The sequence below is a fragment of the Chamaea fasciata genome, unplaced genomic scaffold (genome assembly GCF_029207755.1).
Source record: "Chamaea fasciata isolate MVZ Bird 193981 ecotype frontalis unplaced genomic scaffold, bChaFas1.0.hap1 SCAF_13, whole genome shotgun sequence".
NCBI lineage: Eukaryota > Metazoa > Chordata > Aves > Passeriformes > Sylviidae > Chamaea > Chamaea fasciata.
This window is the reverse complement of record NW_027094098.1, coordinates 20,319,260-20,441,155: the sequence shown is the minus strand read 5'-3', so window position 1 is coordinate 20,441,155 and position 121,896 is coordinate 20,319,260. Positions and strand designations below refer to the sequence as shown.

Genomic DNA, 121,896 nt, shown 5'->3' with positions numbered 1-121,896 from the left:
CTGCTAGCCTTGCATTGCAAAGGCTGAGAACTGCTTCATCTTTGGGAACAGGGGAAGGCAGCAGTGAAGTGATAAATACACGGGCAGAACAACCCAAACAGTTTTTAGCAAAGGAATGGAGTCCCAGTGATGGGCATTTTAGTGGCAAATCAGCAGCCACACGGCACAAGGGACCGGGAACAACTTCTATCCAAACTCTGCTCCCAAGTCCTTCAGCTGAAAAAGGCTAAATCTGTGCAGGAGAGCTGGAATGTCAGCTAAGAAACACTTCTATTAATGTGTTGACTTTTTTGCCTTTGGATTTCACCTGATTTACCCATTTTCTCTGCATGCAAATTGTTGTTTCCTATTTTTCAGCCCCTGCCTGTGACCTCCATCGCAGGTGTCTGGTGGGATACAGAGCACAGAGCATTGTGTCCACCCAGAGCCAGGGAATAACTCTACAGGCAGTCACTGATAGAGGCCAGGCACTGGAAAGTAAAGTCATCTCCCACTGAGAAGGAACCCTTAGCCCTTTCTTGGCCTGGGATGTTGTTTCTGGGCTCTTGGTGGTACTTGTTCTCAAAACACTCAGCATCCTCACGTTTCTGAAAGCAGCTGAATTAATTTAATTCAGCTTTTTTTTTTTTTTTTTTTTTTTCTTGGCTTGTTTTGAGTGGTGGGGAAGGGAATTGCACCCAGGCTAAGAAGCAAACGGCCAAAGCGTGACTCTAAGGCTGGCAATGGAATACACTGCTGGGAGACAATCAAAGAGGATGGAAGGTATTACAGACCTATCACTGTGTCTAAGTGTGCATGGATCATCAGTGTGGGAGTTTTCATACTGGAGTAGCTTGGAGCTAGTGAGATTACTCGTGATTTTTATGACATTTACTGGATCAGCATCAGCGTCCAAATGGGAGATATCTGCATGTGCAGAGCAGTGTCTCTGAAACGTCAGCAAGACGTTTTGGCCTTTTGTCGTTGGCAGAAGGCCAAAGCCAGCAAAGGCCAGTTCACCGCTGGCTCATCCTTGGACTGCGTGTTCCTGTCCCAGGTCAGGGCTGTGCCTGCTCACCTGCTGCCTCCTCTCCCCAGGCTGGTGCCCAGCAGCCCCAGTCGGTCCATCCTGCCCTCAGGTCAGGCCCAACTCAATCAGCATTGGTTTACTATGAAATGCCCAGAGCGATTTTACTCATCGTGTCCATCTTAAAGCACTGCAGGAGAAAGTTTAAATATTATTGCTGGCTCCTTTGGCTGCTAACTCTCACAGCATTTTCATGGAAGTTTCCACGCTGCTCTGTAAAACTGTTAAGATGATTTTGGCTGATTTATGTTGGCCTAAAATCATTGCAGTAGACTAAAAAACGAAAAAAAAAAAAAAAAGAAGAAAAGATTTCATTTGTGCTTTCAAGTAATTTCTGTGTGAAATGACCAGACACTTGTGGAGCTGTGACACAGCCAAAGCAGCAAAGGTTGGGCTTGAGGGTCCTGCCAGCACAACCTCTGCTAGGGTGATAAATCTGCTGCTGCACGTGGGCTGGGAACATTCTGAGCAGCGAAGGCTGTTACCATTTCCCGTGGTCTTGTGTGCCTGGAAGGCTGTGACTGAGGCTCCAGCAGCGCTGGCTGCTCACGGGGCTGCTGCGCTTGGCTCGCCGAGGAAATGGCACTGGGCTGGTGGGACCAGCTCAAACAGAGGCTTTTAGCCAAAACCTAATGACAGGAGTGAAAACCAGCACCCCTGGAGCCGCCTCTGCAGTCTGCTGCCTTTGAACACGGCAGTGCAAAACCCAGCAGGCCCCGCAGGGCTGAGCCCACACCCCTGCCAGGAGCTCCGATCCTTCACTCCAGCACATCCTCTGGCTGCTCAGTCCTGCACCTGCTCGTGCTGCTTTGGGCTGGGGGAGAGTTAATTCTCTTCCCAGCGGCTGGTCTGGGGCTGTGTTTGGGATTTGTGCTGAACACAGTGATTATAAATAGAGACGTTTCGCTCTGTCTGAGCGGGGCTCGCACAGAACCAAGGCCTTTCCTGCTCCTCAGACTGCCACGCTGGCGAGAAAGCTGAGAGTGCTTGGGAGGCTGGGAGGGGAAACAGCCAGGAAAGTGACCCCAACTGACCCAAGGGACGTTCCAGACCACGGGACATGATGCTCAGCACACAAGGTGGGGTCACTGCAGTTTGTCTTCCCAAGTAAGAGCTGCATGAGATGGAGCCCTGCTGCCCTGGAGGTGGCTGAACGCCTGACTGCCCATGGAAGGTAGTGAATGAATTCCCTCACTTTTTGCTTGTGGTGTGTGGCTTTTGCTTCACCTATTAAACTGTCTTTATCTCAACCCACAAGTTTTCTCGCTTTTACTCTCCAGATTCTATTGCCAGTCCCACTGGTGGGGGAGTGACGGAGCAGCTGTGCGAGGCTTGGATACTGACTGGGGTTAAACCACGACAATGTGGGATCTTTTTGTTCCAAAAGCCTCAACGTTAGACTAAATTTAGTCCTGTAAAAATCAATTAATGGTTGCCAACTTTAACACAAGGGCAGAGCAAGGTCAATGTTAATATTTCTGAGCAATTTTACCCATGGTTTCAGGTTCATATCCTTTCCTGTTGGGAATGACATGATGAGAAACTTTCCACTGCTTTAAATATTAAGGAATCTTTGAAAATTCTTAGAAACAATTAACTCCAAATTTTCTCTGGTTTGGGGTTTGATGTTTTCTTTTAAAGTACAGTATGTTCTTGTGCTGATTTTTCATCCAGTGTTGGTGTCCAGAGGCTTGTTTCTCTGGTGCACTTGTACATCTGTGTACACACGAGGCAGACCCTGGTGCAGTGTGAGGTTTTAGTTTCAAGATCCACGTAGTAAAGGCAGCTGAGGATGATAAGCTGTTTGTCTGTGGGGCATGGGGGAAAACAACAGTTCTGCAGGAGGCACTGAGCACCACGGGGGAACAAATGCTCTTCATATTATTAAGTTGTGCACAACCAGATGGGAATTACATAAAATTCCACTTAAATATTTTGTCTCAACAACACAAGTGAAAATAAGTAGCTTTTGGAGATATGCTTTGTGTCAGGCTGCTCCACCTCCTGATAAGCTTTTCCATAGATTTCTCTGCTAACAGAATAGGGCAACAAGTTGACGAAAATGCAGTTGGGACCTCCTAGCATCTTAATTTAAATGAGTATTTCAGAGGCTTGGAAGGAGGAGATATGTTCTGTCTCTATTAACAAGTTGTAACTCGGTTGTTCAGCAAGATAAAGCAGTTTATTCCTGCTACGCCGAAGCCCAGAGTGCCAATAAAACAGCGGGAAGCCTTTCTCCAGAGGAGAGCTGTCCTCACTCAGCAGGGATCCCAGGGATGTGCTCAGGCGGCTCCAGCCGGGCTCTGCTGGCCAAATTCTTGGGCACAGCGGCCACAGGGCTGCCAGGTGCCTGGTGGTGACACTGCCATGGGGGGACAGTCCCAGCACTGCACCCTCGGGGACAGTGCTCCCACATCACCCAGCTGTGCTCCTCAGCCTAAAGGATCGTCCTGCCGTGGGGGGACAGTCCCAGCAGCACTGCACCCACGGGCACGGCGCTCTCCCAGCCCCCGGCTGTGCTCCTCAGCCTAAAGGATCGTCCTGCCGTGGGGGGACAGTCCCAGCAGCACTGCACCCACGGGCACAGCGCTCTCCCAGCCCCCGGCTGTGCTCCTCAGCCTAAAGGATCGTCCTGCCGTGGGGGGACAGTCCCAGCAGCACTGCACCCACGGGCACAGCGCTCTCCCAGCCCCCGGCTGTGCTCCTCAGCCTAAAGGATCGTCCTGCCGTGGGAGGACAGTCCCAGCACTGCACCCACGGGCACGGCGCTCTCCCAGCCCCCGGCTGCGCACCCAGCCCGAGCGAACGGGCGACGGCAGCGCCGTCAACCCCCGGAGCAGCGCTGGGAGCTGCCGCATCCCGCGGGGGAAGCTGCGGTGTGCTGCCCTGGGCTCTCTGCGCTCGGTGCTCATCCAGGGGGTTCTGGAGTGCCCGAGGAGCCGTTTCCTTTGACTCCTTTGGAAAGCGAACGCGGGACGTCGTGCGCTGTGGCAGAGCTCGGCTCTCGGCACAGCCCGCGCTGCCTGCGGGTGGGTGGGCGCTGCCCCCGCGGCCCTCCCGGGCTCGGGGCTGGCTGCGGGCCCGGCGAGCGCCGGGGTTACCGGGAAACGCCGGGGTTACCGGGAAACGCCGGGGTTACCGGGAAACGCCGGGGTTACCGCACGCGGGGGGAACGAGCGGCGGGACCCCCGCCCGCTCCCACAGCAATTCCCGGTTCCCCATCCCTGTTCCCCCCGCAGTTCCCCCCTCCCCGGCAATCCCCGTTCCCGCTTCGCCGTTCCCGGCAGTTCCCGCTTCGCCGTTCCCGGCAGTTCCCGCTTCGCCGTTCCCGGCAGTTCCCGGCCGTGCCGGAAGCGCGGGCGGAAGCGCGCGGTGCTGCGCGCGCGGGCTGCGGGCCCGCCGGCGCTCGGAGGGAGCGGGGCCGTGGGACTGGCCGTGGGATCAGGCCGGGCCGGACCGGGCCGTGGGACTGGCCGTGGGATCAGGCCGGGCCGGACCGGGCCGTGGGACTGGCCGTGGGATCAGGCCGGGCCGGACCGGGCCGTGGGACTGGCCGTGGGATCAGGCCGGGCCGGACCGGGCCGTGGGACTGGCCGTGGGATCAGGCCGGGCCGGACCGGGCCGTGGGACTGGCCGTGGGATCAGGCCGGGCCGGACCGGGCCGTGGAACCGCACCACAGAACCACCGACATGGCCCTGGCGCCGCCGCTGCTGGAGCCGCCGTGGCCGCCCAGCCTGGCCCCGCTGAAGGTGCGTGCGGGAGGCCGGGCGGGTCCCGCTGGAGGCTGGCGGGGCCGCTCGCCCCGCTGCCGGGGGAGACAGCCCTGCCCGGGCCCGGGCACCCCTGCCCGCCCCGCTCGCTCTCGTTTACCGGGCCCGGTTACCCCTGCCCGCCCCGCTCGCTCTCGTTTACCGGGCCCGGTTACCCCTGCCCGCCCCGCTCGCTCTCGTTTACCGGGCCCGGTTACCCCTGCTCACCCCGCTCGCTCTCGTTTACCGGGCCCGGTTACCCCTGCTCACCCCGCTCGCTCTCGTTTACCGGGCCCGGTTACCCCCACTCGCCCCGCTCGTTCTCGTTTACCGGGCCCGGTTACCCCTGCCCGCCCCGCTCGCTGTCGTTTACCGGGCCCGGTTACCCCTGCTCACCCCGCTCGCTCTCGTTTACCGGGCCCGGTTACCCCCACTCGCCCCGCTCGTTCTCGTTTACCGGGCCCGGTTACCCCTGCCCGCCCCGCTCGCTGTCGTTTACCGGGCCCGGTTACCCCTGCTCACCCCGCTCGCTCTCGTTTACCGGGCCCGGTTACCCCTGCCCGCCCCGCTCGCTCTCGTTTACCGGGCCCGGTTACCCCTGCTCACCCTGCTCGCTCTCGTTTACCGGGCCCGGTTACCCCTGCCCGCCCCGCTCGCTCTCGTTTACCGGGCCCGGTTACCCCTGCTCACCCTGCTCGCTCTCGTTTACCGGGCCCGGTTACCCCTGCTCACCCCGCTCGCTCTCGTTTACCGGGCCCGGGCACCCCCGCCCGCCCCGCTCGCTCTCGTTTACCGGGCCCGGTTACCCCTGCCCGCCCCGCTCGCTCTCGTTTACCGGGCCCGGTTACCCCCGCCCGCCCCGCTCGCTCTCGTTTACCGGGCCCGGTTACCCCCGCCCGCCCCGCTCGCTCTCGTTTACCGGGCCCGGTTACCCCCGCCCGCCCCGCTCGCTCTCGTTTACCGGGCCCGGTTACCCCCGCTCGCCCCGCTCGCTCTCGTTTACCGGGCCCGGTTACCCCCGCTCGCCCCGCTCGCTCTCGTTTACCGGGCCCGGTTACCCCCGCTCGCCCCGCTCGCTCTCGTTTACCGGGCCCGGTTACCCCTGCTCACCCCGCTCGCTCTCGTTGCAGGCCGTGGATGACTTGCTGCGCTGTGGGATTTGCTTCGACTACTTCAGCATCGCCGTGATCATCCCGCAGTGCTCGCACAGCTGTGAGTGCGGGGGGACAGCCTTGCCCTGGCTGTGTGTGAGCTGGGAGGAAAGCCGGGAGAGTTGGGATTGTCCAGCCTGCCGAAGAGAAGGTTCTGGAGCCGGCAGGGAAGATGGAGAGAACTATTAACGAGGGCCTGGAGGACCAGCACGAGGGGGAATGGCTCCCCACTGACAGGACAGGGTTAGATTAGAGATTCAGAAGAAGCTGTTCCGTGGGAGGGTGGTGATGCCCTGGCACAGGTTGCCCAGAGAAGCTCTGGCTGCCCCACCCTTTGGAAATGTCCCTGGACGGGGTTTGGAGCAGCCTGGGATAGTGGAAGGTGTCGCTGCCCTTGGCATGGATGGGTTCTGTGATTCTCTTTGCGCTGGAGGCTGGGAGGAGCTTTGGAGATGGAAGCAGCCAGAGCCTTCCCTTGTGTAGTTCCTGCTGTAATACAAACATGGGGCATCTGGCATTCTTCATGTAAATATCTTTCTTAACATCTGGAGGGTGCTACAAATGCATCGCTCTATGAGGAGAGCACCAAGAGCTCAAATTTTCCTTGCTGCTCTGTGTGCCCTGGGCGATGTCTGCTGGAACCTGGCCTCAGGGGGTTTGCTGAGGCCAGGTTAGGTGGGAAGTACCTTGCCTTTTCTCATGTTAAGATAAATGCTTGTGATTGTTTGGTTCAGAAACTGTGGCACTTCCTTCCGGGAAGGAGAACACTGTAGTTTGGCAGTGAAGTGTAGTTTCGCTTGGCAAAGCTGTCACCATTGAAACCAGTGTGGGGAGCCACGAAACTGGAAATTCTCTACACTGGAAATTCTCTACACCTGCTGGCAGTACAGCCTGCCTGAGGCTCCAAGCAGCGGTCACTGCACACAGGGCCTGGCCCAGGGGAGGCTGCTGGGGTGTCAGATGCTGGTAGCCTGGATCTGCCACTTCATTTGTATTCATACAGTTAAAGTTCGTTTCTTTTCTTTATGGGTTTCTCATCCTGTGTCACTTCTTAGTGTATCTGCAGTAATTTTTGAGCATTTGGATGGGTTTGTGGTTTTAAGTGTTAATTGGTGCATTAGACCGGGTTGGATTGGGCTTGGAGCAACCTGGTCTAGTGGAAGGTGCCCCATGGCGGGGGGTGGGATGAAATGAGCTTTAAGGTCCCTCCCAACCCAAACCATTCTGGGATTAATTAATGCTTCTGCTGCTTTTCGGGTGCATTCCCAGAGGGTCTGTGAAATACAGATGTCTTTCAGGTGCTGCTGCTGTGTTCAGTGCTGGGACTCTCACCCATGGTGATCCAGTGAGGGGAATGTCTTTTCCTGGAGAACCATGAGACTTTTAAAATCCTGAAGAGGCTGTGAAAGCTCATGGATATATTGACAAAGTGCAACAAACGCAGAAATTGACTGTGACAATATGAAGCTTATGGCTGTTTCTCACCGAGTCTGTTGAGGCATCCTGTGATGATGAGATGACATTGAGCTGTCTCTCAGCACTTCAGTGCCCTCTCCCCTCCTTTGTAGCCTCTTCTTTCAGCAGCAAGTTGGTCTTGTTTTGGAAAGGGGCAGAAGAGCCTGGGGAAAAGGGGATTGTGAGTTTGTCTGGGGCTGTGCAGGAAGATGAAAGTGATCAACATTAGTCATGTCAAAAACCCGGCGTGGTGAGGGAGTGAGCAGTGCAAACACTGCTGCAGTGCTGGTGGCTGATGGAGGGTTTCTTGCACTGGGAAACAGAAGGAAACAAACATCAGCTTTGGACAGAGGAGCTGATATTCAGTACTGAAACGTGTTTGCATAAAATACGACTTCTTTTACAACAACGCTAATCTCAGTTCTACGTAAGAATGGCGTTTTTTCAGTATTTGTGTATTGTGGGATAACTTGCATGTGTTGTACAATAAGGAAATACACCAGCAAGGATGTGGAACTGCATTTGGAATAATGTTCAAAATTCTGTGTTTCCTTTTCGCAGATTGTTCCCTTTGTATCCGCAAGTTTCTGTCCTACAAAACGCAGTGTCCAATGTGCTGTGTGGTAAGTGTGTTTTTGGTTTGGTTTTCCCCTCTCAGTTTATTTTTTTTCTTTTGGCAAATCTCAGGAGCTTTTCCCTTTGGACTGCACCAAGTAATCAATTCTGATTGCCTGGGCAAAGTGTGGTGCTCTGGCATCTGGAATTCTCCTGTTCCAGAGGTGCTCCTCTGTCAGTGCAGGCAGGAGGGGATGGAGGATCAGGCCTGGGGTTTGCCTCAGGGCTGTGGTAAAATCTGTCACAAAACATTTGACATTAATTTGTTAAAATACTCCATCATTTAAACCAGCAGTGCTGAAACAAGCACTTTATTTTCTGTGTATGTGGTCCCATTTTATCTCAAAATAAAATAAAAAATAATCAAAGCTTTGTTAAAAAGAGCAGAAAGTGTTGCAGTGAGGTAAAAATCAGACATTGTTTAAAAAGAATGAATTGAATGCACAAAGGCATCTCATAATTCATATTTTCATTCCTTAATCAGAAGATTAATGTCTCCCTTCATCAATTTTCATGCTTTGTTGCTTAAGGTTCTTACCACCTTCGGAAGATCTTTCATTTGGTTTTCAAAACTGTTAGACCTGTGCTGCAATAAACCACTGCTGGAGCCTGGGCACACTGGGCTTTGCTGCTTTGGCTTTATGCTTTGTTTTTACCCATTATCCTTAATATCCCAGACTTCAGTTCTCAGACAGTTATTTCAATATGAGATATTTTTGGGGAAGAAGTGTTTACCCTTTAGGCATCTTAATTCCTGTAGCACTTCAGTGGGAGTGGTTGAGGCATTGAGCCAAGAAGAGTTATTGATCACTTGAACATTTTCTGGGCACTTGCTGTTTTCACTGTGTTTGAATGTTTATTTGTTTAGTTTTGTTTTGTTTTTTCTTTTTTTAATAGGCAGTCTCAGAATCTGACCTGAAAAACAACCGGGTTTTAGACGATCTAGTGAAGAGCTTTAATTCTGCAAGGTATTTATGTAATTTCATGACTACTCTCTCTGATTTGGCAGCTGAAAAGGTGTGACTGTTTGTGACCAGGCTCAGAGGCCTGAGAGGAGCAGTGTGAGAACTGAGCAAAAAAAAAAAAATTGTGTTGTCACAGAAGCATTGTCAAAGATGAATGTGTACGCTTTGGAGAAATCCTGCAGTGTTCTGGCTGATGGTTACTGTCCACTCAGGTGATGTGGAGGTTTTACAAGCTTATTTTGGTTCTGCTTCTGGTTAGCTGGAAGTTCCAATCCCTGCCAGTGTGTAGGGAGTCAGCAGACACGGCAGGATTCTGTGGGGGCAGTAATGGTAGTAAAGGTTTTCTTCCTGTGTGTGCAGGGGAGATTCTGAATAGAAGGATTTTGTCCAGTGGTAATGGTCACCTTGCAAGAGCATTCTTTTGGTGAGGTCACTGGTTAGGAAAAATACAGGTACTGAAAGACTAAAAATGTGAGTTTTCGTGAGTAAGGAAAGCAGTGGAGTGCTGTGCTTTCAACTCAGTTTCTTGGCTACTTTTGTGTTTGTTTTTAATTCAATTTTGAGCTTCACATCCCTTGAAAATACAGGAACAACAGAATAAATATGACTTGGTAGATTTTCACAACAGTAGATACCTGAAGCTCCTTGTGTTATCTGTTTTCTTTTGATGAGAAGCTACTCAGTGATTTGCTGGGAATTCTGTGGGTGTTCCTGTCTCTACAGGAGACAAGTGCACTTTGATCTTTTTCTCTGCAATTAACTTGGAGCTGGAAGTCAATGAGACTCTTGGCTTTGTAAGTGACAAGAAGCATAGTTCAGCTGATGGCTTTGTTCCATGGGAGAATTTTACTCTGATGAAGATCATAGAATGTAGATAGATCTAATCTTCTATATGACCACTACTAGATTTAATTGATTTATTTGAGTAATTTAAATCCTCCAGTTCCACCGTTTCAGCTTGAATTCTGGTGCTTCCTAGTGATAAATGGATTACTATTTTTTTGTTAATGCCTGATTTTGTCGGGAACAAGTAGTGCTGACTTGGATCCATTATGATATTGAATCTTAAATGTTAATTTTTTTTGACTGCTTTAATGGATCAGAATAAATCTTAGCAGTGATGGTAATTCAATAACCTTTCCTTTTGTGTCTTGGAGTTCAATCAGTTTCTCACGTGAGCAGTAGGGCTGTGGGGCCCAGCGTGGCCCGGGTGGAGGAGAGGGGAGCAGTGCAGGGCTCACAGGGGCTCGGGGGGGGAAAGGCTCCCTGCTGGCTGCTGCAGTGGGACGGAGGATGCAGGCGATGGTCACTGTGGTGTCCAGGCCTTGGGCACTGGGGCAGGGTCTCTCCCCTGGGCTGCACGTGCCCTGGGCTGAGGGGACACTGCTGAGCACCACTGCAGTTCTGTCCTGCTGATGTTGGTGCAGGACAAATCTCCTGTCTCCCCCCTCCTTCTCCATCTGCTTTGTTTCCCCTTGGCTGTCCCCAGAACCAAATCCACCGTCCTGAGGTTGAAGAGCTCAGCATGTTTGGAAGATCAAGTATGTTCTGACTTGACTTTGAGCCTTGGGTAGTTCGATGAAAATTAGGCCTTAAATCTTCTCCGCATTTCCCAAAGTGCAAACCCATTTCTTAAGTCAGGCCTGGAGGGGAAGAAAATGTTAATGTTGGTGGCACTTAGCAGAGTGAAAGCTGTGCTCCAAGGTCAGCGTGTGCAGGGAATGGGAATCCTTCCAACCAGACCCAGCGCTGATCCCATTTGTGCTCTGCTCAGCATTGGGGGTTTGCAGGATGGGCTGTGGTGGATGTGTGGGAGCGCAGCTGTCCTTAATGAAGAGTTCTCTTACCAGTTGCAGTGAGGCCAGCATCTTCAAAAATAACGTGGAGTTTTGTGTGAAGTGTAAAGAATTGTTTTCGTTGCCCTCTACTGAAGAGATTGTTTTGAAAATATTTGTCAGTTTCTGCATCACCTTGTTAGAAAATTGAGCAATAGAAATTAGAGTTATACTTGCCTAAGTAGAAAAGTAGTAGTCCTTGCTGAAAAGAATCTCTGCTTTTCTTCATGCACGGGGAAGAAAAATGTTTTTACTGTCAAGTTTATCTCTGTTTCCTGAGCAGGATTACTCGACAGGTAGTGAGTCAGAGCAATAAACACATTGACTCTGGGTGCTCGAGAGAGCAGGTGCTGTCATTGCTGATGCAGTGATTGAGCCTCCAGCAGGAGGGCAGGAGGAATTTCAAGGAGATACATTGCCTTTAGTGCAGCTGGGACTGTCCTGTGCGAGTTGTTCCTAAGAAGATTCACAGCTCTGGCCCTTGCTTGGAATTTGTTTATGTGGAAGCCCTGGATTCCCAACAACTCTGCTTCATTGCTGCTTCAGCAAGACAGAAGTAAGAGGACTGTAAAACGGGAGCCAGGAGCCGGATAAAGGACACTCAGCTTTTATGGGTGCTACAGATCTGCAGGAAAACGTGTGGGAAGCTGTTCATGCTGTTGTTGAAGCAGAGGGAGGGTGCTGGAGGGAAGGATGTTAAGAAACCGTCCATCTTTAGTTAAACAGGTGGTTTTTAGCTCCCTGCCCTGACCCATCTCAGCGACTGAGGAGGGTGGGTCTTGCAGCAGACTTTGGGTAGTGGCTGTTTTGGTGGATCTGGGCCCACTCACACCTGGTTGATTCATTTCAGCTTTCAAAGGGAAGGACACTGCTCTGCTCATAAACTGAGAGTTGTCAGCTGTGCTGCAGTTACTGCTTTGTGCCAGGAAGGTAAATTCTGTCAGCTCAAGGCTCATACAGTCTGGTAAATTCTTGAGAGTATCACAGATAACAGTGAGACCATACACAGTATACAGAGGTTTTTGAGCATTGTGTAGAACTGATGCTTGCCATAGCATCAGCTCCCAGGTGAGCTGGCCAGGCTGGAGCCCTCCATCACTGCATCACTCTGGGCCTACTGAATGATGGGTGAGCTTCCAGTCTAGCCATGCTTGTTCGAATCTCCAATCACACCTGTCAGAGCTTCTGTGATGAGTGAGGAATTTGAGTAATTCCCTCTGGTGCTGAGGGAGGGGGTGGCAAGTGACAAAGTGCTGTTGGAGAGCCCGGGGCTGTGCCAGGAGCATGTGCTGTGCCCTGGCTCTTCTGTCCCTGGGTCTGGGGTGTGGGACCATGAGGTGTCATCACCCAGCTGCTCATGAGCCCAAAAACTCACATTCTGGGAGAAGCCAGTGTGGGACTGCTCCCTCCCCTTTTGCCCTCAGTCCCAGCATTTCCCGTGTTTTTCACACCTGAAAAGGAGTGTGTGTTGGCCAACAAGTTTTCTAGCCCATCACACCATCCAGTGTGCCAGCTGTGTGTTTTTTGGATGTTTCTAGACAGCAGCTGTTGCAGTTGGTGTTGGATGCTCCCCCGAGTCTGTCCCCTCCGGCCCGTAGCCAGCGTCCGGCTGCCGAGAGCCGCAGGAGCCCTGGTTCTCAGCCAGATCCTAAAGAGGTGCCAGGGATTGACAGCTTCTTGAGAAAGGACAAAGTCTGCACCTCCACCAAGGCAGGTGGCCCGGCATGGACTGCTCAGAAGGGTTTCAAAACCGAGGGACACCACGGCCTTGACAGCGCTTCTGCAGAGGTTGGTGGTACAGACAACAAGGTGGGATCACAGGAGATTCCTGGGTGCACCGAAAGTCATGAAAAGCCTTCTACATCTGTGGTGAAAGGAGACAGGAAAGGTGAGGAGTTTAATTTCTGGTCGTGTCCTGCTCTCTCCCCCACGTGTGGCTGGCTGTATGTGTCAGTACGTGGCACTCTCCCCGTTTCACCACGTGGTTCTGATGTGTGTGGCACGTTCAGCTCCTTCCCCGTGCTCCTTCACATCACTGCTGGTGTGGGACAGCTCTGCTCCAAGCATGTTCTTCACCAGAAAGCCTGAGCTGCTGCCAAGGAGTTAAATGGGATTCAGCACTTACAGATTCCTTTGCTTTGAGTAACAACACTAAGAACAATAGTTGTGCAACAGTCTTAGTAAAAATGAAGTAATTTCTCTTCTCCTTCCCCCTAATGACTAGACTGACACTGGCATTTATTCTGCTCTTGTATCCTTGAGTAACCAGATGCAGGTTATTTTATAATGGGTTTGTTACTTGAGGATGAGCCTGAGCTCAAAATGTGCACAGCAGCAGTTCTGTTAATATTTCTGTTCACACGCTCTCCAGGAGAGTCATCTGCTTTATTTTTCTGTAATTCTAAAGAGTTCAGGTAAATTTACTTTGAAGCATGAAAATGCTCATTTATATTAATCAACCACAATAAAATGGCAGAATCCTCTTAGTTCTGACATGCTGGCAGCCATCCTATTGACCCAGCTAAAAGCCTAAATTGAAACAAAACACCATGTAGGAGTATACCCCTGGTTCTAATTAGTTCAGATTTAGCTGTTCCTTTGTTTTAATGATTTATTCATCTGGAGCTCTGAAGTTCATATGTATTCATTAGCTGGGTGAATCCTGCTTAAAGAGGTGCCACGGCCAGGAAAGGAACCATGGCAAACCTGTCATGGTTTTACACATCAAATCTGCTTGTGTGGGTAATTTAAAACTCACATGAAATTTTACTGCTCGTTTATTTTTGAGCAATTAAATCTTTCACTTGCTTCCCATTTTATGATCTTTTTGAATCTTTGAGCACGCATCACATGGAAGATATTTCCACAAATTCAAAGTAGTTGGTCAGACAGTATTTGTGAAACATCTGCAGCGAGAGGGTTTGGAGTTCCTTGTTCCTGTTCAGAGAACCCAAATGTAACTTCCAGTACAGTAACAGACAGCTCAGGACTGGTGTGTTTTGTTACTGTCCCAACTGTGAGTTTCTCAGAGGAAAACATTGGCTCTTTGCTGTTGTATCCACACCAGTGAATTCCTTCTCCCTTGCTTTCAGTGGAATGTCCTGTTTGTGAGGTTGCTATTCTAGAGCAATACATAAACAAACATCTGGATAGCTGCTTGACCAGAGGGGAGAAGAAGGACAGCCTCCGAAGGTAAGGAGCACTCTGAGAGCTTCCAAATCCTGTGGCTGCTCTGTGCACTGCTGAACTCGCAGCTGTTTGGTGCTGGGGTGTAACAGTAGTGGTTTGTGTTTGTTTCTGCCTTCCCTGCTGTGTAGAGCACTCTGAAATCACTGTGGGGATTGTCCCTCCTTGAGAAAGTGTGTGGATTGCCAGCTCAGTTACTCTTTGGCGTTTAGTGGCAAGAAAACAGTGGCCAATGCTTTAAAAGATTCAGCACAAGGAGTTAGTCTGCGTGCTGTCACCTTTCTGCTCCCTGGCATTAAAATTCCCTTCAGATAACACTGATTCCCATTTTTCATTTGGTGAATGAATTGCTTCCTGCAGTTCAGGTGTGCCAAGAGACGTTTTCTTCAATAGCTGTCAAGTTAAAGAATAAAAAATGCACCTTTCTCTCCTCTCAGTGGGGCTGTTGAAGTTTCCTGAAGATCTGGATTTCCATAAGATTAATGCATTCCTTTGGCTTTGTGCCCCTGCCCCAGCATTGGTCACGGTCGCCACGTTCACATCAGAAGTGGAGCCTCAGTTTGTTTTACTTACAGCAGAAATTCAGGCTGCTGTTATTTCTGACTGATCAGACTGAAGAACCGGGAGGATTTGTACTTCAATGCTTGTTTTTCCAATTCCCCTGAACCTTGAATTAGAGGGTAGTTTTTTGTTAAAGCTCTTGTTTTGCCCAGTCATGCTTAGAGTGCAATCTGTAAGCTAAAGGACTTCCAAGATGGAAAAATGGCTAATGAATATTGAAATCTGATGTTACATTTAATTTCCATTGGGAGTGGTTTAGTGCTTTCTCTGTTCTTAATAAATGGAAAAATAAGGCAGATCTGTCTTGGTGTCACACCCACGTCCCTAACAGGATTTTAAATTCTGCTCCTTTAATCTCTAGACTGCTGAGGCCTTGAGCAGGTGCCCCAGCAGACTGTGCCCTTGGGGACTGGCAGCTGTGGGGCAGTGCCTGCCTTGTGGCTCTGGTGTTTGGTGGCGGCACATCCCTGGGGCTTCTCTGAGCAGTGTGAGCTGTGTTTATCCTCAGAGCACGCTGTGTTAGCAGCTGAGCAGTCTCAGCAGGACTGCTGATTGAGCCCCCCAAAGCTCCACAGGGGTAATTCCAACATGTAAGTGTGTTTCCCGGGAACTCTGTGTTTCTCAGGCATGGGGAAACCCAAGCAGAGTTAGGATTTAAGCCCCTTGTGAGCTGTTGTCCTGTGGCTGGCTGCTGGAAAGCTGGAATATGCACCAAGCTTCTGCAGGGCTTTCAAAACATTTAATTTAATTATTCAGTGAGATGTTTTTTTATTTCCCAAAAGAATCTGAAAAAAGTTTCCCTGAAGAGTGTGTTGTGGTAATCCATCTTCATTTTACCAGCCATGCTACAGGGCTGGACGAGAGTAGATGAATTATTGACAGTTTTTGTGTTAAGACTTTTTTTTTTTTTGTTTTAACCTTGAAATTTTCAATGTGGTAAGTCGAAAGTGCTGAACCGTTTTTAAATAAACCCCTCATCTTCCCAGTGGAAAGCTGTTAACTGCACTCTAATTCAGAGTAGTGCAGCTGAGCTTTATTTTGCTGCAGAAAGAAAAATGTCTAATTAAATGCTGTTCCTCTGTGAATTACTGCAGTTGCAGAAGATGTAGATGGGTTTGGGGCCCCTTTGTTTTTCCTAGTTTGAGGGTATCTCACCAGGAGGTGTAGGGAAGCCTGAGCTAATTTGACAGGAGGAAATGTTCTGCTAATTTTAGGTGACAAAAGTTGTACTAGGACTTGGATTTTCTCTGGCAGTTTCCTGTAATTAAGATGTTTTCCCCAGCTGTGCCAGGAATGTTGAGTGCTTCTGACAGAAAGCAGTGGAAAGCAGTAAATTTTAGCTTTAGATGTTACTCCTCTGAGGGCACTGTTACTTATCTTTAGTGTCTCTGTCTCATCAAACCACCCTTCTGTTAGCTGGGAGCTGCTGCCTCCAGGTACATGACTATTTTTCTCAAAGACGTTTTTCCAGAAGGCTGAAAAATCTCCTAATTCAAGTTTTTGGCTTGATGTTTTAATGCTTTTAATATTTCTCCAGCTGATTCAAGTAAGCTGTGGCCAGTACTGGGGTGGAAAACCCAAGTCTCTTTCATGTGTATGTTATCCTGAGTGGGTGAAGTAATTTACAGTTACTTAAGTAATTGTAATACTTTTTCGTGGGATAATTAATTAAATGAAGTCTCTTTTGCTTTCCTTTGGCAGTTCTGCTCACAAAAGGAAGCTGATGTCCAAGGTTGTTTATAACCTGCTGTCGGATCGAGATCTGAGGAAGAAGCTCAAGGAACATGGTCTGTCCACCTCTGGGACCCGCCAGCAGCTCATCAAGAGACACCAGGAGTTTGTGCACATGTACAATGCTCAGTGTGACTCCCTGAATCCCAAATCAGGTCAGTGAGAAGCTGCAGGGAGGTTCTGCCGTCACAAACCAGCAGGCTGCATTTCCCCTGCTGTTACCTCTCGGGGTGGGTGTAGCTCTGGTTTGCCTGGTGGGAGAAGTGGAGCTGGAAGAATTTATCTTGTGTAGGTAAAGATCAGTGCAGAATACTTTAATCTGCTGGGGGTCCTCGGGGTGAGCCTTCACTCAGTGCTGGGGTGGAGTGGCGGAGTGCCTGCCTCATTCCTGCAGGGAAGGAAGAGTTCTGGGGTGTTGGGGAGCCCTTCCCTGCTCTCCCCTAAGTAATGCCAGCCTCCTCCAGTGTTCAGCCCCTGTGCACGAAGGTGAATTATTAAACTCACACTGCAGATGCAGACGTGCATTTTGGGTGGTAGCAGCGAGCCTGAGGTCACTGTGTAACACGAGTAGCCGAGCTGCTGAGGAAGCACAGGTGCCAGATTCCTGGAGAGTGCTTAAACCAGTTTGGAACAGGTTTTATTCTTTCACAGCTTAATAAACTTCTGTTCTGCTTCACTGTATGGTGAAGTGTTTGTTTTAATAACTGCCTACAGCTGCCTGGCAGTGCTGTGGAGATGATGAAATGCAGAAACAGATTTGTAAAAGTAAATGTCAAAGTAAACTGTGCAGGGCTCTGCGTAGCAGCGGCTCTAGTTAAATGTTACAGTTATGTTGTTTATAGGCTTTGGTTGTGTCTGACAATTCTTGAGACAGGTTGTAATTCCTCTGTGGGCTTTGCCCTTGAGCCTGCACACGGTTCTGTTGCCCTGGAAGGTTTTGGGGGACAAAGTAAGATGTACAGTAGATGAAACTACTATGTCTTCCACTGAAACATCCAGTATAAAATGGGAATTCTCTCTGAATGAGGGCCCGTGTGCCACAAGCACTGTTGTGTGCAGGAGGGAGGTTTGGGAGGGTTTGGAAAGACGGCGTGTTTGCTTGGGATTGGAGCCTGAGCTTTCCCTCTTGGAGGGCTAATGCTGTTTAAGTTTTAAATTCAGGGTAGTTTCAGTCTGTGCTGTTACAGCTTTTTATTTCCCAGCTCCTGTTTCAGTGATCCCTTTCTGGTATTTCCAAACAGTTGCAGAGGTTGTCAAAGAGCTGGAGAAGAATGAGAAGATGCGGGTTCAGCTCGAGTGTAACAAACCTGCTGAAAATGTAAGTGGCTGATATTGGCTGTCACTGGGGGGGGGCAGCAGAAACTGCAGAGCAGGCACGGAATGTCTGCCTCTTGCTTTATTGTGGGAATTCCCAGATTGCATCCTAGAACTCACATTTAGCATCCTGTAATGACCCTGCTTTTCTCACACCACACGTTTGTCCTGGGCAGTCCTGGGTGTGCTGCTGAGCTTTATGCCCAAACACTTCAAGTAGGAGCAATTTTTGACAGCAATAAAAATTCTTGAGTGATGTTCTCCTTGGCCATACTGGAAGATTTTGACCCTCCATGGCAGTGGTGGGAATATTTTGCTTCGTAGAGTTCTCCAGGATTTAGCTAGCAAATTCCATCCTTCCTTATGGGCAATAGTGCCTGTTCTTTTCCCATGACATTTGATACTTTGGTGACTTTTGCAGCCTGTTTGTTGCAGTGTTAGGAAACATTTTATGGCCCGCATGTGCTGGGTGTTCCACGGGCTGGCTGGGTCCTGGAGACTCGGTGGAAGGGCAGGACGCTGTGGGTATGTTCTGTGAATGTGGATTAACGTGAGGAGGGACTGGAAGCTGGGGGGAAAAAACAAACAGCTGCTTCTTCCAATTTTGAGTCTCTAATTTCAAAGTCTGCAGCTTTATCATACTTTTATTTATGTTAAAAACACTTGTGTGATTTTTGTAGAGCATGACCTTCACAAAGGACCAGACAGAGGAAGAAATTGACCAGATCCATGCTGAATATCGTAAGTAATGTGCAAATTTCACCTCATTTTGCTTTTAAATTCACTTTCTTCTCCCTTGAGCTAAAATACACACACTGATTGCCTCCAAAGGCATCTCTGTTTATGCACTTTGCTCTTCCTTAGTGTCCTGCCATGTTTGCCATGAACACAGCAGAGCAGGGTGAGGGATGTGCAGCAGCTGTGTGGTGTCACTGGGAGCCCTGTGCAGCAGAACTGCCATGAGAGGCCTTCCTGAGCCCACGGGGGACTGGCCTTCTGCTCCTGGCTTTATTTTCTTGGCCTCTTGGACACATTTAGAGCAAAAATATATTAAATACTCTCTTAATTTTTCAAAGACAGGTATTTGATTGAGTTGAGATTGCTGAAAGGGCATGGCTACAAAGCTAGTCACTTGGAGATCTTGAGAGTCTCAAGGAGATTAACTGAAAATTGAGAAGTTAAGACAAATAGGAAAAAGGGGAAGGTAGAAAAATATTTTTATGGGAAGATACGGTTTTAAAATTATTAAAAAATACTGACCAAAGGGAAAAATGGTAACTGGTATCAGGTAATTATTTCTCATAAAATAAAAAGGAAGAAATCGTAAGCATGAAAAAAGAACTGTATGGAAAAATCCAAGAACAGTTTGAGATTAAAGGACTCTTATCAAATATCATTATTTCACTGTAAAACAGATGGACTTTAAAAAGCTTTATTACACAATGAAGCATTTTTTTGCCTTTTATTTTACAGCATTTGCACCCCAAACCCTAATTCCCAGCTGAATGAATGAACTCTGGTGTAAATTCTGAATGAAACCCCCAGATGTACTTTTGTTCTGTTTTTCCATATGAAAAAGCACACTGGGGCTGTGAACAGCCTTGGGGAAAGGCAGGGCAAACTGGGAGAAAATGCTTCTTTTTCTGCTTCTTTGCACTTTCCCAGGCTCTTGGCAATTTGCACATTGCACTGTTGGCTTTTTTTTTTTTTTTTCCCCCCCTGTTTATGAAATAGCAATTAATACTTTGGCTTGATGAACATGAGGATGGGAGCTGGCTGGGAGCTCTGCCTGGCAGTTACAGCCACCGTCATTTCCCTCTGCTCCACAGGGCTCGGGGACACCCTCAGCCCACTCTGCTTTTTTCACCGTCTCTACTTAAAGAGTTAAAAAATCTACAGGAAGGGAAGTGCATCTGTCAAAAAAAACCTATCTGGGTGCCTTTTCTGCTTATAAATCTTTTAATTTGCCACGTTCTTTGGAGGTCTGCTGCTTTGTCTCATGTTTTAAATATTTGTTGTCCTGTCTGGGGCCGGTTTACGTTGCTGCAGTTTGGTGGGATGTGCTTGGGGTGTCGTTTCAGCACCACAGTGATTTACAGCACAGCTGAGCAGTGCTTGTGTGCCAGGACATTTCTTTTCAAAAAGCTTTGTAGTTCTGCCATGAGCCAGAACAACAAAAGATAGTAATGCTGGAAAAACTGAAGCACCAGAGGAATTCCGTAATGAGAGCGCAGCGACTCAGACACGACTTCTGGGACAGAACTTGCTTTTTATTACCAGAATTTTTGGCCTTATGTGGTGTTTTCAGGGAAAGGGAGTCGGTGTCAAATCTGTTTCCTTCTGTGGGGCAAAACTTGGTGTTGTTTTATCATAGAATACATCAGAATTTCTTCACTGAAAGGGTGGTGAGCCATTGCAATGGGCTCCTCAGGGAGGTGACACAGTGCTTGACAGTCCTTTCTGAGAAGAAACGCTTGCAGATGTCCAGCCTGAGCCTCCCCTGGCAGAGTGTGAGGCTGTTTCCCCTCATCCTGTCCCTGTCCCCTGGGGGCAGAGCCCTGCCCCTGCTGTCAGTGGGTTCCTCCCCTGCCTGGCCAGGGCTGGGTGATCCACAGCATCCTGCTGAGGACACGGGTGTTTTCCCAGCCTCTGAGTAAAGCAGTTGAAGTACCAAGGTTAAAGAATTCCATTGCTTTGGCTGAGCAGCAGAGGAGTGCTTGAAACGTACCAAGTGATTGAAAGTGCAGACAGTATTTGCATTTTTAACTTACAGGATCTGAATCCCAGCAGTGTAATGGGCACAACACAGAGCATTAAGTGTTCATCTGTGCCAGTGCTCTGGGCTGTGGGTGGCTCTAAAAAAGCACAGACATAGATTTGGGTCATCAATAGAATGTGGAACATCTCACAGTTCTGGGTTGGTGTTCATCTGCTGTAACAAAAACGCTTTTAATTCAGTTTTTTGTGTCCACTTCTGCTCAGTCCTCTCAGTGTTTGTGCCGTGCCTTAGTCCTGTGGGGGTGGTCAGTGATGCTCTGTTACCTTTCAGGAAACAAACACAGAAGTGAATTCAAGTTCTTGGTGGATCAAGTAAATAAACGGTGGAAGAAAGTAGGTGAGAGGAAAGCAGAAAGTGCTCAAAAGAAAGAGGAAGTCTCTGTCAAAGAGCTGCCAGCAGCCACAGGTCAGTGACATTTAGTATGGCCCCTCTTGGACCATGCTAAGAATTGTGGGGTTTCCAAAGAAATAGTCTTTCATCTCTTGTTGTTCTTCTAGAACCTTTAAGGGGGAAAAACCCCAACCAGCATAAAGGTCAAACAGACCCTAGAATGATTTCCTGCTGTTGATTTTAGTGTGGAACATAAGCATGACCCATAATAAATATATTAGTGTGATTTCTGTGTGTGGATGTGCTTTATCTGGGGCACATTCCCGTTGTTGAAAAGGGGTGTCAGGTTTGCTGGAGGTGCTGAGGGTGCACATCACCACTCTGGAAGGAAGGTGAAGGAGGGTGCTGCTGCTGCCTTTCAGCCTTCCAGCATCCTTACTGGGAGAGGGGCTGGCAAATGGGAACTGCAGGAGTGTTTGTGGGGATTGGATTCGGGAATTACTTGTCCTGAGACTGAAGCAATAAAATCCTTGGCCTTGTTTTGGGCTGTTGATGCAGGAAGTTGCTGTGTTTTGTGTTTATGTACTGCAGCACAGTGGGAATGAATGCATGGCTGCAGCCTCCAGCCTGTTCCTTCTCCTTCCTCCCCACAGCACCAAACCTCACCCAGTGTGCCCCAAGCGTGCTGCCTGTGGGATCCTCTGCTCTCCTCTGGGTTCTGCCTCCTGGCTGCTTTGGCAGGGAGCATCTCTCTTTGAGTGTGGGATTTAGAAGAGCATTCCTCAGCCTAATAGAACTTGTGGATTTCTAATCTGTTGAAGAGACTGAGTTTTGGCGAGAATCCCACTGGCCAAAATGGGATGTGCTGTTGTCTGTACACTTGGGAAAACATGGCAGGGTAGTTTGCCCCAGCTCTCACAAATCTCTGGCTCTCTCCAGAGCTGGCTCTTCCAGCACAGCTCTGAGGAATAAAAACAAATCAAGAAAACACTATAATAGTATGAACTTATTCTTTCCTGCAGTCCTTGATGCAGTGCATAATCCATTCTGTGTGAAGGGTGAAAGTTAAGGAATCTCAAGGATCGAAGATTTGAAGCTGTTCCTCTTCTAGCAGAAGCAGAGGCAATGTGTTATTGGATAGTGGGGTCAGAGCCTTGATTTCCAGCTCTAGGACGGAGGGATGGGCTGCTGTGGATTTGGGGGTTTCTGTCTCCTGCGTGTGCTGCCCTGCAGGCTCTGAGAAGAGCTGAAGTAAAACCATAGAGCTTTTGGTCCGGTGGAAAATATCTTGGAGCAGATGTATCATCCTGCATCATGTTCAGAATGTGGCAGCGCCTCGTTTGGCTCTGGCAGACCTGCACAGTTTCCATTACACTTTGTTCCCTGAGCTTCCAATAATCCTTGGAATTCCAGTTTTGAGTTTTATGCAAGACATCTGCACTCGGATGATTGTTTGTAAACAACTGAAAAAGCAAAAAGGTGATTTAGAGGGAAGGAACAGATGCCTGAAGCCTGTTTCCTCAGGGTTCCTTGTTCACAGCAATTGCCTTTTAATTAAACTGGGAATTGCAGCATGGCAAAGGAAGAAGCCAGTAATGGCCTGATGGTAACAGCTGGTAGAGCCAAGGCTTTGTCTGCATTCCTTACCCACCTCCTTTGGGTTCTCAGGGAAGTGGTGGAATTGTACAGGATTAAAACAGATCCTTGGTTTGGTTGGGGTTTTGTTGGTCTGTTTGTTTATTTTAATTTCCCCCTCCATCTCTCCCATTGCCCTCTCCTGTACTGTTGGTTGATGTAATTTAACTTCATTCTGTTTGTGGTGACATTTTAATCATCTCTTCCTGATTTACATCATCTTGCTTTTCATCTTTAAGCTTAAAATATCTGTTTCCCAGTCTTTATAACTTTTAAACATGGGGCTATGCTTTGCCTGAGGGGAAGCGCCATAAGGATTTGATATATATTGGTGCTAAATAATTTGATTTGATAAATATTAATTGTGCTGGGCTGCATTATTGCACAGGCCTTTGCTATTTTTACCCTGCTAATTTCACAGTTGTGTTTCATTAGTTGGACAACCGAGTCACTGGGATCTGCTGGTTGTTTTCAGCAGACAAAAATATGCCCCTGGTATTTAATTATGCCTGTTAGTGGGAGAGAAAGGGCAGGCTGAGCTGAATCCAAAGGCTGTGAAGCCCCTCCACACTCTAATTAAAGTTCTGCTTGGCCATTTCTGTCCAAACCATCGCTGGAGGGGCAGAAAAGTCAGAGTGGTTTGAGCAGGAGCACGGCTTGGGCCCTGAGATGGAGCCAGGACGTGTCTGTGGCTGTCATCCTCAGTTACCAGTGAGGTGGTCTGGGGAGGGCTTGGTGTCCGCAGGAATTTTGTACTCGAGTAACTCACTTGCAGATGTTTGTGGGTATGGCATAAGGGCAGTCTGTCTTCATACCAGACTTTCTAACCTAGATCTGTTTTCTCTTTGGAGGGGCAGAAGGTGCCTGTTCAGAGAACTGTTCATCTTTTCATTGAACAGAACACTTGACACAAAACCAGCAGAATGGTTTTCAATTTCTGTCTGCTGTGTTCTCTAGAAATGATTTTTCCTGTTGAAATGGAAGTGTCAGTGCACTGACCTTGTCTTAGCGGCATAAGGAGGTAAATCACAACTGAAAGGAAGCCTGTTGACTTGATCAGTAAAACTTGAAGCTCAGGTGTCTGATGCAGGGGCTGAAGGGGATAGGTAGCACAAGCAGCCAACAGTGCTCATTAAGTCCTGCTAATTTCTGAAATAAAGTTCCATCTTATGAGGTGTGTAACACATCCTCACCCTTTATTTCTCTCCTCGTGTTGGAAACTCAACAGTGAAACATTTCTGGTTCTCAGGGAGTTGTTGGTTGGTTTCTTTTTTTAAATATACATGGAAAGAAATTCAACTTTTGAAACTGACCAAGTTTTGCTAAACAAGTGTGTGGGAATGAGATTTTGGTATTTAAATGTTTGTAACTTATTTTTTTCATAAAAATCTATCTCTAGGCTGCAGAATCCTAAACAATAGTATTTTGCATTATCGTTCTTTCTAATCTGTCTTTCCTCTTGGTAGAACCTGGGGAGGAGCATCACACAGCTGTTGTCCTTGAAGAAACCCAAGCACTCCAATCAGAAATTCCTGGTGGCCAAAGCAGGGAATCTCACTGCGTGAGGGAATGGCAGAGATCAGCCTCTCCTGAATTCTCACTGTCACCTGGCTCAACCAGCAGGTGAGTGGGGGACGGTGCCTGGTCCGTGCTGCACGAGAGCTGACAGGGAGAAGCTGTGGCAGGGACAGGGAGCAGTGCAGGCATCCAGCAGCACAGGAGGGGTGCTGAGCTCTGCTCACAGCTTCCTTCTCCACCGTGTTCCTGGGATGGAGCTAAAGGACATCTGGAATTCACTTAGTAGTTTGTAATGCTAGAGTTTTATGGTCAGACAAGAGGGACCTTCCAAGAGGGACCAGGCAGTACTTCAGCTGAGCTTTCACTGCACTGCTGCTGTTCTCATCTAGGGATTGCTGCTGTAAATGTTCCTTTTGATACAGAAACAGGGAGTGGAATGTCTCGGGAGCCAGGAAAAAAAAGTCCCTTCCACTGCCTCACCTTCCCGTCTGCTGGAAGTTTTATTTAGAGAGGTCCCAAAATTGATATGGCCCCAGTCTTCTAAGTAGTATAGCTGTAAGGACCTGTGGCCCCAGTTTCTGCAGCAAAGGTGAAAAAGTCATTGAAAACAAGTACAGAATAATTGGGTTTTCTATGTGTCTAAAAGCAAGAGAGCCAATCTTGCTGATAACAGAAATGAGAGGAGAATGCAGGTCTGCATTACCAGCAATAAAAGGGTCTCCTGTGTTTTTAGGAGTGGGAGATAATTAGAGGAAGTAGCAGAAGGTCACCAGCTGAGCTAGGAGTGACAGTTCCTGATTTCCCACCCCTTGGACCCCTAGCTCCTGCCTCTTCCTCCTTGTTCTGCCAGCACTAAGAGTAGTGGTTGGTTCATTGGTGGGTATTAACAAAGCAATCTAATTGAAATATTTTAACAGAAACCAATTTTCCCGAAGTCATTTTGGTTCACAAAGAGCTTTTAAAAGTCATCGTGAGGGTTCCCTTTCACAAAGGGAAATGTGGAACTGTGAGTGGAAGCCCAGGGAGACTTTGGAACGGGGAGATCAGCTCGGGGGATTAGAGAGCGTCAGACAGTAAATGTCTTTGTTTTACAGGATCAAACCTTGCTGCCTGTTTCCATTTCCTTGAATAAGTGGGAGCACACAGTAAATATTTGTCAGTAAACAGCAATATGCTGGCTGGCAGAGCACTTGGGGAGGCAGGAAGGGTCGTTGTTGCCCTTTCAGAATATCACTGCATTTCTGTTTGACTTCAGACCTGCCTTACAGACCAATAAAGCCCTTCCCCTCCTCTGGCCTTTCCCCTCCGTGCTATCTGTGTCTTTCTGCCTGAGCTGGTACTGTAAAATTGACGAAGGCAGCAAATCAGTTTATTTGCTGTTCAGTGTGTAACAAGCCTTTAAGGTGAGCCCTGGACTAGATTTATCTCAGTTTCTCCGGATGTAAATGATGAGGACGGTTTTTCCTTCCCTGTGATGAGGGAGCTGTTCTGCTGCTGTTTCTTGGTCCCTCCCAGGGCTCTGGATTCCCGCAGAGCTCTCACGCGGTCACACCCGATGTTGGAGCGTCTCATTTCAGGTGTGCTGTTGGAGCAGGTTGCCCAGCTCTGTGGCACACACCGACCTGCCGGGGTTGGGTGACCCTCTGCTCTGACTGCCCCGGGCAGGGGCAGCTGGAGGGGCCCGGGGAGCCCTGGGGCAGCCCAGCCTGCAGCTTCTCCTCCTCTGCACCCAGCCCCAGCGCTGGGGCCGCACAGAGAGATGAGAGCAGCGGCAGCAATGCAGTGAGAGCTCAGCCGAAGTGACAGGTGCTGCCTGGGGATGGTGGAAGGTCCCTCTTGTCTGAGCAGTGCTCCTCATGCCAACCTGTACCTGGCTAAAGAGCGCTTTGGAGTGTTTTCCTGTGTTTTCTGGGAAATAAAGGTTGCAGGGAGTCTCCCCATTTCCAGATGCTGAGGTAGAGGAACGCTTACTGGAAGGAGCCAAATGTGCTCTTGGTGTGGACTGTTTGTGCTCCTGCTGCCTGCCCTTAGGGGCAGGAGGGCTGCTGGGCTCAGGGCAGTGCCCAGGTCCTGGTTGGGCCCCTGGAGGCCCGTGGGGTCCTGCTGTGCCCAGGGACTCTGCAGTTTTGGGCTGTGCATTTCCATCCAGGGCTGCAGCCCTTCCTCCCAGCACGCCCTGGATTATGGCAGCACTGGCAGGGGCTGTAACAAGCAGGTGTAGTCATTCAAACTGCATGAAAGAAGGGCATATTTTATCACTGTGTGGTTACCATGGGGCCGGTCTTTTGTTAATTGCAGTGAAATAAATCCAGCACAGATCAAACGAGAGTGATGTAGATGTTAATGTTTTTAGTAGCATTGTGGTATTGTATCAAGTAATGGATTTCTGGGGCTTGTGTTTTTCTGATAACAAGAGGGAATCCTTTGCCAAGAGTAAATGTTTGTCACGTTGAAGTGTCTAAACTGGAAATAGATTTGGAATTCCAAATCTGCATGCTGTGTTCCTGTGAGGAGGGCACTTCTAAATGCAGGGCTGTAGTTTTGATGAATTTAAACAAAGTGAGGATGTTGAGTAGCATATAGAATACAACAGAACAATCTGCAAGTCAGAGTTGAAATGTTTGTTCTGCAAAAAGATGGTGCAAAGAAACCAGTGGTTCTTCTGTTTTCTCTTTCGTAAGGTTTGTCCCTTCTCAGTCTCATGTCCATACGTGCTGAGGGAGTAGTTGGTCAGGATTAGAAATTCATCTATTGAACACTAATCACTGATGAACTGATATTGTTCAAAGCTCCATGCTAACACTGAGAAAATGAGAATTTCCTCCTGCTGGAGAAAAGAGCCAGGCCAGGCGTGGAGGTTGTAGCAGCTCCCCAGACATGCTTGTGCTCCAGAGAGATTGATGATCCCACCAAGGGAGCAAACTGCGTGTTACAGATAAGCACCAGAACACAGCCAGGGCTTTGAAAGGGTCATTTTTCAAAGCTCTGAAGTCACAGTTGCACAAGGCTTCCACAGGAATGCTGTGCTCCATATGAATAGTCCTGTGGTATTTTTTGACTTTCTGGGACTGAAGCCAAATTTTACGCAACCACTTAAACAATCGGACAATTAGGAAAGAAATTAGGAGGAACAATGATAAGCCAGTTAATGAGCTATGTAAAGGAAACACTCCATTATTAGTATTTTATACAATGGGGATAATATATAGTTTTTAAAGCAAGTTATTTTTTCTTGAAACTGTGTTCAGCACAAGTGTCGGTTCCTGATGACTAGACTAAGACTTGATTGAACGGCAGACAAAACCCCACACTGGCCTTGCCTGAGATGCTGAAACACAGTCAGAATTTTGAAATCCTGGTGGGAAAGTGCTGTGTCCGCAGTCTGCATAAATCCCCGTGCTGTTGGAATACCCAGATGGACTGCAGTGTCTGCCAGGGGGGCTCATGCCCAAGGAAGGGGCCTCGTCTGCAATATATGGGGCTTTTTTGGCAGGGAGCTCAGGAGCCATTGATCAGGATCCAAGATCTGGATTTAGCGGGTCACTTATCCTTGGATTTATGTGCTTTACATAATACGGGCTTTAGTTCATCAGCAGAAGAAGAGGTAGAAATAGGAGTGCGCTGGATGGCAGCAGCCCTCTGAAATGGGTGACATGGTTCGGCAGAGCTGGCAGGATGGAGTGCTGGGAAATGCTGTGTGAGCTCTTCCCGGGCAGCTGCCTCAGCCTGAGTTGACAGCCATCGCTGTCAGATGAGGGAAGTGTATGAAAATGTGTTGATCTGTGCAATAATTGCCTTTTTTAGTTCTTCAGGACTTTTTTACTTAATAAATCTTGCGCTGCTTTGGCTCAGAGATGATGTGTATCACAGTGTTAGACGACAGGAGTGTTTGATCTGTGAATTTTGGCCTCAAATATGGGTTCATTGTGAAAGGATGATGATACTTCTCTGCTATGCTGTTGATCCATACTTTTCTTCCCAAACCCTTGAGCTGTAACAAATGGCAGGAGCTGTGAGGCGTGGTGGTGGGAGTCCTGGGGGCATTGTCAGGGCCAGCTGGTGGCCTCAGATGTGCATGGGGGAAGCTCTGTCACACAGCCTGTGTCCAGAGGACATCAGTCCCTGGGCGGGAGCCGTGGGGTGGGGACACCTCTGAGCCCTGACAACAGGAGTCCTGGTGGGGATGCTCTTGGTGCTTCAGCCCCCACACCCGCTGCTGCCAGGCTCCAGAGGGAAGCACTGCAGGTGGATGGAGCAGATCTTTCCCTTTTCCCAAGGCACAGCCTCAGAGGTGTGTTCTTGGGCTGCAGAGGGGCTGTGGAGGACTAGGGAAGCCGGGGAAGGGTCAAGGAGAGCAGCAAGGCAGTGGAGCCTGTGCGGGGTTTGGTACAGACAAGAGCCCTCCATGGGGCCTGGGCAAAGCCAAGGCTGGCAGACCTCTCCCGGGGCAGGAGGATGAAGCCGTGGGCACAGGGTGTGAAGAGGAGGTTCTGGAAGGCCAGGGAAGGTGGTGTGCTGCTCATCTTGGCCATGACTGGGCGCCCGGGCTGCTCCAGCAGCGAGCTCGTCCCCTTCCTTACAGGGGACAACGGGCAGGATTGCAGGGGGGAGAGAGCTGCTTCCCCTCACTCCTGGGGGCTGGGCATTCTCCTCCAAAAACGGGATGGGCTGGAGCTCATTGCCTGTGCCAGCGCTGAGGGAAAACGTGCCCAGAGCCTGGTCCACAGCACACAGCAGGGTGGGTGGGTGGGTGGGTGGATGGATGGATGGATGGATGGATGGATGGATGGATGGATGGGAGGATGCTGGCTGCTCACACCAGGCCGAGGAGGAACTTAACCTGCCTTAAAATAAACCAATTCAAAGAGCCGTTTGCTCCTCTCAGTTTTAGAACAAGACATGTCATTCACACTTACATCAGCCTTTTTCTCTCTATTTTAGGGTGGTGTGTTTATCTTCAGTGAAAAAGCGGGGGGTGGTGAAGTGAAACCCAAGTGATGGTCAATAAAGGACGAGCGGACTCTTGGTTGACTGTCTGTGAGGGATCAGGGAACCAATCCTGCAGGAATAGAGTTGGGGAGTTGCCTGAGTCACTGGAGCTGCATTTTTCCCAGTGTGGAGGCATGAATAAGTGCAGATCACCCTGCCACAGGATGCTGGCTGCATCTTGAGCAGTTCGGGTGAAGAACTGCAATCGTTTTGCTGTAAAAATTGACTCATCTGGAAATGATCTGTGAAATTGTGGGAGAGATTAGTGACCTTCAGTTAAGAAAAGGACAGAAAACCTGTTGTGGGAATTTGTCTTGAATTTGGAGTCTGAATAAAGTCTGAAGAGGTGTTTTGCTGTGCCTGGATGCAATGTAGGCAGATACCTCTGCAGTGTTGAAAAGGCAGAAAACATCGGAGAAATGAACAAAACAAAAATTCTAAATTCTGTGATCTTTTTGGCCTCTGTGGGATAAAAATTTATAGGAAAAACCCTTCAAAATGAGGCAACTGTTTCTCTTATTTAATTCATAACCTTCAGTGTAAGGGCTAATCATTTCATGCTAGGAAAAGGGAGGAGTTTTCTTCAGGGAAAGAAAAAAGTTAATTTAAAATGCAAATTCAGTTGGTGGTCAAAGTTGCTGCTGTTTAGTTTACAGTGGTTTTTTGATAATTATTGTTCAATTGTGGCATACTTAGAGTTTTGGGGTTTTTTTTAATTTTCAAAGGCTTTTGGCCCCTGGCACGTGTCAGAAAGGTATAATTAGGTCAGCTCCCAATCCAGCCTTGCTCAGGCTTTGTGACTGAAATCGGTGTCTGGGAGAGTTGGGATGCAGAGAACTGCTCCAGTGAGTGGCTGGCGTGGAGCACTGGGATGCTGGAAGAGATCCTGAGGCACAGGGCTTTTAGCTCCAGCTGGAAGTCCAGAGCCCTGGTCTGTGCAGCTACTGCAGCTCCTCAGTGTCTCACTGCAATTAGTGCGTAGGAGTTAATTGGCTTCTCTGGGGACCGATGGCTGTGGCATCCAGGGCCCATTCACAGCCCCATGTGTAGGCCAAAGGTGGAACTCGCTCCAGGACATTTTGTACTCGGTTTTAAAAAAGTTTGGTGGGCCTGGACCGTGGATTCCACATGTGAATTCTGCCCGTGCGTTGCTGGTTTGAGCATTGGCCAGATTTTTTCAGTTTTATTGTTTTGCGGTGACAAACGTGGCGGGTGATAAATGCTGCAGTTTGCAAGGCAGGGAAGTACATCATGTTCAGGCCTCAAACCTGTTCTTTTTCTATTTTAGGGGACTAAAAGCACACAAATAGCCCTGTGTCCTCCCCAGTTCATTTTTAAAATGCAGCTGGAACATCAGAGTGAGGTTTGGAAATATGATGATAACTCATTCCCTGGGCATCCACTCGTGCACCGAAAATGAGCTTTTGATGGACTTCTAATTCTGAGAGTAAAAACAATGTTGACTTTCAAAAGTTTCCCCATCCATTTTTGGTATCTTGTTCCTTTTTATCTGTGTGACTGAACGTGCCTGTGTTGGAGGTTACTCTAACCTGGTGTTGTTTGTCCAGCCAGATTCCTGTTGGTTCTGTAGTTATCTCCGCAGTAACAGCTGAGGACTCTCACTTCACAGGGGAGACAAAGTAGGTGAAAAAAAATCCTGCTGTCTTACAGAAATTTTATGTCACATTGATTTATTTAAGAGAGACTTTAAAAAAAGAAGGTACACTTTACCCCCCAAAAACGTCTTGCAGATCCTCTCCAGAGAAATTTTCTGGTGCCTGGGAATAAATACAGAGGTGGTGTAGTTCCCACCTAACAGACATAAACATGGAATTGTCTTGTGTGTGAAATAATGGTAATGAGACCCCAGGGATAACTCCAAATGAAGAGGGACAGAGATAGAAGTTTCTGGACTGTGCTGTAGGGTGATGTTATTTCTCATTGCTGTTGCTGCTGGAGGGGTGGTCTCACCCAGGGGTTCTGCTGCCATTGCTGAGTCAAGCCCTGTGTTGCTGAAGGTGTTGATGAAATGATTTCCATCCGTTTTATTTTCCCCTTCAGCACCAATTCGGACATTCTGGCAGATGTGGAAGAGTCTGAGACGTGTTCAGCATCCTCTGAGAGGTGAGTAGAATATCCCAGAGCTGGTCCTTGGGATAGGTTTAGGTCTGTAGTTTGCACTCGGTGGAATCCTGGAGAAGGAAATGCCTCAGGAAAGTCAGATCCTTGGAGAATCCCCACAGGTCTGGCAAGCACAGTTTGGTCAGTGAATGTGGATCCTTGTAAAATGATGCCTGGGTCCTCCAAGAATCCACAGATGCCCAATTGAGTATCTTTATTCTAATGGATATATAAGTATATATTTTAATTAAAAAAAAAAAAAAAGAGGAGACTGCTTTTTAATGGAAAATTAAATCTGATCTTCTATTTCATTTGAGAATTCCATTGCTGACAGAGCTGTAGGTGAGGCTGAAAAGTTGAACATGCTGGAATTGAGCATCAGTTTTGATTTACTTCTGTTTGAAATGAGAAGAGCACTTCCTGGTTGTTAAAATCTCAGTGTCTGCAAGTCTCTGAGTCATGTTTCCCACATGAAAACCTGTGGGAGGGGACTGGGGAGAGCTGGAGAGGCCCGTGGGTCTGTGAGGTCCCTGGGCTCGGTGCTCTGGGAATGTGTGTTCAGTCCCACCACCAAAGTCCCGGCTGAATCTCAGTGCTGGGAGTCCCACAGACCTCCCTGGGCGTGGCTGAGGGTCCCAGGGGTGCAGGAATCCATTTCCCTGAGGGTCCCAGGGATGCAGGACATCCAATTCCATCGTGGTGCAGCTCTGGAACACAACTTGGACCTGCCAGTATCTTCAGTGCGGATCTGGTGCTAGTCAGCAGATGTGGACTTGAGCATCTCGGAGTTTTCCATTGTTTTTTTCAGTTGTGAATCCCCAGTTTAAGATAAATGAATAGTCCCTGCAGGATGGATTCAGCCTAGCAGATGGTATAAAACAAAGTGCACTTAAAAGGAATGTTTAATTAGCAAAAGCTGTTGACAGATTAGCGGCATCTTTCATGTCAACACTATGTGGAATTTTAAGCTCCAAGGCTGAATGATGGAAATCAGCTGCTTCATTTACATACAGCTAGTTTAAGAGGTTTTTTTTTTTTTCTTTAAAATTAACTGTGACTAAAAATAAAACAGTTGAGTTTTCTGTGGAGAATACTTTGTCCATAAATGAGGAGAGTGACTGGCAAGGCTGCAGGCCCCAAGCACTCCTCTGGGGGTAACACTGACCAACCTCTCGTTCTGCTTCCACACAGCTGTGCCCCAAACTGCCTTTTCTGATGGAACATCCTTATGGTTTGGTCACTGCCAGGGGCTGTCCTCTCTTATGGACAAGGAATCTGGGGGTTGCTGCTGTTCCCTGGGTTCCAAACTGGTTTCTGGGAACAGAAGGAGAGGCATTGTGATGACCCTGTTCCTGCAGGCTCAGGAGCTATGGGATGATTCATGGTGCTGTCACCTTCCTCAGATGAGAAGACAGAGAAATATTTCTCTCCCCATCCTTGGAAGTGTCCAAGGCCAGGCTGGACAGGGTTTGGAGCAACCTGGGATAGTGGAAGGTGTCCCTGCCGTGGCAGGGGTGGAATGAGATGATCTTTAAGTTCCCTTCCAACCCAAACCACGCCGTGATTCCCCGTGACCTGTAACACGCACATGTGCAGCATCTGTGTGCTGCTCCCGGTGTTGTGTACAGCATCAGTGTGTGCTGTGTGTGGGGCACTTGCAGACCCCATTTTCCCTTCTTTTCTGTCTCCCCAGCAGCAGCTCCGTGGCCCTGGCAGGGAGCAGGAGGACTCAGCGCCGGCTGCGCATCCCCGACAACGACGGAGCCTTTCCCCAGGGCAAGAGGAAGAGGAGCTAGTGCTGCAGGAATGCCCGGGCTGGGAAACACCTCCTGGCCTCCTCCCATTCTCAGAGTACCTGGGCACTGAGTAAAATGCTGTATTTTCACATCACTGCCATTCCAGCTGCCTTAATGACCAGGCTGGTGGGTTTGCCCACAGCCCTGTGAGCCACCGATGGCTGTGGTTGGGGACGGGGTGCCAGAGCCCTGCAGGAGCCTGACCTGGCTCCTCTGCCTGAGTTCCCTTGCGGCACCGGGGTCTGTGCTGCCACTGCTCCTGCCTGTATCCTCTGGAAGCCTCTCCTGCCCTCCTGGAAGCTGCAGGACAGTGTTTTGTTTGGGGGTGGGCAGGTACTGGTGCCCCAGTTCCCTGGCACAGCCAGGGGAGGGAGGGACTGAGGAATGCAGGGAGATTCTGTCCTACACCATCAGGCTTTTTTGTATCTCTCTGTGTAAACTTACTTAGTATTATGTGTTGTTATTTCAGTTTGAAATCCTGAAACTGGAAAGAAGTTGGAAGGTTGTTGGACAATAAGTATTCTAGCTTTCAAGCAGATAGTTACATTGAAAAGTGATCTTCCTTAGGAGATGGTGGAATTTTGTGATGTAATAAAGCAGTGGAAGAAAATGAAGGAAATGCAAGAAACCTGAACATTAGGGAAGGCTTTGAAAAATAAAGCTTGTAAGCAAAATATGAAAAATAATTCAGGTGCTTTTGCTGAGCCCTGAAGTTTTGGTCAGAGCCTGTCACTGGGAGCTTGGCAGAGAAGGCACAAAATCTGAGTAAGATTGAGGGTTGTTATGTCTTGGCTTCAGACTGTAGCTGGGATTCAGAAATAATCCTTCTCAAGCCATGGTTCCCAGGAATATTTGTGTTTGGAACAGGCTGAGTCGTGGCAGATATAAACTATCATAAGTGCACGAGGTGGAGAGATGCAGAGGCAAAGCAGGAATCTGCTGTGTGGATTTCGTTCTTTTTTACTAAACCAAACCTTGTGAAAGACAATAATTATTGATGTCTGCTTTAGGGCTGCCTTTTTGTCACAGCAGCTCACGTCAGGCATTGGAATTGGTTGCAGTTGGCCAGTGAATGGTAATAATATTGTAAATTAGTGTCATAAAAAGCTTTCTCCAGGCACTTGCAAAGCAGCTGCTGTTGTGAGGGAGGGCACTGGTGTGGGGGCACCGCGGCTCTGTGGCTGCAGGTACTGACATTCCCATTGGAAATGAGCTGAAGAGCCACACGGGAGCTGTGGCAATTCCATGGGGCAGGGAAGGGAGAGAGCAGCCGACACATTAAATACGGGCGGGAATTAGCCTGGTTTGCGGACACCCTGTCAAGATGAATTTTTTTTGTATCACTTCTTGTTGTGTCATCACCATTGAAAGTCCAAACCAGTGTCCGTTGTCTGGGATGGATCTTCTCCCCTCCGTTGGCAGGGGGCTGTGGGTTGGAGCCAGAGGAGGGCAGTGCCGTCTCTGGAGGTGACAAACGTGGGTGGGCTCAGACACGGTGGCCGAGGTGCAGGGGGAGGCTGCGTGGAGCACACACTGGGCAGTGTGGAGGCTTAGGAAAAAACGGGGTTTGATGGTCTGATGCCTCATTCCCCCCGTGGCGGAGTGGGTGCCTGGGCAGGGTCCAGCCTCTCCTGCCGGGCCCAGGGCCAGCTCCAGCCCCAGCTCCAGCCCCAGGCCAGTGCCAGGTCCAGCCTTTGCCTGGGGGCTGCTGATCCCCCGGGTGCCATAAATGATGCTTGCTGCACATCTCACCAACCCGAGGTTCACAGGAACTGCATAACATGAGGGAAAAAACAACAGAGAAGGAAACACAGTGTCCTCCCCGGGCTGCCGTGTCCCCTGCTCCCCTGGGCAGCTCTGCTCCTCCGTCACCGAGTCAAGGGGCGAGTGGGAGCAGCCGGGCTGGGGGCGCAGGTCAGGCCAGAGGAGCAGAGGCAGCGCTGACACTGGGGGGGCGCAGGGTCCTGCTGGGGCTGAGCATGGCCCTCGGCCCCATCCAGGGGGAAAACCCCACCCTTGTGTTCTTTGGGTGAGTAATCACAGAGTTACTGCTCCCTCCTGACACCTTTTCCCTGGGCTGATCTGACCCATGCTTGGCACATCACCTGCGGCTTGGCAGTGCGGGGCTGTGAGTCCCTGGGACCCTCTGTCTCACCCTGCTGCCCGGGATGGGGGCCTGGGGACCCTCCATCCCACCCTGCTGTGGGTCCAGCCTCCCTGCAGCAATTCCCAGAGTGGGTCTGAGGCAGATTCCCGATGACTGCGGCTCCCTGGAGAATTGGGAGCAGGGCAGAAGCTCCCCAGGGGACTGATACTGGCAGCCAGGGCGGTGCTGGGCCGGGCTGCCACTGGAAAGCTTTGGGAAGGGCTGCTTGGGGCAGGGAATCCATTCAGGAGGAAATGAATTTAGTCATGGAGCAGTCCTTCGGGCCGGGGCAGAAGGGCAAACGTGGAAACCAAATAATCAAAAAGTAAAAATGTTCTGTTCCCCCAGCCCGGCAGCAGAGCCGTGAGAAAGGCTGCGATCCTGGGAATGGGGGAGAAGAGGAGCAGAGTCACCCTTGCCGACACGGGCCTCCCTGCTGGCTCCCACTGCTTGTACTCTCTGAAATGAGCGGCTGGGGCTTCACCAGGAGTCTGGGGTGCGGGGGCAACACCTGCCGCTGTTCAGCTTTGAGATACGGGGGAGTTTCTGCTGGAATGCTTTGGAGGCAGAGGGAATTTGGCCAGGCTGTGGAGCCTGTTTGTGCCTGCTCAGAGCAGGTGCTGCTCTGTTTGCAGCCTCTCCCTCGGGGTCACTGAGTGAGCTGTCACTGTCACAGTGCTCAGGGCAGGCTCTGCCTGGACTGCAGAGGTTCCCTGGCAGCTCAGGACACAGGATTGGGCTCAGCACCCCTGGGATGGACCTGGGGACACTCGGGTCTCAGGGTCTCTCAAGGCCAGCTGTGTTTGCTGGCAGGAGTTAAAAATAAAAACCCTCTTGGTTGAAGGAGAGTCTGTTTTCGTAGAGAGCAGCTATTACGGAATTGGAACACCTCACACAAACAGAGGACTTGAAGATGGATCACAGTTACCTGCTGGCCAAGCCCAACACCAGGATCTGCTGCCCAGAGGAAAGAATAATCATGGTTCTGTCCCACCTGGCACCGGAGGAGCCAGAGAGCCTGAATTCAAAATGATACGGACAAATTAGTGAGTTGGGTCCAAAACAACCACCTGGAATTAAATAAAGAAGAGGATGAATTACCAGCTTCAGGAAGAAGGTAAACACATTACTGCAAATGAGAAGTAATTAGCGAGGCAGAAAAGTTTGTATAAATGTAGCTGGGCTTCATTTTTGTAGTGAAAGCTCACTGCTGTGGTCAATTATTTGGCCCCACGGGGGTCTGGACTGCGGGTTTCATTGCAGGGAAATGGGGGCTGTGTGGAAACACCCTCACCTGTGGGCATTCCCAGACACATCTGCTTAGATACTCACACTGATAAACTGAATTATCCTGAGCACTGCTGCTTCCTTCATATCACTGGGCTAAGATTTTGTTGTAGTGATGAGCACCGAACTTGGTTCACTTTCCTTTATATACGTATGCAAATAACTGTAGAATTTGCATGTGAATGTGTACTAAACAAGACTATACTCAGATTTTCTTCTGGCTCTTCTATCTTTACCTAACAAAATCTCAGATAGATCTTGCTATTTATATTTCGTTCAAATAGAAAAGTGCCTCACTTTACTGGACAGAAGCATCAGTGTGTGTGCAGGGGCTGCAGGCAGTGCTGTGCCTCGCACTACCTGCGTGATCCACACCTCTGCCTATGGAAAGGTTTAGTTGATATCCCAGATCCCTGAGAGATTCTCAGTATGTCACTGGGGTCTGAGGTCCCATAACACCTGTGGCTGCTGCAGGTGTGAATCCCAGTGCCACGGGTACAGCCCCAGGGCCCTGGGGCTCTGCTTTGCTTTTCATTCCTTCTTGATGGTGATGAGAGTTCAGGGTTCTGCAATGAACGCTTTGAAGCCACACACAAATGTAGTAAATCCCCCCAAAAGCGGTAAAATTACTGTATCATCTCCCAACAGCTTGAACCCGAAGCCTCTTTGTTAAAAACCACACGGATACATATTTCAGCTTTATTATCCCAACTTGTTACTCCCAGGGTCTGGGCAGGCTCCATTGGTTTTATGAGGCCATAATGGGATGAAGCAAGGAACATTTTAGCACAAACAGTGTCCTTGGGAGCCCTGCACAGACCTGGCTCCTCGGGGAGAGGCTCTGTCACCTCGGCTGGGCTGGGCTGTGCAGGGCAGTGTGGCCTGTGTGGGATTTCCCTAGAGAAACCACTGACATCTGCCCTAAGCCTGAGCAGGACTGTCTGCGTGGCAGGATCAGCCTGGCTGATAGGATCAGCAGGATCCATAGCCTGCTCTAGTCTAAATGGGTTTAAGCTGGATGATTTGATCAGAGCCCTGCTGCTGTATGCCAGGGCTCACCCCGGGGCAGGAGGTGGCATCCCGGTGTGCTCTGGGATTTGTCTGCAGAGGCTCCGGGGTTTTCATGTGGAGTGCCAGTGATGGTGGGGATGGAAATGTGTGCTGGCCTAATGCCAGGAAATTCAGGCTCTTTTTCCAGGATTTAGCTCCCAAAGCTGGATGAGCCTGACCCGGGCTCCGGTGCTTGTGCGGGCTGGAGGCCATGGGAGCAGAGGCCGGTGGGTTTCAGTGAATTGGGGATTCAAAGGAAATGGTTTGAATCCCATAAACCTTTCAAGGACATGATGTGAGAGGTTCTCTAACACTGAGTAAGTTTAGTGTGTTCCCAGATAAACCAGGGGAAAAGAAAAGAAGAAATTATCTTGATACGTGCATGAACTCGTGTAAATTCTCTTTCTGTTGTGAATGCTTTATAGAACTCAGAACTGCAGCATCCAAGGTGATCCTCCCTTCTCTGTTTGTCTGCCTGCACAGGTCAGCTTCTCTGCCTCCTCTGCTCCTCTGTGGCTTTAGATTTACCAAAGTCAGGCTTCCTGCAGGCTGAGTGCAAGAGGTGAGGACTAGGGAAAAATTCCAGGATAAATAGGAATTCCCACGCAAGAGCAGCCAGGTACATGTCCTGGCTCCCCAGCCTGCAGTGCTGGCTGTGGGCTGCAGCCATGCACGAGTTCATGGGCGGCTGCAGCTCCATCTGCAAAGCTGTGGCCTGGGCTTGACAGTTTGCCAGGCCTCTTCTGTCCTGGGGACCATAAAGTTGTGATTCCACATAGCTATTGGAAAAACAGCTATTTCAGATCCAGCAGTACACTGAAATGCAATTAAATTTAGCTTTATTTAGTGTTTGTGCTTTTGATTATCCCAAAGCATGTATTTTTAAAATAAAAATGTTTCCAGCTCTATGGCATCCCTGAACATTTAAAGCTGGAAGAGGGAAGGGGGATGACTCAGAAAACCCTTTGATTCTCACAGGCTTCTTTGCTTCAAAATCACGTGTGGTTTGGTTTTGGTCGTGGAGCAGCTGCAGCTTTGCCTGAGTGAGGACTGAGGGGCTGTGAGGGGCCACGAGCATCTCTGGCTGTTGGGGGCCAATGCCCAGCCCTGACACGATCACCAGGAGCTGGATGTTACCCTGAGCCCACCCAGTGCCAAATTCCAGCCCCCAGGTGTGTGATCCTCACTGAGCTGTCCCTGCACTCACAGCATGTCAGGGGATGTGGCCCTGGGAGCCGTGAGGTGTTGGCACGGGGACAAATGGGGTCCATCCTGGCACAGCTCTTCCCCAGCTGAGCACCTGTGACTCGTTGCTGGTAGCAAATGCACTTCAGAGCTGCGCACCACTCCTGGAGGTGCTCAGCTGCCAGCGGCTGCATGAGGGGCCCTGGGCTCTTTCCTGCTCTTTTCCAGCACTTCAGTCTCTTCTGGGGAGGTGCTGGGGTCTGTGCAGCCGTGAGTGACACCTCACCCAAGGCCAGAGAGGAGCAGTGGCTGCTCTGCCTCGCCTCAGGAACCATCGCAGGGGTGCTGCTGCCACACCCGAGTCCCCAAGGACATCCCTCAGCCTGCAAGGTGCTCAAGGAACTGGGCAGATGCCAAGGGCAAACCTTCCCTCGCCTCCACTGGAGCCAGGATTTCACCCCCAGTCACCTCCTCCCCCAGAGCTCTCCCCAAACCAGCAGAACAACAAAACAAGCATTGCTCGTGGTGAGCTGCGCTCCACAGCCGTTCCCACAGCAGCTTTATTGCCTGCAGGAGGAAGAACGTGAACCCTGGAGGGAAGAACGTGCCAAAGGATTTAACGTTTCTACATCTTGCATGGAGCTAAAGCTTCCCAACAGTCTTTAAAAATAGCTGCAGGGATGTTTGTTCAGGGCTAAGGCTGGGCTGAGGAGGGTTTGAGATATGACTTGCAGTGGGGAGCAGAGGGTGGTGATGCTCAGGGCCTTCAGGGCTGCTGGGCTGAGGGATTCCATGACCCTGGGAGAGTTCCATGCTCTTCTGAACATCCCACCTGCACTTTTGGGTTCTGGATCCCTCGTAGGGAGCCTGACAATGGGGACAACCATTGAGTTGTGCTGATGGGTGGGTGACAGATGGGATCACTCATAGCCACTGCTCCCTCTTATATAGAAATAACACTCTGAAATCTTCCTCCTGGAAGAAGAGGGAAGCTCTCGGTGGGTGTGTTAACTGCCAGGTGACCAACGCCTGAGCCTGTTCCGTGGACGAGGCCGGGCTGGCATCTGCGGGAGACCTGTCCTGGGCGTCCTGCGACGGCAGCTCCGGCAGGGCCGGGCTGTGCCGGGGGTGAGCCCGGGGCGTGCTCCCACCCTCCGTTCTCTGCCCGGGGCCTCTGGGCTCTGGGGTGTGCGGGCGGCCCCCGCCCATCGCCGCAGCCTCGCTCCGCCGCTCCCCCTCGCGGCTCCGCTCCGGGAACCGGGGCTGGGGGGAGCGGGGCTGGGGGTAACCGGGGCTGCGGAACCGGGACTGGGGGGAGCGGGGCTGGGGGGAGCGGGGCTGGGGGGAGCGGGGCTGGGGGTAACCGGGGCTGGGGCGAGCGGGGCTGCACCGGGGAGCGGGGCTGGGGGGAGCGGGGCTGGGGGGAACCGGGGCTGCCGGAGAGGAGAGGGGCTGCGGGGCTGGGGAGAACCGGGGCTGCGGGAACCGGAACTGCCCGAGGGAGCGGGGCTGGGGGGAACCGGGGCTGCCCGGGGGAGCGGGGCTGGGGGGAACCGGGGCTGCCCGGGGGAGCGGGGCTGGGGGGAACCGGGGCTGCCCGGGGGAGCGGGGCTGGGGGGAACCGGGGCTGCCCGGGGGAGCGGGGCTGGGGGGAACCGCGGCTGCCCGGGGGAGCGGGGCTGCGGGAACCGCGGCTGCCCGGGCAGAGCGGAGCTGCGGGGAGTCGGGGCTGCCCGGGCAGAGCGGAGCTGCGGGGAGTCGGGGCTGCAGGAACCTGGGCTCGGGAGCGCGAGCGGCCGCGCTCCGGGGCGGGCGCGGGGGAAGATGCTGAGGCGGGTCCGGGTGCGGGGCCAGCGGCCGCGGGCGGGCCCCGAGGGGCCGGGCCGGGACCCGCCTCTGCCCGCCGCCCCCGCCGCTCGCCCGGCCCCTGCGCCGGGGCTCGTGGCGGGGCAGCAGCCGGCGGAGACGCCGAGTGACCGGCCGGGGGACAGGGAGGAGCCGCGGGGAGCCGCCGCCCGGGACACGGGGACGGGGACGGGCACAGAGAGCGGCACGGCGGGGAGGGGTCGCCGGGAGGGGAGCGCGGGGGGACACGGAGCGGGGAGCGCGGAGAGCGGGGCAGTGTTGAGAACCGAGGAGACACGGAGAGAGAGCGGCGGGGACGGACACCCGGCTGCCGCACAGGAACGCGTCGGTCGAGGCTCTGGCCACTCTCTGCCCACTCTGTGCCCTCACCCTGCCCCAGGCTCGATGCGGGTCGGCGCTGGCCATGGAGAAGCTGTACCTGGCGGGGAGCAGCACCTGGACCATCAACAGCTCCCTGGGGAACGGCAGCCTCCGGCTGGAGAACCTGAGCGCCGGCAGGAACAGCACCGCCGACCCCCTGAAGAGGAACGAGGACATGGCCAAGGTGGAGGTGACAGTCCTGTGCCTCATCCTGTTCCTGGCCCTGACCGGCAACCTGTGCGTGCTCCTGGCCATCCACACCACCCGCCACAAGCACTCCCGCATGTACTTCTTCATGAAGCACCTGAGCATCGCTGACCTGGTGGTGGCCATCTTCCAGGTGCTGCCCCAGCTCATCTGGGACATCACCTTCAGGTTCTACGGGCCAGACTTCCTCTGCCGCCTGATCAAGTACCTGCAGGTAGTGGGAATGTTCGCCTCCACCTACATGCTCCTGCTGATGTCCCTGGACCGCTGCTTGGCCATCTGTCAGCCACTGAGGTCCCTGCACAGGAGAGCTGACAGGGTCTCTGTCCTCCTCACCTGGCTGCTGTGCCTGCTGGTCAGCATCCCTCAGATCCACATATTTTCCCTACGGGATGTGGGGAATGGGGTTTACGACTGCTGGGCAGATTTCATCCAGCCCTGGGGACCGAAAGCCTACGTCACCTGGATCACCCTCATGGTCTATATCATCCCCGTGTTGATGCTGAGCATCTGCTATGGCTTGATCAGCTTCAAAATCTGGCAGAACGTGAAGCTGAAGACGGCTCACGGGCCCAGCGTGGGTCTGGGCTCAGGCTCCCGCGGCGGGAAGGTGTTTGCCAGGGTCAGCAGCACCAGGCTCATCTCTAAAGCCAAGATCCGCACGGTCAAAATGACCTTTATCATCGTGCTGGCGTTCATAGTGTGCTGGACTCCCTTCTTCTTCGTGCAGATGTGGTCTGTGTGGGACACCAACGCCCCGCAGGAAGGTACAGCTCCCCTCCCTCGCCCTGCTCAGTGCCCGGGGACAGCCACGGCAGAAACTGCTCCGGGCCGGGGGTGGGCGGGAGGAGATGGGGGAAAGTCCTGAACACGGAGAAAGCCCCGACAGGCAGCAGTGAAAACCCGGAGAAAGCCCCGACAGGCTGAGCCGCGCCTTTCCTGGTCAAGGGCTGCCGTGGCTCTGGCAAATTCCGGCCCACTGCGGCTCCGGGGTCGGGCAGTGCAGGTGGTGGTGGCTGTCCCCGCAGGGTGGCTGTCCCTGGCCGGTGGCTGTCCCTGGCCGGTGGCTGTCCCCGCAGGGTGGCTGTCCCCGCAGGGTGGCTGTCCCCGCAGGGTGGCTGTCCCTGGGTGCTGCTCTGGGATCCCTGGAGGTTCACTTCCCACCCTGGGTGCTGGGACGGGCTGCTTGGGAGCTCAGGAGAAAGCTGCACAGCCCCACTTCCTTTCCTTTCTTGTATTGTTTTTTCCTCACTTTTCGCTTTTTGCTTTTTACTCTTGTCCTCTCCTCCCGCTCCATCGACCCCGGGACTGTGCTGCTGTTACTTTACCTCTGACTGGAGGATGGTTCCTGTAGAAAACCCCTGATATATGAGCAAAACCTTTCCCTAAAGATGTGGAGTCATGGATTTGCCATTTTTTTCTATTTGGGCTGGCTGCTCCCGCCACCACTGAGGTTGCAGATAGAACAAAAAGTGTCACCCTCCCTGGTGTGACATGGCTGGAGCTGTGCAGGTCTGTGCTGTCCCCCGGCAGATGGGAGAACCACCTGGGAGACCTCAAACGAAAACTCTTCACGACTTTCTGAGGTGGGAGAAAGGGCAGAAAAGTGCACCCAGGGCTGAGAGCGCCTTGGATGGACTGAGCCAGGCTCAACAGAAGCGCCGAGTGTGTGGATGCCAAAAACAGAGGAGGAGTTGCTCCCTCCTGGCCCTGCAGCCCTGCCACGGCACGGGGCTGAGCTCTGCTGGCACAAGGCAGGGCACAGGGCAGCCCACAGGGCACGGGGCAGGGCACAGCACAGAGCAGGGCACAGGGCAGCTCACAGGACAGCTCTTAGGGCACAGGACAGCCCACAGGGCACGGGGCAGGGCACAGGGCAGCTCACAGGGCACGGAGCAGGGCACCAGGCAGCTCACAGGGCAGCTCTTAGGGCACAGGGCAGCTCACAGGGCACGGAGCAGGGCACAGGGCACTCACAGGGCACTCACAGGACGGCTGTTAGGGCACAGGACAGCCCACAGGGCACGGAGCAGGGCACAGGACGGCTCTTAGGGCACAGGGCAGCTCACAGGGCACGGCTGCTCAGCCCAGCTCTCTGCCCTTCCCGAGCCCTCTCCCACTGCACAGCACCCTGTGGAAAACCCAGTGTCCCTCAGCCCGTGTGCCTCTGTGCCCTGGGCTGGCCAAGGAGCCCCAGCCAGGCAGGCAGGTTTGCTTTGCCTCTGCTGCTTCTCTCTGCTCCATTTATTTCAGGAGAAGTGGAATGTGGCTTATGCACCACCCTGGGTGCTCCAGGGGTTTTCCACCTGATTCAGGCTGGTCAAAACTTCCAGTTCCTGGATGGGCTCTGGGGTGAAGCAGCGGCCCTCCCTTGTGCTGTGTTTTGATCTTGCACTCTCTAGGGCTGCCCTTCCCTTCCCAGCACACGACCCTCGGCAGCACCCAAACCTCTGCTGCCTTGCTGACCCCTGATGGGCAGGATTTGTCCACCCCAATCCTTCTGGCTACACGGGGAACCTTTCCCTTGCTCACCCTGTGCAGTCAGCCTTGCAGCACTTCTCCCTTTTCCCTTTTCCCTTTCCTTTTTCCCCTCTTTGCTTGAAGGTCCCAGGGATCTCCAGCCCCTCCTGGCTGTACCACACTCCCCACTCCATCACGCCCGCGGCTGCAGCACGGGGTGGGAGCTCTGCCAGGGCTCGTGCTGGAGGCTTTCATGGCATGGGGAGAAGAAGCCTGGGGTGGACACAAGTGCTGGGAGACCCCAGCCCTTCCTCCCAGGCTCTCCTCCTCCCTGCTGGCTGCCCAGAGGCGTGAGGGGACAGCACAGTCAGACCTCCCTGCAGAGGACACGGGCTTTGCCTGCAGCATTCCCACAGCCTTGCCCTGATCCCAGATCCCTTCCCTTCACCAGGCCTGGGGTTCTGTGGCCTAGCAGCATGAGGGGGTACAGGAGAGGTGCACCCCGCGTTGGGGAAGGGAAGGAGGCTGTTCCTCACCCCACAGCTGTGAGGGCACAGCCAGGGAAAGGGCAGAGGGGAGGGAAGGCAGGGGGCCCTGGGAGCCAGTGGAATGGGGGCACAGCTGCACCCCAGGGAGCTGCACTGGGGGTGACTGGCCAGAGGGCAGAGATCCCCCTTAGGTGGCCACACACCCCAAAGCCTCTCCGAGGTGGGTTGGAGCTGCAGGTTGTGATGCAGGGGCTGGTTTAAGCACCGGGGACCCTCCACAGACCACGGGGTGGAAGGAGGCTCCTGCTGCACACACTTCACAGGGAACACCTGCGGGGTTCTGGGCTCGGAGTCAGGGCTGGCTCAAGGCACCTGGGAGGACGAGCAGGGCTGTGAAGCACCATGACTGTCCTGTGGGTCCCTTCACCTCGGGGCGGGTGCCCTGACACCTGAGCAATGGCCCCGGTCAGTGTGTGGGAACTGGGGAGCCCCTCATCCCATCCCACTCCTGTACGGGGTGTTTGCAGCAGAGCCCCCAGAGCCCTGCTGGGGCACACCCTGCACCTCTGTCCGCTGCTCTGGGACATGCCCAGCAGCAGGGAGGGGACAGGGCCAGCCTTGAGGGACAGAGCTGCCTGGTCACAGACCCCTCGGCGGTCTCTGGTCTTCCAGCCAGGGAGGGGATCAATCCATCCTCTGCACCTGCAGTAAGCTCCCTGAAATTCAATTTGCCTCCTGCAGAGAGGGAAGAGCTGAGTCAGCCCCGGCTGGGTGTTTTCAAGTGAGTAGAAACACTGTGATGAATTTCAGGTCTTGTGCCTGGGATTTGTAACCACGCCACATGGAATTATTTTTTAGCATATGCTTGAAATTAAAAGCAGTTGGAGCAGACATCACAAGAGCAGGAATTACACATCCCTTGGCTAAAGGTGAATTTGGAAGCAAGCATTGATAGTCACATTTCTTCACTGGTCTAAAAACTGCCAGTGCATTTTTGCAGAGGCACGAAGGGGCCGGGAGCAGCCAAACCCACCGAGCTCATCCTCACTGAGGAGATGGGCTGGGAGACAGGGAACAGGATAAAGGCTCCATCTCCACCTGCTGCCACCTCATGGAGGGGACGTCCCCCCTTGTGCTGGTGCCATGGCAGATGCCAGTCCCACCGTCCCTTTGTCCCCGGAGGTGCTGATCCAGCCTCACAGGTGCGACAGTGGGCACTGGGGACAGAGAGCAGCAGCCGCAGCCAGAGCTTTGATGTGCTGGCCCTGCACTGCCACCATTCCCCAACCCCGGGGGCTGCCGGGCTCCAGGATCCGTCATGTGGGAATGGCCATCCTCTTTCCTGGCAGAGCACGGTGTGGGCAACATCAATCCGGGGGAAAGAAAGACGGCTGGAGAAAGGTGCTGGGAGAGCACCGGGCAAAGGGCTCAGACAGGGCCGGGCTGGCGGCGGGGACAGCCCCGGAGCAGGGGACACCCCCTGTCCCACAGCCCGAGGGGCTGGAAATCGAGAGCCTGCCCCACATCAGCCGCTGATGCGGGAAGATGAGCCAGCGGCTCTGCTTGGCCCCAGACCTGCTCTGTGCCACGGCAGCCCCGGGGCCGCGGTGCCCCTCGCTGCCTCGGGCAGCTCCCAGCGCGGTGGTGCCGGGGCTGGGGGCAGCTCTGCCTCCTGGGCAGGCCAGCGCCGGAGGGAGCGGGGCAAATCCGAGCCCCGAGGTGCTGGAGCCTCGCCCCTGCCCTGCCCCAGCTCTCGTTTCCCGAGCTGCTCCTGCGGGCTCGTCCCTCCGGGGCCGGGGCCGCCGCGCCCTGTGCCGCGCCCTGAGCCCGCCGCGCCTCTGTCCCGCAGCCTCCCCCTTCATCATCGCCATGCTCCTGGCCAGCCTCAACAGCTGCTGCAACCCCTGGATCTACATGCTCTACACCGGGCACCTCTTCCACGACCTGATGCGCCGCTTCCTCTGCTGCTCCACGCGGTACCTGAAGTCGCGGCCGGCGTGTGACCTGGGCAAGAAGAGCAACTCGTCCTCCTTCGTCCTCAGCTGCAGGAGCACCAGCCAGAGGAGCTTCGTGCAGCCGCCCACGACGTGAGGCCGTCGGCCCCGGGGCCTCGTGCCTCCGCCGTGTGCCTCCAGGGCTCCCCTGTGGAAAGCTGGACCCGGGCGAGGAGGGGCTGCATAAATCGGTGTAAATATGGCTGTAAGCATGTACGGAGGGCGTTGTTTAACCGAGGCGGGAGCGGGGGAGGAATTCCGCGTCCAGGTTTCAGTGCTGCCCGCGATTAGAGAGCAGGAAGCCGCTCCTGAGCCCCGAGCCCTGGCAGCAGCGGCCTGTGGATGCCACCAGGAGGGACAAATGACCCGGTGCTGCTGGGGCAGGCACGGTGCACCCCTGTGGGATGGAAGGGGCTGCTGCAGCACAGGGAGAGGCTGGCACCCCTGTGCACGGCTGGGCTCTGTCCCACCTCAGCTGCAGCAGGATCCTGCAGGACGCCAGCGCCTGGAACTGTGCTCAGCGCAGGAGCACTGGCTTCGCTTGGGGCAGAGACAGCCCCGTCCCTGCAGCTCTGCAGCCCTGCAGCCCTGCAATCCTGCACTGTGCCAGCCCTGCAGCCCCGCAACCCTGCACTGTGCCAGCCCTGCAACCCTGCAGCTTTACATCCCTGCAGCCCTGCAACCCTGCACTGTGCCAGCCCTGCGGCCCTGCACCGTGCCAGCCCTGCAGCCCTGCACCGTGCCAGCCCTGCTCCCCCTGCCTGGGGCACAGACAAGGGCACTCCTGGGGGCAGCAGGAGCACCTGGAAGGGGACAGCGCTGTGGCCCGGGTGTCCCAGCCCAGCCCCGCAGCCTGTGGCCACTGAGGCTGTGCTGACGGTCACCCGGACAGGGCAGGGCTGGGGCCGGGGTCTGGGCAGTGCTGCCTGGCCGGGTGTGCTGAGCCGCTTCTGCACAGGTGAGGTCCGGGCTGGGCTCCCCGGGCTCTGACAGGGACACTCCGCCGTGTCCCCGAGGCCAGGCGTGGCTCTGGGGTCCCCGCAGGTCCCACGGAGTCTCCCAGTGCCCCAGTGCCATTCTCGTGCTCTACAGCACGGGGCATGCTCACGGCACGGATTTTTATCGGTAACAAACACTGTAAATAAACTTTTCTGACTGGTGGAAGGCAGGGGGGAGGCGAGGGGGGGCGCGGGGTGAGGGAATGAAGGGAAGCAAGGCTGGAACACCCAAACAAATCCCCCAGGGCGGCTGTGGCCCCGCGGTGATCCCCGAGCAGCGCTGCCGCAGCACCGGCTCTGCCCGCAGGGCACAGAGCTGCCTGTGACACGGGCACTGCAGGGGGCACAGCCGGGGCTCTCCAAGGGTGATGGAATCCGGCCTTTCATGATGGGAATGAACATGAAAAATGCATTTAAACGTGTCCTTTGTTTCTTCACTGCCACCAGCAGGTCCATTTGCACCTTTCCTATCCTGGCATCCCTTGGAATTTTTTTGTGGAGCTCCAGGTGAGCTCCCAGCACTCTTGCTGAGTGGTTGAAATCCTGAGGACACCACAGAGCATTTTCCTCCCACCTTCACCCTCCTCCCTGAGAGTCACAAACTTCAGCACAAAACAAGGAAGGAGGGGTCTCCTTTTCTGGAGGGTCTGAGAGCCTGGTTCCTCCACCTGCCAGGGAGGGGCGAGAACAGGGCAGTGGGTGTCACTGGGACGGGTGCACGGAGGACAGAGGGAGCTTTGGGACACACTGGAATTGCCCTCCAGCCCTGGTGGCAGCTTCTGGTGGTGTCTGGGGTCGGGCAGGGCCGTGCCCCATACCTGGAGATGCTGAGCTGGGTGGTGCCCAGGGAGTGTCCCAGGTGAATGCGCTGCCAAAAAGCTTTTCAGGTGGGTCAAAGGTGAAACAAAGGTGCTGACAGGTGAGTAGTGTGTGCCCCAGGTGCTGGGAGCCCAGCACTGTGGTGGACACATCAGCATTTCAGGGGGTTTTGGGTTCAGGCAGTGAACTACTAGAAAAGTAACAACAACAAATTAGAAGTAGTATAAGACCATTATACAATTGATTTTAATTGGTTTTATTCCCACAAAAAATGAAGTGTTTTTTTGAGACTTTCCCCCACTCCCCCTATAATTACCTAAATACATATATATATATATTTAAATCACTCCATCCTTCTTGAGCCCTCGTGTTGCTGGGGCTTGGGTACCACACTGCTGCGGAATAACAGCAGCACACAATCCCAAGCCCTTGGAAAAGCTCCAGTGGAAAACCTGGCTCTTTCTCATCCCTGGCATGGCACTAGAGGAGTCTTTGGCTCCGAGTCCTTGTTGGGAGCCAAGGGGAAGGAGCACATGGAGACAGTTGAGAACAGCCTCTGCACAACGAGACCTTCTGGGCCCTGGTTCAGCAAAGCACTTAAGGCTGGAGCCAAAAGGGCATTCAAGAGCCTCAAAGTGAAAGTGCAGCTCCGTGGGAGAGGGACCGACAAATTAATTGACACTACAGGGGAGGAAACAGCTCTGAACTGCACCTCTGGCACCTCTTGGCCCTCACTCCTCTTTCCCTGGAGCTGGAGCAGCGCGGTCCCGGCAGGGAATCCTTCCTCTGCCCTCCCCATCCCAAACCCGGGATGCTGAGGGAGTACCCCGGCGCGGTGCTGCCCGTCCCGCGGCCCCTCGGGCTCCATCCCAGGGCACAGGGCAGGGACACGGGGACAGCCCCGGCCGTGTGGGACACACACATCGCTGTGGCTGAGCACGTGCGCACTGAAGGCTGTCCCTGAGAAAGGGACCCGAGCTTTGCTCAGAGCCCGCCTCGTCTCCCAGGTGAGGTTCCCAAAGGCTCCGTGGCCCTCCCGCGCAGCTCGGGGCCGTGCTCAGGGCTGGCCCCACCCGCGCTGTCCTGCCCTGCACCCTGCCCACGGCACTTAACCCCGCTCCACAATCAGGGACATAATTGAGCATCAAAGTGCCACGAGCGGGCTTGCAGCTGGCGGTGGCCCAGGATCAGCTCAGGCTCTGGGAGCAGACACAACTTGTCACACTGCTCTGGCTCTCACAGCTTGGCTGAAACGCAAGTATGGATGAAAATAAGAGGTTTGGTTTAGCAATTCTATCCCTAAAAGTTTTGTGCAGCGGTTTCATGCGGAAGCTCCCACCGCAGCAATTGTTTGCCGCAAATAACAGCTCCTGTGAGGGAGTTTGTGTCAGTGCCAGCCCAGCCTGCAGGGCTGGAGGAGCGGGCAGGCTTTGGTCGGTGGCCAGCAGCAGCAGCAGCAGCTCTGCAGCCTCACTGCTCACCAGCACCTGCAGCTGTGCCCAGGGCTGTGCCCAGGAGGTGCTGCCGGCCCTCCCCAGCCACTCCCGGGGCTCCTGCAGGGCAGGGGGGGCTCTCTGGGCTGCTCCTGAGCCGTGACGGGCTTTTCTTCTAACGCTTCTGCCTTTGGGATGGAGTAAGGAGCAACCTGGCCTGCTCCATGTGCAGGGAGCATCCTGAGAGGCGGCTCTGCTGCGGGTCCTGCCACGATGCCACGTGTCACAGGTGTGATACACGGGCAGCTCCCTTACTGGGCAGGGGTGTCTGTGTGCCCAGTGGCACGGAGCCTGCACTGAGGGGGCTGTGCCAGGGCTCTCGGGGCAGCTGCCAGGACCTAAATCTCCTTCCGGACAGCGACTCGGATGTTGGAGCAGATCTTGGAGAGCGCCTCGAAGAGCGGGTCACAGAAGGTGTGGATGCAGAGGGAGTAGATCCTGCTGACACACTGGATCTCGATCAGGTAGCTCTTGATGCAGGGCACCACTGCCCAGATGTGGCAGAAGGAGATGAGGGCGAAGAGGAAGCCCCAGAGCACGGCCAGGGGGATGCCCAGCACGGCGGAGAGCAGGCGGTAGCACCAGTACTTGCTGACAGTGAAGGTGGTGTAGCTGGTTTTCCACACCCCGTCAAAGCTGTATGTTCCCACGGGCTCGGCTATCACATCCTCAAAATCCACCTGGGAGAAGAGCAGGGACACGGGGGGGGGTTTGGGGTCAGCAAAGGCCCCGAGGAGAGGATGAGGGTGTGCACGAGGTGGGGCCTGGGGAGGGTGGGGGCAGTGCTGGGGATCCCCATCCCTGCAGCCCCGAGGGGGCCAAGCCCTGCAGAGATGGGAGGTGGCTCAGGGCTCCTGGCACAGCTGCTGGCTCAGCCCACGGCTGAGACTCCAGCACCAGGGGGTCAGGCCCTGTCCCCTCCCCTGTTGTGGGGAATCAGGTGTGAGAGCAGGCAGGAGTCCTGGAACAGGAGCTGTGCGTGGGAGTGTTGGCTGCAGAGGCAGCCAGAGCCCATTCCTGCCCTTTTTTAGCATTCAGGGACGTGGCTGCCCACTCGGCAGGAAGGTGTTTGTGCTAATGAAGATCCAGCAGCCCTCTGGATTTATGGATTATTTATTTATAAGCACAGGATGCGGTGCTCAGTGCTGTCTGTCCACGCTCCTCCTGGGGACGGGAGCTGGGGCCCAGCCCTGCCCTTGCCATTTGTGCAGGCCCTGGGGGTGTCTCTGAGTGACACGCACTCCCCAAAACTCCACGCAGAGATCCCCTTGGGGTGTAACCCACTTCCAGGGAACGTATAAGCTGAGCTATTTGTCTTAAAAGCAGCCCGGCCTCCCCCCGGCAGCTGACGCGTCTGTACTCTCATGTTAAACCACAATGTCCATTCTGCTCTTGGAAGCACTTGGATCATGAAATCATTCTGTGTCATCCTTAATTTCCTGGAGCGGGCAGGAGGCGCTGAGGGAAGCATTGACAATGAGGAGGCAGCAGCCCCGGGAGCTGGCCCTGAGGTGCCACCAGCAGCCCCGGGAAAGGCCGGGAGTACCGGGGCCAGCCCAGGTTACTGCCCAGCTGCCTGGTGAGCTCATCAGGCATCAGTGAATGCAGGGAGCAGTGGGGTGTAAAAGCAGAGGCTCTGCCCCGTTGCTCCTTCCGCTGCCATGTCGCTGGGAGTGGGTCTGGAGGAGCAGTGGGGCTCAGGCTCGGGCTGACCCTGGGCTCTGGCCTGGAGGGCCGGGCGCACGCAGGTGCCGCTCCTCTGTAGAGCCATTGAGGGTGGGAAGGCTCCGAGGTCACCCGGTGCGGGCGGTCACTGCTCTCTGGCTGCCTGGGGGAGCTTTGGGAAGCGCCACACAGCCCGTGCGGCCTCTGTAACGTGATCCGCGGTTCTGCCTGGGGCTTTGCGATGCTCGGGGTGTTTGCCCACGGCCGGGGCAGCCCGGAGCGCCCCGTGGAGCCCTGCGGTTCCCTGCTGAGCCCTCAGCTGCCCGCGCCTGCGGAGCCCTCCCTGCTGCCATTCCCCGGTGTGTGGCTGTGCCCCTGGCTGTCGCCGGGCCAGGGCGGCGGCGGCGGCCGGGTGAGCCGGGCTGCCTCTGCCCCCTCCCCAGCCCCATGGGCCGGGCTATTTTAAGGTGCAGGAATGCCGAGCTCTGCAGGCTCCAGCGCCGCCGGAGCAGCAGCGTGGCCGCGGCTCTGCGGGAGCCCGGAGGGTCCCTGCAGGATTTGGAGAGTGGGAAAAGGCAGGGCTGTGCGGGGGAGAGGGGCTGCCGGAGGCTGTGGATGGCCGGGGGGCACTGGCATTGTCACCCAGGCCGGGGAGCCCCGCAGCCCTGGCTGGCGCTGGGGTGAGCGGGCTGAGGGCTCCCCTGGGCTGGCACCCCTCCGAACCCCAGGCCAGGGCCGTGGGATGCTCTGTCAGGGGTGGTGGACGCGATGCTGAGGTGTCAGGGGCGGGCCTGGCAGTGCCAGCACGGAGCCATCGGCGGCTGCCGCTGTCACAGCTCAGCCGAGGGGACCCAGCTCGGCCACGCCGTGGCTGTGGCTGGGATGGTGTTTCAGTGCCCGCGCTCAGGTCTGTGTTTCAGCACTGCTGTCAAGGTCACGGCCTGTTACAAAGCCCGTGAGCAGCTCTGTGCCCGCTGTCCCTTCTGCTGTGACAGTCACAGTCTAACAAAACCCTTCCACCTCCTCCTGCTCTCCTTTGGGCTGGAGCTTTCTTTGGCTAACAGAGACTAGCTTTGTTTGTGGTTCTAAGAGAGTCTAGAGGAAGAGTTGGATTGGGAATTCCTCTTGGTCAGGAATGGAGGGAGGGAGCTGGGGGCTGCTGCACCCCTGGGCTGCCCTGGGGGGAACGATCTGCCGCAAACAGGACAGCACACATCCAACAATCCAGCGCTGAGGCTGTGCTGTCTTGAGGGCCAGCAGCATCTCCCCAGTGCCCCTTTAACTGGTCACAGTTAATTTCTGTGTTATTTTTGGCTGCCGGCTTGCTGGTACAAAGGAAGGCGTCTCCATAAATTCTCAAGCCACAATGAAACTGGAGGGCCCATTCAAAGAAAGGAAATCTGGCATGAACTGGAGGCAGGATTGCACCCAGCCAGAGCCTGTCACCTCCCACAGCCCTGGGGTGGCACCTCTGGGCACACGGACAAGGACCAACAGCCTGGCTGTGTCCAGCCAAACACACCCCAAGTCTGAACCCCAAATCTGGTGCCAGCGGTGCTCCCACAGCCCAGCGAGGGACAGCCCTACCTTCACCACGTCCTCGTTGATGTGCTTGGGGTCCCTGTTGACCAGGTCGATCTCCTTGGTGTGCAGGTCCTTGATGATGATCCTCTCCTCCAGCTCGCTGTGCTCCTCTGCCATGGCTGTGGGACTGTGCCGTGCTGGGCCAGGGCAGCCCAGGGGAGGCTCTGGCCCCGCCTGCAGCAGCTGCCCCGTGCCCCTGGCACTGCTCCAGGCTAAAATTAATGTCCTGGCTCCTGAGGCCGCCCTGAAGTGTCCCTTAAAGGGGCTTTTCTGGGGCCAGCCCCTGTGCTGCCACCTCAGGGGGATGGCATGTGTGTGGGTGGCCTTTGGGCTGGGCTGGGTGTGCGGCCCCCCAGCCCAGCTGTGCCCTGGGATTCCACCCTTTGTGGGAGAAACAATGCCCAAACTGGGGCAAAAGCCCTCAAAAGCCTGCGTGAAACCTTTGTTTGGGAATCTGAACTGGAATCACGCCTGTAAATGTCACCCAGAGAGGCCACATGGCCCCGGGGTGGCCAGAGCCCCTCAGGGCCTGTTCAGAGCCCAGGAGAAGGCTTGTGGTGCCAGCCTGCGTTCTGTAGGCTCCAGCTTTCCCAGCCACAGAAACGGGAGAATCCAACAGAACTCACAGGAGTGGTGGCAGTGTGTCCTCCAGGGATACCTGGTGCATTAATGAAGATTTATTTAGTTTGGGCTGTACTTTGCTAATCCTCCTCAATGTCTCCTGTGAGCTCCTGCCCACAATGAAGTGTAGATTTATTTTAAAGTAGCACGATTTGGAAAAAGCACAAAAATGGGGGTAGACAGAGGTGGGTGTTTCAGTCCCTAAGGATGGGTGGGAGGGAGGGATGTGTCCCCTCGGGGGCTGGCAGCTCCCTGAGGAGCCTGGAGGTGCCCACACAAGGGCTGAATGTGGCAGTGCCACTGCAGAGCCCACGGGCACGGCTGGCACTGCAGGGGAGGGATTTTAGGGCAAAAGGCTCTGCTGCCTTGCAGAACCATCAGTGCCCGGCCAGGGCCGGTTTATCCACCACTGTGGCCCCATCCCTGGAGCTTCCAGCAGGGCAGCGGGCCGTGGTGCTGGCCTGGGCTGTGACACATCCCTGGGTGACCCTGAGGGGAATGCAGATGTCACGGAGCTCCCCGGCTGCTCTGCGGGGACAGAACGGGCACAGCTGGGCTGGGAAAGTCCCTGAACCCACTGGATCCTCCCACAGGACCTGTGGAGAGGGAAACTCAGAGCAAACTGTGGCAAGGGCTGTGAGCGTGGTGCTGTGAGTGTGAACCCGGCAGGTGGTTTCAGGAGAGCAGTGCCCATCAGTGTGCCTGTTCCGGGCAAAAGGACACGGGAACACCCTTTGGTGGCACCAGTTCCACATCCCAGCACCTCCCTCTGCTGCTCCACAGAAGCTGGAAGGTCCCAATCTTGGGAGTGCTGGAAGTCAAATCCTTCCAGGCTCCGAGACTTTGGGCAGCAGCTCCAGGGCCAGACGTGCTCGGTCCTGGCCGGATCCTGTCCGAGCCCTGCTGCCCCGTGGCTCAGCACCTCAGCACGGACTGTGCGGGCAGTTTCAGCAAAACCAGCCGTTTCGGCTGTCTGGAGGCGAGGGACAGGCCCGGGTGTGGGTGAGCAGGGCCCCGGTGCTGTGGGCCAGGCAGGGCAGGGCGGGGAGCCAGCCCCGGATTTGGGGGCACAGCACAATCGGGCATCTCTGCGCTGGCTGTCCTCGGCCAGCCCCAGCCGGCGGCTCTGCCGGGGCTTTGGTGCCTGCCCAGGGCTGTGCGGGGGATTGGCACCGTGCTGCGGGGACACTGGGCGCTGGCCCTGCTCCCGGTGGCATTTCTGGTGGCATTGCTGGTGGCCTGAGTCACCCGCTGTCCCCGCGGGGCGGGCGGCTCCGGTGTCCCGGCGTGGGGACAGGGAATGTGCACCCACGCAGGGCGACGTGAGTGTCCCCAGCAGCCGGGACAGGCAGGGGATGTTCTGGTGCACCGTGGCTGCTATAAATAAATGCATTTCCCGGTACTTTCGGGCTGTGAATGGGACACCGTGTGAAGGGACAGTCACACACGTGGGGCAGGGGACACCTGCTCGGTGCTGCTCTGCTCCATCTCTGGACAGATTTGCCCCGAAATGGGAGCCATGGTGGGGGTTTTTTCGCTGAAATCCAAACCTTTCCTTGTGAGAACGTTCGGTAAGAAGTGGTGCCACGTTTCCCTGTGCAGAAACCGGCAGTCACCGCTGCCCCACCCTGAGCAGCCCCGGCTGGGCTCAGGGGGAGAACTGCTTTCGGGAACACGTTGTCGGCACCTGAGCAGGCTGTAGGGCTGGGGCTGTGCACCTGGAAGCCTTATAGAAGTCGGATAAATAACCTGCTGCTAAGACTCAGGGAAAAAAAAAAAAATTTTCTCTTGAGCAGAGAAGAATAAAGCAGAAATAAAGCTCACTGAGATCAAAGCCCCTGTGAAAATGAACAGAGCAGAACTGCAGTGAAGGAACAGTAAAGAAGGAGAAATTGGGAGCGTGGGTCTCCTCTCTGTCAGCATCACTGGGGAATCCAGCCTTGCTGGAGCTGTTTGTGCCACAGCCCTGGGGATTGCCCTGCCTTGGGCACTGTCCTGGCCCCTGGCACGGGGCTCTTGTGTTTAGGTGGTGCCTCAGCCCTCCAGGACTGATGACACAGAGGATGCTGAGGGCGGGGGTTTGTTGGCATTAGCTCTGCAGAGGCAGTGGAAACGGTGGCTGGCAAATATGAGTTTGAGCAGAAGCTCTGTCATGTTTAATATCAATTAAAATTAAATTTCACGGAGGAAGTACAGAAGAACGGTAATTTATCATTCAAGCTGTTGTCGTAGTTTGTTTCTATACAAGGAGCCTTGCCCTTTAAAAGAGAGAGAAAGTCTATGAATATCAGATTCCTGCCCCTGCGATACACAACCACCAATCTCTGCATCCTGGTCTGTTGGGAGTGCTGCGAGAGGTGCTCTGCTGGGCTGGGGGCTGCTGCTCCTCAGGACCAAATCCCCCGTGGCAGCGTTCAATCCCCTGGGAAAGCAGAGCTGGGCTCTGTGTCACCCCGGCCCTGGGTGAGGGGTGTGTGAGGGTCTGGAGTGCAAAGCAGTGACCCGGTGCTCAGGAGGGAGGAGAGGAGCTGTCCCCGTGGGCTCCGTCCCCGTGGGCTCCGTCCCCGTGGGCTCCGTCCCCGTGGGCTCCGTCCCCGCGGCTGAGAGGGACAGGCTTTGGCATTCCTTGGCTGTGGCACAGCCAGGAGGCTCCAAACGCCTGTAAATGAAATCCTTTCAGGCCCTGGGGCAGGATGGGTCCCATAATAAGCCAGCACAGAGCACGGTCCTATTTCTAGCTCTGGGAGCTCTGCCTATGGGGTTTCAGCTGCTCTTCCCCACCCTGCTCTCGCTCTGACCTATTGTGGTTCTCTTGTGTCTGTTAAAAGCTGAATTCTGGGCTGGGCTCAGGCTCCAGTGAGCCTGCTGACCATCCTCCCTTTCCAAAGCAGCAGCTGTGGAGCTGAGGCAGACGGCCAGGCTGTCTCTGTGCCTCTGCTGCTGGGCTGGGGGCCTGAGGGCAGCACTGGCCCCAGCGTGGCAAGGGGGTGCTTTAACCCCAGGCCAGAGCTGACGAGATCCCAGCTCAGCCTGCTGACCGCTGCCGGGAGCCAGGGCTGCGGGGACTGACAAACAAAGCAACACAAATACAGCTTCCTGTCCCCCTGTCCATCAAAGGAACGTTCCGTGCAGCAGTGAGCGTGATGATGTGCCACTGGAACCCTGCTCTGGTGAGCAGCACCAGCCCCAGCAGCTGCCCAAACCCCAGCGGCAGCTTCCCGTTCCCCGGGCTGGCAGAGGCCGGGGTGGTGCTGCAGACATGTCCCTGCGGTGTCCCAGGGCTGTCCCAGAGCCTTGTCTGGGCTCTGCAGCCTTCCTGGGGGTGCTGAGCACACAGGGGTGTCTTCTGCATCCAGCTGGGCTCTTCCTTCCCCCCTTCCTGTCCGGAGGCCATTTCCACTCCCAACAATGACCAAGACCATTACCTCTACTTTATTGGGGTTTTTTTTTTCCCTTCCAGACCTTATTTATTGAAAGCAAACAAACCACGTGTCTTGGGCAAATATTATGACATTTCATTATTCACACTTGGTGTGATAAGTGAGCTGGCTTAGGGGCTGTGGTTGATGATTTATTTGGTTTGGATGTGGATATAAATCCAGCCCGCGGAGGAAGCACTGTAACTCTGTAGGAATGCGGATGCTCTCGTGTCCACTGGAGCATAGCCAGTACCCAGAACCTAATTTGTGGTGTTTTAATGCAAACAGGGCACACAAAGCCATTTGTAATGTTGTAGGAACCAGGTGATTTCAGCAGTGTTCAAGAAGATCTGAGCAGTGGAAGGTGCATATTGGCTTATTAGATGGAGAAGGGAAATTCCATTTAAAACAAACATTTATTTTGTGTACAAAGTTATTGATTGCTCTGCTCAGGATAAAAGGGAGAAGTAGAATAAATACTCTTTATTTTGTTCCACTGCCTTTATGTTGCAGACAGGCTTTGGGGGTTTCAGCTGGGGCTGTCCACGTTCATACAATAAACATCCCTGGCAGGGGGTGTCGGCACAGGAGCTTGTCCAGTGTGGTGACAGTGACAACCCCATGTCCCACTGCTCCCAGGTGAGACCCTGCCTGGGGACAGCTCTCCTGGGAGCTGTCCTTGCGTGGTGCCTCTCTGGGATCAGGGCAGGGAGTGTCTGTGCCCACCTGGCCCCGCTCCTCCTCCTGTGCCCTACATCCTCTGCCTGAGATGCAATTTTGGCTCAGAGCTTCCTGGGCTCTCTGGGATGGATACAACTGCTCTGCATGGCAAGCTGTGTTCTGGGAGGAAAAAATGCTTCAGCTGCAGGGCAAGCTGCTGAGGGCTGGGAAAACCAACAGGCTTTGGTCCCCCTTTGAGCACACAAGATCCAGCCCTGGTGAGGCGCTGGTGCTGCTGTGGGTAAAGCTGCTCAGTGACCCCAGGGGCCTGGCCAAGCTGGGATCTGTGAGCCTGAGTTAACACTGAACGATTTGTATTTTTATGGCTGTGGCTGACTGGGACTATTTATGGCAGAACTAAAGGAATTAATATTCATAACTTCCCCTGACTGTGCCATATAAATCAGGAGTGGCTGTCACAGTGGGCCCTTGTCCCAGCCATGGCGTGGCAGTGGCTCAGAGGTGGCTGGACAGCCTTGGTGCACAAATTAAAGCTCTTGGAAAGGCCTGTGCTGCTGCCTTGAGCTCTGCCAGGCCAGTCTGGGGCTGCAGGGCCACAGCCCTCGTGCACCTGGCGATGGAGGTGAGCCTCATCCCCTGGGCAGGTGTTGATGGACAGGAGAGTTTGGGCTCTCCAGTGCAGACCTGGAGCTACAGGGCCCTCCAGGCTCCCCAGAGGGGCTTTGCAGGCTGGTGCCAGCTCTGCAGGCACACGGAGCACTGCCGGAGTGGAGCAGAGCAGGGGGAGCCTGGGGCTGTGCTGGGCTCACCTGCCCGTGGGGAGATGCCGATGTGTCCCTGCACTGGCAGGAGCCAATTCCATGGGCTGGGGCTCGATATTCCAGCCTGGCAGGGCAGCGGGGTCACACCCTCACTGACCTGCCCCTCCTGAGGGAACGGTGAGCTCAGCCAGCCCTGTCCCCAGTGATGAGGAGCAGCCTCAAGCCCTGCTGTGATTGTTGATTTGGAGCCTTTTTCCTGGAAAAAGCCAAAGTCATTTGTCCTCAGGACATGGTGGGCATAAGCGAAGGGCAATATTTTCCAACATTCTTTTCCCAGAGAAATATAAATACACGTGAATATTCCGTGTGCTCATGCCTGGTTTGACACGCTCTTGGCTGCAAATGCCCTTCCCCCACTGGACCTGGGCAATCAAAACCCCAGAGTGACATTTTCCACTCGATTTTCCCCAGTGACAGGGTGTGAACGCTTCGAGGATGGATGCAGGGAGAAGGGCTGGCTTTGTTTGCACACCTGTCAGCAGTTCCAGGTTTGCTGTAGCTCCTGGGCAGCTTGAGGGGGGCTCTGCCCCTGGGCCAGGTGTCTGCTCAGAGTCCTTTGCTCCTGGGTTTCCACTCCATGTGTTTCCACCCTGCCATCCCATCTCTGACTAAACCAAGGCTGTTTGGGACCCCCCTGCTGCTGGGGGTGGCCTCAAACAACCCTGGAGCTCTGGGCACCTTTCCCCTCCTCATCTCCTGGATTTCCCAGGGTAGATCCTTTGCTGGGAGTTTCTGCAGGCAAAACCCAGCAAAGCAAACCAGGACCTGCTGCAGCAGCTGCTCCAGCTCCAGCAGGCACTGGGCTCAGAGCAGCACAGCGTCACTGTTATTTACAGCCGAACATTCTCCCGTGTAGAACTCTGTGAAATCGTCTTTATTTTAAAAAAGCTTTTTGTACAGAACCTTTAAAGTAGGCGAAATGAAAGTCTCGTAGAGGTGACTGGAGAACAGATCTGCTCCTAGGAGCTTTGAGTGAAAAAGGGATGTTGCAATCAGTATTCCAGCCTCGAATATGTTCTCAGACTGGAATCATTTAACTACAGTTTTGGTTTGGATCAGTAGAGTATGGGACACTGTCGGAGCTGGGCGTGCGGGGTTTTGGTGCTGCTGAAACAGGCAGCGGGGGGAGATGCTGTGGGTGCTGTTCTGCAGTCTCAGAGCTCCATCTAGTGAGGGCTGCCCGAGAGAGAGCATCCTCCTCCTCCTCGTCCTCGGGAGCCACCTCGGCCCCGAGAGCAGCTCCTCCCTTGCCTGGCTCCCGTTTTCCTCGGGGGAAGTTGGATCCGCTGGCTTTGCCTCCCGAAGGGACCAGCCCGAGTTCGCAGCGGTTTCCCCTGGCCTGGCACGGGTGTTTTCCCCGGAGCTGCCGGCGGAGCCTCTGCCCGCCCGGGGCTGGGAGCTGCGGGCTCTCGGGGCGGGATGGGAGGATGGGAATGTGCCCCGGGGGATGGATGGGCTGCCCCTGCCCCTGAACAGAGAGGGCTGGGGTGTGTGTGTGTGTGTGCGTGTGCGGGCTGTGAAAGGGGGGAAAGCAATTCCCTGAGCCGCAATAAACCCAGCCTGCCCTCCCTCCTGCAGGACTTGGTGCTGCAGCACAGGTGGGCACACACCTGACCCGGGTGGGGTTGGTCCTTTTATTCCGGCTCCAAATGCCGGAGCACACGTTTGTTTTAAACTCGCTCAATTGTTATTTGCAGTTCTGTATTTCTGGGGTAAGTTTCTGCTCCACGTGCCTGCAGTGCCCGAGTTATTTTTACTCATTAGAACAGTTATTGGTGCACTTTTATGTTTATTGCTTCTTTCCTTCATGGCTTAATGATAAGAAAAGATAACTCTGGCCCTGACTTGAAGCACTGCTGTTCTGTGTGGACTAATAATTGTGTTTTAATGGCTCCAGATAAAGGATTAGCACTTGGTTTTGGCAAAGATCTGCTATGCTGCTTGAAATAGTCTGGACCGTGCATTTCTTATGGGCAAGTGCCATTAAAAATCACTTGTACCCACCCAAAGGAACAAACCCCAACTGTTTGTACTCCTGGAATAAATCATCAGGAAGTGCAGTGCTAGGACAAGGAGCAATGGGCTCAGAGTAAAAGAGGGGAAAATTAGGTTAGACACTGGAGAGAAATTCTCCCCAGTCCGTGATTGCATGGCAAAGGCACCTCAGGGAGGCCAGGAGGGCTGTGCTGGGGGTTTGGGCAGGCTGGAGCCTGGGCCCTGTCCCTTTGGTGGGGGCACTGAGATGGAAAGATAAAGAACACTGACAGATTTTAGTGCTGATGGCTGCAGCAGAGAGGCAGGACGTGCCTGGGGTCTGCCACGTGAGGGGTGCTGAGGGGTTGATAAGGGCCAATTCAGCCAATTTCACGCTGAAAGTGCCTCTCCTGTCTCTGCAAATATTATTTTAGTGAGCTGTCCATCTGCAGTCAGCTCAGCCTTGGGTTTCCAAGCACCCAGAAAGGTCAGGTCAGGTTGTTTTTAGTGCCGTGGTCGGATGAGAAGGTGTTTGGGAAAAACCTTCGTTTGTTTTTCAGCTGCTTGCAGGCCGGGGGGTCAGTGCCAGTGGGGAGGTGACATCTGGCAAAGGAAAGGGCTGGTCACAGGGGCAGAGGGTGACAGCCCCTCGTCCTGCTGGGGATGTGTCCATGCCGGGGAGAGGGGACAGCCCCTTGTCCTGCTGGGGATGTGTCTGTGCCAGGAGAGGGGACAGCAGTCTGTCCTGCTGGGGATGTGTCTGTGCCAGGAGAGGGGACAGCCCCTTGTCCTGATGGGGATGTGACTGTGCCAGGAGAGGGGACAGCAGTCTGTCCTGCTGGGGATGTGTCTGTGCCAGGAGAGGGGACAGCAGTCTGTCCTGCTGAGGGTGTTCGGTTCCTGCCTCACTGCTGTCCCTGGGGTCAGCAGCACTGGGGTGCACCTTTGGAACACGGTGAGCCTGGAGACCCCAGAGGTTTATTCTATCTGTTGTATCACAAACCCTTTATTTCTGTCCCACAACTGGATGGGTTTCAGGGGTCACACTGGGCCGGCTCCTCCTGTCCTGACCTGCGGGAGGGTCCGAGCTCGCCCCAAGCCGGCCCCGGGCTGCAATGCCGAGAGACTCCTGGGGAAAGGATCCACGGGAATTGTCCCTGCTGGTGACGATGGGCAGGCTCTCGGCTCTGAGCAGGAGCAGCTCTGGCTTTGTTGAGACAGCCACAGCTCCTGACCCCTGTGCTGATCCCCGAATCCCCCTGCTTGATGCTGTTAAGCATAACAAATTATCCCATTCCACAGAATCGAGGTTTTCCTTTCCTGTTGGTTTGGGGGCGGGGGGGGGGGGGTGTTTGGTTGGCTTTTTCCAGTGAAAAGGGAAAAATCGGAACACTGCTATCAGGATCCAACAGATCCTTCCGTGCAGCTTTTTTTTTCCTCCTTTGTGTCACGCCATTCACATGCACTTAAGGGTGTGAACACTCCTCAGCACTCACGGTTTCGGCTCTTTAGTGTCATTCTCCGCAGTTTTTAACTGTTCACACATTTCAGAGCACAAAAATAGGGGGGAAAAAAAAAAAAAAGCACTTTCGTAAAGTGAAACAGGAGCGGCAGCAGCGAGCCCCTGGCACTGCCACGCGGGTGCCACGCTGACGAGTCTCCGCTATTTTTGTGCGGTCGCACTTCTTGACTGAGCTATTCATAAAGTGTGTTTTCAAGTAATATGTTAAAAATAGCCGCTTCCAGAAGCAAACCCTCCCTCAGCGAGTGTCAGCGCGCGGGCTCTCCGTGCAGTCGGGGTTTGAGGAAGGGGCAGTGCCGGGTCTGTGCCCTGCAGGTGTCACACACCACAGGGAGCCCAGCGACCCCAGGGGATGCGGGACTTCCCTCGCAGCTCAAACCAGATCCCCGTTGTCTGTGAGCTAATCCTCAAACGGCCCGAGACACTCTCCCCACCCCGAGGACGATGTTCCTGTTTGCTCTGGGTGTGGCTGAGATGCTGAATCCATTTTACCGATTTAATCTTCATCAGGAAGGTCTCGCAGAGCTCCTTGCCCCCCACCCCTCGGGGACCCGTGCTCCTGCAGCTGCAGAGCAGCCTCTCCTGCACGAGGGACGTGACGTTCCCAATGAAGCCTGTGGAGTTTGATTTTCATAATGGAGCAATTAATTTTGCTGCCCGTGCTCTCAGAAGAAAAGCCCAATAAATCAGAGGGTGGATGACACCCTGGGCCTCTCCCTGTGCTGTCAGACCACTGCTGTGGCCCGGCTGGCATTTTCTGGCTCCTCTCTCTGCCCTTTTCTTGCCTGGATGGAGTTTTTTTAATCTGCTGCAATATGAAGGTCACTTTCATAGGCTGAATAACATCAGGGAGTTTGGACATGGGGAGCACCGACTGTTCCCAGCGGTTATTTTTAGACTGATACCTGAGGAAACAAACAGCCCATGTCCCACGAGCAGAATGACAAGAAGTTGGAAACTTTAGGGAAAAGGCCGTCAGAGCCGGGCCCTGCCCCTCCCCTGCCTTACAGGTGTGTGTGCAGGGCCGGGCTCTGCGGCCACAGCTTCTCACCTGCTCCCGAAGTGTCCGGGGCTTTGGGAAGCTCCTGGAGCCTTTCCCTGCCTGGCTGCTCGGCTCGGGCTGGGCTGGGGCTCCGGGCTGTCCCTCCAGCGGCGCCGCTCGATGTGCGGGTGCCGCGGGGCCGGGGCTGCTGCCCCCCGGGGCTGGCGCTGCCCGGCGGGGCTCCCCGGGCGCTGCACGGCCCCGCACCCGCACACGGGGTCACTGTTGCTCCACGCCGGGGCTGGGCACGGACCGCAAACCCCATCCCCTGTCGGGATGGTGGCGCGGGCACTGTCCGGGCTCCGTCCTGCCGCGGGGCCCCCTCGGTCACCGGGGCTCGGTTGGAACGGGGGGGACCCGGACCCGCGGCCGGGACGATGCCATCTGTGCCCCGGGGTGGCCGGGTGACCACGAGGGACCGCGCGGACAGAGGTGAGTGCAGGGCACTGACTGCGCTGCCCCGAGCACGGGAGGGTCCCCGGTGTGGGCACCGGCCGCACCCAGCCCCGGCTGCCCCAGGGAATTTGCTGGAACGCCGCTGGGATGAGCTGGAGCCGCTGCTGCCTGCGCTGGGGGTGTTCGGAGTTCAGCCACCGCTCACCTGGAACGGCCCGAGCTGCTGCAGCCGAGCCCTGGGCAGCACCTGCCTGTGTCTCCCCTGCCTTCATCCCTCGGCCGGCATTCCCAGAGGAGCCCTCACTGCCCCCGGGACAGGTGAGTGAGCCAGGACAGCCCCCGTGGCACAGGTGAGCAGCTCTGGGGCCGTGTTCCTGCACGGCGCAGCGGGGTGAGCCCTGGCACGGCACTCCCGGGCTGATGGGGACCCCCAGCTCCCTGCGATGGTGATGGGCACCTCCCTGCACTTCTCATTTTCTGCCTTTTCCCTCACTATGTGCCAGGTAAAATAGTCAGAGGTCTCTTCTTCCTGTTGCTTTTTTCCTCTGTAGGTTTTCCTCTGTGCTGTTTTTGCTGTAAGTTTGAGGACGACCCGTGCCACAGCCTTATCCAGAAGCAGTGCTGGATAATCTTTCCTCTTTCAAAGGAAATTCCTTTTCCGACATTAGCACAACATTTGTTTGTGTGACAGTTCCCATTTAGCTTTTGACAAGCTCGGTAGCCGGTCAATTTATTTTACTTTTAAAGTGAAATAATTAATAAAGGAAAAAAATTACTTTCTTTGGCCAACCCTACGGAGACATTTGCCTTTGTGAAATAATTTTTATTTATGACTCCTTTAATGGTTGTGCAGCACAATTTTATGGCTTCGGGTTGTGTCCGTTAGGAGCAGGATTTTATCACTGAATTTCGATGCGGGAAGTGTGTGTGTGCATAATGCAAGGCAGAGCCGCGGGCAGCTCCGTGCAGGAATAATCTCCTGCTGTCGGGAGTGTCCCCGGCCAGTCCCGGGGCGGCTCGGGGAGGAGCCGGGCAGCCCGAGCTCCTCTTCCTCCGAGCTGGGGCTCACCCGTCCCCGGTACGAGCTTTGGGCAGCCGCAGGAGCCGTCGGGTTCCCCTCACCCTGCACCTCAAATCCCCCGTGCTCTCCCGGACCAGGGATGTCCAAATCCTGCCCAGGCAGCAAAAACCCCAGAACCCCGTGTGCTGCCAGCGGCCCACGGGTTACGGTGGGGAGAGAAGAGAACTTTCCTCTGCGGTGGGAGCGAGGAGAGACCTCGGGCAGGGAGGGCAGGAGCTGGGACAGAGCCCTGCGGGAAGGGCGGGGTGGGATGGATGAGGGCAGAGCCGGATCCCTGGATCCCTGGATCCCTGGATCCCTGGATCCCTGGATCCCTGGATCCCTGCCCGGGCAGGGGGTGCTGAGGCCGGGCTGGGGGTGCTGAGGCCGGGCTGGACGGAGCCGTCGGGATGGCAGCTGCAGCCACCGGAGCCTCTCGGAGGTTTCACGGCCGCCGCAGCCGGGAGAATTATTACCGCCCTCTGTTTTATCCAAACAATGATCTTTAAGGGAGGGAAAAAAAAAAAAAAAAAAAAAGGGACAGTTCTAAAACTGCTTTGTTTATGCGGCCCCATTAAGTTTGGAATAACAGAGATGGTATCGCGTAACCGAGGCAGTCACTCCAAAGCGTGAATCCGCCGGCGCTGCTGATGGCCTGAAGCGGCTCCATGAATCAGCTGGTAACTGCTGCTGCTCCGCGCTGCCCCGCGGCCCTGGGATGCTCCTGCCCCTGTCAGAGCGCGGGCAGCAGCCCCCCTGCCCCGGGGGGAACGGAGATTGTCCTTAGCCAGATGTACACAGGCATTCCCTGACTCTTCCCGCGTTTACAGAGAGGTTGGAGGCCGGCAATTCGTTTTCCCCGGCAAACGCGTCGCCTCCCCCTGGGCAGGGGATGATGGACTGATGGTGAATGTGCCACCGCTGACCCCGAGCTGCGGCCCCGGCCGAGCCGCACACACAGACCGAGGGAATCTCCGCGGATCCACTGAGGGTGAGCAGCGCTTAGAATCCCGCTTCAAATGCCGTGTTTTTGCATCCAAAGGTGCAGCGGCTGTGCCGGGCAGCGGGGCTTGTGCGACCTGACACGGGGAGAAACAGCTCCAGCAGCCGGGGGTGACCTGCTCGGGCAGGAGTCCAGGTCAGTGCTTTTATTCCTGATTTTTTCGGAATTCAGGAGTTCAGCTGGGCTCTCTGGGGGGAAGCTGGGAGGGGATTTACTGCTCTGGGTCAGTAATTCTCCCCCAGCAGGGGCCTGGAGGGGCAGCTTCATTCCTTTAGTGGGGACAGGCTTGTGAGGGGCTGGGCTCAGAGGCAGGGGATGGTGTTTGGTCACACAGGAGTTCGAGGATGGTTTTGGTCAGGCAGGAGTTCAGGGATGGAGCTGGAGCTGCCGAGCCTCTGCCCGGTCCAGCCCCAGCCCCAGGCTGATGTGGGGCACTGCCCGGGCTCCTTTTCCCGTGGTTTCAGTGACAGCTGCTGGAGGTGCTGCTGCTCAGGCGTTTCCATTCGGGAGGTCACAGACAGGGCGGAAGAATCTTGCGAGGTTCAGCAAAAAGCCACCACTGCCCTGCTGGGCGCCTCCGGAGCGCTCCCCGTTTCCACAGACTGCCCTCAGTTACTCTGTGCGAAGGCCGTGGTCTGCCAAAACTCATCCTCATCCACGCCGAGAGACCGGGCCCGGTGCAGCCGCGCCCAGCGCACCGGAGGAGACCCTCAGCTCCCCTGGGCCACCAGCCACAGCCGAGCCCTGCGGGGAACGGGGCCAAAGGCGCCCTGTGCCTTGGGAAAGGGAACCGAGCGCCTCTCCCGCTGCCAGGAGCTAACAGGAGCCTCCGCAATCGCGCTGATCCCCGTGGAGATTCATTCCGGGACTATTCATGCAAGAGTCATCTGTTACAAGGTTATTAAGGAGCCAATGTGGGAGTGCACGTAAATTAGGCAGGATTGGCGATTGTCCTTGGAAATTAGGGAGCGTTTGAACACACTCGGGCATTGGGAAAGAGCCTGGAGGCCGTTTCAGAGGTTTGGAAAAAACCTTTCCGATGTAGCAGCAGGAGAAGCAGCTGCTGGGGGAAGATGCCAGTGGATCCTGTCGGGGCACAGAGTCCACAGAGCCCGTTTTTAATCCGGCCTGGCAGCCGGGACCAGCGGCCTGTCCCCGTGGGGGCTGGTTTTGGCTGGGCTGGGTTGGTTTTCCTCAGAGGGCAGTGTTTGGGGTCTGGATTGGGACACAGTGCAGGTTTTCTCAGTTGCTGGCTGGGGTTGAGCCGTGTCCTGGGGTTGAGCTGTCATGTACCATGGCAGCACCAACCTCTCCCTGCAGCACTGACCCTATTTTGGGCTCTTCTGCATCCTGTGGAGAGGGATGGAGATCTCCGGGGACTTGGAGCTTTGCATTTACTCTGGCTATTGCCCAGGGTTGTCGTAATGTGCTGGGAGCAGGTGCAATAAATGTCTTTGTGCCAGACCAGCGGGGTGTCTCTGGTTGGGTTTGTTTCTTGCAGATCTTCTCCACCGTTGTCTTTTGGGACCTGAGACCCCCCTGGTGTCAGAGAGGAGTCCTCCCAGCTCCTCCTGCAGAGGATGTCCTGCTGCCCACCCTGCCCCGGGGCTGCCTCTGGGGCTCATTAGTGAGCCTGGGTAAACACAGTGAGATGCTGAGAACAGGCACCGATTAAATTTTTTTTTTTTTTTTTAGACTTCAGATCTTTGGCAAATGAAAAAGAAATTCTAATTATCAAAGAAATCTCAATTACCAAGTGAAAAACCAGCAAAACAATTTTTTAGAAATGTATTGAAAGATGAAGGTGACTGGGGTTCTTATTGTTCCTTTTGCATTTTCAGAGCCCAGGCAGACATTATTTATTACCGCTATTTTTACCATAGCAGTTAATTTTGAATAAACATTAGGATTCTACTCCATCTGATCCTCGCTGGAGTGTTGCAGTCTCTGTTGCTGCTGCTGCTGTTATAAATGCGATTGCAGATGCAAGAGCTCAGCTAGAACATACTGTCTCCACACACGGGAAAGAGAAGGTTTCACAGGAAAAATGCCAGTAAACCAAAAGCCCAAAATAAGCTCTGAGTGTGATGGTTTGATTTTCCGTGGTCTGTCAAAACCAATTCTTTGGTAAATCTCTGCCTTCCACTGAACCGCAGCTCTAATGTCCCCCTGTTGGCACTGAGGGCAGCTTGTGCCCTGGGGGAGCATCCTGCAGCTCTGTGGGGAGCAGAGAGCAGAGAGCCCTGCCCAGCCCTGGCACTCTGGGGGTTCCTGCCCACCCCGGCTGCCTCACCTGTGCATTCTCCTCTCCCTGCCCAGCCCTGGCACTCTGGGGGTTCCTGCCCACCCCGGCTGCCTCACCTGTGCATTCTCCTCTCCCTGCCCAGCCCTGGCACTCTGGGGGTTCCTGCCCACCCCGGCTGCCTCACCTGTGCATTCTCCTCTCCCTGCCCAGCCCTGGCACTCTGGGGGTTCCTGCCCACCCCGGCTGCCTCACCTGTGCATTCTCCTCTCCCTGCCCAGCCCTGGCACTCTGGGGGTTCCTGCCCACCCCGGCTGCCTCACCTGTGCATTCTCCCCTCCCTGCCCAGCCCTGGCACTCTGGGGGTTCCTGCCCACCCCGGCTGCCTCACCTGTGCATTCTCCTCTCCCTGCCCAGCCCTGGCACTCTGGGGGTTCCTGCCCACCCCGGCTGCCTCACCTGTGCATTCTCCTCTCCCTGCCCAGCCCTGGCACTCTGGGGGTTCCTGCCCACCCCGGCTGCCTCACCTGTGCATTCTCCTCTCCCTGCCCAGCCCTGGCACTCTGGGGGTTCCTGCCCACCCCGGCTGCCTCACCTGTGCATTCTCCTCTCCCTGCCCAGCCCTGGCACTCTGGGGGTTCCTGCCCACCCCGGCTGCCTCACCTGTGCATTCTCCCCTCCCTGCCCAGCCCTGGCACTCTGGGGATCCCTGCCCACCCCAGCTGCCTCACCTGTGCATTCTCCCCTCCCTGCCCAGCCCTGGCACTCTGAGCTCCTGCCCACCCCAGCTGCCTCACCTGTGCATTCTCCCCTCCCTGCCCAGCCCTGGCACTCTGAGCTCCTGCCCACCCCGGCTGCCTCACCTGTGCATTTTCACCCCCTCCCTTCGTGCTTGGCCGAAGATCTTCTGATGAACCACCGCATCTTTTGGAGAGAGCTGGGGGGTGGTTCTCTCCTTCTCTCCTTGGCAAACCCTTGGCCTCCAAGCTTTCAGAGTCCGGAGCAGGAAAGAGGTGGGGGCAGTTTTCCTAAGCAGCAAAAGGTGGCCCTGCAAAGTCGTTCCTTCCCATACATTCACAGAGATATGGAGGAACCTGTGTGTGTGTGCTTTCAGCCAGGCCTGGAGCTGGCCTGCGGGGCTTGGTGCCCTGTGGGGGTTAACCCTTCAAACCTTTTGTCTTTTTCAGGGTTAAAGTGGCAGCACCTGAGCCCCTGCACCTGGGCATTAAACCCTCAGGGATGCCTGACCCACAAGTCACCCGCAGAGGGAGAATTGTTGGGAAGAGCAGCAGAGAGCACAGAGAGCTGAAGGAGACTCCCAAGGGTCTGGCAGGGAAGGGTGGTGGGGAGATGGGAGATAAGGGATGGGGGGTGGTGGGGAGAAGGGAGATAGATAAGGGATCGGGGTGGTGGGAGAAGGGAGATAAGGGATCGGGGTGGTGGGAGAAAGGAGATGAGGGGTGTTGACCCCCGGACTGCTGTGGGCACAGGGGCAGGGATTGGGGCAGCAGCGTGGCCAGGCTGAATCCCAGGCTCCTGTCCTGTCGCACAGTGCCCAGGCCAGCAGTGAAATGTGGCTCAGCCATCCCACAGGCAGCCCCCTCCCCTGTGGAGGGCTGGCCCTGATGCTGTCAGAGGTCCCTGTGCTCTTTGGGGTGACCACACAACACCGACAGGGCAGAGAGAAAACCGGGGAGTTTTTCCCTGAGCCACCAACAGCGAGGGGCCCAGACAGTTTGGCCAAGCTGTCAAAGCCATCCAGATAGCCTAAATAATCATCAGGCCACATTCCTGCTGGCCCCAGCAGTTGCTAGTGGTTGTTCTGAAACAAATACAAACCCAATTTGCTCTCAGAGTCATTCTTGAGGCACGAGATAAACTTCATCCTCTCCACTGCTGCTGCCAGAGGCCGAGCAGTGACCCCCAGACAGCCCCTGACCCAGCCTGGGGCAGGCTGTGCCCAGCCTGGGACACCCCTGGGCCGTCCCTGCAGGAACCATCAGTTTGCTCTGGTTCTGTGACAGGCTCCTGTGCTCGGAGAAAGGCTGTGACCACCCGTGTGTGACCTGGGCACAGGTAAGTGGTGCCCTCCCCCTCCCCACAGCCCCTCCCTGTCCCAAACCATCACCCAGCCGAGGGGGATGAGCACCCTGGGATGAAGGCACACGGGGCAAGGAGGGGCTGGCACCCAGGGCCGTGCGTCACCTCCCTGCTGCCGGCTGTGGGGTGGGACTCTGGCAGGTTTTAATAGAACTTCAACTATATTTAGATGAAAAATAAATACATTCTTGGCCTGCACGCACATTTTGGTGCCTGATGAATGAGCAGGACCTCTTTCACAGGAAACTCTGGCATTCCTGGGGCTGTGCTGGGCGCAGGGGCCCTGCCAGCCCGTGCTGGTGTCGTCACTGCAGAGCTCTGCCCGTGGCTGGTATTAATAGCTCTCCTCTGTGATTATTATTAGTGCTGCATGGGAATGAGGGACCTGGGGGTGCTGACACCCTCAGCTGTGTGTTTGCCTGGGCTGGGCTGTCACAGCCGCTCCCTGGGGACAGTCCCTGAGGGTGGCCCATCCCAGCACCATGGCTGGGGATGCTCGGGGCCTTCCTGGATTCCTCCTTATGGACCTGCTGCCCAGGAATTCCCCCAGCGTGGTCCTGAGCACGCCCACCCCACGTGTCTGTACAGCTGCCAGGGCTGCAGATGCCACCGAGGCAGCTGCAGCTGGAGCACAGCTGTGGCTTTGATTCAGTTGGCTGTTTTTGCAGTTCTCCAGAGTCTGAGCAGCCCCTTGGTGAGGCCCCATCTGTGCCTGAAGGAGCAAATGCTGCTGCTGGGTGTGCCCAAATCTTCCCTCACCGCCCCCTGGACCTGGGTCTTATGAATCAAGTTCAATCTTTTGACACTAAACCCAGTTTCATCCAACAAAGATGAAAATGTGGCTGTGCCCATGCTGCCTGCTGGGTGCCAGGGGAGTGCAGCATCACACCGGGGAGGTGGGCAATTCCCAGTGGCTTGGGCTGGGAATCCCTGTGGAATCCCTGTGCAGCTCTGTCCTTCCCCAGGCTGCTGAGCACACCAGGACACCCCACACAGCTCCTGCATGCCAGGAGGGATGGAGCCCAGTGGCTCCCAGCAGCTCCTGCCCCAGGAGGGGCTCCTGCCCTGCAGCTGCTGCAGGATCTGCACCACTTCTGCAGCACCATCCTCTCCTCCCTGTTTGGCTTCAAGCCCCTCTAGAATCACTTTTCTTCTATCGCCCAGAACAGGTTCGTTGCTCTGTGCTGAGAAGCCAAAGCCTGGCTGAAGGAACTCCCCCGAAAAGGCTCTTCCCAGGAAGAAGGTTCTCAGGGCAGCGATGTGTCCATGTCTGGGAGCCCTGGGATCCCCCCCACGCTGCCCCCTGGCCCTGCCTGCCTGTGGGGAGGGAAGAGCTCTCGCTCAGCCTCATCTTCTCTCATCTTCCCAGGTCCTGGAGGGATTTTTGCAGCCCCGGGACTGCGCGGGCTCCGGGCTCTCAGCGTGGTAACATCACCCCCGTGCTCGGTGCCTGCTGGTCAGCAGTCCAGCTCCCATTTTAGGACAGATCTTCCCCAAACCGCTGCCTTATTTGGCCTTTCCCGCGGTGATGCCGGTGACATCACCCGCCAGGCAGTCGGTCCGGGGCCGTCACCCCGAGAGGAGGAGCCCTGGGGGACGAAGGGGCGCGGGGCCCCGGGGACAGCAGGGCCGGGGTGCAGCCGAGGCACGGCGGGGTTGGTGTGGGAGGGAGCTCGGGCCCCCGACACCGGGCAAGGGCGGCATCCCTCACCCTGCCCGGGCACAGGGCTGATCTGAGGGCCACCTGCCCCAGGTGACACCCTGAGCCTGGCACTGAGCCTGTCCCCTGCCCCAGGTGGCACACTGCGCCTGTCACTGAGCCTGTCCCCTGCCCCAGGTGGCACACTGCGCCTGTCACTGAGCCTGTCCCCTGCCCCAGGTGGCACACTGCGCCTGTCACTGAGCCTGTCCCCTGCCCCAGGTGGCACACTGCGCCTGTCACTGTCTGTCCCCTGCCCCAGGTGGCACACTGCGCCTGTCACTGAGCCTGTCCCCTGCCCCAGGTGGCACACTGCGCCTGTCACTGTCTGTCCCCTGCCCCAGGTCACACACGGAGCCTGTCACTGAGCCTGTCCCCTGCCCCAGGTGACACACGGAGCCTGTCACTGAGCCTGTCCCCTGCCCCAGGTCACACACGGAGCCTGTCACTGAGCCTGTCCCCTGCCCCAGGTGACACCCTGAGCCTGGCACTGAGCCTGTCCCCTGCCCCAGGTCACACACAGAGCCTGTCACTGAGCCTGTCCCCTGCCCCAGGTGACACCCTGAGCCTGGCACTGAGCCTGTCCCCTGCCCCAGGTCACACACAGAGCCTGTCACTGAGCCTGTCCCCTGCCCCAGGTGACACCCTGAGCCTGGCACTGAGCCTGTCCCCTGCCCCAGGTCACACACAGAGCCTGTCACTGAGCCTGTCCCCTGCCCCAGGTGACACCCTGAGCCTGGCACTGAGCCTGTCCCCTGCCCCAGGTCACACACAGAGCCTGTCACTGAGCCTGTCCCCTGCCCCAGGTGACACCCTGAGCCTGGCACTGAGCCTGTCCCCTGCCCCAGGTCACACACAGAGCCTGTCACTGAGCCTGTCCCCTGCCCCAGGTGACACCCTGAGCCTGGCACTGAGCCTGTGCCCTGCCCCAGGTCACACACGGAGCCTGTCACTGTCTGTCCCCTGCCCCAGGTGGCACACTGCGCCTGTCACTGTCTGTCCCCTGCCCCAGGTCACACCCTGAGCCTGTCACTGTCTGTCCCCTGCTCCAGGTGACACCCTGAGCCTGTCACTGAGCCTGTCCCCTGCCCCAGGTCACACACGGAGCCTGTCACTGTCTGTCCCCTGCCCCAGGTCACACACGGAGCCTGTCACTGTCTGTCCCCTCGGGGTGCTACAGCTCTGTCTGCACGGGAGCACAGTGACAGTGACAGCAGTGTCTCGGTTGGCAGTTATCTACCCCGGGAACTTCAGGCGTTTTCCCTCTGGAGCTGCCCCCGCAGTCCTGCCCCTGGCACAGCAGGGTTTTCTCCGTGCCCACGCTGCCATCTGAGTGTGGAAAACCAGCCCAGTTCCCTGGGACACTTGGGACAAACACCTTCATTTCCCTGCTCTGGAGCTTTCCCCTTCCGTGTCAGAAATTCACAGCCCAGCCCAGCTCCTCCTGGCTGAAACCCTGCTGTAAAAAACTTCCCTGCCAAGAGCTAATTAGAAATGACAGGACTTGTTCTGAAAAATCAGGTGAAGGGGATGTTTCTGGGTTAGGGGGATCTCCTGACTGCACAAAGGCGAACAAAACGGAACTCCCACAGTAATGGCTCTCCAGAGATAACCCGATTTACTCTGCTGCATTTAAGAATGAATCAGAATCATTCTGTTAGCAGAGGTGGTGCTGCCAGCTCGTGCTGCTGCTGTTTCTGGGGACACAAGGGCTGAGGAATGCTGAGTTTTGGCTGGACCAGGACAGGGCCTGCACTTTCCAGGGTAAGCTGCTCTGAGAAATGATTCATAATGAGAACTAATCTAGAATTTTACATATTATTTTGATTTCTACTTTTCTATACTATTTATGTGGAGAACCGTAACGAAAATCTCTATTTGAGGCAGGATTTGTGAAGCAGCAGCAGGAATTGTGCTCATCCCTTTGGTAACTCCAGGGGGGTGGGAGTTCCCTTGACTTCCTGCATCTATTTTTGACATGGAGCCACTCAGATGGTGAAGGCATCAGCTGGCCACGCTTGTCCCGCGCTGTCAAAACCAGGGACATGACTCTTCCACGTGGGAAGGGAAGGAGAAAAGGCTACAAGTGACTGCAAGGGTACAATAATTGTTTGGGCACTAAAGAATGTGTGAAATAAACCGAATTCATTTTAGGATTAAGGAGGAAAACCTAGGGAGTCTCAGACAAATCTGAGACCATGTGAGAGCTGCAGTTAATTGAAGAGTCTCAGACGTGTCTTCTCTTAAGCGTTTGGAATTTGTTTTCCCAGAAACACACAAAGTGCCGGGAAAAGGAGCCGAGACCGAACCGGGACCCGGGACACGGGATACACAAAGCCGGGAAAAGGAGCCGGGACCGAACCGGGACCCGGGACACGGGATACACAAAGCTGGGAACGACCAGCCCGCAGCGAAAGGAAATTAAAACAGCGAATACACGAAGGCTCCGCCTACACAAAATATACAAAATACACAAAATATCCAAAATACACCCAGAGAAGAACCGGGCGGGGAGCGGGACCCGAGCGGGGAGAGCACGGGGACAGAAACAAACACAGAAACACTCCGAGAATCAAACAGAAACAAACACAGAAACAAGCACAGAAACAAGCACAGGAACAAGCACAGGAACAAGCACAGACACACACAGAGCTCCCGGGACCCACAGACGCTCTGCGGGCGCCGAGCGCGGAGAGCGCGGCCGAAAGGAATCCGGGAAAATGCGGATCGCGCCCCGCGGAGCGTCACCGCGCCCCGCCGCGCACACACTCCGCCGAGCAAAGTCACCAATGCCGGGATCAGAATCGTGCCCAGCGAGCGCTTACAACAGCGGCAAAAGACGGGAAAGGGCCCGTTTCAGCGATGACACGCGTGCGGGCACTCAGTCGCTACGACAGGGTACTTCACTAGCAATCCCTTAAAAAAGGACAATCTGCTGCAGGGAGCCGGCCCCCGCGGGCCGCGGAGACTCTCGCTCTCGGTCTCCCGTGTCTGCAGGGCCGCGTCCGTTCCCTGTGCCCACGCACGGTGGGTAAGTGACCTTTCAGTGCCGCTTTCCACGGTGAAAGGACAATTAACACTAATTAACACCGACTGTGTGCCGCTGCAACGTGCTTCCGGCGGGAACCCGTGTCCCCAGGGCGCGGGGTTCCGCCTCCCGCTCCGCGGGGCCCGGCGCGGGACGTGTGTGAGATCCGGATGAAACGAGGGATGCGGATACAGAACTGCCTTTTCCCGCATGTAGATCATGGAGTCTCGGCTGACTTAGTGCAATAATAGAGCATGACGCCCCCAGCCTTTCCCGTAGTGTGCTGACATGGGAACGAGCTGCAGAGGCGACGAGCTGCAGCGCGCCCTCGCCCTCCCGCAGCCAGCGCTGCCCCAGGACCAGCCCCATGAATATTCAGGACACAGCTCTCAACCTCGGGCTCCTTCTTTGTTTTTGAGACAGAAAAAAACCCCCCAGTATTTGCAGAGCCACTCTCCTAATATTTTGCCTGACCGGCTTAATTGTTTTTCTGCCCGTCCCTGAATGGTTTGCTGTGCTGCGGGCACTGCTCAGGCGTTCCTTGTGCAGACGTTAATTAATGTGAGCTTTGTTTAAATCCCAAGGGCCGCTGCCGAGCCCTGAGCAGCGGGAGGGGAGCCGGCCAGGGCCTCGCAGGTCGGGCAGGGCTGGGGCACAGCCAGGGCTGGTTGGATTTTAACACTGTCCAAATATTAACTCTGCCCAGAGGATGTGGAGGTGTTTCCTTGGCATGTCAGCATCCGGCACAGCGCCGGCCTCTGCCAGACACCTCCTGAAAGGCAGGGTCTGGCTGTGAGCCCTGCGAGGAAAGACAGGGAGGGAGCAGGCAGGAGAGTCCTGGGACACTGGGCACTTTGCAGGACAGGTTCCTGCGCCAGCCCTGGGACAGCACGGCCACACGGTGACACGGTGACACTGGCCCTGGCTGTGAGTGGGCAGCGCTCAGGGGCTGGCCTTGCATCAATCCTCCTTTGGAGCCCCCATAAATATAGTTCTTGTTGGTCCTGGTTTGCTCCTGGTGATGTTGGCATTTTTTGGTAATGTTTTTTGAAATTGGGCAACAATCTACAAAACCCTTACTGTGGAGAGGATTTCTTTTTTTTTTTTTTTTTTTTTTTTTTTTTTTTTTTTTTTTGTGATTTGGCTGAAGAAAGGGAGTTGAAAAGTAAATAAAAGCTCGAATTAGATTTATATAAACATAACCTCACTTTTTACAGAAGAACACACAGCCAGATGGGCTTTCTTTAGCTCTGCCCTAAAGGAGCAGCTGCTGCAGGTCTCAGGAAGTTTCCACCCTCACTTCATGAATTCTTGCTTTTTCACCTCTAAATTTTTCTCTCTAGGGCTTTTAAGCAAGTTTTATTGTAGTGTTTATACAGCCAGCTCACTCTGCCTTTGGTTTATGTTTTTCTCGCCTGCAGCCACTGAATTTTGAGGTTTATTCATTACAGGTATCTGAAATCACATTTTTAAAAAGAATTGACTGCCTAATAAAGCCCCTTAAAAGTTTCTGTAAAGGCAATTGTCCTCCACCCCACGATCAGGTTCCTACTGAGTTATACCCAGGATCAACAACTTCTCTATGGCTGTTTGTAACCACCAAGGTAAATAACAGGAATCCCATCCATTCCTATAACTCAGGTCTGCAGCAGTTCACTGGAGAAGTATCCAAGCAAAGAGTTGCTTTTGGAAACAGACTAAAGGAGAAGGCTGATCGTGTTCTGTCCTGGAATGATGCAAACCAGAGCCTGAGCACCATCACTCCAGACCCCCACCCTGGGGCTGTGCTCTCACACCCAAAGCCAGGCTCTGCAGGGAAGGAGAGGCCACTGCAGATTTCCCCCTCCCATGAAGGTTTTCTGCACGGTTCCAGAAGCACAGGAGGGGCAGAGCTGGCTCCCCACACCATCTGTGCCCCACAAATCCCTCCTCTTACCCACTGAGGACAGGGCTCTTTCCACGTGGCTGCAGTGCCCGTGAATCAGTAACAAATGAAGCTCAGTGTCCAGGTGTTTTCCATCGGGCAGGGAAAGCTTTAAATGCCTGCAGAGCCCTCCCTCCTGGGCAGGGCTGGGAGTGAGCCTTGCTGTGAGGTGACAACCAGGGTCTTGTGGTGGCTTCCTCTGGTGACCCCTGGCCCTGGAGGGGCAGCTCCTCAACAGGGAGTTACTGTCCTCCTGGCACTGGCAGTGGCAGCTTTCTCTTATTCATAGGAGCCCAGAAACTGAATTTCAAGTTTGTTTGTTTTGGCCTGAATCTTGCAAACACACACAAGGAACCAGCAGTGACTGAAGGGCTCTCCTGTCCCCTCCCCTGGGGGTGTGTGGGGACAAAGGTGACCCAGATGCTGCCACTGTCCTCAGGCAGCCTCTGCCTCTCCCCTGGTTCAGTCTCCCCATCACAGACAGATGGGCCCTTTCTCTGCCAAGAGTATTTCTTTCAAAAAAAAGGGGGGGACCACGAATGAGACAGCCCTGCAAATATTTGTAGATTCAGAGCAGCTAAGCTCTGAAAAACTCCAGCTTGCAAAGCTTTTGCTGAGATGTGGCTTCTGCCCAGCCAGTGGTTATTTCTCTGGAGGGAGGCTCTGCCCTCCCTCCCTCTCAGCCCTGCTCCTGGCTGGGTCGGCAGTGGGGGAGGAGGTGAAGGATTTTGTATCAAACCCCACTTTATTTAGAGCTTTAGGAACATTTAAATGTATTGTCAGTCATATTTGGAAGAACTGCAGTTGAGCTGGAGGTTAAAGTGGAGGAGGATGCTCACAGAGGAGGCACAAATTCCCTGTGCTCACCTGCCCTGGCCACGGACAGGGCACGAAGGGCTTTGTCCTTTGCAGCCCCACAAGTTAAAATACTGCCCTTGCTGGGGGGAGGATCAGCTCGTGCCTACCCTGAGTTTCAGTTCTAATACCAGCACTAAAGGCTCCCGTATGTTTTGAGCTGTTTGATGCATTAATTTCATGCTTTTGCTCCCAACACTGGAGAGGCACAGGATTCTGTTAAGCTGTTTAATTGCAGTAAATTTCTTTAGCAGACAGTATTTTACGAGCTGCAGAAATACCTGCAAGGCTTGAGCAGGTGCCAGCAGTCCCAAAAGCCTGAAGTGAGTAAGTGTGTGCTGAACAGGGACTTCTGCAAATTACAATTTACAGACCACAGAGTCAAAGCTCGGAACATGCTGCAGTGGCTGCCGCTATCCCCTGTCCACAGCCCCCTGCAGCTCTCTTGGAGCCCCTTTAGGTTCTGGAAGGTGTCAACGAGGTCTCCCTGGAGCCTTTCATTGTGCATGAAGTGAACTTGACCCCGTCCTGTCAGAGACCACCCGTGGCAGGGAGGGTGGTGGCATGACCTAGCCCTGCCCTCACAGCCCCCAGGAGTGAGGGCTGCGGAGAGGAGAGGGCCAGCCCAGTGCTCCCCCCAACCCCTCCTCTCCCCGTGCCTCTGCCCTGACATTTGCCCAAGCTCCCACCCGCATTTCTCTGCAGCAGGAACCACCTCTTCTCCACCAGCCTCGGCTGGGTTTTAACCCTGCCCGGGCTGGAAGGGGATCCCCTGTTCCCCCAGAGCTCCCCAAGCAGGGGAGAGGGGAGGGTTACCCACAGAACAGGGTTCTACTGAAAATCCCACCCCTAAAGCGCTCATGTGGGAATGTGGATCCCCAAATGCAGCAGAAGTGCCACCCGTGGGGGCTGGCAGAGACCTCACCCCCCTCTGCTCCTTCCCTTGGCTCCTGTGGGCACCCCAGTGTCCCCAGGAGCTTCACCAGCCCCAGGGGCTGTGACAGGGCTGCTGGAGGCACCAGGAATGTCCCAGCACAGCCATGGACCTGTCCCTGATGCAGGACAGCTCACCTGCTCAGCCCTGCAGCAGGTCCAGCTTCACCCAACTCATCTCCGGGTTATTTCAACACAACCCACCAAGGGGAGCAGGCCTTGAGGACAAACCAGAGGCTGCTGAGCAGAAAGAGCCCGCAGCAGTTGTGAGCTCCTTGGACACTCACCTCAGTGAGAAAATCACGTGGCGAGTCAGTGTAACAGAGCAGAGTGAGCACAGACACCTGCCAGCCTGGAGCACCTGATGTTTTCAGTGAGTGTCAGAAGCAGCTCTTGATGTAGGGAACAAATCCGGCCTGCGGGGACTCAGTGCCCGATCTGGGGTGGCACCAGACCCGAGAGGCAGCGCGAGAGCTGTGGGACAAGGAGCAGGGCAGAGCCAGGGCAGGGAGCTGCTGGCTCTCAGGGGAAGGTCCAGCTCCCTGGCACTAGGGACGGTCACTGAAGCATTGCAGGGAAAAGTGACATTGCAGCATCTCAGGGACACACACACGCTCTCTGCCCCCAAGACAGCTGAGGCTGCAAAGCTGTTCTGCACAAAATTCGTTACATTCCAGCTCCAGGGTGGCAGCTCCATGGGCTGAGTCGGTCACTGAGCAGGCACAGCCCTGCCCCTGTCACCAGGGTGAAGCCCCAGCCCTGTGCCCACTCCTTGGTTTTGCATCTTTGCACAGGACAAAGCCCCGGCTGCCTGTGGCTGCAATTTTCTATCGTTTGCTTTCAGCAAGTCCATCAAATTCCTCAAACCCACGGCCTTGGCACAGTGGCAGCAGCCTGTTAGGCTAATTCCAGTGAGGACTTAAAAACCACAAACACCCCTTGTTTTTGACCACAACTGTAGGTTTAGTACGCCAGAAGTTACTGCTGAGATGTGTTATTTCCAAAAGACTATGGCAAGATCTTAGTCATAAGAAGGTTGGACAGGGTTGATAAAAGCCAGCACAGCCCAGCCCCTCCTTTCCAGTTCCTCCTGGCCAGGTGCACTGTGCACCTCCCACCCGTGGGCACAAGGGCCCCTGTCACACCCAAGAGGACCCCAAGGAAACTTTTCCCTCAGGCTGTGCTGGATGCAAGGGGACATGGAGTTGCTTGCAAGTGAACAGTCAGACTCTTACACTTTTTAACCTTCCCCTTCTGTATTTCCAAACGCCCCCAGTCCTGGTGGGGCTGCCCTGCTCAGGCCCTGCTCTGGCTGCAGGTGGTGCACAGGAGGCTGGCCTTGGCCAGGGTGAAGGGTTTGCCCATCAGCAGCGTCTCACACTCCAGGCAGGCAAAGTGCTTGTTGTGCCAGGCCAGCCCCTCCACCTGCTGGTAGTCCTCCGAGAAGATGATCTGCGGGACAGACGGACAGACAGACAGACAGACAAACAACTGCTTATTTCCACCACCTCTCTCAGCTGGAGCGTGGCAGGAGCAGGGAGAACCAGCCCCACACTCCCACCAAGCCCATCAGCCATGGAGGCCAGGAATGGGCACACAAAATAGTCCCAGGATGGTTTGGGTTGGAAGGAACCTGTAAAGATCACCTCGTGCCAACCCTCTGCCCTGGGCAGGGACACCTTCCACCAGCCCAGGGTGCTCCGAAGCCCTGACTGAGCCTGGCACTGGCAGGAGCAGAGGGGCACTGGGTGGTTCCCCCGAGCACTAGTGGGAGCAGAGGGTCTCCAGGTGGTCCCCACCCTGCACTGGGGGACCAAAGGACCCTGGTCACTCCCTGTCCTGGCACAGGGGATCACAGGGACTCTGTCCTGGCACAGGGGATCACAGGGACTCTGCCCTGGCACAGGGGGTCACAGGGACTCTGCCCTGGCCCAGGGGATCACAGGGACTCTGTCCTGGCCCAGGGGATCACAGGGACTCTGCCCTGGCCCAGGGGATCGCAGGGACTCTGCCCTGGCCCAGGGGATCACAGGGACTCTGTCCTGGCCCAGGGGATCACAGGGACTCTGCCCTGGCCCAGGGGGTCACAGGACTCTGCCCTGGCCCAGGGGATCACAGGGACTCTGCCCTGGCCCAGGGGATCACAGGGACTCTGCCCTGGCACAGGGGGTCACAGGGACTCTGCCCTGGCCCAGGGGGTCACAGGACTCTGCCCTGGCCCAGGGGGTCACAGGGACTCTGCCCTGGCCCAGGGGATCACAGGGGGTCACAGGTGTCAGGCTGTCCCTACCTCGTCGCAGCCGGCGCAGCGGGGCCGGAGGCTCTCGCAGTAGTGGCGCCCACACCAGGCGGCCCCGCTCTTCCAGAAGTAGATGAGGTCGACGAGGGGCTCGGCGCAGCGGCAGCACACGAAGCAGGCCGGGTGCCACTGCCGGGAGTAGCCGGCGCGGGCGGCGTACACCACGGGGCAGTCCCCGGGCAGCGCCTGCTGGCAGGTGTCGCAGCGCTGCGGGACAGGGACAGCGGTCACCGGGATGGGCACGGTGGGCTGGGAGCGGTGGGGTGAGCACACGGGGCCGGGCACACCGGGATGGGCACGGTGGGCTGGGAGCGGTGGGGTGAGCACACGGGGCCGGGCACACCGGGATGGGCACGGTGGGCTGGGAGCGGTGGGGTGAGCACACGGGGCCGGGCACACCGGGATGGGCACGGTGGGCTGGGAGTGGTGGGGTGAGCACACGGGGCCGGGCACACCGGGATGGGCACGGTGGGGTGGGCACGGCCGGGTGGGCACAGCAAGGCAGTGCCTGATCCCACCACCGGAGCCCCGAGCACTGTGCCCATGGGGAAGGCTCCTGGGGACCTTCGGTCCGTGGGCACAGGGGCAGGACAGCAGTCTTCTGAATAGCTCATTTCTGAGGGGCCTTTGGGACCCCTCCCAAATGAAAACCTTCACTCAAAATCCAAAGGTTCTCAAAGAAAAAGTTAAGAATGCCTATCGTGCAGGAGTGCAGCACATCAAAGATGTAAATTTGATCAGAAAGCAAAGAGATCAGGAACTGTGGTCTTTTTGTTGTCTGTCTGTGCCTAACTCAATTGTCACTCCACAGATTTCAGCAAGTGTTTTCCATTTCTCACAGGCCAAAGAGCCAGAATTAGACGTGATTCATCTCAAGATTAATGGCGTCCGTGCACATTACACACGAGACCAACTGGGCTTACTCTGTATCTGTGCCTGCAGAGTGATCCTGTGATTAGTGAAGAGCCAGTTTTAAAGCTGTACTAGGAGGCCGGCAGGATGTTCCAATCCCCAGTGAAGCCGGGAGCAGCCTGTGTGTCACACGGGCCGTGGTTACCCTGCTGTGCCCCATCAGAGCCTCGGCACAGCAGTGTCCCCTCCCTCAGGCTCCAGCTGGCACAGGGTCAGGGAGTGCCCCTGCGATCAGATGATGACTTACCAACACCCCAAGTTAAGTCAACAGCTTCTCACAGATACAATAATAAAACCATAGAATGGTTTGGGTTGAAAGGCACCCTAAAGCTCACGCAGTTCTGACCCCCTGCCATGGGCAGACACCTTCCACTTGCCCAAGCTGCTTAAGAGGAGACACAAACCCAGGATTTCTCAGTAGCAAAGTAAACTAACAGTCCCCGTTGGAATTCCAGATTCCAATTAATCATGCCGACCTTGGCAAAGAGAGAAGAAGAAGCCAGAACAAGTCCCTGAGCTGCAGAAGGCCATGAGGGATGGGGCAGGGATAGAAAAGGGACAATTCCCACCACTGCCAGCCCCTTGCCCTGGCTCACACGGAGTGCTAGGACCCTGCTCTTGCACCAACCTGGTCTCCTTCCCCTCCTCTCTCCTGTTACACAGCAGAGGCCACGGGACCCCCCAGGTGGTTTTCTCTGCTTGGTCTCTGATCCTTCCAGCACCCCTCACGTTTCACCATGGCCTTCTCCCTCCCTCCCTCCCTCAGCTGGCTTTCCAGTGACTGCCCCACCGCCCTCGCTGACGGGCACTGCCCGTTTTCCCAGGAAATCCTGGCTGACAGTGCTGGAGGAGACAGAATGTTTCCTGGCCTGGCTGTTGTGTGCGGCTGAAAGGGGATCCGTGTGCTGACACTGCTCCTTCCACCACGGAGGGCTTCACGCTCGTTTCCAAGCCCCACGTCAGAGAAGGGGGAAGCTCGGGGCAGGAACTGCGGCACTGCTGGTCTGGCTGAGCGAGCACAGGACGGAGCAGCTGGCAGAGCCCTCGGGGGCAGAGGGGACACAGGGCACCGAGGAGTTCTGCACCCACCACACCGCACTGGGGCCTTTTCCCTACGGCCCCAACACCTCCCAGATTTGGGGTCAGCCCCAGAGCCAGACCCTGCAGCTGCCTCTGCTCTGTCAGCCCCAAGAGCCACAGACACAGCAGCCCAGCCCTGCTTATCTTGCAGGATCTAAAGCAAGAACAAACACAGCAGCTTCCAACCCTGAGCTCAAGTTTCTTGCCAACAAGAACTGTTAACGAAACCAACTTATTTCGCCGTTTCTTTCTATGGAAATTATTCAGAGGAAAAGCTATTCACAGGGCTTTTCCCAAGCATTGTATAACCTCCATATCCTGCTATTTACATACTACAAAGAAGTGATTCTTCAGATCTGAGGTGGGATTACAGCTTGGTGCTCCTTTTACATCTCCATCATGCAAGCAGAGGAGTGAAGACTTTATTGGCTGAACTTCCAGAGGTGTTGGCCAAAAAAGTGTCCTGTTCTCCTAAGCTTTCCCACCCTGCTCATCCCCGGCTCCCAGGGAAGGAGCTCCCAGGCACCACCAGCACTCTGAGCACTCCCTGCATTGCTGCCCTCAGGCTTTTGGGAACAACGACTAATTTGGATCAATTGCCTCAGGAGCTGATTTGATTCCAGGGCAATGACTCGTCCCACCAGAGGAGTTCCCAGTTCTGGGCTGGGGTAGGGATTCTATGCTCTGTGGAGGACATCCTCTCGTGGGACAGACTTGCAGCAGGGACGTGCAGGAAGATGAGGTCTGTGCTCAGCAGGGCCAGTGGCCCCAGCCCTTCCTGGCTCTGCCATGGCCTGGGCTGCACAGCGTGGCTGTCCCAGTGGATCTGCCACTGCTGGGAAAGCTGTTCCAGTTTTCAGCTGGTGCCTTGAGAGAAATGATGCTTCAAACTAAGGAGAATAACATCACAGTTATGTATTTATTTATTTGAAAGGACAAACTCGCAGTTTAAGTAAACCCTCATCTAGGATGACTTATTGATATGTTTAAAGGAAACCTTCCTTTTTTGGTTATTTTTTATCTTAAAATTCAGTGTTTTGTTGCAATAGTGAAAATCTTTATTGTGTCACTGGATTCAAAGTCAGAAGTACGTCAACAGACCATGGCAGAGGGGAGACATTACCCAATATGGACTGAAAATGAAAACTGCTTTTTACATGTACAACCTCAGTGCAGGAATGGCAGGAAAGAATCTCCTCTTAAAAACACTTGGACACCATTTGCTTTTTCAGCTTTAAATCCTCTGCTGCAAGTCACCCTCACAAGGACCAGGACAAGGTATTTCCACTCACCATATTTTATGATAAGCATCTGTTCAGCAGCCACTCCAGGCAGCGCTGGGGGAATATAAATCTAAAAGAGTGTTGAGGAATCTCAGCCATTTCTCTGTGGAAATGTATTTGTATGCCCAGGGACCCAGGGCAGCTGTTTACATTTCCACAGAGTGATTAGAGCCCTGGGAACGCTATCCCCATGTTCACAGCTCTGTGACAGAGCCTTCACCTCCTGTCTTTTGTGCTCTTTCTGGGTAAGAAGCCCACCTGGAAATATTGACTTGCATCACAGAATGGTAAAGGTTGGAAAAGACCTCCAAGATCATCAAGCCCAGCTTTCACCTGAATACCACCACACACACTACCCATATCCTCCGGGGACGTGTCATGCCCAACCTTTCAGAGCTGCCAAGAACCCAGAGCTCAAACCAGTTCCCACAGCGAGAATTCCCTGACCTTGGTGGCCCAGCAAGGCCTTTGGTGCAGAGAAAGGGAAAGGAAGAAGGGGAGAACGTCCCTCATCAGCCCTGCCAGATGGACCCTTGTGCTCAGCAGGGCTGGCTGGAGCAGAGGGGCCCTCCAGGCTCTCAGAGTGCTGCTCCAAAGCATCGTGACATGACCGAGCACCTGCAGCAGGTATGGAGAATCCCCTGGGAGCAGGATGGGGACCAGGCACAGATCACCCTCCCTGTAGAGCTGAGCCCAGAGCAGCCCCATCCCATCCCATCCCATCCCATCCCATCCCATCCCATCCCATCCCATCCCATCCCATCCCATCCCATCCCATCCCATCCCATCCCATCCCATCATCACTCACGTAGTTCCCGGCCGTGGCTGTGCTCTCCAGGGCGCCGTTGGGTGACTCGGGGGCTCTGCCGGGGTCGATGCTCTTGTCCTGGGGCTTCTCCTCATCCTTCCCCCCGCCGCCGCCCTGGCCCGGCAGCGCCACCTCCCCGACTCCCAGCGCCTCGGCCTTGTACTTCTTCACGAACTCCTCCATCAGCCTGTGCTCGCCCTCGGCCAGCCCGCGGCACTGCGCCGGGTCCTGGTCGTGCAGCGGGAGCTGCCGCGCCAGCCGCCGCCGCCGATGGAGCGCGCCCTCTGTGCCCGCCACGGGCTGCAGCTCCTGGGGCACCTGCTCCATGTACTGCATGGCCTGCAGGGGACAGAGACACTGCTGAGTGAGCTGCAGCTCCATGCACTGCATGGCCTGCAGGGGACAGAGACACTGCTGAGTGAACTGCAGCTCCATGCACTGCATGGCCTGCAGGGGACAGAGACACTGCTGAGTGAGCTGCAGCTCCATGCACCGCATGGCCTGCAGGGGACAGAGACACTGCTGAGTGAGCTGCAGCTCCTGGGGCACCTGCTCCATGCACCGCATGGCCTGCAGGGCACAGAGACACTGCTGAGTGAGCTGCAGCTCCTGGGGCACCTGCTCCATGCACCGCATGGCCTGCAGGGGACAGAGACACTGCTGAGTGAGCTGCAGCTCCTGGGGCACCTGCTCCATGCACTGCATGGCCTGCAGGGGACAGAGACACTGCTGAGTGAGCTGCAGCTCCATGCACTGCATGGCCTGCACAGGAGACACTGCTGAGTGAGCTGCTGGGGCAGCAGGCAGAGCTCAGCAGGGAGATGCTCCACGTGTGCCACAGAGCAGCAGCAAACACACCCTTCCTTCTCCCTCTGAAGTGTTTGAACCCACAGGGCAGAAATAAAAGGCTGGAGTGGCTTAGATGCCAGTGGTAGCCAGGCTGTTATAAATTGTCTCATCCTCAGAAAACAGACTGGGTGTTTTTATGGTGCTTTAGATTAATTTTTGTTTGTTTTTTCTAAAAAACAAACCCCAGTCTGCCCAGGAAAGCAAAGCAGCACAGACAGACCTGCTTTGCACAAAAATCCCAGCACACCCTTCCTCACTGGCACTACCATGACACTTTCCCATGAAATTTGATAACACAGCTGCTGAAAAGGCTAAAAACCCATAAACATCAAAACCCACAGCAGCTCTCTATTGCCTTGTGCTGGGACGGGGAGAGCTGCAGGGAGTGAGCCACAGGCCACGCTGAGCACCCCAGAGCCCCGTGGGGCTGTGTGCAGAGCAGCTCACAGTGAAAAATCATCCTTTACCAATTAATGAAATCATCGTAACACAGGAAAGATTCAGGTAGCAGGCGGGTCTGTGACACTGGCAGCCACCACTTCCACCTGACAGTGACAAAACGTGTTTGGTCACTGGTGCCCTGTGACACAAAAAGGAAATGCCCAAAAGAAGTCTCTGACTTAACCGGCCACCACCTCAAGAGCAGAGCAAACCCCTCCCTGTCTCAGGCTGGGTGAGTGCCTGTGGCTGCAGTTAACTTCTCCTGGCCGGGAAGAAGGGAAGGGAGTTTCCCACTCGGCGTTTTCCCATTGTAGTGTGAGGAGTGACAGGGCAGCCAGTTGGCTCCCTGCCCTTCCCTGTTAGACCAGCATCCAGCTGCCTTAGATTTGCTTCTTACTGGGTCACCACTTGAAAACTCCATCTTAAAAACTGCGCAAAGAGATTTAACTGTTTGTGGCACATCGGCTGCTTCAGGCTGGGCTGTCCAACGCAGAAATGCCTGCACAGCACTGAGCTCTTCAGCATTTCAGGAGAAACTTCCAAGTCACCTCCACCTTGGCCACTCTGAGCAGCGCTGCGGGGCGGAATTCCTGACAGGAAATTTGGAACTGCAGCAGATAATGATTCGATGGAAGCAGGGCTTCTCCCCCACCTCCTGGGGTGCAGGATAAAACCACTGACCACTGGGATATCATCAGCAGTGGGTACACTGTGCCCCTGTGCAAAGGTGGGGCTGATGTCCCGTTTCCTGGGGAGGCTGTTGCCCTGTGGGAGGGAGTGGTGCTTGGGAACAGCTCCTTGGAGAGCTGTGGGGTGCTGGGGCAGTGATCTGGTGCACAAATGGCTTTCACAGCCAGGAGAAAGAGGCAAGAATTCCCTGAGTGCTCCTGCCAGGCTCACACAGGCACTGCCCCACAAATGGACAGGAAACAGCACAACTGATGCTGTGTGACCAGGACCACCAGGACAGCCAAAGCTCCAGCAGAGCAGCAGTGGTGGGATCTCAGTGGGAGAAATCCTTAATCCACTGCTGTGCCCAGACTGATGAACACTGATAGCAGAGCAAGGGGCCAGCACGGGCACCTGGAGCCTCCTGGACCTCTCCACCCCCCCATCTCCATTCCCAGTACAAACTGTGCTGAGAGAGGAAAGCAAAGCCTCAAGGCTTTTGTAAAGGCTTCCTTAAAGCCTGCTCAGGGCCAGCTTTCAGTATCTGCCCAGACATGCAGTGGGATTTCACTCCCCTGACCAAGGCAATGCTTAAAGTTATAATGGCAGATGTCATAAAAATGTGTCCAGACAAAAGATTAGGGGAAAAAAAAAATCCAACCTGACACCAAAAACTGCCATGAAAAATAAGAAGAAGTTGCTACATCTGCTGCTATCACTTATTGTTATGGCCAATGCTTCACTATATTGCCGGAGTGCAGGCAATTTGGAGGAAGAGCATTTTAGTTTTCACTGTTCGCTACTGGATCTTGGGGCTGTTTTATGAGCTTCTCTTTTCACTCTCCCCAAGGACCCGAGTATCTGCTTCGTGACTTCTGCAGGCGCAGCTTAACAAGAACATGCCCTGAACTTCCTCCTATTATCGACCATCCACTTCAGCAGAACAAGGTTAAAAGCCATCCCAAGTTTCCAGCCTGCCTTCAGGAGGAAACCACTGGAGCAAGGCAGTTGTGCACTAACAGCTTCTTGGCCCAAATCCCTTTGAAACTATCCAATGAGTGGCTGACATCCAACACTTCTCCTCAAAGTTTGTCAGGTTGATCTGCAAGCCAGAATTTATCAAGGTTGTCTCCAAAGCTCCCACTTGTTGTTTACTTGAACCAAGATATTTCCCAGTCTGTCCAGGCACTATAAAGAGATCAAAAACTTTCATGAAGTTTTTGAATCTCCCCCATCAGGAGGGTGGGACTGGGCTGGGGGCTTAGCTTTGCACCCAGCTCTTGGTACACGACCATGCTCCCCATCTCCCCTTTTCACTCTGAGTTCTCTTTATCAAACCTAAACAGAGATGTTTTGTACCCTCTCCAAGGGGAGCTGCCCCTTGCCAGCAGCACCGGGCTGGAGCTGGATGCTGCAGGAGGGGAGAACTGGGCTCCCCAGGGCTGCCTTTGGGATCACCCCAAACACACACTCTCACGAGGGGGGGTTCAGAGCCATGGAAGATAAAATCAGCCCAGAAGCCACAGAGTTTGGGCATCCTTCAGGGCAAGGGGCTGACCCTGCCCGAGGCACCACCAGCACCACGCTGCAGCCCGCGGCAGCCGGGTTCCTGATCCATCCTGGGCTGGCAGTGTGCTCAGTGCCCAGGCTGCTGGGAACAGTGCCATCATTGTTCTCCAGCCCCTCAGCAGCTCCCCATTCCCCCTGGGCCTGCGGAAGGCAAAGGCTGCTCACAGACATTCCTGCTGGGCCAGCTCCACAGAGCCTGGGGAGGGAAGGGAAGGACGTGGATGAAGCATCCCCAGCTCACAGCTCACCCCCCACCCTGTCCAAGGCCCTCAGGGACACTGGCATTTAAGCAGAATTAACCACTCTGGCCATGGGGGCTGCAGCTGCACTTTCACATCTGTATCCCAAATTCTTCTTTAGAAAGGTCTGGTTGCATTCTCAGCAGCTTTCTGCTATTTGTATCAACAGCTTGCAGCTATTTGTTTCATTTGAGGAGCAGAAGCTCTTCCCCACCTCTGCCAGTGGAATACAGAACAGTTTTATACTCCAGCACAGTGAAAAGCCAGCTAGCTGCATTCCCGCAAGAAACGCTCTGCTGGCTCACACTTCCACATGCTGAAAACCACTTCCACCCCTTCCCACACAGCTGGTCCAGATGGAAACCAGGCACGGGAGGGAGGTGGAGCTGGGCTGGGGGCTTGGTTTTGGATCCAGCCCTCGGAACAGGACCACACTCCCTAGCTCGCCTTTTTTACCCTGAGCTCTCTTTATAGCATATTTTTCCTTTGGACCAGATTATGCTTTAACTGTAAGGAAAAAATTCCCAGCTCCAGAGCTCGATGTGAGAGTGGTTCTGCTGGCAGCAGCACTGGGCAGAGCTCCTGCCCACGCAGACAGGAGCTGCAGGCAGCAGCTCTCAGAGCTCAGCTCTCAGAGCTCAGCTCTCAGCCAGGCTCACATGCCCGGGCACAAGGAGCCCTCCCACTCCTGCTCCTGGGGGCAGGAAGCTCCTCACGGCTGGGAACAGGGATGGGCTGCTGTTCTCCATCAAAGGGAGGGTGAGGGACGTCAGGAATGGGCCCTCTGAGCCCACCCTCCAGGAAAGGACCCCTCCAGCAGCACAGGGGTGCTCTCTGAGGGCAGGAGAGGAGGAGCCCTGAGGCACAACCACCCAGCTGCCCACCAGAGGCCAAATCCCTTCCTGCTCCTCTGCTTGCCCAGCCCAGCCCAGCCCAGCAGGCCTGGAGGAGTCGTTCTCACATCCAGCCTGGGGCTTTGGAGCAGGCATGGGCTGCACAGGGCCGCAGGACAGCAGCGGTGGGATCTCTCCTCAGCCACGCTTTTAGTGCAGATGAGCTTTACCAAAAGGGTGAGCTTTCGGGTTGTAAAATCCATTAAGGCTTCTCCTAGGAATGTAAACAAACCTATAAAACCCGAAGGCATTCCATCCCCCTCTCCTACCTGCTCTGCTTATTCACACAGTTTCCCAAAACACGGAGCGCTCTGTACATTTCTGCTCTCTGAGGCAAACCAGGATTTGCTGTTTTCCCCCGATAACATCATTCCAGGGCAGAGCCCTGTTCCCCAGCCCGCCGTGGAGCCCCTTACCAGCTTCTGGGTGAGCCCGGGGGGAGCCCACTCGTAGGTGACGGTGTCGAAGGTGGGGTCCTTGCCCGAGATGTTGGGGTTGGTGACGATCATGCGGTTCCTCTTGTAGATGCGGGCGCCGTCGCCGCCCTTGATGCGGGCGGTGAGCGAGGCGTGCGCGGAGCCCGAGAGCAGGCGCCCGATCTTGCGGTCATCGTCCAGCTCCGAGCTCAGCCCGTGCTCCTCCTGGCTGCACTTGCACGACTTGCAGATCTTCCTGTGCCCACGAGAGAGCAGGAGCTGTCAGCTGGGCCAGGGGTCGCGCAGCGGCTCGGCTGTGGGGTGTCAGCCTCTCCCAGGGGTCAAACTGGGCTTATGGCACGGACAAAAGGCTCAGGATGGAATGGGCTGGCTCGGGAGGGACCTTAAACCCCATCCAGTGCCACCCCTCCCCTGGACAGGGACACCTCCCACTGTCCCAGGCTGCTCCAAGCCCCAGTGTCCAACCTGGCCTTGGGCACTGCCAGGGATCAACTTCTCTGGGCACCCTGTGCCAGGGCCTGCCCGTCCTCCCAGGGAACAATTCCTGCCCAGTATCCCATCCATCCCCGCCCTCTGGCACTGGGAAGCCATTCCCTGTGTCCTGGCACTACAAAATCTGCTGCCTCCCACCCACGGGGAGCTGCTGCTTCCCCTGAACTCTGGAAAGCCCTTCAAGCACCACTAGACTGGAGATTAGTCTCCTCACCAGATTCCAACAGACCAGCACCAGCCTTGCCTATTATGAATCTTTACATGCCATTAAAAGAGGGACTGCGGGAAGGAACTGATGCTTAATTGACTGTAATTTGAGTGATAATAGGTATAAATCACATAGACTAAGGACACTCTGGTGGCCAGCACTGCCATCAAACACTAATAGCAAAAGGGGCAAAGTAACTCTGACACAGCCCCGAGGATTTCAGCAGGATCTTGGAGTAAGAATGACTCCAACCAGCCTTTAATGGAGTCAATAAAAAAAAATGGTTGTGTCTCCACCAAACGAGTGCTTTAAAGTTTGGGTTTCACACATCTGAGGTATGACAAGTGGGAGCTGAAGGCATCCAAGGCCTTCCAGCTGCAACAGCACAGCTGGACCACAGCCTCCCTGCAGCACCACCCCGGCCCAGGAGCAGCCCAGGAGCACAGGGGAGCGCAGTGTTTGTCAGGCAGCTCAGAGGGCACTAATTCTCTATTCATTAGTGACATGTGGATGTCTGCACTCCATTTTAAAGGCCCTTTGTTGTCCTGCTGGGGCAGGGAGCAGCCCCTGAGCTGGGCACTGTCCTGCTCCACTCCCCCCTGCCGCTGCTGTCAGGGGCCATTCACCCGAATTTGTGTTTCTATGAGGAAAAACGGGAAATACAGTATCAAATAACGAGCTGCTCTGTCACTAGGCTCATTTCGGTCAGGACACAGGACAGGAGCACGGTTACCTCCAGGAGTGTGGCTCGAAGCCCGTGCAGAGCCCTCGGCAGCGCAGACACGGCGCTCCTCTCCCCACCTGCGGCTGGCTCCCCGACATCTGCAAAACAGCAGGACAGGCTTTATCCTCAGAGCTGCCTGGCAGTGTCCACTGTCCTGCAGACAGGGATTTCTTCAGCCATTCCTCGTGTCCCAGGAGCCCCCAAATCCCCCCAACACCGGCTGACCCTGCCACACGTTTATTTAAGGGTGCCTGGGATGAAGGTGTTCCCTTCACATGGAGGGGCTGGCACGTCAAACCCAGGGAACATGCCCACACGCTGGACAGCCACCTGCACCTCACCCACACAGACCTCAGGTCTCCTTTAAAGGCAATTTAGATCCAGTTTGTACAGTTCATATACTGCACATGGATCTGTACAAGTCAGAAGGTCTGGCAGGAGACATGGAGCTGTGTTGCCATAACCTTATGCTAAACTTGCTTTACTAACTAAAACAAAAAAACTACCTAAACTGGTATTTTTTCCCCTTAAAATTATTTAAACCTATCCTAAACTAAAAACAAACAAACAAAAAGAAAACCAAAAAAAAGAAAAAACCCACCAAAATCTCACACCTACAACCCACTGAAACCTAAACCTCAACATTTTCCAACACCAAAAAACCTAAAACTAATAAAAACCTAAAAAAACTGAACTAACTCACAACAAAAACTTCTCTCAATTTTACCACCTCTCTTGAAAACAACAAAAAGTTTTGTTGTTTCACATTATTAATTCTTTATAAACACTTTGTTTGTTAAATAAATATTTATTTCTGTTTTTCTCCAGAAAAAATCTTTTCCCAAACCAACTAAAAAATAATAAGAAAATTAACCCTCAAAAAAACCCCCATTCAAAAATTCCCTCCCAAATTTACCCCAAACCAAAACAATACATTTTTTATTTGGACCTGCTTGGTCTTTCTCCAAGTGTCTTTTGGGAATGTGGCGTGTTTCCGTGCCTCTGGCACTCCCTGGAGAACAGGAAATACAGCGGGGAAATGCTCTGGGGAGGAGAGGTGGTGGAGGAATGACACGAGGGGCTCTAATTGTGCTGCACTTTTTGCTGCTCACTGAAAGCAGAGGGAAGTCACCCATCCACGGGTGTTCACTGCTGCAGAGACATCCCAACAACCTCCCAACGGGAGAAAGACGAGCAAAAACCCACACCAGGGGTCATAACGTTGGAAAATAAACCTATTTACTGCCTGTGCCATGAATTTATCAAACATGGCTTTCTGAACGTGAGGAACGCAGCAGGGTATGGCAGGAGCCAAAAACAAAGTGCTGCAGGAGGCACCAGGGCAAGGTGACACCACCAGACTCTGAATTTATCTCAGCCTGGATGTTTATACAGGAGCTGTCAGGCTCCTGCCTGAAGGACACGCTGGTGCCCTGTAAAAATGAGCTGAGGGGAAACAAGGACAGTCCTAAATCCAGCAGGAGCAGTGGCAGCACCACGGGAACATCACCCCAGCTCAGGGATGTGACCCCGTGCAGAGATCAGAGCACAGCTTCACCCACCCCCAGCAAACCCCAGGGATGTGACCCCGTGCGGAGATCAGAGCACCACTGCCTCACCATTCACCTGGAATTTTCATCTCAATTTTCACCTGCAGTTTGTCCCAATATTTTGAAGCCAATGAAAAGACCTCTCACCCCCAGAGTTCATAAAAATACATCTTAAAAATTGCCTTAACACGCCCAACTACTCCCCTCTGCCTCTAATATCCAAACAGAGGATGTTTTTGATTCTTCAGCCAAGTGCCAGCTGTCCAGGACAGACAGAGATGCTGAGGACTCTCACAGACCCCTCACGACCCTGCCAGCTCTGGAGCCACGTGCCAGGTACCCACTGGGGTTTAGCTGACTCCTGGTGAGTCAAACAGGAGCGGAGTGTCAGCAAGGGACTGCAAGTGGTGGTTTATCTAAAATACAAACATCTGGATTAAACAAACTCCTTTGGAAGAGGTCCATCCCCACCAGGGGAAAGGCACAGGGAGAGGTGTGGGCAGCAGCACAAGCAGCACAGGAACCTCCCCAGACCAGCTGACACTTGGGAGTCCATGGAAGTGTCAGTGCAGGAACCCACAGCCCCAGACCCCTCTGGGCCAGCATCTCCTCGGGGTTCTGGAAGCCCAGGCAGGCTCAGTTTGGAGGAGAGTGTTATCTCTCACTCCTTCAGGGGCAGAGGGAGATGTGGGCCACTCTCACTCCCCTCCCTGTGCAGGGGCCAAACACAACAGGAGCCAGTGCCCGGGCACGGAACTTCTCCTCATGCTCTGCTCCAGCTCCTCACATCGGCATAAAAGGAGATTTCCTTCCAAAAATTATGCAAGACGCTGCAAAAACCCCAAAGCCGGTAAGATAATGTGAAACAAATGCTCTGACTGTCCCAGGCTCCACCTATGCCCATGCCCACCCGAGAACTGCAGCTGAACTTCGGCATCACCTGAAGATAAAGAGTTTGGGGACATTTGTAATGCTTTAAAAAAGGGCCAAAAACCCAAAACCAGGCCTGTGTCAACAAACTGGTTGAAGCAAAGCGAATCCTGCTCACCAGGACTAGATAGACACTCCTTGCAAGATTTCTGTTTTGGCTTTCTGTGCCTCGCAGCATTCTTGCTGCTAGAAGAGAGAAAGCAAGTCAGGGCAGAGGAAATTCTTGGGTAGTGAAATGATAGGAAATCGAGGCTGCTCTACCCACAAAAACACTGCTGAGCAGTGTCAGGAACACACCAGTAATGCCACGGTTTGCTGTTACACAGCCAAGGGCAGGGCCACCGTTTGCTGAGCACCTGGAAAACAGAGAGCCTGGAGTGACAAGGAAAGAACCCAAACACAGCTCCAGCATGGCTTAGAGCTTGAGGACTCCTCTGGAAAGGGGCACTGAGCTTCCCTGGCAGGTCTGGTGAGATGGAGTCACGGCCAGGAGCTCTGAGCGGGTCAGGCTCCAGCTCCACAGCCTGCTCTGTCTGCTGAGACTCCACAAGGCTCTTGGTTCTGTCACCTCGGCCAAGGACCCTTTGCCAAAGGCTCCTCTGAAACCGGGCTGGAGTTGGGTTTGGTGCCAGGGACTGACCTCAGGGGCAGCAGAACCTGTAGAACTCAGGTCTGAAATCACGTTCAGAGTTTCAGGAAGCTTGGCCAGTGTGGTGGTTAATCCAGGACCATGGAGGACCCAGCACACACCCCAGGACACAGCCCAGCACAAATACCAGCTCACCTCCCATCACACCTGTCCCCCCACGGGCAGCAGGGGACAGGGCAGGACCAGCTCTCTCTGAGCGCTGTGCTGGGTGCCACCGGGCAGATCCACGGCAGGGTGAAGGTGTCCCACAGCAGTCATCCCTCCTGGCACTGCTGCCCGAGTCACCTGCAGCTCTGCAGCTCCCAAAAGGGCTTTGGGGACACAGTGCCACCACCACAGGCCCAGCAGGGACTGGCAAAGGGGCCCTCCTGCTCCCACAGAGGCTTCTGGATCCCAAAAGCATTTATTGCACAACACCCTATTTGGAGACTGAAAATGGTGCTGGAGACACGTAACTACCTCAAGTATGTTTTCCCCTCCTTTTTAGGGAGGGAAGAGGAAAAGCTGGTTTCCAAAAAGTTACTCCAAGTTCACAACAGCCCTTCGGAGCCGAGGTCCTCGTTTCACCTCTCCCTGCAGCCAGTGCTCCCCAGTGGCCCTGACAGGCTCCATCCAAAGCCTTCCCCGCAGCCCCGGCACCACAAACCCGACCCTAAATCACAGCCACGGCAGGAGAGAGCTCCAGGGAGGCTGCGGGACCTCCAGAACCCTTTGGGGAGGTTCCTCCAGCTGCAACGAGTTTTGAAGATTTACAGCTAACTCTGAACCAGAGCTGCCAACAAAGGAACAGGGAAAAGCCACACAATATTCACATGGGTGGGACCAGCCTGCTCAGCACAATTGCTGGGGGACGGGGATGGAGAGCAGATCATTTGTTGTCATTATCTGACTATAATAGAGCTAAACTTGCATAATAACAGTGGGCTAGCTCAAACTTCCTTGTGGATTTGGGGCTAGCTTGAACTTCCTTATGGATTTCCAATAACTGCTGTACATCCAACAGAAGAGGTGTCTGTCCAGGGAGGGGAATGCTGCATGCTCCAGTTCACGCACTGGGCATTTGGCTCAATTCCTCCTTGTCTGCTGAGGACCAGCAAACAATGGTTTGGGTTGCAAGGGCTCCTAAAGTTCAGCATCCTCCCTGACTGCACCTAAGGTCTGCTGAGGTCCAGCTCGGGAACCAGCTCCCAGTCCTGGCACAGAACAGCCCAAAACATCCCCTGAAGCTCCTGCAGGAGGCTCAGCCCGGGTGGGACACCTGGGGCTGTTCTGCATTTCAGGAGAGGCTCCTTGACAGCAACTGCAAGGGGAATAGATCTGAGCAAGGCAAGCAACTGCCCATAGAAGTGCATTAACCAATAAACTCACTCACTACTGCAGCTCTGAGAACAGCAGAGGGGGGGTTTGATTTATTTTCTTCTCATTTTCAGAGAAAACACCCATTGTAATCATGACCTGCAAGAAATTTGTTTCCCTGCCAGATTCCAAGCAAGCATTATCCCAATTACCACACTCACAGGAAAAAAGTTCCCTCACAAAAGGCTGTCTTTCATCTCAGACTCTCTCTGTTGCATTTATTTAAGGCATCAGCGAATGGGTTGATATCATTTGGAATGCTGAAAGCACTTTTTGTATTAAACTTTGCCGAGTAAGAAGTTTGCTGCCTTTTATTTTAGCGACATAAAGACCAGGTAAAGGCACTGAGACTGGAGGAAACTATTTCAGTGGAGCTGCCAGATCCCAACCTACAGGATGACAGAGCTCCAACAACCAGGGCCTCTGCAAATATCTCCCTCTTCCAAGAGCACATAGCTGGCAGCATTCCTTTCTCCACTAACAATGTGTGAATTAATGATAAGAGAAGGGCAAATGCTGAAAAATCAGATTTTTTCACAAGCCAAACAGTGCTTCAGATACTTGGACTTAATTATAAACCCAAACCAAGATGTGAGGAAGTGTCTGGAGGTGTCTGGAACGGGAAGAACAGCCCCCAGACTTAATTAACCAGCAGATGTGCAGAGTTCAGAGCACCCAGACAAGGGGCTCAGGGTGATCTCACTACCTGGTAATGAGCTGGGTCCTTCCCACCTCCCACGTGAGGAGAAGGTTCTGGATGCCACTGGGAATGGGGGCCCTCAGAACACTGACAGGGTGCACCAACGGAGCTGCTTCCATCAAATTCCCATAAAACAAGTGGCGTAGGGCTAAGTGTCTTGTCAGCAGCAGAAGGATCTTTACAGTGGAGGGAGCAGGAGAAAGCTGAGGATGGGCACGAGGGCAGGGCGCATCCCTGTCCCCCCATCCCTGTCCCTCACCCTGCCTGGCCCCCCATCCCTGTCCCCCATCCCTGTCCCTCACCCTGCCTGGCCCCCCATCCCTGTCCCCCATCCCTGTCCCTCACCCTGCCTGGGTCCCCATCCCTGTCCCCCATCCCTGTCCCTCACCCTGCCTGAGTCCCCATCCCTGTCCCCCATCCCTGTCCCCCATCCCTGTCCCTCACCCTGCCTGGCCCCCCATCCCTGTCCCCCATCCCTGTCTCTCACCCTGCCTGGCCCCCCATCCCTGTCCCCCATCCCTGTCCCTCACCCTGCCTGGGTCCCCATCCCTGTCCCCCATCCCTGTCCCTCACCCTGCCTGCACTGCAGCCCCTCTGCATCAGCCCCGAGGTTCACAGTGCCAGCACAAGCTGGGAAATGGACTGAGGTGGTTCTGAGCAGCACACACGAAGGTCTCCAGAAGGAGCACATGAACAAGTCCAAGTGATTCTTGTGGCTGGTGATGCCCTGGGCCCCCGGCAGAAGCTGAGGGCCTGTGCCACCCCAAGAACTGCCAAGACACAGGCAACCATCACGATGCTTCGGAGAGAATTTAACTTTCCTGTGTTCATCTGATGTAACCAGGGAATGGAGTCAGTGTTGGGAGGAGGTGGGATGGTAAAAGGGGGGGGAATAAGGCAGCACCAGCACTAGGAAACTCCAGCTCTCCAAAAATTGCAAATAGCTGCCTGGAAATATTCCCCTTTCTCCGAGCCCCATCTCCAAATGGAACAGTAGCTCCGAGGTGGGACATGTGAGTACTGCCTTTCCTGGATGGCTGCAATACACTATTTCCTTCTTTAAAAAAAGGAGAAAAATCCCAGCCTAAACAAATACTCCAGACACTGCCTCTCTGCAGGACCAGAGGGATTTTGTAATTTGTAAATTGCATTTTATTGGACTCAGCTTAGCTCTGAGTCCAAGTCCCAAAATAAGGTCTTTAACCCCTGTGCTGCTTTCTGATTCCATGTCTATAAATACTTGCCCAGAGCAGGTTTCTCCATTAAGATCCACATCTGCTTCCTGCCCTGGGCTCCAGCACAAGGACACTGCTCTGCCGGCAGGGATTCAGTCCCATGAGGACAGAGCAGCTTCCAGGTCAGTCACAGCCACCACCCCAGGCCACCAGCCAAGTGTGACCTGTCCCCGGCACTGGGACAAGCTCCTGATCCTCCAGGGGTGGCTCTGCAGGTGGTACCAGCTCCATAATGAGCCTGAGCTTCTGCTAGAGGTGACTGCAACCAGAAATGAGGAGCAGGAGAATTCTGCAGGGGACATACACCTCGCAGGGGTGTAACTGTTCACAGCTTCGTGCCCAAGCTCACAGAGCCCAGGTGAAGCTGTTTTTTCACAGCCCTGACTGTTCACACAGGGGAGCAGCAGCACCTCTGAGGGACCCAGGCACAGCCTCCACAGCCCCTCACTCAGCATCCTCATCCTCACCAGCCCAAACTGCTCACAGAGCTCTGGGACAAGACAGAGGCTTCTCAAGATGTGTCCCACAGAAAACCCCTCGTCACTTGGGAGCTGAGCATCCTTCCCACAGAGCCAGGCACCTGCCAGGCTGTGAGACAACTCAGGGCTCAGCCCAGGCACCCTGCACACCCTGACCAAGGCACCCAGGGCATGAAAACATGAACCACAAAGCTGAGTTTCCAACCGGGATGGCAAGTTTTTAAAGGCTCCAAGGTTTTGGACTTTACCAGTGCAAGCTCCCAGGCCCAACCAGCACTCCCCCCACACCTGCAGATACTGCAGAAGGCTCTTCAAGCATCCAGGGACTTTGCTGATGAAGAGGGAGCTCCTGCCTCTCGCTGAGGCACCAAGACCCCCAGACCATACCCTGGAGCCCATTTTTCCCTGCAGCAGCAGCACTTCTCTGCTGTCCTACGGGACGCTTTGGATGTTTGCAGGACCCATGCGCCGAAGAACCGAGGAAAGAAAAAGTTAAAGAACCAAAATTTGTATTAACTGAGTAGACTTTCCCTTGGCTTTGATGGGTGCTGTTAGCTCCGTGGGTTATTCTGTTCTGACAAGAAGGGACAGAGTTTAGTGAGAACAGTACACAAGCCCCAGAGGCTGCCCGGCCAGCTGGGCCTGCTCCAGCCTCGCGCCGTGCCAGCCATCGCCTTCTCGCTGCTCTGAGCCCTAACTCCCCACTCAGAATTTAATCTAAACAAGCCCTGTGCCAAACAGAACGCTGTCCCACTCATGCTGCTTTAATTTCCTCAGAAAGAATCCCAGAGTACGCTAGGCAAGACATCAACAATAATTAAACCCAACAGTGATTGAAAATCAAATTTTCAGGGCCTCGCAACAAGCTCTAATGAGTTCCAGACTTGCCTTCCCCGACTTGCTCAGACTGGCTGTGTGACACTGCCAAGCTAAATTAAAATTTGACAGGATTCCACACCATGCCCAGAAAAAGTGCCCGTCTTAGAATTCAGGAAATGAAACAGCCGTCTGCTGCAGAGACACCCGTTTATGTTTGGATGGGGATTATTCAGACACTGATACAGGGCCTGTGTTATTCCTCCTCCTTGTTTTCATTATGTCATTTCATATCCCTTTTGAAGTACAAATTAGCTGGGACGTCCCTTTTCATCCTGCAGCGTTCAGGTGAGAGGAGCCAGGCACAGAACTGTGCAGGGCCTGGGCATCGCCCTGCCCACACAGGGGCTTCACCCAGCACTGCCCAGGCAGCCCAGAACTGCACCTCCCACTGCAGGGTCTGTGCCGCTGCCTCAGGCTGAGGTGACATCAAAGGTGACATCTCGTCCTTTGCCCTTCCAGCACTGGCAGCTGAGCGTCCAGCCGCACATTTTGGGCAGTCTCTGATGGTATCTGATTCACAAGCCTTTAAGCTGTTTAGCTTTGCCAGGGCTTATCCCCCAGCAGGGATTTGCTCAGCCCTCCTTGTGCCCAAACCCAGGCCTGCTCTGCACTCCCCCCAGCCTGGGGCTGCTGGCAGGAGCTGCTCAGAGCCCCCTTGTCCAGACAAGGCAGGAACTGAGCTGCCTAAGCAGACCCAGCCTGACCACAGCCCAGCAGCCAGCAACAGCCTCGTGAAAAAGGCTCAGTTTTCACTCCTGAGGGTCCCATCCCCACTCAGTGCCTGGCAAGAGCTCCCCGAGGGCTCCAGCGGGCACCCAAAGGTGCTGTCTCCACGGCAGCCAGGACCCTGAGGACATGCCTGAGGTATCAGCATGGCAGAGGACACATTGCTGGGACTCTCTGGGGGTGACACACCAGGAGGTGCCTCCAGCAGGCCCCACCAAACCCTGACCACCTCCTGCCAGGACAGGGCCACCCTGCAGTGCCACACTGAGGTGCCTGCCCTTGTCAGCAAGCCCTGGCAGTGTCCCCGTGGTGGGCAGCCAGCAGGGCCAGCGGGGAGGGAAGGAAGAGCCCTGAATCCCTCAGCCCCACCTCAAGGCACGGTGTATTTCAGGGAGAGCAGGGCAGGAGGACGCAGAGGAGCAGAGCACAGCCCAGACTGTGTCAGACAGCAACTCCTGCTGCCGAACACCAACCTCTGCCCTGCTATCCCGCAAGGAACAGCCGGCTTCCAGCAAAACCTGGTGAACAGCTTTCCCTGGGACCCAGCAGGGCCTCAGGTCAAGCCGAACGGGACAGAAGGTGCCAGACCCCGACAACAGCCAGGCTGACCCTCCCCGAGCGCTGGCAATAAACTGCAGGGCAGAGGGAGCCAAGGGAACGGGGCACGGTGTGAGGTGCCCAGGGTGGTCCCAGGGCACAGCCCGGGGAGATGGGATCACACCAGGCTGACACGGGCGCTGAACTCATCCCCCAACCACGCGGGGACAAAGGTGCCCAGAGGAAGGTCAGGAGAGCAGCTGCTGCCATTCCACACGCTTTTATCCGGCAGTCAGGATCCCTTCCACAGCTCAGTGCCGTGCCAGGAGCGCCTGTGGCTCACAGGACGCTGCGGGGAGAGCCGCGATTTCTCGCAGTAAACTTTCCAGGGGGTCTAGAAGGGGACAAGCGACTCCCTCGTTCCCGCAGGAGCGCAGCTCAGCACAGCTGTGCCTACACGAGTCAATTCAGACAACAAACAGTTGCTTTGCCAGCAAAAGCTTTGGTGGAGTGCTTTTGGCACGGAAACAAGCACAAAGGCAGGCACGGCGCCGGGCAGGGCGGCGCTGGGCACGGCAGCGCACGACTCAGGTGCCGGTGGGAGGGCAGGAAGGAGGGAAGAGATGGAGGGATGGGCTCTGTCCCACCGGCTCTGCCCGGCCGCCGCTACCGGGCGGGCTGCGAGGGCAGGAAAACCCGGAGATGAGGGATATTGGGGAAAAAAAATAAATCCCCGGCGTTTCTCAGCCGTGCGGTGCCCGGTGCGCACCCGGCCCTCCCGGTGTCCCGGCACGGGGACCGGGACCGCTCCCGGTGTGCGCGGGCTGTCCCGGCACGGGGATGGGGATCGCTCCCGGTGTCCCGGCACGGGATGGGGATCGCTCTCGCTGTCCCCCGGGCTGTCCCCGGGCCGTGTCCCGCTGTCCCCCGGGCTGTCCCCGGGCCGTGTCCCGCTGTCCCCCGGGCTGTCCCCGGGCTGTGTCCCGCTGTCCCCCGAGCTGTCCCCGGGCTGTCCCCCGAGCTGTCCCCGGGCCGTGTCCCACTGTCCCCCGGGCTGTCCCCGGGCCGTGTCCCGCTGTCCCCCGGGCTGTCCCCGGGCCGTGTCCCGCTGTCCCCCGGGCTGTCCCTCAGCACTCACCTCCGCTCTCCCCGCCGCTCTCTGGCCCCGTACCGCTGGCGCTGCCGCAGCGCCGCCTTTCATTGGCGCGCGCGGAGGCCTCGCGCCGCCATCGGCCAATCCCGCAGCGGCCCCGAACTGCCCCGGCCAATGGGCAGCGGCGAGCGCGCGAGCGGGGGCGCGTGCCCGCGCCGGGAACTGGGGATGGGACCGGGATGGGGATGGGGATGGGGATGGGGATGGGGATGGGGATGGGGATGGGGATGGGGATGGGGATGGGGATGGGGATGGGGATGGGGATGGGGATGGGGATGGGGATGGGGATGGGGATGGGGATGGGGATGGGGATGGGGATGGGGATGGGGATGGAGATGGGGATGGGATGGGGATGGGACCGGGATGGGGATGGGAATGGGGATGGGACAGGGATGGGGATGGGACAGGGATGGGGATGGGGATGGGGATGGGGATGGGGATGGGGATGGGGATGGGGATGGGGATGGAGATGGGGATGGGATGGGGATGGGACAGGGATGGGGATGGGACAACAATGGGACCGGGATGGGACAGGGATGGGGATGGGAATGGGGATGGGACAGGGATGGGACAGGGATGGGGATGGGGATGGGACAGGGATGGGATAGGGACAGGGATGGGGTCAGGGACCAGGGGAATGGCCTCCGAGAGGGCAGGGGGAGATGGGACACTGGGCAGGAATTGTTCCCTGTCAGGGTGGGAGGCCCTGGCACAGGCTGCCCGGAGCAGCTGGGGCTGCCCCATCCCTGGAAGTGTCCAAGGCCAGGTTGGACAGGGCTTGGAATAACCTGGGATAGTGGAAGGTGCCCCTGCCCACGCCAGGGAGGATGAAACTGAGTAAAGGTCATCCCTTTCAATAATCAAACCATTCTGGGACTCTGTGCTGGCACAGCACAGTCCCTGCGGCTTAAAAAAGAGAGCAAAAAAGAACTTTATTTGTAGGTGTTCCTGCCCCAAAGCAGCAGGGCCAGAACGGGGTGCAGAGGGGAGGGATGGCTGATGCCCTGGGGTACCCAAGCCCTGTGCAGCCCTGGCTGTGCTGGGGACAGCTGGCAGCTCCCAGCCAAGGGGGTGCTGGCCTGGGACTGTCCCTCTGTCCCACCATCCTCCCAGCCCAGGCTCTGACACCAAGCACAGGGAAATGGATTTCCGAATCACACAGGAATGTGCTGGGGCAGTTTATCACAGCAGACAGACACGGAATGTTTTTTGCAGAAGAAACTGTCCAAAACTGTGTTTCTCTTGTTATTTCAATGGATGTCGAGCACTGAACGACAATCTATTGCCTTTTGTATTTTGGGGTTTTTTTTTTTACATGGATTGGTGAGGTCTTTACTGCTTTAGCAAACATTCCTGCCTGCTCCAACAAACATTCCTGCCTGCTCCTGCTGCGGCCAAGAGGTCCAGCACAAAGCCCCTTTGTGCAGGTGAGGGAGGGAGGGCTCCACATGCTCCCAGCTCCCTCCCCTGGTTCCCCCTTTCCCACTGATCCCGGCCATTCTCCTTTCTTCATTGTGCCTGAGTCCAGGAAAAACCCTGAAATAACAGAAACCAGGATCCAGCTGCCTCTTATGATCTGTGACCTAGGAGCACAACCCCAGCTCAGAGCCAAACCGGCTCCTTAGAAATGCAGTCTGAAAAAAACATCCTAAACTCTCGTTGATTTAATTTCTCCCTTGTTGGTACATTTTTTTTCCCTGAAATTTCTCCAGCATTCCTGCAGAGAAGGGGAACAGGGAAACAGATACCCCTGGGTCATATGGACCTGGATACGCTTTTCCAAATGAAGGAATAGGATTTACAGCAGCCCTGTGGGAAGGGAAAGGAGAGAGCAGCAGCAGAAGGCGGTCCCGCATGGGGAGGAGGTGGGAACCCGGCGTAGACGGAATGTCCCGACCCCGGACTCGCTCTGCTCTGCTCTGCTGCCGGGAGAGGAGAGGGATTTTCTGCTGCCCCCGGCTGCTGGGTGTGTCACCTGGGGCCCTGAGGGACACCTGGGGCCGTGAGGGACACCTGGGGCCGTGCTGGGACACCCGGGGCCGGGCAGGGACACCCGGGGATGTGCAGGGACACCTGGGGCCGTGCAGGGACACCTGGGGCTGTGCAGGGACACCCGGAGCCATGCAGGGACACCCGGGGCCGGGCAGGGACACCCGGGGCTGTGAATGCTCCCCGGGAGCCTCAGCACCCCCGGGGACAGCGGTGCCATCCTCCTGCGGGCACTGCCGGGGCCGGGCTCTGCCCTCGGGCACGGGATGGAGCGGGCTGTCCCTCCCGGGACAAGGGACACACAGTGGGGAAGGGGCACAGGAGGTGACACTGGCTGGGCACAGCAGAGAGGCCAAAGGCTCTGGGGGCTGGCAGCCCCTCCAGAGAGCAGGAACGTGTCCCTGAGACATTTTTAGAAGAGTTATTTGAACATCCCCCAAAAAATCTGGGTTAAAAAGCAATGGCAGAGGAGAAACTCAGGAGGGATAAAGTCCCTCCAGGGAGAGCACTGGAACCTGACCTTCCAGAGGCATTTTGGGAGTGAGCAGAGAGAACAAACAGCACAGGGATATTGTTTTTCAAGCTCATGAAGGGCTTGGCAGCCCCGGGAAAGGTTTGACATGGCAATGGGGTGACATTATCTCCCTTTCCCAAGGCACACACGCATGTGGCCACCTGGGACGTAGGAAAGAACTCACCGAGGGATTGCAGAGCACCACGAGGCACGGGGTGACAGGCCAGCAGCCCGTGGGAGCAGTGGCACTGCTGTGCTGCCACCCACCACAGGGACACTGTGCCAGGTCCCCATCACCTCCCAGGGACACTGCCAGGTCCCCATTGTCTCCCAGGGACACTGTGCCAGGTCCCAGGGATGTTGTCAGGTCCCCATTGTCTCCCAGGGACACTGCCAGGTCCCCGTCACCTGCCAGGGACACTGTGCTGGGTCCCCATCACCTCCCAGGGACACTGCCAGGTCCCCATCACCTCCCAGGGACACTGTGCCGGGTCCCCATCACCTCCCAGGGACACTGCCAGGTCCCCATCACCTCCCAGGGACACTGTGCCGGGTCCCCATCGTCCCACAGGGAACTGAGCTCAGGCCTTGGACAAGCGTGGAGGGAGTTTTCTGTGGGGGGTGAAGCAGGGAGGTGTTCCATGTAGAAGTGACGGATTTGGGTGGGGTTTTGTTGGTTGGTTTTGGATTTGAGCAGCAGTGGCAAAGCTGTGCCCCGCAGGCTCCAGGTGCTGGGCAGGCGGGGTGCTCCCTGTGCAGCCAAGGCTTTCCAGCAGCATAAACCCAACTCTAGAATCACAGTTCAAACCCTTCTAGATGTTTCCATTTATAATAAAAATACATCTGGAACAGCTGTGATGGATGATCGCACAGCTAAATCACGGCAAGTGACAGTGAAGCAGAGGCAGTGAGGAGGCACACCAAGGGCAGGTTATTCCCTATGTTGAGAACCTCCTCGGGAAGCCCCTGATGGTGGGATGGGAAACACGGCCAAGCTGGACAGGGACTGTTGGAATTTCCATGCTTCTGAACGGTTCAGCCTGTCAACACACAGGAATACAAACCAGTAAATGCTGTCCCTGAGGATGAAATGTGCTGCAGTGTCCCGGCAGGATGTGGAGCAGAGCAGGGCAGGCAGGGACAGGGGTGGTGAGCTCCAGGGAAAGGTGCAGGTGATCTCCAGGCACAGGTGATCTCCAGGCAAGGTGCAGGTGATCTCCAGGCACAGGTGATCTCCAGGCAAGGTGCAGGTGATCTCCAGGCACAGGTGATCTCCAGGAGAGGTGCAGGTGAGCTCCAGGCAAGGTGCAGGTATCTCCCGGCGCAGCCGAGGTGCCGAGGGCTGCTGGCAGGGGATCACTGCCCAGCACCGCGGCCGGGCTGTACTCAGCTCCGTGCTAGGAAGAGACAGGATGGTGCTGTGACTAAACGGCGGATCCCTGCAGGAGTCATTCCCCGTCACTCGCCGGCAAAGATGCTCAGCTCCGAGAATCAGGGCTTTCAGCTTCCTGCTGACTCACCGGCCTCTTTATCAGCACAAAACCATCCCCGCAGAGCTGTCCCCAGACGAGGTGTCCTCGGGGTCTGCTGAGTTTGGGGGCGGCAGCCCGAGCCTGGCAGCCCCGTGTCTGCTGCCATCAGCTGTGTGTGATGCCAGCACGGCTCCTGGGCAGCTGCTGCAGGTGAAGCCAGACTCCTCTGAGCTCGTCTTGGTGGCCCCGCGGGGTCGGGAGTTCAGTGGAGTCACCCAGGGCAGGATGTGTGAGGTCACTGTGAGAGCAGCCCTGCCGTGATTTGAGGCTCCCCGAGCCACAGGTGTCCCCTGCTCAGAACGGCCCCCGGGGTCCCCCGGCTGGGGACAGCTTTGGGGGACCAGGCATGCACAGAGCAGGCTGATGAGGCTGAAACCCGGCTGCAGGGGGCGGACAGAGTGGGGGGCACAGAAAGAGATTGTTAAGGATCTCGTGATTTCCTCAGGAGTCCCAATGAGCGGGAAAAGGCCAAAGCTGCGCCTGGGATTGATGCCGACCTGCGCTGCTGTGAAGAAACCAAAGGCATCCGTGGAGAAAGGGGATGAAAGCTGGCAGCTGGCAGAGAGGTTTGCTGCTCCCCAGGAGACTGAAGCTGTGGGGCTCTGGAGCTGAGAGCCCACGGAGCCCTGAGGCTTCCCGGGCACATGCACACCAGGAGGGTCCATCTCAAAGAGCTGCTTCAATGGCTCCTCGAGTAATTCAAGTGCAAATCTGGCCCACAGACGACAGAAATGGCCAAGGCTGGTGAAGATTTCTGGCTCTGAGGGGCAGTGAGGTGGCAGCCAGCTCACCCTGAGGTGCCAGCAGGGACCACCCCAGCAGCACCTCTGGGACGGGGCTTTTCCCCTCTGGGTAAAGGAAGGAAGAGAGCCACGGTTAAAGGGATTACTGCAAACACTGCTGTGTTTTCTAGGGAGAGAATCTGTGCTATTGCATTCTTGGCTAATTTTCAAGTTTTCTCTTTTGTACAAACATAAAGGGATAAATGAAGTAGAAAATGCGTCTCTGCAGCTGCTTTCAGTTAAGTGTTTCCCCCCCTTCCGTGAATGCAGTAGTAAAGCTTCAGATTTGGTTGAAGTATTTTTGGAGAAATTTTCATCTCCTGGATCCCCAGTCGGAGCAGAGCAATCAAAGGGAAGTGACAGGAAAATAAATGGAAGAAACAAATCAAAAAGGTAGACAAAAATCAGTTAAATCCAGGCAGCTCCTTTTCTATTAAATATTGAATAAGAGAGCCCAAAGTTTTGTATGTGCTGATTTTGCCCGTGGTTGTTTTACAGAGATACAGGATTGAAATGGGAAGGAAAGAAAATTCTGCATCAACTCTAAGAAATATTTTGTGGCGACACACACACGATGTTTTTTTCACTGATCAAATGAGTCATCCCGTTTGTAGTCAAAAATAGATTCAGTAATGTAGATTAAAAAATAAACCAGCAATACGTGTGGTTTTGAACACAGCTGTTACAGGAGGGCTTTCCTAATTTGGCTATATTCATGCAGGGTCTTTCTTCCAGAGTTTACCAAGTCAGTTTCATCATCAAGAGATTATTTGTAGTGAGTGAAGCCCTTGAAGTCACGGAGCAGTCGGAGGCTCGGAGCTCTCTGAGCCTGTCTATAAAGTGAGAAACGCCACACGACGCCCGTGAAGAAAATGAATTAATTACCTTTTTGCCCTTTTATTTTGAACCAAGGGCTCCCTTTCCTCCTGCCTGTGCTGTGCTGCTCACGGGGAGCTGTGGCAGTGCAGCTGTCGGGGCACTGGGGCTGGCACTGCCAGCTCCTGAGCTGAGGCACTGGGGCTGCAGCCTGCAGTGCCCAAACCCAGCTGGGGCTGCTCAGGGACTCTGGGAGCTGTGGCACCTTCCCCAGGTTGTTGTGGGGCTGCTCAGGGACTCTGGGAGCTGTGGGACCTTCCCCAGGTTGTTGTGGGGCTGCACAGGGACTCTGGGAGCTGTGGCAGCTTCCCCAGGTTGTTGTGGGGCTGCACAGGGACTCTGGGAGCTGTGGCACCTTCCCCAGGTTGTTGTGGGGCTGCTCAGGGACTCTGGGAGCTGTGGCACCTTCCCCAGGTTGTTGTGGGGCTGCTCAGGGACTCTGGGAGCTGTGGCACCTTTCCCAGGCTGCTGTGGGACCCTCCTGCTCGGAGACGGGCAGAGCTCTGGGCTGGCACTGGCCTGGGGCTGCCATGCCCCATCTCCATCACAGGGCTGCCATCCTCTGTCCTGCTGGCCCCACTGCCCAGGAGGGACTTTGCCCCACTTGGTGGGAGGGCAAATCTGGGAAAAGGGAGGAGACTGAACGTGGAGGACGCCAAACCTCTTGAGAAAGCCGTGGGTGTGCACAGAGAAAAGCAGAGATGTCCCTATGGGGCCTTCCAGGGTGAGGGGCTGCTCTAGCTGACATCTGTGCCTGTTCAAGGGCAGCAGAGGGCTCTGCAGGGCACTGGAAGGCTGGTGGAGATGATGAGGGTGGTGGAGATGATGAAGTTGGAGCAGGAGGAGGAAGGTGCTGGAGATGCTGGAGGCAGAGGGGATGGTGAGGGTGGCAGGGCAGGCCAAGATGAGCTGTTCCAGACATGACCATGGATCCAGCTGAGGGGCTGGAGCCCCACTGCAGCTCTGCTGGAGCAGCTGGGTTTGTTCTGGGGCTGTAAATCCTTCAGCCCCCAGATGGCAGAGCCCTGCTGCCGCAGCAGCCCGTGCCTTTTTGGGCATTGAGGGCACAGGTAAATAAAGCCATGGCCAAGAGTCTGTGGCACCCCTGTGTGTGTGTCTGTGTCAGGATCCTGGAGCTGTCTTTGAAGAATGAAATGTTATGACATTCGGAACTTTACTACCAGGGAGAAATCTTAGAAATGCAAGGATGCAAAAGTAACAAAAGTAATTTTGCAGGTCATTGCAGTTAAAAAATAGAACCATTAGCAAAGGAGGACTAACCTTATCTGATGGTCCTCTTCAGAATCTGGCGTGTAGTTTTATGGATTAAACTGTTTTTCATTTTGACACTAAGAGCCCTCTTTTAACTTCCCAAAAGGCACATCTGAAAACAGCTCGGGAATCTCAAAGAGAAAAAAGAGTCAAAATCAAAGATTCCTCCTCTGCAAAGAATCTTCTTCACTGAAACTCGGCCACAAAAGTCTCTCTACCAGCTCCAAGCCCTCTGTGGGAAGAAGCTGAGTTGCCTTCTACAAATGGAGCAGTCCTGCCTGCCCCACCACGGCCCTGGGACAGACCAGGATGGACAGGGACGGAGGATTTCTCCCCACAGCCTTTCTGAGGAGAACATGGACATTCATGTTGTGACCGTTTTCCCCACTTTCTCATTCTTTTGCTGCCCCGTGCAGTGTGTGACAGAGGTGCCTGACCTGGGGACTGCCTGTGACGCCAGGAACCATCTGCTGCTGCACGGGAACTCCTTTTAAAAGGCTGCCGGATCACCCCCACTATTCGCTGCAGAAGGACCCATTGTGGTTTGATAGGAGGTGTCCTGTTGCCTTAAATTAATGATAGACTGCAGGGCTGCACCGTATATTTAAATTGCCATTTACTGTAGTAATAAATATTAATCATCCTCTAAAAGAAGAAATGGGCCATTGTCAGAAGGAAGTAAAGGAACATTTTATGTTACCCCAGGCTGTCTTGTTTCTGCAGAGACACAAGAGAAATTGTGTTTATCATCTGGTATTTCAACAGAAAAACACTGTAGGGCCTCTCTAAATCCATCCAGCTTAACTGGCTGCTCCCAAGTCCAAAAAACAACTACGGATTCAAAAGAAAGCATTTATTCCTCTACAGTTTAGCTACAGTTTATCAAATGTTCTTGCCAGCTTAAGAGCATGTGGGAACGAAGGGCCTCGCTGTGCCACGGGGCTGTGCCACAGTGACAGCGGCAGCGCCCAGGGGACAGTTTCCATCATCTGCTCAAACGGCGGCAGGATGAGCTCATGTGCCCGAAATGAGAGCCCAAACCCTGCCCTGCCTGCATCCCCCGGCAGCTGGAGGAATGCCGGAGTCTGGAATGCTTCCCGAACCTGCCTCCAGCGCAAGGGGCAGCTCGGGTTAGCAGCCCTTACCTGAGCGGTGAGTTCCCTCTTTTCCCATTCCTCACCGAGGCTCTGGGAGCGCAGCGAGCTGAGTTCCGGGCTGTGGTTCAGGGCAGGTGGGAGTTATCCCTGCCCCACACCTTGCCCGAGCCTGGCACGCCGCCCGGCTGACATCACACGGACACGCCCCGTGTTTATCTGCACCCCTCCCTTAGTTCATCTCGTGCTTATCTCTGTGTTCGTCTCGTTTATCACCTCGTGGTTACTCTTCAGGAGCTGCCGGCTCGTTCATCTCCCCGGCGCTCCGTCACTAGTTTGATTTAAGGGGCTGTAACTCCCCTCCTGTCCCGGGAAATTCACAGAATCACAGAATGTGTAGGTTGGAAGAGACCTTCAAGATCATCGCGTCCAGCCCAGCCCTGACACCTCAACTAGATCACGGCATCCAGTGCCACATCCAGTCTGCTTTAAACACACCCAGGGATGGTGACTCCACCACCTCCCCGGGCAGGCTACTCCAGGATTTAATCACTCTTTCCATGAAAAACTCCTTCCTAATAACCAACCGGTATTTCCCTTGACGCAGCTTAAGACTGTGTCCTCTCCTTCTGTCAGTTGCTGCCTGGAGAAAGAGACTGACCACCCCCAGCTGCCTAAACCACCCCCAGCTGCCTAAACCACCCTTCAGGAGGTTACAGAGAGAGAATTCTCCGTCCCTTGGCTCGGGGCTGCCTCGGGGGGCTCCGCTCTGGATGGCAGTGGGGTGGAGGGGCAGCGGGTCGGGATGGAGACGGGCACAGCTGAAAATGACACTTCCCAACAAGGGGACTCGTTTTTTGGTCAGTTCGGTGGCGCTGGGGGTGCACAAAGCCCAGGGCCGGGCTCTGCTCTCACCAGGGATGTGATAACCCGTGGTGGCCCACGGGTGCTGATGTTTCCCTGCACCCCAGCTGCCCCCACAGCAGCCCCCAACACCCCTGCCATGGGTGAGGGCATGTCTGCCATGGGGACACTGGGGACAAGCCAGTCTAAAGGGCATTTCATGGCTCACGTTATAATCCGGAGAAGGTGCTGTTGGATATTTCTGGAAAATTTGGGGAAGGAAGGAAGACAGACAGGCTGGCAGTGTCTGGCTGTGCCCACGGTGTGTGTGTCCAGCCATCACACCCATCACACACGCACACATTCGCTGCCTGGCCTGGGAATGTGGCTCTTGGCCACAGATGGAGCAGATTTACGGCTCTGAGCTCCAGAGCAGCATGTGGAGGTAAATCTGGGCAGAGGAATTTCCTTGTACCTGTCATTGTAAAGATTTCACACAGCACTGCTCCAGCAGAATTATTTATCTCTGTGATCACCTCAACAGGAGAGGAAACAGTGTTGTGTAAGGGCTGTGGGTGGGTTTGCATCTGAGAGCAGGATGACGCAGATCCAGGTCCTGTCAGGGACGTGGGCACAGCACACACACATTCCATTGCCACCTTCCCCAGTGGGCAAAGGGCTCATCAGCCCAGGGGACACGGCTGGGAGCAGGGGAATGCCCAAAGGAAGGATGTTCCACAGCCCAGGACACAGGGAAGTGGAGCTTGCCATTTCTAGGCAGGAATATTCGTGTTTTGGAGATGATAAGGTAGTAGAATAAGTGACTTTGCCGATCTTACCGCTGCAGCTTTTAACCATTATTCTAATTTTTTTAGAGAATGTGTCTTCTGCCTTTCAATGAATTCTGGTCTTTTGGGTTGAATTAGGGAAGCAGTGAATGGTGATTAAATTAAGGATAGTCCTAAGTGATTAAATAAAAGCAAATGGGGCCAGGGAACCCACAGAAGCAGCCCACACGTGCTCTCTAAGGAATATTCTTACCTGCCAGGGAAGTAACAATATCATTCTGTAAATACTGGGGAAGAAAATTTGGGAATGTCCCAGCTGAAGGGACTCTTGGACAGGAATTGGTGCTGCTGTGCACCTGAAAGGGGCCACGAGACAGAAACCCAAGTGTGCATTCCCAATAAAATGGTACAAACTCTGTTTCCTCAGGCCAGTCCTGCCCACGGCAGGGGCTCTGGGTACTGAGGGACCTCGGGGCTTTGGGCAGTTCAGCTGAAAATGGCAAATCAGCAGCAAAATTCCTGCTGGAGAAGGGCTGAGGAGCTGCAGGAGTGGCACAGTCCTGGGCCTGGCGCTCCTGTGGGGTCACAGCCCCAGGGACTGCAGCCGGGGGGGACGGCAGCTCCCAGTGAAGCCTGGGGACACTGGGCTGGGGATGGGGAGCCTTTCCCACAGAGGAAGGGCAGAGCTCCACCCGAGCCCTTGGGGGCTGGGAAAGGGTCACTGACCTCCCTCATATTTGTAATTGCTGCATTATGAGGAGTAAAGGGCTGTGCAGCCTGAGGGACGCAAAAACAGGCAAGCAAACAAACTCGAGTGTAAGTTAGAGCTACCCAGGGACTTTTCGAACTGGTTTCTGGCCCCAGTTAGGGTTTTATGTGTCTCTTTCCTCCCAGCAGTCAATAAAAACAGCCCTTGCCATGGAAACTGCCTCCCTCACCATTCAGAGACCCAACACACCCTTGGGAGGACGCTGGTGCCAGTCAGCACCGAGCCTTGGGCACACGGAGCCCTTCGGAGGAGCTGCCCAGCCACAGAGCATCTGCATGACATCTTCATTTCTGACCACTCAGAATGTGTGTGAGAGCCGACTCCAGCTCGGGATGGAGTGATGAGATTCTGCAGGAACACTCTGCAGGAATGTCCCATCCCACCGAGCCCGTCCGCGAGTGCTCCTGTCGGAAATCCCAGCCCAGCCCCGTCCCGAACCCAAAGACAAAAGTGCCCTTTGGACGTTCCCTGCAGCCTGTACATTCCATATTTGCAAAGCGGTGTCTGCATAACTCATTGCTGTGGAAAGAGTCGTCAGGATGATGTATTGAAACCCAGCCATCTCCATTATGGTATGCCATGTATGTTTTTAGAAGCTATTTTTAAAATTAATAGTACTCTGCGATGCTGATAAAGTAGAAAGCATTTATAATTTGTTGTACTCCCAACCTCTTTCTGAGCCCACATTAGTTCACTTTCCACTCAACTGAAGGACAATTCTTTAAAGATATGATGGTTTGGAATTTGCTAATAGTGTATTAAGGGAAAAAAACTCCTTTGTTATTTAATGAGTACATGGCTCTGAAGTGTTATATAAAAGCTGTTGTGCTTCCTTTCCACCACTGATTTACGTCTCAATATTTTATGGCAGCGCTCCCGGCGCTCCTGCACAGGAACACTCCCCCTTATCTCTCAGGCTGGGCTGAGGTTTGGTGACAGGGGACAGCTCTGGCTGCTCCCTGTCCCAGCAGGAGTCCTCACACACGGGTGGGGATGTCAGGGTGGGTGTTTAACCCTGCCCTGGAGGCTTCAGGAAGGGGCTTTTGGCAGACACTGAATTTTATCCCGATCAGTGCTGATCCATGCACAGACCTCCTTCAGGTCTGAACGCCCTGCATTCCCAAGAAACAGATTCTGCTGGCGTCCTTTGGCTTTCTCCTTTGGGCAGGCATCTCCTTCTCTCCACGGATGGCAGCTCCTGGCGATTCCCCTCTCTCCTGGCTGCAGGAGCCCTGCAGTGGGGCTGCGCCTGCCCCTGTCCCCTGCGCCGTCCTTCGGCCGCTGCTGTGTGCCTGGTGCCTCACCCAGCCCTCCCTCAGCCCAGCCCTGCAGGCTCTGCAGCCCCTGAGCCCGGAGAACTCCCAGCTCCTCGTGTAGGTGTCCCCAAGGAGCTGGAGCAGCTGGGGCGTTCCAGGGAGCCACCGAACACTGGGATGGTTTGTGCTGGAAGGGACCTTGGAGCCCACCTGGTTCCATCCCCTGCCAGGGCAGGGACACCTCCCACAGAGCTCCCTCCAGCCTTGCCGGGATGGGGACAGCCTGGTGTGAGGGCAGCTGTGGCTCTGTCCCTGCCAGGCCCCGTGCTGTCCCCTGGGCTGCTGCTGCTGGGGCACGGGGAGGGCTGGGCTGGTGGCAAATCCCGTCCCCAGGGACGTGGCACCCGGCACCCGCAGCCACCAGGACATGGCCAACCCCCCCCCGATGTCTCCTGCTGCCAGAGCCACACCGTGCAGGGCACTGGGTGCACTGGGACACGGACTGGGGCATAAACAGAGTCCATCACAATTATTAATGGTGTTTTCCTAACCTTTTTAACGAGGAGATACTCACTTCCAACAGCACTGCCAGTGTTGGCATCCTTGAATTTTTTTTCTTTGCAAAGAGGTTTAATTGAGCTAGGTATAAATAGCATATCAGTAAACAAGACCCTTTGGCTCTGTGAATCATGGCTAAAATATTTCAAGCCCTCCACAGCCTCTCTAATGGTGAAGAATGTGCTCATTAGGCTGGTCCAGATGCATTCTGCAACCCAGTGAGAAGCTCACTCTGCAGCAGATAAATCACAGCAGTGTTAATGTTCCTGTGCAGACACTGAGCGCTGGCACCCCCTCCAAAGACCTTGGCACCTGGGGCTCTTTGGCCTTCCCGGATTGTCAGAGTTTCACCCCAAAATAGTTCTGACACGAGAATCGCGGGGCCCGGGTTTCTTTCCTTCCATTGACTTCACCCCCTGCCTCAGAGAATTCCAGAATGGCCCTAAAAATCCCACAAACAATCCTGCACTGAAAACAAAACGGACCCTGGAAAAAAAGAGCAACTTTTGTTCTGAGTTTGCTTCCTTGGGAATCTCTGGGCTGAGCATTTACACGACAAACATCACTAGTTAATCTTGCCGGGGTGATGTAAGTGAACGGTCCCATCGTCCCCAGGAATGCATTTTATTCTCCCTCAGTAATCTCCATGGCATTAATTACGTCTGGTTCGGGGTATGTGGAAGTGTTCGCAGCATCGGAAACTTTATTTTTAAAGTCACACTCGGCCTGAAAACATGTGTGCACGTGGACTGACACCTACCCCCACCCAAATAGCTGCCACAATTATAGAACGGGCTGGAAGGCTGGAGCCCAAAGCACAGACCAAATGCCTCCGAGGTGAAGGGCGTAGAGAGTTGTTTTGACCTGAATAATAAAACTGAAATGCCCAGGCCTAAAAATAGCCAAGAATATTCTTAGGTCCCAGATTCTTCAAATTTCCTTAAAATGCAAATATGGGGATTGGAACTTTTCTTATCTCGCCTGACGCCTCTCGGAAATAGAACTTGTTGCATTTATAGCCTGCTTTCATCTGGGGGTTTCACAACCCTCTGCTGATCTTGATTCAAACCTGGATGTGGAGCTGGGTAAGGTTTAGAACCCTTGACTGAGGTAAGGAAAACAACATCATTAAAAAAAAAAAAGAATCCTCCAAGGCTGAGAGCAGGCAGGCGAGCAGAGCCAGGACACCTGCCCTGCCACCTGTGGGTGGTTCCTCTCACCCACAGCAGCGGAATTCCCAGTTCCTCTGGAAGGGAGCAGGGGAGGCAAACCCAGGCCCTGAGCTCAGTGTGGGCTCTGACGATGCTCCGCAGCTTCACTGGCTGCTGCTGCCAGGCCCCCTGCGAGGGACACACGGAGCAGCAACAGTAAAAGCATTTTACAAATCTTCCTCCCCGTTGCCTTGTTCCATCTGACATGTTCCCGCTTCTGCTGGGGATTTAACACAATAACCCTGAGCTCGTGCTGCCCTGGGACGTGGCCCAGCTGCCCCTCAGGGTCAGGGCCTGGGGGGTGATTTGGGACATTTCCACCCCTGTGCATCTCCCCACGGTGGGGCAGAAAACACACACCGACTGTGAGGCGTGGGGAAGGTCTGCAGGGTCAGCGCTGCACGCTGACCAACCTCAGCACAGCTCAGGGAGAAAGGAGCTCTCAGGCCAGAAATATTTCCCGTTATTTTCAGGCCATGGGGATCTCTGTTCTATCCCAAATCCATGCGAGGAGTCCCTGCTGTGTTCAGGAAATGCACCCCGAGTTCTCAGGGGTGTAAAATGTGCCGAGCTCACCCTGGTGCTGCTCGTCCCCCTCTCCTCCTGCCGGCAATTAGAGCCCCTAAACATCTCAGGCATAATGAATGGATTTATTATCGTTATCTTAGTGCTGAGTAAACTCTGAGATAAGAAACATAAAGACGGTCCATAATCTTAAACTGCTTATTAAATTATTATCTTTTAAGTGTTTTATAGGCTGAGGAGAACAGCAGCAGCTCCCCAAACGGAGTCCCTCCGAGAACAACCTGGTCTAGTGGAAGGTGTCCCTGCCCACGGCAGGGGATTGGAACTGGGAGGTCTTTGAGGTCCTTTCCAACCCAAACCATCCCAGGATTCTGTGATTCTGTGAAAGAAAGATTTAATGGTTGGACTCTGATCTTGGAGGTCTTTTCCCAGCCCAAAGAATCTGTGATTCAGTGAAAGAGAGCCAAGCAGGCTGCGCTCAGAGCCACATGAAAAAGTCACACGTGAGCTGAGGTTTGTTCGTTCATAATTTGTTCATAAATCCCAGGTTATATTGGCAGCCAGGAAAACCCAGGCTGAGACTGTCTTTTAGGAAAAGCAGAAAGATTGACAAAACCCCTCCTGACCATGTCACACTCCCCTGGTGTCTAATTGCTGGTGACAGTGACCCCAGGGTGCCCAGGCCCAGCCCCCAGGCTGCAGTGCGATGCTGAGCTCGGCACGAGGACTCGTGGCCCTCAATTTAGGTACAGAAAGGTGAATTCTTGTGTATCCCAGCATTTCAGGGGGTGTGGAACAGGGCAGGTACCAGTTTGTTCCTGTGGAGGTCTGTGAGTGCCTTTAATAGGACAGGATTAAATGCACATCTTCCTGTGCCACTTCTAAACCACACAAAAACGTTCCTTAGTTCCCTTGCTCATTTCCAGGCACTGCACTTCCACACGCTGGGAACGCTCCCACGTTCCAATGAATCACAGGCCTTTTCTTGTCTAATCACCAGATCCCTGACCTGGCACAGCAGTAACAATTCACTTAAACTATTTGTAATGGTGGAGCAGTGTCTGTAAATCAGCCTCTCTCTGCTGACTCGGCTGCAGCTGCACAGATTCACTCCAGCTCTGGATCCGCTACATTCATTTTTTAAACGGAACCTTTTCCTTTATTGATGTGACATCTGTGAAGGTCATAGATCCGTCTGTGTGATGCCATGTGAGAGGAGGCAGCACAGGGAGATATTGCTCATCAAAACCCAGACAGTTCATTCCTGTTGATGCAGAGCAATTCCCAGAACTGCTGCACGTCTCTCTCTCTCCCCCAGCGCTGAGCCATCAGCTGTAAATCTGGGACTGCAGCCGTGGTGTGGAGCTCATTCATCCCGAGATAATTCTGCTGAAGTGGTCAGGAAAGTGCAGGCTTGGTCCAAACTGTGCCCCCGCCTTCTGTGGTTTGGTCTCGGGGCTGCTGGGAGCCTCTCACCGGGTCGGTTTTTACATTCCAGCAGTGCTGGCCTTCTGTAAACCCGGAGAAAACAGACGTGGGGCTGATGTTCAGAATTTGGAAACTGCACCTTTCTCAAATCCATGGCGATGCTCGTGGTCTGCAGAGCTGTGGGTGACACAGGGTGGCACAGGGTGACACAGGGGGACACAGGGAGACACAGGGGGGACACAGGGGGACACAGGGGGGACACAGGGGGACACAGGGAGACACAGGGGGGACACAGGGGGACACAGGGGGGACACAGGGAGACACAGGGGGACACAGGGGGACACAGGGGGGACACAGGGGGGACACAAGGGGGACACAGGGGGGACAGAAGGGGGACACAGAAGTGCTTCTCCGAGGGAGCAGCGGGTGGGGATGTGCTGTCCGGCACAGGGAGCACACCCAGCTCCGTGCCCAGCCCCGGGGATGTCCTGTCCGGCAAAAGGAGCACACCCAGCTCCGTGCCCAGCCCCGGGGATGTCCTGTCCGGCAAAAGGAGCTCACCCAGCTCCGTGCCCAGCCCCGGGGATGTCCTGTCCGGCACACCCAGCTCCGTGCCCAGCCCCGGGGATGTCCTGTCCGGCAAAAGGAGCACACCCAGCTCCGTGCCCAGCCCCGGGGATGTCCTGTCCGGCACAGGGAGCACACCCAGCTCCGTGCCCAGCCCCGGGGATGTCCTGTCCGGCAAAAGGAGCACACCCAGCTCCGTGCCCAGCCCCGGGGATGTCCTGTCCGGCACAGGGAGCACACCCAGCTCCGTGCCCAGCCCCGGGGATGTCCTGTCCGGCAAAAGGAGCACACCCAGCTCCGTGCCCAGCCCCGGGGATGTCCTGTCCGGCAAAAGGAGCACACCCAGCTCCGTGCCCAGCCCCGGGGATGTCCTGTCCGGCACACCCAGCTCCGTGCCCGGCTCCGTGCCCAGCCCGGCTCCCGAGCGCCCAGCGCCGCCGGGGCTGGCTGGGGAAAGCGGCTCTCGCCACCTGCGGAGCCCCGCGGGAAATGCAGGAGCAGCCCAGAGCCCGTCCTGGGAAAGGCCATCTCCTCCTCAGGCACACGGTCACGGAGGAAAAGCCCTCCCAGCCCATCCCGGCTGTGCCCCGTCCCCACCCTGTCCCCAGCCCAGAGCCCTGAGTGCCACCTCCAGGAACTCCTTGGGCACTCCAGGGATGGGGATCCAAACCTCCCTGGGTAGTCCCAAGGCCTGAGCGCCCTTTCCATGGGGAAATTCCCGCTGCTGTCCACCCTGAGCCTCCCTGGCCCAGCCTGAGGCCGTTCCCTCTCCTCCTGTCCCTGTTCCCTGGAGCAGCGCCTGACCCCCCCCGGCTGTCCCCTCCTGGCAGGGAGTCGTGCAGAGCCACCAGGTCCCCCCTGAGCTCCTTTTCTCCAGGCTCAGCCCCTTGCCCAGCTCCCTGTAGGTGTTTCATACCTGTCCTACGCTCTCCTGCGCTCCTGCACCTCCCACGGGGCAGCCCCATTTCCGTGCCGGCAGCCCCGCCCCGAGGATGAGGAGCCGTCCTTCCTCCACACAAACCTCCCCACTGCTGGCCCATCTTAAACTGATGTTGTCTTTTTCTCCACCCACCCAGTCCATTTCTTACCATCTTGAAAATGAAACCATCATTAGATTTTGGGCAGGAATTGTTCCCTGGCAGGAATTCCCAGAGCAGCTGTGGCTGCCCCTGGATCCCTGGCAGTGCCCAAGGCCAGGTTGGACATTGGGGTTGGAGCAGCCTGGGACAGTGGGAGGTGTCCCTGCCATGGCAGGGGTGGCACTGGGTGGGATTTAACCATTCTCTGGTTCTGTGATCACTGGAAGTGCCAGGTGAGGACAGGAAAGCAGGACTCTGTTCCTGTGGCAGAGCTCAGCTCCAGACCCAGCCCAGCAACTCCTCGGCCCCCACCACAGCAAACCCAGCAGGAATTCACTCAATACGTCCTGCCTCATTTTCTTGTCACAAATTACCAGGATTCACTATTCAGTTCATCACAAAGTAATTTTGGCAGACAATTCTTGATCTGAAGTTCATTTGTAGTTCATCTTCAGAATTAATTTCTTTTTGTCGGACACATTAATGGCATATTGCTGGTAATGCTTCTAACGAGGCCCCCAGCATGAGCACTCACATCTGCAATCTGAAATAGGGTTCATGAAAATGTTCCCCACTAGGTTAAAATTGATTTACAGAAGAATGTCCAAGTAAATTGCTAAATATTCATGAGCACTGGGCATAAAATGCCCCTGAGCAAGTGTGAGAACCACAGAAGATTGTGGGGCTCCATTTCTGGCTGTCCGTGTGGGTTTCCCTTTGTCCCTGTGGTGCCACTGCTGTGTCCAGCACGAGGGAGCTGCTGCAGCCTGCAGAGACCCCTCTGGACACCCCCAGCTCCCAGATGCAGCCAGTGAGGGCTCCTCCTCCTCCCTCTGTTTCCCAAGAACATCCTGGGCTGCACATTATCTCTGAGCAGACTCACTATTAAAACTTTTAAACTTTATCTCCAATTTCTCATTAAAACTTGCCTGCATTGATGTTTTAAGCTGTTCTGTCAGAGACGTTGCCCTCTCTGTGTTAAACACAGAGTTAATGAGCAGCTCTTCCTCCGTATTGAACCTTCACTTTTCTTTGGTTCAGAACCAGAATCGATAATCCCTAATCAAGAACATGGAGTTATTTAAAAAAAAAAAAAATCTTGTCTCTGGAATTTAAAGTTAATTTTGGATTTGGCAGTGGAACATGAATTATTTGGGAAGGAAAAGCTTCTCTGCGCAGTGGCCCATCCAAAGGACACCTGAAACCTGCCCATGAGAAGGGAGATTTTCTGCTTCTGCATCAGTTCACTGTGGTGTGATGGGAAGAGCTGTGCAGGTCTGCAGCAGCCCCCCAGGCAGTGCCCCCCCTCCCTCTCCTGCTGAAGTCGTTCTCCCACCACTTCACATCTGTAAATATTAAATGGGTTTTACAAATATTCTCCCGGCTGCTGAACAAATTTAGAGCCTGAAACATTTAAGGGAAGGAAGGAAGAAAGGATGGGATGAAGGGAGGGGACACTGACACTGGAAATTTCACCTGTTTCTTTGAACAGCAAACACATTTCCTTCTGGGTTTTTATCTGCCACATGGAAAGGTGATGCGCCCTCAGCCACTCTGGGGTTTGTGGCTTTTTTGCCCTTTCACTGCACATTAATAACACGATTGTTTACATCTTTGTGTCACTTTATTCTTATCAGTAGCATTAATTGGTGTGCCCTTGACGTGGGACTTTGGAGGTCAGGAGGAGAAGTGGCCAACAACGCCCTGGTGAATGGAATTCCCCTGCCTGCCCAGCACAGGAAAAGCTCGTGTCACTCTCCCTGTCCTTGGCAGAGTCCCTGTGCAGCTCTCAAAGCTCCTGGCTGAGGAGGCCCCTGGTCCATCCCAGCCCTTCACAGGGACAGGATATTCTCACCTCCAGCAGCACTGGGAGTTTCCCTGCTGTGAATTCCTTTCCTCCCAGGGCACAACAATCCCGCTCTGCTGCTGCAGCCTGAAGCATCCCATTTCCCTGGAGAGGTGTCCAGGTGTAAGAGCAGGGATGGAACCAGGCAGGGCTGTCCCCAGGCTCTGACTTCCAGAATACACTGATGTCCAGGCAAGTGGAGGAAGGCAGGAGTGAAGGGGGGATGGATTGTTCAGATTTATAACTGCAGACACCACGGAGGTGATAAAGAGCCAGACAGACTCGTGGGGAGATGGTATCAGTGTTTGGAACACCTGAGGAGAGTTAATCTGATCTTTTATTAAAACGCTATTGAATTTATCCATTAATAATTAACTCTGGACAAGAGCCACGTCTCTCCCCGAGCAGATTCTGGGCACCGTGAGACGCAGGAGGGGAGGTGAGAGTCTGTTCCTGCCTGTTGGTGCCTGGCTGGGGCTGTGTGCTCACAGCACAGCAGGATTTGGGGTTTGGGAATTGCTGTCACGGAGCACGAGGTCCCCGTGGATGCTCTCTGCCTCCTCCAGGCCCTGCAGTGCCTCTGGGCCACAGCCCAGCACACCCCAACACGGATTTTGGCTCTCTGATTCCTTGTTGCTCTCCGTGTCAGACTGCAGCCCCCCGCAGGCAGGACTTGTTTATGTCACATTTTGTATTTATTTATTCTCACGACATGTTAAATGCTAATAACAGGGACCTCGAGGACAGACTGATGGTTCTCATTCCCTGCTCGCATTTCAGTGTTTCCTCTTAGGCATCATCTAAATTAATTCTTTATTCTTTATCCAGCTGTGATCACGGATGTTTCACGGAGGAAAGCCTGGAGCAGTGACCTGAGTCCTTTCTAAATCGATGAGGAAACTCCCAGAGAATTAAACCTAAACGAATCTCTACACAAACGCCCTCCGCAGCCTTAACCACAATCAGGGGTTGATTTACAGCCCGAGGACTGAGGTTCTTCACCTCCTTGTGTGGCTGAATGATGGAATTCCCGGTGTTCTGGGCCGCTCCCGGTGCAGGGATGGAATTCCAGGTGTTCCAGAGCCGGTCTGCAATTCCCGGTGTTCTGGGCCGGTCCCGGTGCAGGGATGAAATTCCCACTCCTGGGATGGAATTCCCGGTGTTCTGGGCCGCTCCCGGTGCAGGGATGGAATTCCCGGTGTTTCGGTGCAGGGTGGGAATTCCCAATGTTCCGGAGCCGGTTCCGGTCCCGAGTTGGAATTCCCGGTGTTCGGGAGGCAGTTCCGATGCAAAGATGGAATTCCCGGTGCAGGGATGGGATTCCCGGTGCTCCGGAGCCGGTCCCGGGTTGGAATTGCCGGTGTTCCCAGTGTTCCGGTCCTGGTGCAGGGTTGGAATTCCCGGTGCTCCGGAGCCGGTCCCGGTCCAGGTCCCGGGATGGAATTCCCTGAGTTCCCGGTGTTCCCGGCGCCGCCCGGGTCCCCGCCCGCCGGCCCGGCGGCACTGTCGGTCCCCAGCGCTGTGCCCGGGCTCGCGGGCCCCGCCGGGTGGCACTGTGACAAAGCTTTCGGTGACAAACACTCGGTGACAGAGCACTCGGTGACAAACACTCGGGGACAAACACTCGGGAACAAACATTCCGTCCGCAGCCGGTCCCAGCGCCGCCGCCCGCCCGCCCCGGCCGAAACGCCGAATTCCCGGAGTCCGGAAAACGGGCTGGGTCTGTGGGAAGACCATCGATCTCTAGCGGAGCCGAGGACGCTGTACAGGATGTTTCGGAGGATTTGCCCGTCGCTACATCTCTGAAGAGCGCCGAAGTGGCGACCGACACATTTTTAAACCCTGCGGAGCTGCAGGGCTGATGATGAAACCCGGGGTGAACACGGGATTTATGAACAAAACCCCATCACTCTTTGGAGAAACCTGGGACCCCGCTTTGGTGGGAAGTCAGCGCTGCAGGCAGCGATGGACAGGCTGAGCCACACCGACCTGCCCTGTCTGCAGGCTGAGGGCCGGGAAACTGTGAGGAGCGGCTCTGGGACTGCCCCGAGCTGCCCTGACACATCCCAGGGCCCCTTTTAGTGCGCTTCTTGCTCGGTGTTTCTCAGTCTGACAGCAAACCCCTTTGTTTTTAAATGCAAATCCTCTTCT

General features: G+C 54.9%; 4 protein-coding genes and 1 long non-coding RNA gene across 8 annotated transcripts; 3 read left to right on the top strand and 2 right to left on the bottom strand.

Moving 5' to 3' along the window:
* The first annotated feature begins 4,462 nt into the window (after positions 1 to 4,462).
* RAD18 (RAD18 E3 ubiquitin protein ligase) lies at positions 4,463 to 34,180 on the top strand. 4 transcript variants are annotated; one of them, XM_066195418.1, is made up of 14 exons: positions 4,463 to 4,816; positions 5,947 to 6,028; positions 7,984 to 8,045; positions 8,935 to 9,005; positions 12,376 to 12,725; positions 13,930 to 14,029; positions 16,286 to 16,470; positions 17,557 to 17,633; positions 18,310 to 18,370; positions 20,679 to 20,813; positions 23,840 to 23,996; positions 30,449 to 30,520; positions 30,942 to 31,004; positions 32,695 to 34,180. In XM_066195418.1, the coding sequence occupies exons 1-14, from the start codon at positions 4,757 to 4,759 to the stop codon at positions 32,795 to 32,797; spliced, it is 1,578 nt and encodes a 525-aa protein (XP_066051515.1). In that variant the 5' UTR covers positions 4,463 to 4,756; the 3' UTR covers positions 32,798 to 34,180. The 4 variants fall into 4 exon arrangements, with proteins under 4 accessions (XP_066051515.1, XP_066051516.1, XP_066051513.1 ...); XM_066195416.1 differs by having other exon boundaries at positions 4,668 to 4,816; positions 32,698 to 34,180; XM_066195419.1 differs by lacking the exon at positions 30,449 to 30,520 and having other exon boundaries at positions 4,493 to 4,816; positions 32,698 to 34,180.
* Positions 34,181 to 40,548: 6,368 nt separating this feature from the next.
* On the top strand, positions 40,549 to 47,973 carry OXTR (oxytocin receptor). The gene is made up of 2 exons (XM_066195579.1): positions 40,549 to 41,665; positions 45,696 to 47,973. Exons 1-2 carry the CDS (start codon positions 40,735 to 40,737, stop codon positions 45,935 to 45,937), a joined length of 1,173 nt encoding a protein of 390 aa, XP_066051676.1. The 5' UTR covers positions 40,549 to 40,734; the 3' UTR covers positions 45,938 to 47,973.
* Positions 47,974 to 48,930: 957 nt separating this feature from the next.
* Positions 48,931 to 52,516, bottom strand: CAV3 (caveolin 3). The gene is made up of 2 exons (XM_066195580.1): positions 52,403 to 52,516; positions 48,931 to 49,830 (listed from the first exon to the last, which is right to left on the bottom strand). Exons 1-2 carry the CDS (start codon positions 52,514 to 52,516, stop codon positions 49,489 to 49,491), a joined length of 456 nt encoding a protein of 151 aa, XP_066051677.1. The 3' UTR covers positions 48,931 to 49,488.
* A 12,836-nt stretch (positions 52,517 to 65,352) lies between these two features.
* LOC136296417 (uncharacterized) lies at positions 65,353 to 70,924 on the top strand. The gene is made up of 5 exons (XR_010722919.1): positions 65,353 to 65,835; positions 68,368 to 68,504; positions 69,205 to 69,256; positions 70,450 to 70,523; positions 70,650 to 70,924. It is a non-coding gene; the product is annotated as an uncharacterized lncRNA (long non-coding RNA).
* Positions 70,925 to 75,098: 4,174 nt separating this feature from the next.
* On the bottom strand, positions 75,099 to 100,857 carry LMCD1 (LIM and cysteine rich domains 1). The gene is made up of 6 exons (XM_066195352.1): positions 100,802 to 100,857; positions 90,632 to 90,720; positions 89,178 to 89,433; positions 84,102 to 84,440; positions 80,010 to 80,225; positions 75,099 to 79,171 (listed from the first exon to the last, which is right to left on the bottom strand). Exons 2-6 carry the CDS (start codon positions 90,718 to 90,720, stop codon positions 79,016 to 79,018), a joined length of 1,056 nt encoding a protein of 351 aa, XP_066051449.1. The 5' UTR covers positions 100,802 to 100,857; the 3' UTR covers positions 75,099 to 79,015.
* Positions 100,858 to 121,896: the final 21,039 nt, after the last annotated feature.

What these genes read in the sequence shown, in the direction of transcription:
- RAD18 (XM_066195418.1), top strand. Translation starts at nt 4,757, where the DNA reads ATGGCCCTGGCGCCGCCGCTGCTGGAGCCGCCGTGGCCGCCCAGCCTG. An exon ending in AAGAGCTTTAATTCTGCAAG is followed by an intron (nt 9,006 to 12,375) that starts GTATTTATGTAA and finishes GGATGTTTCTAG; the next exon opens with ACAGCAGCTGTTGCAGTTGG. An exon ending in CTCCCTGAATCCCAAATCAG is followed by an intron (nt 16,471 to 17,556) that starts GTCAGTGAGAAG and finishes ATTTCCAAACAG; the next exon opens with TTGCAGAGGTTGTCAAAGAG.
- OXTR (XM_066195579.1), top strand. Translation starts at nt 40,735, where the DNA reads ATGGAGAAGCTGTACCTGGCGGGGAGCAGCACCTGGACCATCAACAGC. An exon ending in CACCAACGCCCCGCAGGAAG is followed by an intron (nt 41,666 to 45,695) that starts GTACAGCTCCCC and finishes TCTGTCCCGCAG; the next exon opens with CCTCCCCCTTCATCATCGCC.
- CAV3 (XM_066195580.1), bottom strand. Translation starts at nt 52,516, where the DNA reads ATGGCAGAGGAGCACAGCGAGCTGGAGGAGAGGATCATCATCAAGGAC. An exon ending in TCAACGAGGACGTGGTGAAG is followed by an intron (nt 49,831 to 52,402) that starts GTAGGGCTGTCC and finishes CTCTTCTCCCAG; the next exon opens with GTGGATTTTGAGGATGTGAT.
- LMCD1 (XM_066195352.1), bottom strand. Translation starts at nt 90,720, where the DNA reads ATGTCGGGGAGCCAGCCGCAGGTGGGGAGAGGAGCGCCGTGTCTGCGC. An exon ending in CCGGGCTCACCCAGAAGCTG is followed by an intron (nt 84,441 to 89,177) that starts GTAAGGGGCTCC and finishes TGTCCCCTGCAG; the next exon opens with GCCATGCAGTACATGGAGCA. An exon ending in CAGCCACGGCCGGGAACTAC is followed by an intron (nt 80,226 to 84,101) that starts GTGAGTGATGAT and finishes CCTGTCCCGCAG; the next exon opens with CGCTGCGACACCTGCCAGCA.